The following is a 121280-nucleotide window of genomic DNA, read 5'->3' as shown; positions in this document are numbered from 1 at the left end:
TGTTCATACCAGGACTTTGCTTGCTGAGCTCTTTAATTGTGAGAAGCTGTGATGCTGACCACAAAGCTATCACAGCTCTATGCTTGTGAGCCTGAGAGTTCACAGCTGCCTCCTGCCTCGGGCAAATGTGTTGAGGAGAGCTCTGTGCTCCGAGAGGTGTGATTCTCATGAATGAGGCAAGTTTTGGAGCGCTGTGAGAAGTGGAGTGGTTTGGTGGAGCTATGAGGATGTAGGGCCTGTTGCTGACTTGACCCTCTGGCCTGTCACTCCCTCTGATCAAGTACCCCAGAGCAGCATCACTTCCATGATTTAACTGCTTCCCTTTACCCAGGCTGGATCCAGATGTCCTTGAATTGTTCTTTTTTTGGTCTGAAAATTCCAAATTGTCTAGAAAATAATTCAAGTGACATACTTAGTCTATTAAAAGGCTGTGTGTCTGTTGCTGTAGCACATATTTAGTATAGCTACCCTTTCAGCACCCAGCTTAGTAGAACACTGAGCTGCTGGCTTGCATTTTTTACCCACGAGTCTCAAAGTACTTTTTAAAAGAAGTAAATAGCATTGCTCCACTTTCAAGCGGGAAGAACAGTCACATGGAAAACTTGAACCAGGAGAAAGAACTGAACCTCAGATTCCCAGCTAGCAACGTAATGTCCCCTTTTAATTATTTTTCTGGGGCATGCATTCTGACTGCTTTATAATGGTCGTGTCTTTAACTGGATACTTTTACAAAAGAAGAGGCAGCTATCACCCATCTTTTGGAAATATTCTGACTCTATGACCACATGCTATGTATGCTCTTAAGTTGTCTGCACTGAATGCATCAAGGACTTAGCCAGAAGAATATTTTTATTCTGCATACAGATAATATTTAGGAGTTAGAAAAATCCAACTTTTAAATCCTGCCAAAACAAAGGGACTGCTAGATATTGATGAAATGAACTGTAGAACATCTACATGTAGTGTAACATACTACCATAAGAGTGAAGTTGATCAGCCTGTAGGGGAAATGGCAGGCGAGTGATAGATTTCAGATTCTCAGCTTTGGACGATGACGTTGGAGACCAGAAAACAATTGTTTAACTGGCTACTGGCATATTAGCCAAGCCACAACTGTATGTGTGAAACTGTTATCTTAGTGCTTGTGTGAGACAAATTCAGTTTGTACACAAAGGGATCAGATTCCTCAATAAAGTAATTTCTTATCACTTAGACTCTGTGAGTGATCTCACATATCACCTGTTTTTTCTTTGAAGAGATTCAGGATACCCATAAATTTCTGGTTCATCTCTACCAGTGCCATCCCAATACCTCAAGCACCCTAAACTTTTTCAGGTGAAAGGATGTGCTTGCCTTTATGAGGCGAATTGTGTGAATAGAAAAGACCTTCATATACCCTAAATCTGGGTATACAGACACCTCCATTTCTTAGACACTAATTAGGTGTCTATTCTCCCATTACAGGCAGTGCTAAAGTCCAGGTCTGGTGCTTTCATGAGGTTGTTTCACACATCACAAGAAGCAGGTAGGCACTTATGCTCAGTTCTCTGGTGAGAGGTGCAATGGGCCAGCCAGTAACAGTCTGTGTTATCACAGCTTAAAGCTACCCCAGTCCTGATCCATGGGTGGGATAAGCACAAACATCCAGAGATTTTTAAGCTACCCTTGGGTATCTTGCCTTATTTTCTACTGGTCTTCCAGAAGCACCTGTAGGTCCTGTGACCTGTAGATGTAGCTCAGAATGCCCATTGCTAAGTGCATCTGTCATCACTGCAGTGGATATTTAAGTCACTTAGCTAAAGACACCTGCTGACAGACATCTAAAGTTTAGGAGTCTGAATCTCACACTGAATCCCATCCAAATCGATTTGCAATCTGAAATCTGAGGAGATTTTAACACATTTTATTTCACAGTTATGACAATGTATACACAACCATTTGCCATGGCTCAACTGGGACATAGCAGCATAGCAGCAATCTCCGGATTTTTTAGGTGCTGGCCTTATAATATCTGCTGAAATTTGAATGGTGACATAGATTCTTTTTTTAAAAAGGCATGATTCATAAAGTCATCTGCAATAGTGGCAAATACTTGGTTTTTTATTTACCTGGAACAGTGTTGTTTAGTCTTTTGTAGAGTATGGTGCCTTGCAAGTCTTGAAACTCATGGCTTTATGCAGAATTACATTCAAAATCACCTGGATGCAACCAGCAGTCTCAGAACAGATGGGCACATGAGTTTTCAGCTTTTGATGTTTAACTTGCTAGGCAGAACTAATGTATTTATCTAGCACTTTTCTCCAGTATTACATGTGGGAGTATATTTGTAGAATAAAAGGAAATCTTCCTTAATGCTCATTTTAGCTCTGTGAAGACTGAAAGGAAGAAGGTTAGTACAAAGGGCATTTTCAGGAAAAGAAAGGTTTAGAGCTCTCTTCAGAAATTACCAAATTCAAAGGAGAAGGTCTTTAATTTCAGTGCCCATTCCATCAGCCCCTTAATCATTTCCTCAGTCTGGAAGCCCTTTATTTTTGTGGTTAACACAGAAAAAAGAGGATAATTATATATTCTATGAAATAAATTATATGAATATTCAGTACGATCCTGTCATTTGTATAATTCACAGTACCACCGATATTGTTTTTAATGGTAACTTGTGAAGAGGAACCTCAGTGCTATTTTATAATTTAGGGACATAATCTTCTTTTTCAGTTATATGACTGAAAATTAGCAGTGAAGCCAGTAACTTCTGAGACACAACAAACCAAAAGATGAGAGGAGGGAGTTAATCTATAATTTTACAACTCTGACTTGTGTCTGAAATTGTTTCCTATGAAAGAACAGTGCTGCTGTGGCTTTGTCAATATTTTTCTCTCCTCTCAAAGAACCAGCCATTAGTCACGGGGTAGAGAAAACTTGCTCACCTCAATTGTCTCAAGTATCTTCAGCTTGAAGAGCTTGCTTTCTCAGAGCACATTGAGCCTTTACTGCAGAAACAGTATATCTCTTGTATCAACTGGCACATGACATTGCTGACAAGGGACCAGCCATGGCAGATTAGAGCAGCTACAACACTCACCAAAAACACTGGAGTCTCATCTGAATACAGCTGGAAATCTGATCTGTTATCTACCTCTTTGGAAGTCAATATATAGGATATATATTCCCCCTTTAAAGACATGTACACACCTTGAATGACAAACAATAAAAATGTAATTATTTTATGCATTAATTATCTTCATTAGGCATTCAGTGAAAATTAAAGAAATTTACTCAAAAAGGTTATATAGTTTAACTTCTGATATTAAATTATAAATTTAAGTAAAATTAAGTAAAAATATTGATATGCATGTGTACAGCTTAAAAAATTCGAGATTTATAAAATATAGTGCTCAAAATAAAAATAAATTATATTTTTGTCATTTTTAGCAAGTCAGAATAATATATATTAAATAAGAGTTTCTCTATGTCATTGTACAGAAATGTGGTTAGACCCTAGGATTTTTTTTGGATATGGTTGTCAACTGTAACTAACTTGCCCCCATATTATGCATGGATAAAGCATAATAATAGTGTTTCTATACACTGATAGATACTTGTTATTAAGGCTGTAGCACTGAAAATCATAAAAACAATTAACAAGAAACTTACCTTTTAAATTAAAAAGTTTATAAAGGAGCAAGCATGGAATATTCACTCTGAATGCTGCTTCTACAATGCAACCTCAGGATATTTTAGTAGAATTACACTGTACAACCATTAGTTCAGATTTTCTTGAAATAACATTCCTTTTGCAAAACAAATATTAATAATTTCAATAGCTCACTGCATAGGTAATGTTTCATTTATCACTATTAATGTTAATAAGAAAATGTCTAAGTTCCAAACTACTTTAAGCTGGTCGGCACAAACCCATTTTCATTTGCATCGAGCAAGATGTATCCTGGCAACCGTATATTTTTGGATTCGTAACAATTTATTCTATTCATTTTATGCAAATGAGGTAACCAATACTGCAGGAATCACGAGAATACAAGATGGATAACTTGCATCGTTCAGAGCTATAGATAGATGATTAGGAATTTATGTGAGTTAGATTTTTTTTTTCATAATCTGTTAAACATTTTCTGCAGTGTATTTATCCAGCTTAAACGTGTATCTGGCATGATTCACATACTTTTACTCAAACATGGAAAGCAAGAAGCATCCCAACTTGTGTGTTGTGAAGTCATGATTATCCCAAACCACAGCCCTGCTTCTTCTCTATTATTTTCTGTATTGAAAATCCTCTATTTTTCACCAAACTCACATAGAACTTATGGAGAAAAGAAGAGGAGCAAAGGCTCCCAACATTACCACACCTAGAAATGCTGACTTGGAAGATTGGGAAGCTAACACAGCATCTACAGCAAACATGAAGTTGAGGTGCTATATATATGTGTTATTATATCATCTGTGAATGTCATTGAAAGGACATTTCTCAGAGAGCTGTCTTCTGGTTTTGGTGGTTATGTGTCAGTTTTTTTAATATATTTGCTATAGAAGACGTTTTACAGAAACCTGTGTATCTTTGGTATATTCTAGTATTATAAAACATTTAAAAAAAAAATTTGATAAGATCCATGGAGTTCAGCAGGGACAAAGCTTGTTTATAGAAATGTACCATGTATAGTACCCTATAAATGCAGAACATTTATAAAAGTAGATTATTCTTTCCTGTTTTGTTTTTTTTTTTTAAATTTGTGCTCCTCACAAGCTCTCAGCCTGGATCAAAATCATGGAGTCTGAATACTCTGAACAGCCAGGCCTAGGTAGCTCCTTTCAAAGCAACATCAATAAATGAAGAAGCATAGCTGGTAGGCTGAACCACAGCCCTACAGCTACTCCTCAGTGAAAATGATAGCTGTTGTTGTTCTACTCCTGAAATTATTTTTCTCTGCTGACCAGTAGGACTCAGTTATACCGAGAATAAATTCAAATTAGACAGCTGAAATGGTCCTCAGTCACTTTTCCTGTACTCATATCAGAGTTAAATGTACATATAGCAAGAGAACAGTTTCTGAAGCAACTCCTGAGCCACTGAAGTTTTCAGGTGGCCTAGACCCTCATATAGCTACTGACCAACACAATATTCAAAATATGCTTCAGGAAATAAGCAGTAGAGCTTTCCTTGAGTACAGCAGGCTCTGTCAAAGGAGAGGGGGACAGAGCTGATGGAAATGGAATTTCAGCCATCTGATTTTTCCCCGTTGCTACATGGCAGTCAGTGGACTTCAATTGAGCTGAACTCTTTGTTAGTAATTTAAAAAGGTCAGGAGTCCAATTTGAAGATGTATGAAGTGATGAGCAGTTGTTATAGGAAATTACACAAGTGCTTTGAAGTAACAGTTGGATTGCTAAATTAGATTCCTATCTTTTGTAATAGGAAAAGCCAGGCTTTGAATTTCCCGTATTATCTCAGTGTGGATCCAATACATACACTTTGGCAAAATCCAGGTACATGAATGTTCATGTTTGTTTATAAACCATTTCTCCAAGCCTCTGATTTTCAGCCAGAAAGTAGGGTAGGTGCCCAATCGGACCATGGGAAATGTACATTAAAATCTTGATTCTGATATTTCCTAATTCTTGAAATTTTAACTTTGCAGCTTTAAATACTGTTTTTAACGCATGCTTTATGTATGCAGTTCCATTGTTTAAAGAATACATCAAACCAAATATGATCTAATACCCTGTCTTGCATTGACTATTTGGAAAGGATTTGCAGGATCCAGACCATCCTCTGCAGGAGCATTAAGTTGTGAATGGATGTCATCTTCTCAGTTCCATCGTATTGGTACCACCACATCACCACTCCCAGCTTGCCTGTATTTATTGTCTCCAAAGATTTTCTGGGATGATTTGCTATTACAGTCAAAAATGAGACAGATTAAACAGTTTAAGTAGTAGGTCTCTCCTGGGTCACTTCATTTTGACTGAATCATATTAAGAGGTTGCTCACCTTGTCAACTCTAGAAGAAGATATGAGCAGATGTGACAGCCTCCAGCACAGTGTGGAGAGAGATGGTCTGGTTGTTCCTGGAGTGGGCATCAGCTTAGTGCCCAGCAAACTCAAGGAATTTAAAAAACTGAATTCTCCTACAATTATTTGGCTCTTCTGCTATAGGAAATAACTTGAAGCACATGCTATAGCTTTTATTAAAGTCACTTGTATTTATCTGTTCTTTGTTGTGTCAAAACAAATATCAGGATGTATAAAAATTACTTGGAGTAAATCTAATGAGTTTTTTTCTGCAGGGCCCTTTTTTCTCTTTATCCATGTTTGACAAACTGTAGAACATTTATACTACATGCAAGCCAGTAGGAGACTGGCCTCTTTCTTCTTTTTTCTTTTATTTGAGAACAAGGGAGATAAGTATAAAACTGTCTTACATGTCATTTGACAAAAAAACCCCTCACATTCCTATAATTATTTTTTTTACCTAAAATCTGAAAAATCAAGAATGCTACCTTTTTAAAAAGGTGTACAAAAATTCAAAGAAAGTATACATGTATCAGTACTGTTAGATTCCATTTGAGATGGTGCCAACATGAAAATTTAGGCCCTCTACAATTTAGACATTCCAAGCCTAGACTATCATTTGTCTAGCACATAATTCAAACAGCACAGCAACAGAAGTGTTAGGAACATTGAGATAATGCTTTCCTCACTTCCAAAAGTGCATTATTCTTTATTCTGTCTTATTAGAATGAGAATAATTATAGCCCATATACTATCCTCCAGCTAGATGATGTTAAAACTACTTAAAAAGAAGTAAATATCCTTATTCTTAGTAAACTATTTTGTCCTTTTCTGGCATCTGAACTAGAAAAGCTAAACATGTTCTTCCGAGTTCTCTAAATAACCTTACATCTCTTCTTACAAGCATTGAGTCTATATGTAAATGAAATAAAATATCACTAATCTGAAAGATAAATACAGCGGTAATTATGGAAAGTCAATAGTCAGCAGTCAAACAGATGTTTATAATGAACAATGATTAATTCTGAGTCAATTGTAAGGATAAATGGAAGGTTCATTTATATGTGTGGAAAAAGATCTGTGTCCACAAAAAATTAAAAAATCATAGGCTCACAGAATCATAAAATAATTCGTGTTGGAAGGGACCTCAGGCAGTTTCTAGTCCAACATCCTGTTCCACGTAGGGTCATCTGTGAGATCAGACCATGTTGCTCTGGTGTTTATCCAGTTGGACCTTGAAAAGCCTCAAGAAAGGAAACTGCATAGCCTCTGTGTGAAAGCTGTTCTGCCCGTGACTGTCCTCGTGTTGAGGACACTGCCTTACAACCAGTCTGAACTTTGCCTTTTTTCACCATACATGCGTTGAAACTCCTCCACCTGCTGTTGGGGTCCCTCCCCTGCCATGTAGCCCTGGGAGAGGGGCCCTGAGGGCACAGACACGGCGTTTCCCTGCCCCTGCTCAGCCTCGTTCCCATTGGTTGGTTTGTGTTCCCTGCGCGGGCAGAAGGACCCTTGGTCCCGTGACTGGGACAGTTCCTGGGCAGAGCTCCGGCCATGCGGCTGGAGAAATAAACATCTCTGAAACAGCTAGCAAGAATCTGTCTGTCCATATATATTTCCTTTCCACGGGACTCCTGGTTTGATATATGCGTGTTGCAGGATCCCCACTGCAACAAATGGTGGAGAATTGAGAGCAGAACGATCCCCGATCCCTAAGCGACTGATTTGTGTGAGTAAACCCTGGAAACTTTGGATTCCTCTTCTTGGTTTTGCTTTGCTATTCCATATCTAAACTATGGAGGAACCGTGGGAAGACTCTTGGCTCTCAGAGCCGCATATGGACATTTATCTTAAACTTAAAATGATTCTTGAACAATGATTTGTAAATTTTAGCTTGATTCAAGCTCAAAAAGAACTGAAACACTTCCTGGCATGGTTGTTTAAGAACTTTTTCTATGTTTCTTGGGATTTAATTCTTACCAAGGGCTTTTGGAAAACCGTTTGGACACAGTTAATACTGGAGTCAAAATATATGCCCATGGAAGAATATTTTCGTGAATATTATTTAGTTACCGAGACTGTTGAGCAATGTCAGCTGTGTCCTAGCGAAGGGAAGCCTGGCGAAGGGAAGCCTGGCGCAGGGACCGTGCGGCCCAGGCCACGTGCGCCGAGAGCTCTGCGAGCAGCAGCGAGGCAGTTCCCGCGTGCGGGCGGAGCCACGCGAGCCGCAGTGTCGGTGGCAGAGCGAGGCGCGGTGGGAGCGGCGGGACCCGGCGGTGCCCACCTGGCCCAGCGCAGCGCGTGGTGGAGCGAGCCCCGTGAATGCCCGACCGAGAGGGGCAGCGTGTGGGCGGCGGCTGGCGGCGATGGCGGTGGAGCAGAGCCGCGCCCAGCCGAGACGTGCGCTGGAGCAGGGCGCGAGGGGGTCATCGCTCGGGGGCCCGGCCGAGACGTGGGTGCAGCGCCCGACAGCGGCAGCGAAGCTGCGACCAGAGGAGGCGACGCACGGAGAACTGAGCGGCGCGGCCCGGCCCGGCCCGCGCAGCCCCGAACGCGACCCCGGGAAGAGCGCGCAGGCACGAGCAGCCCCGACAATTCCAACATTGGAGCGACCGAAAGAGAGAGCAAAGACGCAGCGAGACAGAAAACAGCAGCCACTCGGAAAAAGGAAAAGATCATAGTAACTAAGACCTTAGGGATAGTAAAAGGTTATAATGTTAAGCAAAATTATGGTTTTATAACAAGGTGTGACAACCAGCAAGACATATTCATGCATAGAACTGCTATTAAAAAGAATAACCCTGAAAAATGGATCCCAAGCTTGGGAGATGGAGAGGTGGTGGAATTTAATATTGTACTAGGGAGAAAAGGGTTACAAGCATCGCAGGTCACTGGGCCTGATGGTGTTCCTGTAAAAGGCAGTATATATGCAAAAAATCGTAGTCATGTTAGACAGTATCTCTATTGTAAGTCCCCCCTACAGTTTCCCTTTCCTAATCCCACCTTTCCCTTTTACCCTATGTCCTATTACCCCCAGTGTATTCCCAATCCGTTTTTTCATCCATGGTTTCCCTCACAAAACCATGCTTTTGCCAATTGTTTCCCCAAAAATCCCTTTCCAATGCCGAGTGGGGGATGAAAAGGGGGAGGGAAGAAGTTAAACCCTCTCCTGCCTCAGTTTCCCCACAAAGCATGCTCAGAGTTCTGTCTCCCTTCTGTCAGCCCTAAGATGTTCCACAGAATCTGTTTGGACATTTAAAGACTCAGGAGGGTGGTTTGTTTTGTTTTGAAACTGCTCTTGTTATGTTTATCCAGTTGTTTTCATTCTCCTTTTATTAAAATAAAATGGGTGAGGTGTTGGGGTCCCTCCCCTGCCATGTAGCCCTGGGAGAGGGGCCCTGAGGGCACAGACACGGGGCTTCCCTGTCCCTGCTCAGCCTCGTTCCCATTGGTTGGTTTGTGTTCCCTGCGCGGGCAGAAGGACCCTTGGTCCCGTGACTGGAACAGTTCCTCGGCAGAGCTCCGGCCATGCGGCTGGAGAAATAAACATCTCTGAAACAGCTAGCAAGAATCTGTCTGTCCATATATATTTCCTTTCCACGGGACTCCTGGTTTGATATATGCGTGTTGCAGGATCCCCACTGCAACAACCTGCCATGCACCACTCAGGAGAGCATGTCCCTCTCTTAGAATCAATCACAGAACGGTTTGGGTTGGAAGGGACCTTAAAAATCTGTTAGGGACCGAGTCTGGAGAGCTGGCCAGATAAACGACACGTACACCAATAGGATTAAGCATCATTCTCCCTTTATTGTTCAGCTATGCCAACTTATATCTACTTTTGCAAAGATTCACCCCCAGTCCCTCTAGACAGCCTCTAATCAGGGGGGAGCCGGCCAGTGTATACCTTGCCAAGGACTCTCAGGGCTGCCTGCAGCCAGGTGCTTTCCAGGCCTGCCTGCAGCCAGGGGCCTGTTCAGGGGCCTTTCCTCAGCAACCCTGGGTTGTCCAATCTTTCCAGGGGTATCATATGCCCTTGTTCCATAAGGAATCCCTCTACAAAAATCATCTCATTCCACGAGGCCAGGCTGCTCAGGTCTCCGTACAGCCTGGCCTTGAAAACTTACAGGGATGCAGAAGGGATGGGTCTTCTTGATAACCTTCTCAGGGGTTAGAAAGCTGCTCTTAGTTCCCACCTAGCAGAGGTAAGCAATAGATTATAAATCTTTGCCTCATTTTTCCCATCCATTGCTATGAATAGGAAATAAATATCTTATTCCATCTCACTTTCTTCTGTTTACCCAATAACATCACCTTTCCTAATCTCATCCCCCTCCCTGTTGTGTCTTTTGAGATCCATTCATCCCAAAGCTCACAAAGCCATCTTCCATCATGATGTTGCCTTGAGCTTTCATTCTAGGGAGAGGAGCTTCTCACCACTGGTGACAAGAGCTCGGAGGGTCTCCTTTCATTGGCATTGTTTATTGCAATGGTCCTAGTTAGACATCCTGCAATTCTAGCTTGTAGAGAGATTTCAGTTTGTCACTGAAAAAAAAGTATTTCTCGGACAACAGTATGTGCAAACATCTTTTCTAGCTCATTAGTAGGTGGCAATAGAAAACTATTTCTCCTATGACAAAAATTCTGCTCATTCAGTTGTTAGAGGAGCAACTGAGCACTGAATTGTAGAACAATATGATTTTGCATAAAACAAATGAAACATAAAAAGCCTTCTGTTGACTCCTTACAGATCTCAAAACAGGAATGAAGCATATTCTCTAAGTCTTTCAATGCATTTTCTGCATGTCTTTGCTTAAAAGAAGTGGTTACTGCTGCTGGTATCACTTTTAGAAGGAGCTGCTAGAGTGAACCAAGAGCTCTGTCTCAGTGCAGCCTTAACAAGAAAATGCTTAACTGCACCACAGCTTCCATCAGGATGAAGAAAGAAGAAAACCACAGATGAAGATTGAAAAAGGATTAAAAAATTTCCTAGAAAAGACAGCCTCTATGTCTCAAGGATGGCACAGAAGAAGTCAACTAAAATACCTTTTCTTGTCATCATTACTAGATAAAATCACAAGCAGATCTATCTGCATCACAGAGTCTGAAATTCAGTTAAAATCTTGGGAAAAAATGTGATTTAGTTGCATGCCAGTCTTCCTAGTAACACATGCAGAGCAGAAAAGAGCCCTGCCTTTTTCCGAGGTTCAAGATGAGGGAATTAATTTCCTTTCTGTGCGTTTTATTTGTGCAACCAATGATTACAGATGGTATTTTCTTTATCCTGAAAGCTCAGCAATAATAGAGAAAGCCATGCAATTGACAACACTTAATGTGCCATTAGAGTTTTTCCTTCCCAAGCATTAGTTTGTATCACATTTTGTGCTGAATTGTACTAACTCCTTCCCACCAAGTAAAGCACAGTATAAAGAGAAGGCTTAATGCAAAAGAGTCAGTGAGGTAATTAGTATTTTATTCAAACAAGCAGGTTCAATTCATGCAGTACCAAATAAGCATTTCCAGCTCTGCTTTCCTGACAATCTTTACTATTAATTGAGCACATCTAGCTTGCAGTTTGCTGAATAGCATAAAGATGACGCCATGGGCCACGCTGCTGCACATGGCTTGCAGTCCATTGATTACCCTACAGCAGAGGAAAAAAAGGGAGAAGGTTAAAAGCTGTATTTTAACCTCTTAATGGCTATGAAACCTACAGACTTTAGGGTCTGTTTTGGGGTTTCAGTATCTGGCAGTAGAAGCTTTCAGATCTCTAAAGGGTTCATCTCTCTTGGAGGGGAACTGCCCTGTGAAGCTCGGCGAGAAGCACAGATATGCATATTCAGTCCTGGGCACAATAGCTCCATTCTCACTGTCAGGTCAGCAGTCAAGTTCAGTGTAACTCCTCCTTCTGTTTCTGAATCAGGACTTCATGGAAATGCTGAGGATTTTTAATAAAGCAACTCTGCTGTGAAACAAATCTGCCCTTCGTGACAGCTCTTTGCTAAGCAGCGCCACTGCAAAGCTTATTAAGTCAAAATTTTAAAGTTCAAAGGCAGCATCAGGTTTCAGTAGGCGTCTCTCCTCATCTGCTCTTCACAGCAATATAATTTGCAACCACCCATATTTTTATTACACAAGAAACGTCTACAAGCTCTTGCTGTTGTAACACTCGATCTATTTTAGTAACTAGTGAACCATTCACACATTTTTTTTCTCAGAAGCTAAAACTTCAGATCTTTATACTCATTCTCAGCCTTTTTGTTCCTAAATTCAGCTGCACTCAATGGTTTCTAATCAGTGACAAGCTCTTCCATAACCCGCAAATGGTCATTTTCAGTGATCCGTATCACTGTGCAAAATTAAATTCATGCATCACAGAGCACAGAAGAATATTATTCCATGATTCTAAAGTCAGTCATTCATATGAGCTGACTTATAGTCAAATCTTGCTCCACAGAATATAATTTATCATGTGGGTAAATGACATTCTTTTAAATTTTAGTGTTATAGCCTTTGCAAAAAATGGTTGCAGGTGATTATAATCTGGGGTGAAATCAGCATCCTAAACTTTCATTTTAAAAGCAAAAATGCAAAGCTTGCCATTTCTTGAAACACTTAAATTAATAGTTATTTTCTTATTATGTTTTGGAAATCCTAAAAAAATTTAAACAAAATTAGTCTTTGCACTAGTTCACAAGAATTTCTCCTGGTTTCATGTTCATTTCAGTGCTTTGAGTTGCAATCACATGGAGCCCAGTTTTTAAGTGCAGAGGACTTGTAGGAGAGTAAAGTGCATGGAAAATGATTTCCCTTAAATTTCCAGTTCTTGCGGAAAGATGTAGGCAGATGGGTAGTAACAGTGAGACCTGCAGTTCTGCCATTGACAGAAAAATTAAGCTTTGGTTATAATTAAAAGGTTTTGGAAAAACTATTTTGAAGACAGCCAGGCCTCTCAGTGAGTAGAATGCAGTGGGCATAAAAAAAAAAAAAAGTGGGTTTTTTATTTATTAAACCAAATAATTCTCAATAATCTTCTGTGATCAAGTTCATATGTGATCAGAGGACTCAGTAGAAGCTGGGTGGGTATATCTGAGGAAAGGATCTCACTGATACATTTTTTCCCAGGGTAAATGCAGCCTTTTTTTTTTTTTTTTTTAATGTTATTGTTGTTTTTCTGTCAAAGTTTCCATTTTCTCTGCAGGAAGTTTTCACTGAAAGAACTTTGGTGTCTGAAATGGTATGTAGCGTATCATGGGAGGTGACAGTAGAGTAAATAGGATGCCTGCTAACGAAAGTGAGTTTCCTTCTACACAGTCATTACTTTTGTCATGCTAACTTTCCATATCCTGTAAACATGAATCTCACCTCGAGCAGGAAGCACATGTGCACACGTTCTTGTCATTGAAAAAATTGATAGAAGACAAAGTTAGCTGGCACTGAACTTTTAGTCTGCAGTTTGGAAAAGTCACAAATATACCAAGAGGAGTTTTATGTATAAAATGTGAAGCATGAAGTTGTAAAGTAAGAGCTGAAAATGAGCAGCAATATTTGTCAGACTTTCTTAAATAAACCTGAGCATTCTGATTCCCTTCTCTTCTGTCTGTAACCATTTCTGTGCATATAATAGAACACCCAAAACCCTCTAATAGTGAGAATTCATCTTTGAAGTCTTAAAATGCTATGACACTGTATCTACATAGTCCCATAACTGTCAAGGGCATGTTTATGTTAGTGTAGACTGATAAAACTCAAACTTCAAACAAAGTACTTGGATGTGTACAGTGACGTGTATTCCTGTATATACAGAAATATCAGAACTACTTTAAAGCACAACAAAAGCCCATCACTTCACAAACAATTGTTCTCAAGGGGACTTTATACCTTGCACAGAAAAACATTGCACAGATTGTATTTTAATAAAGTTTGTGAGTGGAACTTCAGGGAGCCAGGGGAGAATCCAATGAAGAAAATCTCTGGTAGCTTTAATTACTACCTGCATGCAGTAGGGAAAAATGTGACTCCATCCCTGATTTCCCATTCACAGCTGGAGCATTAGTACTGTGCTGTGCTATGTGCATCTCAGCAAGTCATAATGGCTATCATGGCCTGGATAAGCTGCTAAGAACAGCAATAAAGGGCTGGGATAATTGACATAGCAGTGATACACCCTATGAAGGAAAGAAAAAGAAGACATCTCAAAATGTATTTCACAAAAATGTATTGTGATTACAGAAATCTTTTTTTTTCTGCAGCAGCTGTCACCTCAAAACATAGGTGGTGCCTAGCGATGAGTGCAAGTTGTGATATTTGTGGCTGAGGCATCTTCATCTGGAAAGCAGTTCTCAAAATCCCTACTTTATTTCACAGATATCTCAATATTTCATCAGTTGTGTTTCCCACAGCTTTGATTTAAGCCTTTACTTAAAATTACTGTCATTTTAGAGCAAGCATCTACACCCTCTTTTCACAAATCAAGCCCATTCTAGGAACCAGGAATAGGCCCTGTGCTTCAGCCAGGTGATGAGCACAAACTGTCAACACATTCCTGGAGCCCAGTAAGGGTAGGAGGAGAGCTCTGCCTGCCAGCCCAGCCTCTCCTTGGGGTCAAAGCTGCCCTTGGAGGTCCCCTGCAATGGACATGGCATATTGAGCTGCTCCCATTCATTTTCTGCAGAAGGCACCTTGGGAAGGGCTGGGGGTCTCTGTTTCAAATGAGGTGTCATGGAGCAGTGGGGTGTGGGCCAGGGGTCGGTTTGGGGAGCACCAAGGGTGCCCTCGCCCCGCCAGCACTGCTTCCCAGTGCCAAAGCCCAGGATGGGGGAATAGGGTCAGTCATGGCCCCTGCCACGGTGCCATGTGGCCAAGGCCAGCAAAATGCAGTCCTGTTATAATTACTTAACAGTGTATTTCTGTAAGAGACATGAATTTTAATGGAAGTTAGTGTATCTTAGGCTCAAGCAAAAAGTGTTCTAGAAAAGCAAAGCTCCTAACTCCTGTCTTCCCACTGGTTATGTCAGAAATGAGTAATTATTTTTCTTAACAGTTATTTAAAAATCCAGTGGCCCATTTTTGTACATGTCTATTCTGAATCTTCATCAGAGGCCAGCATTTCTGTCAGACCTGCAAATGCCTGCAGGAGCATGTCATTTTTGTCTCAGAGATCCATACAGACATTTGGAGGTAATGTGGAGTCTGTCACAAGCCAAATGTTTGTAGGCAGTTGTAAAGGTACAGGTTGGCTCTTGATCAAACCTTGTATGGCTTTTCTTCTTTATAGATACACACTTGCAGCTACTTTTGTTTATAAGCATGCTAAAAGAAAAGGAACAAAGTGTAGGGCTGGTGGCCCAACTGCGACCAGAGAGGTCACTTGAGAGAAGGCTTAACTGTTCAAAGAACTGGCAAATATGGGTCTTGGCAGCTTCTGTGCAACCAGTTCTAAAAAGCCCTAACAAAAGATCTAGTGAAATAGGATCTCCTTTAAAAAAAAAAAAAAAAAATTGCTGCACATATTAAAGTGCTGATTGTAGAAAGTGACACTAGGAACATTAGATGTTTGTGTCATAGTCAATGAGGACAGCCCTTAAGAGTCATCGCACGTCGTTAAAATGTCCCTACTTTTTTCTTTTTTTTTTTTTTTTTTCCTGTTGGGACGCCTTGTAACAGAGTCAGACCAGTTATGGTAGCAGGCTTAGGCTGCAGGAGGTATTCATACCAACTGCGACAATATTTGTAATAGAACATTCCTAGGAGGTCTACTGGCTTATTTCAAGATGATCTTTTTTATAGACACTATCTTTCATTTGAATACATTTTTAATGCTTTTTTTCCCCCTTTGTTCCATTTTTTTTTTTTTGTGAGAAAGCTAGGATGCAAAATTCAAGACAGTAAAATAACTTCAATATTCATAACTTTCCCAGAGACAAAATAGTTATAGATAATATATAATGCATGGAGCTACAACAAAAAATGCCATGTTATAATAATCATTAATGTGCTTCAAAAGTAGAGGCAAAAAATTTCTGAGGCACATAACATCCCTTTTAACGAAGATTCACATCTACCTGACTACTGCAAACTACAGGTAATTTTTGCTATCTCTTTTCCCTTTCTATAAAGCCTCTTTTTCTGTGTCTCTCTGTTTTCAATTCCTGTGAAATAGCAAGGTGTTAAACATAACTTTGATCCATTACTATGGTGTCCAGCTCTTGCAAGTTCCAGGCTTTGGGGATGTGGAACCAGGTCATCCAACTGGGAGTTGCTAAAGAGAGCAGCCTTCTCACTAAGAAGGCATACGTGTAAAGGTAAACAATACTGTCATAAAGGCTTAGAAAACAGTTTTAATGTAAATACTAGTAACATATGTTTTTATGTAATATTTGGATTCTAAAGGTTTCTCTCATCCTTCGTCTGACTAACTTATAGATGCTTCACAGTCACATATGCATGTACCTCCTCCAGTATTAAATCTCCAGGCTGCACTAGAGCTGGTTCACATGTGAACTCACGCAGCTCTTCAGAACTTCCCTTCAAGGATATTCAGGTTTAGTCCTCCACGTCTTTTCCTTCTTTAAGGATTTCTTGGTCCTCAGTTCCATCAGGAAGGTATTTCAACTTTCTTGTCATTTCATAGTTGTTCAGCGCCTTGAGCTTTAGCAACTTGCATATGCATATGTCATGACCATATGCAGTTATTTATTGCCTAGCAGTAAACATGTGGCATTTTCTTGACACCAAAGCCAGCTTGACAGTGAAGCTCCCTCATCCTCCTCGTTCCTGCTTTCTGCTCTTTCTTCTGCTCCTGTTTGCTGAACTTTTTAGATGCTGCCAGTTATTTATAGCTTCCATAATTTCACTGATCTGTGTACAATCCAGTTTCAGTAGGAACTGTATTTGCATGAAGGAATATTTGATGAATTGGATCAAAAGCGAAGAGGATTATTCTATGCCGAAAAAAGCTTTTGGTAGAATATTCATCCCAGAAAGGCCTCATTCAACTCTCAGTCTTTGTTTAGAGGACAGAGCAAATTTAGGTCTAGGACTCCTAGCACCAGAACAAAATAAGCACATGATAATAATAATTATTCTGGTATAAACCAGCTGTGTAAATCCAAGTCTCTTTTAATGATTAATTTATGTGAGGCATGGACCTTGCGCTGCTAGGTTTTATGCATTGTTAAGTCATTATCTATCTGGTCCCCCTTGTGCTGCATAAAATGCTTGCTGTTCTCCTGTGTTCAGCATGGCAGAAAGACATAAAGCCAACAAATTTTGTGCCATATGTTTGAGGCTAATGCTGTGAAAGCATGATTATGTGCTTCTTTTTAAACCAAACCATTTTAAAATGCTCAGTCAAATATTAATGATATACCTATTTTCCCAAGGTGAAACTTTTTACTTATTCAGACTTATAAACAATAACATGCAAAATGACAATCACACACAAATATGCAAGTAGAATTAATCTTTCTGACTTCTGACAACACTGTGGTAACAAGTCATTTTGGAAGGAATGCAACTCCTCCCTCCAAATCTGTCCTTGAGGTGATACCACATTGCATGATTCATTTGACCTGACTTTAGAGGTGTACACCTGAATTAGCCATACTGTACAGACAATGAGGAGAAATGGGCATGTGATTCATCTGACCTATTTTAACCACGTACCTTAGGATGAGTTTAATTGCAGTCTAAAATTGTGTCATAGCCACCTTGACTAGAAAATTATTCTAAGAGATCTGATCATATAAAAGTATCAAAAATAGGACAGATGAATACCATTTAAACTATCTCAAAACAGAGACCTGACTATGTAAGAGATTCCACAAAAGAAAGAGGAAAAAAAAGGATACTAAAGCTAGTTGGTACCAGGAAAATTATAGATGATGAGTGCTTGCTGAGCCATTTTTGCTGTGAAGGCATACATAAACTCAAAATATCCTCTGTTCACCTGCTCACACATAAGTACCCACTGCTTTTTGACATGCCTTGCATATTTGGAAGCCTTGAAGAGATGTGTCAAATGCAAAGGTGATCCAGGCCATTCTGCAGTGGCAGGTAGGGACCAAGTCAACACTAACACGTATATGACAATCCTAGACGTCAAGGCATGGACCATCACGTCAGCTCTCTAATGGTCTTCTAGAAATACATCTAGGATGGAATTAAACTTGAGATGGAGGCACCTATGCTTATGTTTCTAACTGTAGGAGTCTGTATGTGTGCTTGCTGTTTATTATTATTTGACAAGATGATCCAGTTCAGAGGACATTACCAATGAAAGAGACTTTATCAAGGGAAGTACAGATACCAAATTCTCCCCCAAGTTCTTGTCCAACCTAGCTAATTTGTATTGTCCTGTATATAGTTATATAGCAATTTGTATTGATTACACATTGACCTCCAATGTTACCAGTCAGAGTGTTGTTGCTATACACCTACCTTGGCATATTTAATGAATAAATAAATCTCCCATATCTTCAATAGCACCAACTTTATCATGATGGCCAAATTCACACTTTTAATATGTCATTTGAGCTGTTACTATCTTCTCTTTGTTCTTTGAGCTCTAGAATGTTGTTTCTGTGTGGTAAAATTCAATCATTTATAGTAGACTTATTCAGTCATATTGAAATGTTTCTAGTTACCTTAATGCAGATATAAAAAAGAAAAAATGTCCAATTTTCAAGTCCCATAAATACTGGGGTTTTTTCTAATCTTCAAAACATTGGTTTTCCATTTAAAAATATTATTTCAGCTCTTGTACAGTTTTTAATGGGTGTTGTAAATAAACAGAAAGATTTAAATCTAATTTGTGACATTTTTTATAAAAAAATTAAATATAATTATGTAAATATATAAATATACCTGGAATAGAGGTAGTATACTTCGTATTTACATGTGGCAATTTAGAAGTCTACTTCTAATGGAATTATGAAATCTTTTATTCATAATTCAACTCAATTTATTCCTAGATTTAGAGCATTCATTTATTACTATTTATGTAAACCTTTAGTGTCATATAGATCACAAGCACTGATAAAAATGTGTATTTTACATAAAGGTATAACACAAATGAATATTCCATAATCCAGAGATTTCTACATTCTGTCATCACTATCCTCTGAAAAATATTAAGAGGTGAATTTTGCAGGTGAAGGGCCTTGCCCACACAGTAATTTTGAGCATTACTCAGAACTCTGAATATAAATAATTTCTAGATATTACATGAATACTGCAAAATAATAAGCTTTATGAAGGTCTTGAAGCCATGACAATATTTATTCCCCTACTTACTGTGATAAGAAAGCAATCACTAAATAAAGATTCAGGTCTGGCTTAAAATTTATGCACATTTGAGGCAATTTACTCTCTCTCAGTGCAAGTGCATATTATAGATCTTGTTGCTTAGAGACATGACAAGGCTGGACTATCTGCAGAATAGGAACTCTCTACAAACACATTTTTCAGGGTCCTGAGCCAACCTTCCAAACACTATGTCTGTTTTTCCCTGCTCCTATCTCTCCTCCCTTCCCAGCAAACACATAAAGATCTGAGCTGAGAAACCCTTTGCCAAGATTCACAGTTATTATTCGTTTCCTGTCTTGAATATATTAAAATATCCCAAATCCCTCATCCTACTCCCCCTTTTTTTTTTTGCTGCTTTCCTTCTCCATGAAGGCTGCTAAAATAATGCCTGCAAAAAAATATTTTTTCCAATAGTAGAGCTGAACGGACCTTTAATCAATGAAGTCGTAGCTTTTCAAGACAGTCTATTAAAGTGCACTTTACCATGTTGGGTAGTGGTGTGGGTGTCAATCTCTTTTCCCAAGTAACAAGCAACAGGATGACAGGAAATGGCCTCAGGTTGCATCAGGGTAGGTTTAGATTGGGTATTAGGAAAAATCTGTTTGCCAGAAGAGTTGTCAAGCGTTGGGATGGGGAAGTGAGTCACCATCCCTGCAGGCATGTGGATGTGGTGCTCAGGGACATGGTTTAGTGCTGGGCTTGGCAGGGATGGGTTGATGGTTGAACTCAGTCTTAAGGTCTTTTCCAACCTAATTGATTCTACTATTAAGAAAGGGTTGGAAAATGTTTTAGAATAGCAAATTAATACTTTTTAGAAAGGCTTCTAGCAATGCTATCAAATTTGATGTTTCTTACTTGAGGTAATATTGTACACAGACATGCACATTTTGTAGCTAAATATTTTCTTTTCTTGCGTATTCCAAATACAGAGGTAGAAAAAATAAGGGCAATATTTAAATAATCCAAAAAGGAAAGAATTTCAGACATCCCTTTAAATTCAGCAGAGATTTTGCTTTTATTGTTGGCTTTGTTTGAAGACACAGATCTACTTGTGATGAGTTGCAACTCAAAACACAGTCAAATGTCCCAGGCCTGTTTTTCTAAGATACACCTGAAAAATATTGTAAATTAACATTTTCCCTCAAGAGAGAAAGTTGCCCTCACCTGTGTTGACACAAAGACAGACATACAGACAGGCTGCACATTAATTTTGTGACGCACTTCCCAGCAGGACTTGTATGTAGAACTTAAGACTGCTAACCAGACAAAGATTTAACGGCCTACATTTTCCCAGTGATGTCAGTGGGAATGAATGCCTTCTTCCATAGGCCTTTGGGAACAAAATGTTCCTTGAGAAATGCAAAGAAGGTGCAGGACAAGACCTTCCAGGTAAAATTGATCTTGACATTCATGCAGGAATGTGGGGAATAAAGCTACCTGAGCTTTATGGAGCAACCCACTAATAGAAGAGACACAACTTTTTAGGTCTGAATAAGCATCAGCTGTCTTAAGTTTCCACCGACAATACCAAACTGACTGTATTGGGTGTGCCCAATAAGTTATTTTGATCCACCTTTCTCCCAACTTGAAACAAATTCCTGTTCTCCAGGATCAAAACATGGAGCTTTGTGTCACGCTGCTGTTCTGGGAAGCTTGGGTACAATTCTTCTTAGGCCTGTCAATAATGTTAATACACACATTCTGCACAAATGTGTAAGTGCCCATGCTACAGAATTCCTTTCTTCTGCAAAATACTTGTTCTGACCATAGAAACCAGTGTAGATGAATTTTATCTTTCAAGGAAAAGAAAAAGGTTGAGGAATGCTGTGGGGACAAATATTTCCTGAACCTTAAGTCTTACAATGAAAGCTTTAATACTAGACCATCTTAATGACGAGTTCTTTACCTCCAGGCCTTCTCCACCTCTGGATAACATTGAGGCAAATATGTCATTGCTGAATGAGTTCTACCCTATTTCTATGAATCTGCTATTTAGCTAATATTTCATATTTTGTGTTAATTTATTACTATTAATTTTATATATATAAACCTATACATGTATCCTTTATGGGTTTTATTTTACCATCTCTGTTAACCTGTTTGTAGTTTTAGGACACTTAGAATAGAGCCAATGGCACGAAGCAGTGCCATCTTGTGGCACTCATAACTTGTGTGGCTATTTCCTGATTTTTCTGTTATATTACTTTATAAAGTTGATATTTTCAAGAGTGTAAATTTCTTTGTGATACAATAAGCACCCCTGATTTTAAGGTCTTTAATATGAGTTGTGAAATGTTTTTCCAAGAAAACAATTAAAGAAAATCTCACTGTTCACCCAGAAACATTTTTGAGATCTTTTATCTCACTTCTAACAAAAATTTTCATTCTGTTAAATAAAAAGTCCTTACATCTTCTAAAAGATATTTCAGGATTTGAAGGTAAGCAAAGTGTCTTATCATGCTATGAAAACATGTTCTTAAGAAGGTAGCTTGACATGGTGCCCTGCTAACATGGTGTTCATGGGATATCATTTATTTGAAATGTGTGAAAAGTGTTCTGGATACCAATGTATTGTACATAAAAACTAAATATCTGAATTATTAAATGGTTCAAAAAAATCCATATACTATCACATTTTTTACTCTGTGTTGCTCCCAATGGGAATGGTAGAACATGGATAGGAGGAATCTGATTTACTGTTTATGAATATGAGATGCATAAATAAATTGTAGGATTAGGAGGGGAGCCTTCTTTGATTTCTGTTCTCTGCTCGACCTTGAGTTAGAAAAGGTAGCTTGAGATTTTAGAAAGCATTTAGCCTTGACCCAGTTCTTCTCTAATTAAATCATTCCTAAAACTCCCACTCAGTAAGAGGTCATTTAGGCCATAACTGCGGACTTCAAAATTAGTTCAGTTGCTTATTTATGCTTCAGTTCCTCCCCTCTGTATAATATAACAATTATCTGCTCTGTAGGAGTTCTACAAAGCTTCATTAGTGTTGGATAAAACTGACTGCAGCAGTGCAAAGTGGTGTGTGCCTCTACTGCAGTTGCATTTGCTGCGGTTTTTCCACATGGTATTTTGTTGTATAGCTCATAGGAGAGATTCTCCAGCTTACAGACCTTCATTAAGATATTATCTTAAAAATAGATAATACGGCTTACATTGCATGTTTATTAATTAAATAACACCAGCAGTTAACAACACATTGTGTCTGGAAATTCAGTTACAGTCCAACACAGCAACATTACAATTATATTAGAGCAACACAGTACACAGCAGTGTTTGGTTTATATGCAGCTGGTTTGTGTGTATTTCAGTGAAGCCTAAGAACATCAATAACTGTACTAGTAAGACCACAGGTACAGGAAGAGGGATGTGATTGCTGCTGTCTATTCAGTGTAACAGTCCTAAGACTGCCTTAAAAGTACTACGTCCAATTTTGTGCTTCTCAGTACAAATAAGACACTGATTAGCTGAGCTGAGAATGGCAGAGGGCCACCACCATGATTGGGGGACTGGTACATGTGACATGGAGATGTTGTAGGGAGGTGGGTTTGTCCAGCCCACAGAAGAGCAAACAAACTGCTTTTTCTCCAACGGATGAGTGAGTGTTTATAGTGATGATGGAGCCAGATTCCCCTTAGAGGTGCACAGCCTCCAGTGCTGGGGGAAATGGGCACAAGCCACAGACAGTTAAAATCCCAATTAAGAGGTAAGAAAAAGCCAATTACTCTGATGAGGGTGATAAATCACTGGAAGGGGTTGCCAAGAGAGGCTGTGGGATCTTGATCTTTAGATACAAAATTTGGCTTGACAAACCTTATGGTTTGAAATTTGGATTCAACTTTGTAACCAGCTCTACTTTGGGTGGGGAGTTGGACACGTGACTTCCAAAGATCCATTTCAACCTATGTTATGGCACAACACTCTGATTTTACCTCAGTAAACATATTTTAATGTTATCAGATATTGCAAGAACATTCTCAGGCAATAAGAACATCAGCTTCCTCCATCTTTCCATAAATCTTAAATATTTTTGTTTCTACTTCAGTTGGATCACAGTGGCAATAGTGCTGTGCCATCTGGAGTAAATTATTAACAATAGTGCATCTGATTTCATCTTTTGATGATGGCGTATGATTTCTCACTCTTTTGTTCTGTCACCCAGAAATCTATTTCTTTGCTTATGAACCCTGGATATTATCTTTTGGAATGCTAGAGCAATCACAGTGGGACTAAGGAATAAAAAACCCCAACTTTTTAATAATTTTTCTATTTCAGAAAAGAAAGTCTCTAAGGAAAGAATTCTCTAAGGAATTATGAGGGTGTTTTAAAATTCGCAGTGATGGTTCTTGATCTACCCTTTGCAGACACATACTATTATCTAGACTCCTATATTCTTCATATATTCACAATAAAATCCAAAGTGGAACAAATTTATTTTTGTAAACACTGTAGACTGTATATTCAATTTGGTCTATATATTCTGTGCTACCAAAGGAAAAATAACAAGTGGAAATTGTCCTGAAGTGGTTTCTGTTTAACATGTGTCCTTTATGGAGTAAATAGCTTGAATTTTGGGGCACATGGATAGAATCCTTCTCAAACAGGGTTCTAGGTATGTTCTATTTTGCTCCTTCTCTCTGCACTAGTTAGCTTTGCCTTGCCCTTAGCAACATCTGCATTTTGCCTCAGTTTTCAGGGAGAAGTCAGGGGATTTGTGGCAAAAAATGAAAGACAATTCTGGAAGAGATGGTTCCTTCTTTATCTCATTCTCTCTTCAAGGTATAGCTCAGTCAGGGATACTTTTCTGCTCAAAAGCGATTGGTACAGTTCTCTTCATAACTGTATCAGCTCTACACAGATAATAATTGTATGTTAGCAATTCAGCAGATAACGATTTATAATATTGCTATTTTTTTCCCCCAAGATTTGCATGAAATACCTGTCAAAACCCCCTAAATTTTGCAAAATTAATGTAAAAAAAATTAAGCTGCAGCTAATAAAGACCAGTTTGGACACTTTAATGTCACAGCTTACATGCACATAGTTTGAAAGGCTTCTAAAGTAGGTGTCTTGGGGATCACAAGATGAGATAAGATTGTGTTTTCCTCATACAAGTCTAGTAAGCTCTAATGGGGAAGTACGAGAGTCAGTGTAACCAGACCTTTTGGGGAAATTCAGATGGGATTTTCCAAGGAGCAAACACATCAGAATATGGCCGCTACATTACAAGGCAGGATAGTAAGCCTAAAACAGAAGTGGAAGGTTAAACCCCTCTTTTTACACCTTCTAACACCAAGTAAACATGAGTCTGATAATTAGGACTAGAGCTTGTCCTTCCCCAGGCACACTCTGGCCAGTGCTTGTCTGGAGGTCAGAGCAGATTAGTGCCTAATGCAGGAGCACTCAGCTGTACCACTGACCACTGATTCATTTCAGCACCTCCAACACTGATGCAATCCATGACCTACTAAGTGCTTCTCATGTGTTTAGAAATAAATGGTAAAACATATATCACTTGCCTCTGCTTTATGAGGATTGGGGCGATATTTATATAAAAGGTCTTGTCTTTGTATGTGGGAGCAGGATCCACCTCACTCAGCTTGTGTGTTAAAATAACCTCACTGCAGGGATGGATATTCGTGCAAGCTGGCGACATCCAGCAGGTGGTGCTCAGAACAAACAAAATAAAATATATTACCAAAAAAAAAAAAGAAGAGGTAGGGAAAGCATCTCGTTGACGTTTACATTTCCCTGTAACCAACAGCTACTTCGGTGGGTTTTCTGGGATTTTTTTTGGTGGTTTTGGGGTTTTTGTTTGTTTCAAAATGTATTTGTTTGGGAGCTTTTTTTTTTTTCTTTTTTTTTTTTTTGATTTTTTTTTTTTTATTTATTTCTCATCCTGCAGCAAATACTATAATGTCATTGACAATTGTTCATAATGAGTTTTAGGGGGTGGATAGCTGAGAGAGAGAGCATTGATTAGCTTTGGCATCACCCCCTGGCATCCTCTGGGATCCAGAATGCTTTGAGATTCCTGTAAATTCCTATAGATTCATCGTAACATGAGTGGAAAGGATTGTTAATTGCTGTGGAAAAGCACCAGATTTTTAAGAAGAATTTCTGCACATCCTTTCAAGATCTAGTCTTAGTACAGGTTGTTCACTATACTACCTTAATTAACATTTGGCAGAAGAATCACATCTGTTAATTGCTTAAAGTCAGTATTAACAAAAATCCTTGGGGATATGCCTTGGGATATTGATTAAAATAAAAATTAAAAATAAGTCAAATATTGTCCATATTTACAAATTACTTGTTTCCAGTCATATTAGATATTATAAATTAAAACCAGGGATAAATCAGATATTTGTTTTGTTTTCATACAGGAAAGAAGAGCCTTGAGGTCTGTTGTCAGTGGGATCTGACAATGGCTTGGAAACCGCCCAGCAGATTTTCAGGTGGCTGGACCTGTGACATCTCCATGCCTAAGGGGCAGTGCAGAGCCACCGGCAGCTGGGCAGAGTGGTGGAGTCCATGCAGAGGACAGAGACTGGCTTTTCACTGTCCCTGATGCCACTGTGGCAGGAGTTGTGTCCTTGCTGGCAAATACAGTGAAAACTCCTGGCTGTTGCCCTGGTGCAGAACTGCCAGGACACTTCCTCAGGGATGGTCATTCCTTTTTTAGTGCACTGCTGTCCTGTCCTGTGGCGGATCTAACTTCATGTTTAATTTTGACCTTTTAAACACATCACTGTGTTGACATTTGTTCCTCTTTTTCTTTTCCTCCTCCATCAATGCAGAAAATAACTGTTATAATCCCAGGCCCAGGGAAAGATCAGGGACAGATGCCCAAAGTTACTGATAATAAAACTACAGCTCCTGAACCCTCTCCCTTCAGATCTGAGCTCTCACTACATTTAATATGCAAGAAATCTTTAATTTCATCTATATCCTAACTATGTAAATAGCAGAAGCAGAATAAAAAGTGTGGAACAAAAAATGTGATTTCTTTTGCTAAAATCTTTGGAAGCATGAAGCACCTGTATCCTCCTTATGAATTGTATGGGGGCAGAGAGTGAGTGCAGAATCTTCATGACAGCTCCTTGCTTTAAGTAATGCTGCTAGTGCCTAGAACCTAAGCACTGGATCTAGTAGATATATTGCTGTGTTCCAAAGCAATCATACAATGTCATAAGGTAATTTAACCTGTGTAAACCCCCAAAATCAGTCTACTCTCAGCAATGGCACTGGTGACATATAAAAGCTGCTAGAAAAATAAGAGCCTTTAGAAATTGGGATTTCAACAAATTTTCCATTGACAATATGCTTTTATTTGCTAAGCAGTAGCTTTTCTGAGTTGCAATATATGTATACAAGCACATATGTACTTTTCAAACAAAAAGAAATATTAAGATTTCCTGGACTGGCATCAACAATTTATGTAATTGCACTGAGGTAATTTTCTGTCTCTTTAAGGCCAATTCTAAGAAACATTTCACTGGAAGAAGTGGATAGTAATAAAATTTTTCTTTGTTCTGGGGGGGATGATGGTGAAGGAGTAAGAATAATGAGTAAATTAAACTCATTATTTAAAACACCCCACAGTCCTGATCTAGCTCCCTCTGTGACAGACTGTATGTGACCATACAGCACAGAACAGCTCTATGTGTCCACATTTGATGACCTTGTGGTCTGGAAACAACATTTTTGTAGTTTTTCTGCAGTTATGGCGCAACCTGCCTGCCCCTCAGCATGAGTGAGAGTTAGGGATGCTTGCATCTGGGAAATGGGTAGATTCAATGATATTGCCTCCAAGCAGGTAAACTGCCCCCCAGGATTGCCCTAGGATTTTTCTTGGAGAAATATTGTTGTAGATTTCCAGAAGGAGGTAGGGAAAAAACAGTGCTGAGTGTAGGAAAAGGGTCTCAGTGCTGAGCGTCCCTCCCGGGACATGTCTCGCTCTGCAGTGCAGACATATGAAGACACCACAGAGGAGGAGGAGGAGGAAAAGGAGGATGAAAATGAAGAGGAGGCAGTTGTGGATTCAAGATCCCAATAATGAGGTCAAAGGTGCCCAGATGAGGCAGCCTGTATGATAAAAGAAGTCAGAATTTGAGAGAAAATTTTTCCTTATTCAAACCCTCCAGATTCCATCCATAGTCAATGGATTGATGTGGGGACCCCCATGTTAGTGGCTTGGAGTGATGAGAGGTACAATGAATATATGAAACAAAATTATTTAAAGGGACCTTCTTAATCAAATTAAAAGTATTTTCTGTAGAAAATCTTTGGACACTTCTGTGTTGCAATGGTCATGCAGAAAGTAGGAAGTCCATCAGAAGAGAAGTCTTCTGTTCCCAGAATGATTCATAGCTTCTGAGAACTATATTAAATATGATTAAAGTAGAATTAAAAAAAGATTGCTATGGTAGAGCTACTTTAAAATTACAAATTACATTATATTATATTATTCATTTAATTATATTTTCAACATCAATCATAGTCTCACTTCACTAGGGAGAGTCTTAGTAGCAATAGACTTTATTTTAAGAGCAGAAATAAAATGTTATTTTGGATTACGGTAGAAAATGATTGTAATCTGTATTTTTTTCTTGAATACCAATGTATTTAGAAATCTTCATTATGATATTTTATCACCTATTTAGATTACTTCAGAAATTAAATCAACCTAAAACTGAGTAAGATTTCAAAACAGGAATACTCAAAAGGAGTTGCTAAATTAATTTCATGCGCAGACAAGCTCCCAAGAAGCCAGTAAAAAAGCAAAGAGTATCAAAGAGTGTGCTGAAAGAAGGGGAAGAAAATATTAAATAGAAATACAAATTGAATCTGACAGGAGGTTGAGTCTGAGTATTTATAGGTGACAGGGTGTTAATGTATTATGCAAAAGGAAACACAAAGCTGGTTTCTTTTTCCAGATATTACACAAAAAAAGCAGTTTAGTAGAAGCATATTCTATCTACAATGCCATGTTCCTTCTGCAGCTAAAATGGAGTAGCCCGAAGAAATGAAGTTTAAATCATCTTTATTATCCTGCACAATTCCTCAGGTGAGTGGGGAAAGGCTGGTGAATATTTCCAGAGAAGATGCCTGCAACAGCATGACCATTATAATGCTTTGTGCCATTCTAGTGCTGACTTTTGCTAGTCTATCTTCAAAAATCAGTGGACCTACTTACTAACAAAGGTGAGTCTTTCAGATAGTGCTTGAGAGATTAATGCTTTATGACCCACAACTGCAGGTTTAACTTTGGAGCTGCTGGGGGAAAGAGAAGCAGGATGTTAATGTCTGAAATTGTGTGGCCAGTTACTACTGAACCATAAGCAAATCTTCTTTGTGTCCTTGAACGTAAAACTAGGCTTTGCATGTTGTGATAAACCACTTAAAAATTAAAAGCTCCCAGTGTGAGTCCACCTGATTTATCATGTTCTTATGCCATGTGAAACATGCTGTAGTCTCCTGCCCAGCTGTTGCTATGGTTCCCACTATGGTTTGAGGTGTGGGATGGAAAGTCATCCCATCATTTCTTCAGTGCTCCCCCTCCCTGGTGGCAATTTATGGCAACCACTATGGCAGTATGTGTATGTGACTTGCTCTAGAAAGGATTGCCACAGCTTTTGATTTGGAAAAACTATCACATTTGCCCTGCTAATAACATACAACTATTTTTTTTTCAAGTTATACTGTAGAGCTTTTCACTTTCTTTAAAGTGAGCATCCTTTTATGGGATATATGGATGCTACAGCTTTTCAGCATGTTTTCATCTCATTTGATTAGCTATGTGAAAGCATACTTCATTTATAAACGAAAACTCTCATTTATATAGAAATAGTTTATCCTACTTGTAGATCAGACACTGCTGCTTGTTCTTCTTGAACTATCAATATGAGTCCAAGCATAGTAGCCAGTAAATGCATTTATTTTGCTCCCAATGGAATCATCAAAGCCTAAGACAACTGCCTGTCAGTAACAGACATGTTAGCATAGCACTAAGCTGTGTTCCTGGAAGCTAGAGTTCTCAAGGTTACAGGGAAAAGACAAACAGCTCTATTCTATGTCAGCTGCTATCCAGAAAGATTTCTTAATTTTGCCTGAACACAAGCTCTGCAGGAGATGTGCTAACTCCTGCAGATCCTATTGAGGGTGTTATTGCTAGAAAAAAAAAATACAGAAAATTCATTCTCCAATGCCATAGCACACTTGGAGTTAGAAGTACAGAAGGAAAGAAAAACAGTTTCTATTTTTCAGACTGAAAAAATAATATTTTCTTATAAAGTACTTAGCCTTAAACCTAAAATCCTTTCAATGAACAACATTTCACATCTCATATATTCACTTTCTTTTATGGTCTAGTCCTGTTTGGTATCATCATTCTCAGAAACACTTCATCTTCCAGAAGGGAATATTATTACCATCTTCTTCTCATATCTCTAAATAAACTGTATATTTGTTACAGTTTAAGCATTAATGTGTATATAAATTACAGTTTTCTAAAAACACCATGGAATGACAGTTTTTTAGAATCTAACTATAATCAAAGCATGCTGACCAATATATATAAAATAAATATGTAGTTGCTTGCTTCCAAGAGCTGCAGCTTTGTGAAATCACATGATTACAGGAAATATCTGACTTTTATAAAAGATGTAAGGTCTGAGCTCTCTCATTATTGGAGAAAAGGCCTAAAAATACGATGAAGTGCAAATAAAGGTTGAAAAAACTAGACTAAATAAAATGAGGAATACTGACATTGCATTGTAGGACTGCTACATACAAACACTGTCATATTAAGCTGCTTATTTATGTTGGGGTCATTAGGTTTGTACTTAAGGCTGAATGTTTGAGAATACGCTCTGCACAAGTATAATTCTAGGGCCAAGATAGAAAGACTTAATTCCTTAAAATCCTGTTTGTGGCAAGAAGCTTGCAGCCAGCCTCACATGTTAGAGTGTGAAGCCTGAAGCTGTAGAACGTTAACAGCCTCTCTGCTCTGTGAGTCTTTGAAGTTTATTAGAGTGAGTTTCATAGAATTAGTCCTCTAAAATTGCTGTCTCCTTCAGCTGGTCTCTTTCTGCAGCTTAGTCTTCTGTTCTTGTGCTTTGATAATTCTGTTCACAGAGAAGCCTCATGAAACATGCGAGACATGCGTATAATAAAGCTGTCTTGAGCAGTTGCTTGGTAACTCTATGTGTTAAAATGCTTCTAATATTCAAGAGATACATGGATTACAATAATAAAAATACAGGAATACAGCAGGGAATCACTAACATCTGTTAGGGATTTAGCACTCACATCCAGATGCTTGAAAAAAACATGTTGTACTAATAAGCACTGCATTATTAGCTGTTTGAGTAATTGCTTTGGATTCAGCATAACGATAAATTTTTGAAAATATTTAGCAGTTTTTCATACCTAAAAGAATAATTATAGGATTTACCTCCAGTTACTGTACTGGAGCCTTTCCTGACTCTGGAGCTTCTGTGGAAGAAGCCACACTGTGTGATGGGGCACCTGACCAACTCTGCAGGGTGGGGGGTTAGGACAGGCCCCTGAGAAGTCAAACACCTGCTTTCTAATCCATGTTCCAACGACTATTAAGATATGTTTGTACAAACCCGAAAAGATCAGTCAGGAACAATTAGAAGGATATTGTACACTAGTGGCCAAGATATTATTGCAAATTTAAAAAAAAAAAGTCCTAAACTGGAGGAAGAAATTAAACTTATTTAACTAACTTTTGAGTTACTTATTTGTTGGGACTTTAGTGCTACAATTTTTCATGGAAGATATGATTTTGTGTAGTTTATTAACATATTTGCAAAAATATCCAATTGAAGTGTCTTCCCCAAAAGTTTATTATCTTCTGTGTTAACATATCTGACAATAGCAATAGCAACACAAAAAGTATTCCAGTCCTTTTTTTAAAGACTTTCCCATAGGTCTTTGTTGCTAGCTTATCTCCAATGGCTTTTTCCTAGTAGAAGATTAAGTTTTACAATGGGAGGATAACCTTAACCTCTACTGACACTTTTGGGGAGACTGGATGGTGGCGCTGCTTCTAATTTGGGTTCAATTTTTAAAGCTGATGTTATGAAATATTACTGTTTGAATATATTTTTCCATTTTTGTCAGTTATGATGAACACATATTTAGTGGCAAGCATAGCCACAGAAGAGAACTAAATGAAATCCCTGAAATCTCTCTCTTAAATGCAGAGAAAGGGTAGGTACCTCCTCTTAACACACTTCATCATTGCGAGTCACATGGTTCAAACAAAGATTATGAGTTATATTCTGAAATATGTGTGGTCTCAATTCAGACCCCTAAAGATGTGATTTGGGATGTCCAACTCTGTCCAAACACTTGCATGGGGTTGACAAATGCAACACATGTCTTGGCAAGTCTTGCACCCTTCTGTAGCAGCAGCTGGAGGCATCTCTAGGGTAACTCAAATAGACAAGAATGCTCATGTTCAGACAATTGAACTGCCTGTTGTCTCTGTTTTGGATAGAGAGCAAGTGTTTTGGACTTGCATGGCAACATCCTCATAGCAGAGAGTGCAATAAGGAGGGCTTCTCTAAGAAGTTGCCAGAAGCTTCCTCACATCCAAAAGAGCCAAGGTCAGCTGGCTCCAAGATGGACTCACTGCTGGCCAAGGCCAAGCCAATAAACAATGGTGGTAACAGCTCTGTGATAACAAATTTAAGAAGGAAAAATAAAGTTATTGGGCAGAAGTAATTGTGGACAGAGAAGAGTGGGGTGAGAATGTGTGAGAGCAACAATCCTACAGATCCCAAGGTCAGTGGAGAAGGAGGGGCAGGAGACGCTCCAGGCAGAGATTCTCCTGCAGCCCCTGGTGCAGCCCACAGTGAGGCAGCTGTGCCCCTGCAGCCCAGGGAGGTACACAGGGGAGCGTCATGCAGCCCATGGTGGACACCCACCCAGAGCAGGTTGGTGCCTGAAGGAGGCTGTGACCCTGTGGGAAGCCCCTGCTGGAGCAGGCTCCTGGCAGGACCTGTAGCCCTGTGGAGAGAGGAGCCTACACTGGAGCAGTTTTGCTGGCAGCCCCTGTGACCCTGTGGGGGACGCACACTGGAGCGGGCAGTTCCTGAAGGACTGCACCCCATGGGAGGGACCCACTCTAGACATCCACACATGAGGAGCTGCAGCCCATGGGAAGGATTCATACTGGAGAAGTTCTTGAAAGACTGTCTCCTGTGAGGTGGACCCCATGCTGGAGCAGCAGAAGGACTCCTCTCCCTGAGGAGGAAGCAACAGGAGAAACAACATGTGATGAACTGACCATAAACCCCATTCCACATTTCCCTGAGCCACTGGGAGGGGAGGAGGTAAAGAACTGTGAATAAAGTTAAGCGAGGGAAGGAGAGAGGAGTAAGCGGAAGGTGTTTCTAAGATTTGTTTTACTTCCTATTATCCTGCTCTACTTCTGATTGTTAATAAGTTAAACTAATTTCCCCAAGCTGTCTGTTTTGCCCATGGCAGTCACTGGGGAGTGATTTCTCCCTGCCCTTATCTCAACTATGAGCCTTTTGTTATCTTTTCTCTCCCCTCCCCAGCTGTGGAGGGCAGTGACAGAGTGTCTTTGGTGGGCATCCAAACTGCCACAGCAAGAGATACTAATCAGGAAAAATAAATCCAATTAAACGCACACAGAATCAAGTGAAATTGGTGTGATGGATGGCAGTGGTGTGCAGATGTGATAAAAGTTTTGTACCACAGGCAAAAACTCTCCCTTCTATCCCATATAATTTTTCCAGAATTAATTATCTGATTACTTTAAAGTGATTACTTGTCTTTTATTACAGAAGAAATTGTGATAGCACTGGAACCAGCAAATATTGTGAAGAATAATAATTTGAGTTTTCTTCATTTTTTTCACAGAAATGTAAAGTCAGTAATATCAGAACTATAGAATGCTTTCACCTGTCCCCTTTTCTGACATTCAGAGATTATCCTTTCCCATTTCAGTATTACCCTCTGTTGACAAATAGTACAATTGCAATGCCATCAACATTAGGCCTTCCATGATGCTGAATAGGGTGTAATGTAAATAGACAACAAGAAATAGAGGCCAAGATGGTGTGGCTGAAGCATAAAGAAAGGACAGAAATATAAACAATACTTACCAGTCACATGTAGTCACCCTTTTAGAGGAGAGGTGCCATGCAAATACAGAATACTACAGCACAAAGATGTCTGAACTCTCGTAACAATTAAAATTTAATTATTCAAGCAAATAAGAAAATCAAGATTTAGTGAACATTTAAAGAGGCACGAAAATCTAACTTTTTATAATATTCTTCTACATGTTAACTGTTAAAATATTCTATTGCTCCATTTTAATGCTTCTTGTAATGAGTCCCATAGTGTTATGTATACTAGAAGTTGTGGACCTGATGATAAGACCAGATAGAAAAAACCCCAACTTTGTTGTAAAAGTACTGAATTCTTATCTGGAGCTGCTAGAGCTCAAAGATATTTAATGAAAGTATTTTTATTTTATTTTATGAATCAAGTGATGAGAGATGCATCCCCGCACAACTCATTTTATGAAAGAGATTGCTTACATTATAATATATAGAATTGAATGCCACAGATATAGCTTTTATTTGCTGGGCAAAAGTAATTCATTCCCATGTAATTGTCATTAGATCGATCATACTATAGTAACAATAATTAGCTATTTTTTAGTTTTAAAGTTGTTCTCAAATTAAAAACCCTACCTTTGGTAACTCTCTCAGGCAGATAGAATCAAGGAATTCATATTATTATAGCAACTACCATAGGTGGTTCTACCTTAATAAAGTACTTTGAATGTAGAATCATAAAATGGTAGAATAGATTTGCTTGAAAGGGACAGTAAAGACCATCTAGTTCCATCCCCTGCCATGGCCAGGGACACCTTTCACCACACCAGGTCGCTCAAAGCCCCATCCAACCTGGCCTTGAACACCACCAGGGATGGAGAATTCACACCTTCTCTGGGCAATCAGTTCCAGTGTCTGATCAACCCCATAATGAAGAATTTCTTCCTTATATCTGATATAAACCTGTCCTCTTTCTATCACTCCACGTCCTCTTAATAAGTCCCTCTCCAGCTCTTTACAAGCCCCTTTAAGTACTAATAGGCCACAAAAGATCTTTCAGAAGCCTTCTCTTCTCCAGTCTGAAAAACCCGAACTCTCTGAGCCTGCCTTCATAGGACATGTGCTCCAGGCTTCTGAGCATGTTTGTGACATCCTCTGGACTTGCTGCAACAGATCCATGTTCTTGTTATGCTGAGGACTCCTGAGCAGGATACAGTACTCCAGGTGAGGTCTCATGAGAACCTTGGCCCACTGGTCACACTGCCCATGACAGACTCATCAAGGCTGGAAGAGATATTCAAGGTAATCTAGTCCCACTGTCAACCCAGTACCACCATAATCACCCTTAAACCATATCCCCAAATGTCACATCCAGACACCTCTTGAACACTTCCAGAGATGGTGACTCCACCATCTATCTCCCTGGGCAATTGATTCCAGTGTCTAATCCCTCTCGTAGTGATTTTTTTACCCTGGCCTAATCTGAACCACATAATCTGTTGATACAGCCCAGGAAATGGTTGGCTTTCTAGGATGCAGGCGTACATGTCCATGTTTTCATCCGCAAACACTCCCGAGTCCTTTTCCCCAAGCCTGCTCTAAATCCATTCTCCACCCAGGCTGTATTTGTGCTTGGGATTGCTCCAAACCAAGTGCAGGACCTTTCACTTGGCCTTGTTGATTCAGCTTCATGAGGTCTGCACAGGCCTAGTTCTCAAACCTGTCAGGGCCCCTCTGGATGGCATCCCTTCCCTCCAGTGTGTCGAGCACACCACACAGCCTGGTGTCATCAGCAAACTTGCCCTCAATATATTTATAAAAGTATTTTCATTACATGATTACAGAAAATGCAAAGACTATTTATTGATTGTATGCCCAATTTTATTTGTGGATAGTTGGCAAGTATTCTGCTTGTTGTTGTCTTTTATTGTCATATTTGCCAAGTTTGGAGTTGTTTGAATCTAGTTTTTCATCAGCATGCCATGTACAGTCATCAGATAAGTTATGGGTTGGTTCTCTGGATAAAGATGTTTATAATGACACAGAGAAGGGAAATTTAATTAACAGTCCATAAATCATATCATTTTGACAATCTGATATAGTTACACTGGAAGGCTTTGAACTAATCTCAATTTCTATGCACACCAAGTCTTTCTCTTCCCCCGATCACCAATTGTTTTGGTACTATGACAGGTAATAATAAATCGTGTACTTATAGTAAAAGGCTCTGAACAATTTGATTGCTGTTTGCACCTTCACAATCTGACACCTTGATTTTCAACTCAAATTGGTAAGAAATTTCACAGAAAGGTTCCCTTGCAAGTTTTCAGTTGGATGACTCCTGCCTATAACAGATCTTCGTACACAGCAACATGGGAAACTCTTCTGGCTTGTGCACATATTTGTTTACACTTCAGATGGCTGAAGACAGAGAAAGAAGAAACACAAGAAGATATAACCCCAAAGAATGGAAAATTCAGTATTATTTTTAAAAGTCATGCAGGATGTTATTTTTACTTCTGCAGTGCAAGCCAAAGAGTTCATTTGGCATTAATTGGTTATTTCTAATCACCTTCTCTCTTTCACTAAAAAGCTATATTCATATTTTCTCCAATACTCAGCCTGGCTGAGGTCTAACTAAGCTTAGGAAATATTGAACTTTTTTTTAAAGAGAGCAGAGAATTGTGTAGCCAACCTACAGGATTAACTTTGGTCTTTTTAGTCCTGATTATGTGCATTAATCATAACATTATCACTATTCTTATCAGCACTTTCTCAGAATTAGCTCTGCCTGAAAGGTGTCAAAACTGTTAATTAAAACCAGAGATAATCATAACAATCTGGAATCTTTGACACAACTGCCCCTCCTCCCATTACAACCCTTTTCAGATGGAACTGCTGGGTAATGTACTATAGCTCTGCAAGAAACATTTCATCTACAGAGGAAAGAGAAATAAATCTTTTTTCATATATGTCAAGGAGAATAATTGCTTTTTTTCTTTTTATTTCTTCTACCATGGTCTGTATATCCATGATATCTGACATTGAAGCTATAAGTCATTCATCAAAGACAGAAAGAAATTATAGGAAAAGATGTGGGACAACATTCTAGCTTTAGATTGCTAATGGATGGATGCTTTCTGTAGCTTGTGTCAAATTTACTGAATAATAAGGGAAATAGCTCATGTTTCCTTGGTTACAAATTTCTCTACTTAAGGCATTAGAATTTGAAGGTCAAGTGCAGAGTAAAAGACTACAGATTAAAACAGTCCAGACTGAATTTCTGGATCTCCTTCTAGAACAGGATAAAATATATTTATGTGCTGAATCCCAGTCAGATTTCTCACAAATTGGGGGTCTAATACTTGAGATTAGGGTCAAGAATATAGAAATGAAGCTGCCAAGGCTTTCTGCCTCTCGATTGTTTGTCTGTTTTTCAGACGTTTGCTCCTTGAGCTCTAGGATTCACCACTGTTTCCAATGGGTCCCACTTCTAATACAGCTGTTCCAATGTGCACTTTAATCAAGTTTTTTGGTAGCAGAAGTAGCTGAAAACACAATGGCTTTAAGCAGAAGGAAGGCGGATTTAGATTAGATATTAGGGAGAAATTCTTTACTGTGAGGTTGACCAGAGGAGTTGTGGATGCCTCATCCCTGGAAGCATTCAAGATCAGGTTTGATGGGGGTCCAAGCAATGTGATTTAGGGGAAAGTGTCCCTTTCCATGGCAGGGGGGGGCTGGAACTGGATGGTTTTTAATGTCCCTTCCAACACAAAGCATTCTATGATTCTATGGTCATAGAACCCTGATGAAAACATGATCATCCCCCTGTCTCAGGCAGCAGGATAGTTTTGCTGTGACCAAAGAAGTAGCCAAATTGGCAAAACAACTTGTAGATCTTCAAGAAGTCCCACTCATAGTGCCCAGAACAAGCAGATCATGAGCACCAGCAATAGTGAAGCAAATCAGAAACCAAAAACAAATCAAAACTGAAACTATTTGATCATCAGCAAGGTGTTCTTTAGCCAGTACTAAAGATAAGGACTCTCAAGTGTCTGGAGTATCGCGATAACCAAAAGTGGCTGAAAACCAGATCTAGGGAGGAAAGTCCCCCAACTGTGCTCCAGGACTGGGGATCATCTCTCCATCTGGGGGACTCATGGAGCAGGGGAGAGCCCATAAAAGCCTCCCAGCAGGAACGTGTGCTCACTACCAAGCCTCCCAGCAGGACCACATCTCTCGCATGGAACAAAGAGGTTGTGTACTTATGTTAACTCAATTGGCTTCTCTTCCCCACTGCGCCATCTCCACCATAGCCCAGTGAAGGCATGTCAGTAAGAAAATTGCAAATATCTGTGATTTAAGTGCTGTAGTATCCAAATATATTTACTCTCTGTTATTTGTGTTGATGTTTGACATATGCAGGGTTTGATATACTTGGGAAAAGGGGAGTTGCTGGAAGCAGATCTAATACAACAGCAATATTTAGGAGCTTCGAGAAAGGAAATGGATGGTTATGCCCCACTTTGATCCTTTTTGGAGATGAAAAACACTAAGATCCAAGTGAGGAATCTGCAAGTGAAATGTGCTGACACTGTGACTTCTTGCACTTTGAGAGAAAGAAAAGACAATTTAAAGAGATCTTTTCATGTGGCTGCTTGCATTAGCATGATCTGTTCAATACAAACTCAAAATTTTCCACTCTTTTGCATAGAAATGATTTTAATTATTTTTTATTTAGATGCAAAAATCTTAATGAAAATGTTGCTTGGATTCTACTTGATTTAGATAAAGTATATAATTAAGCAGGGACAAAATGCCAAATGAAATAGAAATTATCAGTGTGATGGAAAGCAATCTGCCTTTTACTTATCTAGCTGACCCTTACATGTTGGCTGAGCGTTATCTCTGAGCCACCAGTATCTTATTGGCATTTGTAACCTTGGACAGAGAGCAGTAATTTGCAGTAAATCTCCTCACACAGGGTTATATTAAGAGTGAATTCTTATCTGAATAGTGCAGTGAAGACTGATGATAAAATACCAAGGTTTCATGCTTGCCAATAAGAAATGAACAATTTCATAGCTCCAAAAGATAAAGGCAAAATCAACATGTTGGAGGAAAAAAAAAAGATAAAAATAAGTAGAGCTGAAAGATTAGTACTTAGGAAGAACTAATAAAAAACCAAGGAAGCAAGCAAAACAAAACACAAGACATAAATAGGTAATTACTTAAAACACAACAATGTGCTTTTGTATTTGAGCCCCCTTTTTTTCTTACTTATTTGATGTGACAAATCAATCCTCAAGTAGCACACATACCCATACTACCTTTCTGCTTTTATGGCTTCACATACAAAAAGAAGACCAAGTGCCTTTTTCTGATCCCACTAGTAAGTAGCTCAAATATTCCTCATTTCTTTCAGGCCCCAGCGAGGGAATGTGGCATGAAAGCAGAAGCTGCTCTAGTGATATTCAGTTTAATCTTATACAAAACCTGATTGCTGTTAGTGAAATATTTGCAAGTCTTCTTGCAGAAGTATAATTTTCACCTAGTGAATATTATTCGTCTACAAAAACATTTCCAGGAGTAGGTTTTCTGTCTCTTCTCATTTGCTATATCTGTGCAAATAAAATAGATCAGGCACATTCATGATCATGATGCAGTCTGTGTCCTTACAGCTGATCTTCCTCATTCCCACAAAACAGAGGATTCAAACCCAAACTTTCTGTTGCTCATGGTCCTGGTAGGTGCTGACCTTGCAGTGCATCCAGGCATTGTCTGAGGGAGCATTAGTGAGCTGGAGCCAGACCCTTGCCACGCATCCTACTAATTTAAGAGCTGGAATGGTCACATGACAGAGTCACAGAGCTCAGGTCCATTCTCTGCTCAGATAAGAGTGCAGAAGCAACGAGATCAACTATATTTTTTGTCAGAAAAAATCCTAGAATTATCTGTATTGCCCATTCTCTGTATGAATAAATAGAAACATTTATGCAGAAGATCCCAGTTTTTAACTGTAAAGTTATTTGATAAGTTTTTATTAACCCTTTTAAGACCTCTATTTCAGTGTTTCTTCCATGGTTCCACGATATCTGCTCCAGAGGGAAGGAGGGGTCATCCAGCAAATGGGAGTGACATTTAAACTATTGAACATTTCTAACTGAAAGTGTCATTACAGCTTCATTTCATATTACTTCTTGTCTGGGGGCAAGGAATGACCATTCTAGGATATTATAGTGTAGGAATCCTTTTTCTGGTGTGTGTATGTAGGATATGCATCAAATTTCAAATGCATTCAAAATTGTTGACACCAACTTGTGAAATATATTGACATAGTCTTGAACCCATTTTACAGACCAGGAAGTCTGGTACTAATGATTCCTTCAGTAACATGACTTTACCAGTGTAAGCTGTGACTTCACTTCAAGCTATGACATGTTTTTAAAGGAAATCTGGTCTAAAGAAAATCACTTCCCGCAGATTAACATTCCTGATGTCTTTATTCTGCAAACATCTAAAAATGCAGTGTGTAATCTTGGCTTCTCTATAAATAACAAGCATTTTACCCTTCAGCTTCATACAGCCAAAAGTCCACCTTGTGAGTGTTGGAGTGAGCTGCTACCATGCAATGAACAAGTTTTGTAGTAGGCAAAATTCTGATTAGTCTCGATATAATAGTAGACAAATTTAATGGACCTATATTTAGGATTGCAGAGTTTACGTATTCTCTTCCACTCATGGTATGGCAAAACTCAGGTGATTTAGGTTGCAAATATCTTTTAGCTCTCCCTCTATTTAACTTGTAAATAAATTATCAGGAATTTTAAAAGTAGCCCTATTTATTGGATCCAAGCCAAGAAAGAATCTTTATTTAGTGTACTATATCCACTATTACTTGCATCCTGTTGAAATGATTGAATTAAAATTACTAATAAATACAAGACGAAGACAAGCTATACAAGCAAATTTGTTTAAAATATAACTTTATGTATGATAGATACTTTGCAGTTATATTAAAACAATAAGAAAATTATTCTGTAGTTTAATTTTAAGTTCATTGTTTTTCCCACCTACTGTAGTGGTTCTGCAATACTATAATTCTAAGATTTTATAGATAATTTAAATTTCCACATTTGGTGGGCTGACTGCTGTCTATGGACACAGAGTGACAAACGAGAGGCAGGTTTGTGTCATAAGTGGATTGCACGCTGAAAAGCCCCAGGCAGAAATGTCATTTGCATTCACTGCTATACTGGGAAAATGATGAAGAAAAATACAACTGGAAACTCCTTCTAATTCAAGGCAGAATCTTCAGACGCTATGTGCTGTAACAGCAAGGGATTTCCAGAATTATGCACTCTTGACAGGAAAATGCTTTAAAGTTGTCTATCTTAGAATGAAGTATGTAATAAAAGCACAAAGTAACAACTGGCAATGCTGTATTGTGCTTATATTATATTCAGGAAAGTTTTGCATTAAAAGACATATTAGAAATTCCAGATGCTCCTGTAAATGGCTGAAATGAATTTATGAAACTCTGCTGTAGGAAAGAGCCTAATTGAATTGGAAATGCTTGGGAATTTAGGTGTTAACTTTGAGGGTTTTGGTATTTATAGCTGCTAGTATTCTGAAAGATAGCATCTCCTCCTCCAGATTATCACACCCATTATGGCTGAAGTGCACTTGCAAAACCATTTAGAAATGATACTATAGGAGAATCACCGACTCTTTCTAGAGAATGTTGCTGATGGTAAGTGGCCTTCTTTATCAACTGCGATTTCCATGACTACTTTTTATTTAATTTGTTCAGGATTCAGACTTTTTTTTTTTTAAATATATTCTGCTTGTAAAGATCCTTAAAAAATGTTACTGGACAATTGTTTAATATTTCTTAGAGTTCATAATTAAGGGGTCCTTCAGATTTGAAAGACTTTCAGGACCCATTATGTCCCATCACTTTTCCTCTCCAACCCACATCAAGAATATTCATGTCACTGAGATGTTGTAGAATAAATTATAGTTGAGACATATTTCAATTATATCTTTTTGTTGCACATAGGAGGATACTCAAATTATTCTCTGGCAGAGAGAATTACTTGGAAAAATACCTTATGCCTTAAACACAGGCTGAGAAAGATGAAGATGGAGAATATTTTGGGAAACTTGAATAAGAGAATGTCCATCTCTTACTGAAGAGACATTTTTCAACAAGAACACCCACTGTAAATCTAGGCAAAGGAGAACAGAAGTTCTCTCACCTTTTACTTGCCAGAAGAGTCTAGATACATTTCCCCCCACAGATACAAACTTTCCCATGGTTAATTTTGCCTATGCTATTCTAAATTTTAACAAGTAAAAATTTTTGCCAAGGCAAGCTATGAATTCTGCCATTTCATTCCCGTAATTTAGGATTCAGTTATTGTTTTGAAAGTGGGAAAACATGATGAAAGCATACTGAAAGTCTTATTCTGTGCCCTAAAATAACTACACCTTCATTTCCAGATGAAGTCCAAAGTACAAGCTATTAGAAATATATTGTAAACCTTAAGTTATTACTGGGCAGAAATGCTTTGGCTGCTTCTTCTGAATAGAAAAAACCCACCTGTGAGTCAGAAGAAGGGAGTCTCAGCAGTAGCCTCTTATACAGATACAGCTGCACTGAGCATACTATAATTGAGTGGCAATAAACATATAAACAAGGATGTTTCATTCCTTATAAGCTCCCAGGTGCTGTGCAGGGCTAGGTACACCCATAAATTTAATGTTTCTTCTTTTTATAAAAGCACTGTCCTTTATAAATATAAATAAAAGGCAGTGAATACATTCCTAATTTCAGGACCGGATTGACTTCTCCATGTAAAAAGTATTTGTCTTTCCATAACAACATGCTTCATGTATTTATAATGTCTTGTACTTCAGAAAGAATTTCACAAAGGTTTAGAAACTAAACACATCCAAGATAATGTGCTGGTAAATCCCAGAATAGCAAGATATTTAGTTATTGACAACAAGTCTTGTCCTTGAAATCTCAGTATTTTAGGCTTATTCACTGTAGGAGCCAGAAGAAATTGGCAAGTAGTTATTGTTCTTTGTTCAGTTTCCATAGCAACAGCAGTAATAAGTTGGGGTGGTTTTATTAATTTTTTATTTCATCTTTACAAAACTCCTTATTCCCTTCACAATACTGGGAGTTTCTGGAAATAGTAATGTATCTATCTCCAAACATACAATTGCTCTACTTCTGCCTAGGAGGAGCTGTGTTACAACAAATATTGTTTTAATATTCATACATATAGAGAGTTTGTCACTATATTGCAATGATCTTATGTGGTGACATGGTAAAGTTCGCTGCTTATGAATCTCCCACAAAGTAAACATACTCCCAGGCATTAATTAATGTTCCAGTTTCCTTTTCCCCCTCTGGTAAGGAAGGAGCATTGTTGTCCCATGTTGTATCACAGGAAGATGTTTAATGAGACTGTGCAGCTTTACAGCTATCTCCAAAATGCTACCTGATAAAACTCAAACTGTGACAGCAGTGCCCTCAGTCTGGCTCCTGCACAGCATAACTAGGGCTGCTCAGCATCAATCCTGTTCCACATGGAGGTCTGAGATGAGCCACATCTTATGCCCAGACTTTTATGGAAAAGAATTCAGGTCACAATGTCGTGTGTGGCAGTCAGAGCCATCCATATTGCACAGGGTAGAGTGCAATAGAGGATCAGTATTGGCAACAGCTAGTGTTGTTAGCGACCCACTCAGGGATAGCCTGTAAGTTAATATGTAAATAAGTTAATCAAAGCTGAGAAGAGAATAGCATGGGCCTCTGGATATAAATATTCTTTCATTTTCAAGTAAAACAAGCAATTTTGTGCTCCTCTCCAAAACTAGCAGACTCAAATCTATGAATTTTTCTTAAACTGACTAGCACCTAATTATGCTAAAGAAATCAGGCAAAAAAATATGTTTTGACTAAAGGCAAGAGCATTACCGCATAGTTGTGGGAGCACAGTCTGTCATTAGAAAAAAAAAAAAGACTTTGTATGATTTCATATCTCTGGTATATATTTCAAAACTTAAACCACATTATTAACTGTAGTAAAACTTATTGATCCCCAGCATGTGCTTTTCTCAAAGTAGCCGCGCAGCTTTGACGTGCTTCAAAACACAAGCTTAATATGAGCAGCTCAGGGAGTAGTGAGTATCAGGAGGGCTGTTTCAGTGAAAAAGAAGCTGCTCATATCTTCCCTTCCTCTGTGGAATCCAAAACACATCCTGCTTCAATGAGTAATTTCCCTGAAGCTAATGGCTTTATTGACAGCTGCAACTCCATCAATTCTTCTGGTTTATTGAAATGGCTCATATAAGCCAAATGTATTATGTACACTTAAATTGAAAATGTCCTAGTTGTATTTGTGTAATAGCTTTTGCAAATGCTCACATACTCAGTAGCCATGGTTTAAAAGGGGGACAGGAGAAGGCGTTTGGCATCACTGCTTTCAAAGGATCATGCACTGCACGAAATCTGGGTTAAGAGCTGAATGCTTGTAGAAAGAAGGAAAACCAAAGCTCAGGTCAAATATCAAGTACTATTATTAAATACTGGTAACAGGTAACTTCAGGTGTGTTCTGTTCATTTGGATGAGAACTCTCATAAAAATAAGAAGTCACCAACGTGAGTAAGAGTTCAACAAACTGTTCTCAATTTCACATCACTGTTGCAGCTGTGCACTGTGGAAAACAACCAGTGCTCCCCCATTTTTCTGAAAGTCAAACCTATGCAACACATTTAACTCAGAGGTCTTCTTGACTTGATATTATTTCTTTAAATTTTTTTTTTTTGCTTTCGTTCTGTCATCTTTTTCTATCTGTTATCAGTAACCTTATTATCATGAGTCATAATGTCAATATAAAAAAATCTGCAATAAAAAACATCTCTTAACTGACAGAGTTCAGTCCACATGGAAGTAATTCAATTCAGACAATGACTGGTCAGATTTCCCCAGCTGCCTCCTGCCTCATGTAATCAATCTAAAGAGCAAATCCTAGTTTAGAACTTCTGACATTCCAGTTCAGGGATGTGAATTGTGAATTCCTCTGAAATTCCTGATGGTGAAGCCAGGCTCCTGCAAAGTGCTGCAGATTTGGAAGAAATATAATGGCATTAAATGCTTTTGTGAATATCTTGCAGGTAGAAAGGAGAAAAGGCAAGTGTAAGCTGTTCAATGAACTGCTCTATTTTCAAGGCAATAGGTGTGTACAATGAAAAAATAAATATCCAGTGCCCAGTCAGCTGTTCTTAGATGAAATTCTAATCTATAAAAGCAGGATAAAAGCACAGGCTGGCACAGAAACCAAACCATTCTAAAATTTCCTGACAAACTGTGTTTCCTAATGTCTAAAGTTTCAGTTTTCCACTTTTTTTTCTCTTTCATTAGCTCACAGGAGTATTTAATCTATTTGTATTTCATAAAAAACTTAGGAAAAAATTGTGGAGAAATGAACAGTTATTTCCATGTAATTTCATAAATGATAACACATGTGCAGCTTTCAATAATTGAAAATCACATAATTCTGCAGATATTTCTAAATAAAACTAAAAATAAACTCATCACATGCAGTCAATGGAAAGGCAAGGACAAAGAAGTGATGTGCCTTTCAGGTAAGACCAAGTGCATGGGAAGGGAGTTCACCCCTCTGGCAACTCAACCCAGTCTCCACCTAAACATGCTTCTTGCTTTGTGCTTGTACACGGGGCTCGGGGTTTGCTGCTGTGCCCACTTTGGCCTGTGACAAAAGAACAGCCCACATTTTGTCTTCCTGTGCTAAACCAGCCTTCCAGGGTAGTGTCTGAACCTCTGTGGTCTTGCTGCTCTGCTCCATTGCTTATTTCATGCTCAGATCTGGACAAAGTGACAGAAATGGTAATATCCTTGTTATCACAGGGCCCTGCTCCAATTCATATTTGCCAGAAATAACACTGGAGAAGATAAGATTAAATTTTCCAATTTCTTTCAGCACTTTCCTCACAAATGAAAACCTTTCTAATGCAGCAAAACAAAGAAATAAATCCCAAACCCCTTCACATGATAAGTGCTCTGGAGGAGGTCAGACATCTGGCCAACATATTTCTCTGGCCTCATTTAGTCTTTAGCAATGAATTTCATTAGCAACCATTACTAAAATGCTGCCCTTACACAAATCAGAAGATGCAGGAGGAGCATCTAAAACAGTGAAGAATTATTCTAGAGAAGGAAGTGCTGGGGTGAGACAGGAGTAACAGAAGCTGTGAAACATAAAAGGAAGAAGGGGGAAAAAAACATCTCACACCACAAAAGACAATAAACAAAAGACAGTACTCCTCACCATAAATCTGACTGTAGATATATGCTTGTCGGGGTCCCTTCCCCCTGCCATGTGGTCCTGGGAGAGGGGCCCTGAGGGCACAGACACGGGGTTTCCCTGCCCCTGCTCAGCCTCGTTCCCCGCTGGTTGTTTTGTGTTCCCCTGCGCAGGCAGAAGGACCCTCGGGTCCCGTGACTGTAACAGTTCCTGGGCAGAGCCCCGGCCATGCGGCTGGAGAAATAAACATCTCTCTGAAACATCTGTCAAGAATCGGTCCTTATATATTCTTTCCACGGGCCTTGTTGATTGATACGTGTGTTGCAGTATCCCCACTTTAATATATGCTCCCTCTTTCTAGCAACCCTTCTGGTAATAAATGTAAAGACATTTAATAATATTAATCTCATTATAACAAAACAACTCATCTAACAGCACCATGTTACATAAGGCAGGGACTCTGCCCATCACAACCTTTCATGAACATCCTGCTGTCTTCCTCTGACTCTAGGACAATTTTAACTGTACATTTGTGTTCCCCAGTCCATAGGCCACCCTGACTTGCCCCAGATTTCTGGGTTTATTTCACATCCATGCAGTCACCCAAAATAACCAAGAATGCAAAATTTACTTACACATCCAAATGGACACATTAAAAGCAGCAATTGAGCCACTCATATAAACAAAGATTACACTGATGCCTTTTCTTGGTCTTAAAAATTAAGAGCCAGACAAAGTTAAGGGAAAAAGGGTTTTTTACCTTGGTATTTAATAAGGATCCTTATGGTGCACCGCTTCACCAAGGTGGAACGCGCTGAAATGCACACACACGATAGATCGTGTACTGTTGGGGTCCCTCCCCTGCCGTGTAGCCCTGGGAGAGGGGCCCTGAGGGCACAGACACGGCGTTTCCCTGCCCCTGCTCAGCCTCGTTCCCATTGGTTGGTTTGTGTTCCCTGCGCGGGCAGAAGGACCCTTGGTCCCGTGACTGGAACAGTTCCTCGGCAGAGCTCCGGCCATGCGGCTGGAGAAATAAACATCTCTGAAACATCTAGCAAGAATCCATCCATATATATTTCCTTTCCACGGGACTCCTGGTTTGATATATGCGTGTTGCAGGATCCCCACTGCAACAGTGTACACAATTTATAGACCTTGCAAATTAGCATATCTACAAAGATTCCCCAATGAGAGGCTTGAATGGATAGCATGATATCCCCCCCATCCTGAGGAATTCGCCCCTGGATGGGCCTAATCTGAGTTTACAGGATGTGTTCTAGAGAGCACCTTGGTTTCTCAGGATAGCGTGGGGCTTTCCGGCCTCCAACTGCAAGGCCTCCAGGATGTTTGGTTTCCTGGATTAACAGAATGCTAGGGCTATGCTGAGTTATCAGACTTAAGGAATTACAAGTATGCATGCTAAGAGCACTGAGGATACATAAAAGCTATATAAAAGGTATATATAAAAGGTATATAGAAGAAAAGGCAAAAAATCATCATGGCATCAACACGTGATTTCAGGAGATGCAGCCAAAAAATCCTCTGAGAAGCTGCAGGCATGTCACTTTTTCTTTCTAATGTCTACTTTTCAAACAAAAACAACACGATAAAGCCAAGTGCGAAAATTAAGGCATTAGGAATGCTGTGAGACAGTGAAAGATAGAAGAATCTTGCCTTACAGAATAAATATCTCTAAATTAAGTGTTGTTTTCCCTTCTAATTACATCCTAAATTCTCTTTTAATCACATTGGAAATGATCCAGTCCATTTATTACCTTGGGCAAATCTTCTCATTGCTCTATTTTTTTACTTTTTTTTTCCCCCTGAATACATAGCTGAGATTATTAATGTTTAGAATTTTTTTTTCCCTCAGGAGTGAAAGATTTACATTAGAAAAGAAAAAAAAAAAAAAAAAAAAAATCCAGCAACCATGAAGCCATTATTAAAACAGAGCTATATTACTATCTAGTACGCAGTTCTTGAATAAATGTGTGATTTATTCTGAAAAAAAGTACTTTTTCAAATCTGAAGATTCTTTTGAAATTTGTAGTTTGTATCATCCATTCTAAACCATAGGCACCAGAAATGTCAAAGCTGGAAGTGTTAACAGTTTTGCTGGGGAGAAAAATTTGGCAAGTTTATGAAGTTTTGTATTTTTAAAAACATCATTGATACCAAAATATTTGGCAAGTTTTCTCCAAAAGTCAATAAAAGTCTCTCAAGTTTCTCAAAAGTTTTAGAAGGAAAGAGAAAGAATTATTTTGTGACAGGTTAAACCACATCATAGACTGAGTCAGAGATAGGATCAGAACTCGGAAATCTTGACTGTATTTCCCCATTTTTTCCATTGCTCTACCAAATGTTGCCTACAGGACTTTATAACATTTCCAGGTTGCTTTTGGCTAAACATTAAATGAGTTCTTGGTCACCTGTACTTAAGGAGGACCTTTGTCTTTAACTAGATCACAAAGAGGAACTGTTTCCTACAAACCACATAGTGTTCTATCGGAATCACTTTTTCCTCAAGCAAAATTCCTTTTTGGTATATTGAAGGGGTGAAATGAAATGACAAGCCCATCTAGCTTCAATGTGTAGCCTCATGCTAGAGCAATGTGAGGCAAAAGCTGAGGGCTTACTGACAGCAGTATAATCTCCTTAATACTGAGATTGATCTAGTCTGCAGGGAAAGAGGTGGCTGTGGTGCATACAAATGAAGAAGCAGTGCATTTGGAAAGGTTGCAGTGAGTCTGATCGCTCTGTCAGCAAAGCAATGAGTCTGTACTCCAAATATCACAGCCTTCAGCTTGAGAAACCATGTATAGGAGGCAGAAAGAAGATAACAGGAATGAGTGAAGAGAAGCAACTGTTCTCCGTTACTGCTGTGATTAAAACACAATAGAGGAAACCATTCAAAGGCCAAAACTGTGACAGGAACTGGGTGCAAATTAAGCAATGTTGACAATCATGTTTGTGTTTGAGTGTGCCCCTGCTTCATGTAGTGTAGCTCTAGACTTGAACCCAATTTAGTGCAATACAGTTAAAAAGTTACAAAGAGCTGGTTTGCCTGAAATGCCTTCTGAAATGGTTCCATCTCCTCTGGAAAGAGAACTGTAAGTGATGGAGCAACATTTCCAGTTCTGCCAAATCTCCACCTTTTTGGGTTGACACATTTCAAAACAAGAATCAAACTTATTTGTTTTTTAAAAGACATGTCTCATGGATATTTACCTAGCAGAGGGATTTCAACCCCTGTGGGCAGATAACTTCCTTAGTTTCCCATTCGTTTTATGTATAAAAGTACATAGGGAATTGATTTGCAGAACTACCTTTTTGTTTATCACTTTTATAATCTCGTTCCATGCGTCAGGAATAGTGTGGTCAGCAGGACCAGGGCTGACCAGTGATCGCCAGTGCCCGTGTACTCGGCACTGGGGAGGCTGCACCTTGAATCCTGTGTTCAATTTTGGGCCCCTCATGACAAGAAACACAATGAGGGGCTGGAGCACGTCCAGAGAAGGGCAACAGAGCTGGCGAAGCGTCTGGAGCACACGTATGAAAGGAATAGCTGTGGGAGCTGGGGGTGTTTAGTCCAGGGGGTACCTCCCCACTCTTTACAACTCCCCCAAAGGAGGCTGTAGTGAGGTGGGGGTTGGCCCGATGACAGGATGAAAGCAGATGGCTGCCAGTTGTGCCAGGGTGAGCTAGACTGGATATTAGGAAAAAAATTCTTCATGGAAGATGTTGTCAAGCACTGGAACTGCCTGCCCAGGGAAATGGGTAGATGTGGCACTTAGTGACATGGTGTAGTGGAGGACTTGGCCCTCCTGGGTTAACGCTTGGACTTGATGACCTTAAACGTCTTTTCCAACTTAAATTATTTTATGATTCTATGTCCTTCAACGCAGCTGTACTTTGAAGTACCTAATTTTCTCCAGACCATGTTCAGGGAATGCAGGTGTGGAGTCATCAACCTTTGGTTTACTCTCCATGTGACTAATAGAGTGGAGTAGATTGATGCCCATTCTAAATTTTTTTCTTTTTCTTTATCTCACAAATCTACAAGATCTTACACAAATCTCCAGTGATTAGCAATACTGTCCTCTGTTTCCTAGCCTTTGACACATAAATGTTTTATCCTCTTTCAATGAAAGATCGTATGGTATATTATTTCTAAAAGGAGTTTTTTTTTCAAATAGGAAACGAAACTTGTTTTTACAATAGTGTGAAGAACAGCTGGAAGCAAATTGAAAGTTTCCCAGCCAGGAAAAACTATATCTAAAAAAATGAACATCACGTCACCCCATCACAAAAATGCCTCATTACCTGAATTTCCCAAGTGCAATCAAAATAATAATAAAAGCTCCATGCTTGCCAAACTGGGATGTCCTGCCTGCCATCTTCTGAGATCAGAACTCCATCAATTATTTATTTCAGCTGTAATGTCTGTATTGTCCCTTGATAAGAGAGCTTGTAGTGGTCAGTGGTGAGTTACAAATACTTGTTTCACTGAGCCATCAGCAGCCCTTGGAAGACTTCTTTGAAATTTAGAAGACCTCTTTGACTCCTAGAAGACACTAAGAAAGTTATTAAGCATGGCCACTATTAATGAAGGTGAATTATGTTGTTCTAAATATTTGAAATTATAGAAGTTTTTACACAGTTCAAATGTGGGGTTTTTTGTTTGTTTTTTGGGTTTTTTATACTGCAGAAATCAAAAGGACTGATGTTAAGAAAGTGGTAAAATTTTTGGTTGTCATAGCAACTGAGCTCAGTGAGTAAAGAAGCCAGAAAAAGCTAATTATTTTTTTCTCAACGTGCAAAATGTTTAGGGTAGTTTTGTTCAGCAGTCAAGTAACAGTGAATCCAAACATAAAAAAGAATGAAAGTAATATAGTATAGGGAATAAACATATATGCTAAAGCCTGAAATCTAATTCAGACAAAACTCTTTGATTTCTGATCTCACTGAATCAAGGATAAGATTTTAAAGACTTTATTCTGAGACCCTGTGCAAAGTTATTTTGGAACCAAAGAACAGAATAGCCTGATATTGTTGGCCTGTTTTGTTAAAGAATCAGGTGCTGCCTCCACTGAAATAATTTATTACTTTATCCAGACAAAAGGCCTTGTATTTAGTATTGGCTGGGGGTCTTGTCCTTAGACTAGATAAATTATCTTGACTATATTAACTGTAGTGTCAGAATTCAAATTTACCATCAAAGAAGTTGAGGCAGTGCCTACATATACACTCAAATGTCTACAAAATCCTTGCTCAAAGGAGAATAATAAAAACATTTGAATTCGACAGGAATCATTGATTTCCTGGGGTAAAAAGCTGCAGGTACGCCTAGTTTTCATATAGCTTGTTTTCTTCTGTGCTTCCGTTCCCACTAGAAATTAGTCCAAATTCAGCCACTGGCCTTCATGGCACCATCTCAGTTAACCCATAAGCCACATTTCATAACAAACAAAAGAAAAACTGTGCTTGTTCTTCTCCAGTAGACAAAGAAGTAGTGCATTAAACTGGGTTAAAACGCATACCATAAATTGTGCTGTTGCTGTATTTTGTTCACTCACAAGTGAACGTTGCTCCTGCTTGTGTCTCTGCTGTGCCGTGTGTGGAGCAGAGGGTTTTCCAGAAGGGCAGCTTTCACTGCTCCAGCCAACTCACACTTCAGGCTGTGTGACACGGAGCAGCTGAGCTCCCTACAATGGTGTTATCCCCAACAGGTGAGCCCTGAGGCACCCCAAATATTGCATTACCCACTGAAGCTGTCAGTCACTCAAGACTCTTCCAAACAATGAGCACATAAGCTGAATTTACTCTGTCTCAGGCAGAATTCTAATGAGGATTTAGTTACTTTTCTTACATGATCTACTCAGTAAGTCTTTCTGTGATTGTAGTGGCAGCTAACAATACATTATGACTCAACACGGTACCACACAGATGACTCAACAGATCTGCTAAGGCGACTGCCAGTTCATCAAGGTAATACACATCATCCCTTTATCATCCCCACTAAATAAATATAAATTACTCACTTCCTTACTTTTCCATCCCTGAATCTGTTTCTGTAAGTCCCTCACTCACAACAACACAGGATAAAGTAAATATTTTTTAATTCTGAATTATTTTTTTGCCAATACATACTTGCGACTTCACATCTCAGTATCTCCCTCTGTGTGATCACTCATGCATCATCTCTCCTCATGTCATACATGGGAAATAATTTTTTTTAGAAAATAAATGTCAACAATTATCCTCAGGAAAAAAAACCTGTTTGGGTACAGGCACACTGTATATACCTACAGGAACTGCAGATGCATTTGAAGTGTAAATGCTCTTTGCTAAGCTTAACATGAATGAAAAGAGAATAACATATTCTTTGATGTTCCCTGGGGGGATGTCAAAAAAGTGAAGCAGTCACTTTTGACCAGGGGCCAGGAATGATCATGGATGATAGTTTTTATTTTCAGCTGATGTTGTAGGACATCACATACTTTGAGGTTTTATCACCTTCTGGGCATCTGTCTGAGGTGGGTGGATTCTCAGACTTGAGATTTATGACAGAAAAATACAGTTACAGAGTAAAATTAAACTTTAAAGAAAAGATTTAAGAAAAAAAAAAGAAAGGTTAATTTAGTAGCTACCAAAAATATGCTAGCAGAGGAGAGAAAAAGTAGTCATACTTCATTTTCAGAGCTTCTAAGAATATCAGTAGATACTGTATTGAATACTGACCAGGAAATCAAAGCAACCCCTCCCCAGTTATTCCCATTACCTCCTGAGATATTTCAAGCTTATCTGACATTTAACATGGAGAAAAAACAGTTTGGAGGGAAGGAGATGTAATTGTCTTACTCTGTTGTTTATTGTGGTGTCGCAGGCCCTGAGACTGCCTATCATTGCCAAATTTCCAGTGGGTGACCCATGGTAAACACCTTCTCTGCACATCAGGCTGGACTGAATGCAGCTGCAGAGCAGTGACCCTGACCAGGAGTTAGCCATATCCCTCAAGGCACATAAAACTCTGGTAGTGTCTTGGTTTGAAAGACAGGTGTCTGCTAAGGAAGGCAGGAGCCTCCCTTGGAATGGCAGATGCGACCTCCCTTCCCTCCGAGTTATTATAATTTTGAAATTAAGGGGCTTTTAGGCAAAGATATGGGAAATAGGAATAACAGTTCTTTACTATTATATATCTGTATGTGTATAACCAGTCAAACAAACAGCAATAACTATGGCAGTAACAGCAAACAATCACAAACCCAGTCCCAGCCTTCTCGGCTGTCAGGCCCTTTCCCCTCGGGTGCAGTTCCGCTCGCAGCCGGCAGGGGCGCTGGCGGCTCCCGGTGAGCAGGGCAGGTGCGATGGTTCCCCCGCGGCTGCAGGGGGCGCTCCGGAGCGAGCTCGGGGAGCACGCGGCACCGGTGCCCTGGGATCCCGGGAAGGGATGGGACAAAGGCTTCACAAACCCCTGGGCAGCCCATCCCAGTGTCCGGCCGGACCCTCGGGAACAGCAGGCTGGAACGGCAGGCTGGAGCGGCAGGGATGAGCACAAATCCTGTGTGGCAGATGAGATGTATTCAAACTACAGAGCTGCAGTGGGAACCCCCCGGAGGTCTGGGCAGGCAGGGTGAGCACAGCTACAACGTAGCGAAGGCTTGAATCAATGGCAGGGGCAGGGCAGCTACAGCCCAGCTCCCAGCAGGGCAGGGAAGGCGGGCTTGGGATCCCGGGGTTTCTCTGGCAGAAGGAAAAGCAGCCGAAGGAAGCAGCCTCCCTCTCCATCCAAACAGCCGGGGACCAACTGTCCGCACACCTAGGTGAAACAAAAGGGTAGCCAGATGCGCCCCACCTTCAATGGATAGGTCTTTTGTTTTTCTTAAATATCCAGCAATTTGTCCCCCTAGCAACCCATATGGGGAAAATTCCTTTAACAGAAAAAAAACCAAAACAGGAGAGCTCCTAAAACCCCAACAGGTAGTTATGGCAAGATCTAAAAACAAGAGGGTAACGAGAAGTTCAGACTGTATATTACACATGGTTGAAAGATCCTGTCTCATCAGCAGAAATATCTCCTGGTGCTGAAGAAATGAAGCAGCCATGTCAAAGTCAGGTATTCAGTTTGTTACACTCTTCTAAGTCAACACAGGGAGACAAGTTTCTCTTCCCTACTATTAAGTTAGGTGACTTGTTCTTTGTAAATGAGTATTTCCATACATTGATTAGAAAGAAATACTAGATGACTAAAATCTTAAATTTGTAGTTGATTAAATTTCAGTGTGGTAATTCCTGATTGAAACTTATTGCAAAAATTGCACCTTACTCCTTTATTTTTTTGTACTTTGCTGATTGATTTGAATTATAATTTTTACTGAGAGATATTTGATACAAACAAAGTGAATTCCTTTTCCCTTTAGAATATGACATGTTACCATTGTTTTCAGTGGGGATAGGATTTTATGGATATTTTGGACTCACCTTCAGTAAGGGAAATAATACTTTTGAGGTACCAAGGTTAACATGCCTCTTCTTCATAATCTAATCAGTGAATGGCTTAAATCATAGAAGTATTTTCCATTTACAAAGCATTTTAGATATTTCCTAAATTAACATTTGCAGTGTTCCACCTCTTATTGTGTTCATGCATAATTGAGAATACTAACAGGTGAATTGGCACTATAAAGTGGCTGCCAATGGGGAATTTCGATGACAATTAGTTTCTATTAGGGCCATAAAAAGTTTGGAGGACAACTTCCACAAATGCACATTTGTATATGCAGCAGCCAATACAATAATGAAGGACTCCATTAATTATTTTTCCAATCTAATTAGGGAACACAAATATTTATTTTATCAGAAAAATTGCAGGATAAGAAACATAGGTCGATTGAAAACACTGTAGATTAATTACTTTGACTTTAGAAGGGCATCTGGCTCAATAGGCTACCAGCAAACCAACAGTCCACTGTGAAACTGATGCTGGTTATTCTTGTTGGATTTGCTGTAGGCCCAATGCTGTATCACCACTTTAGTTCATAGAGAAGTATGCACATAAAATCTAAAGTTTTTATATAAGAAGACACTGATCTCTGTCAGAGGACTTGCTGTTGGGTCTGAGAGGATAGGTGAGGACAGGTTGGTGCTACAGTCCTGGATCTGCCACCCACCACTGTCATTCCACTATGGAAGGAACAGCCCCATTGCAAATGCTCATGTACATCAGCATTTGGATAAATTAGAATGTATTCACATAAACATATGTTGGAGGACTGGGTTGTGATCTGCCAAATATTCCTTATGAATGGCTTGTTAAGAAGCAAATATGGAGGGCTAAAATACATAGCCTTTTTCAGTATGAATTAAGAAATTTCTGTAGATGTCAGCTAGCAAAACCTTGCAGCTGAGTTTATCTAAAGATAAGACTGATCAAGATTTTCTTCTTAGTCCACCTTAATGATGTAAGCTGAATATATTCCCATGAATATTTTTGAAATTTCAACCAAGAAGCAATTGACATGTTTAAAATTAAATTTACAAAATTATATTCTATTCTTCATATATATATATATATATATATATATGTCAGTCAAGATGAATTTAATAAATCCCTATTGCCTTCTTTAGGAAAAGCTATATAATATTACACTGTGTTGGTTTGCCTTAGGTATGTCATTCACTGCTGACACAAAAATATAGCTGGATTTGCCCAATTTATAAATCTCTACATTGGCAAACTGGGTTTCGACATTTTGCAACTTTGAGCACTCGAACATTTAACAGTGCTACTTCATTAATGGAATTTTTAAATCCTCATCAATCACGATATCAATGACAATTTTAATTACATAAATCGTAAAACTGTAAGTACTAGTGGTTGTTTCTCAGATTTCTGAAGACAGAAGAACTGATGAATATCTGCCTCAAGCACATAATTGCAATATTGTATCTACATCATAGACTTTTGAAAGATGCTCAGTTTTGATTTAAAACTACAACAAAAGGTTTAGGGCTAGTTTGTGCAATTAATTGTCTTTGATTAAACTTTTATGTTTCAATATGAATCTGAATCCCTGCAGCTTCATTTTTCAAACATTAGGTTTGATTACAGCTTTTTCCGTTGGAGTATTAACCATTATTATAAATCTCCCTTTCTTGAGATGCTATGTCACCCGGTTCACTCAATAGCAATAATTTTCAATCCCTTATATAAAAGTCCCCTTCATGTTTACAAACTATAGAACTTGAAAATGCAGTGCAGCAAAAGCTGACTATTTTTTTTTTGAAGAGGCTGAAAATCCTTGATTACTCAATTACATTGTATTTTCAAAAACATCTTACAAATCATAAATGATTCATGATAAAAGAATATAAAAAGTAGGAAAATAGCAAGACTTTACTTGCCAAGGTACCAGCGCAGATCACCCACTAACAACAGAAGAACAGTTTAATTTAAAATCGGAAAATGTCTAGATAAAATTAAAGGAGTTGTTGATTCTTTATTCTGATGCAAGGGTCAGACCAGGAACAACTTCCAACAGGGGATGGAGTGACTCTCCAATTATCAGGGATTCAAGTCATCTACCTCTGTATTTAACTCATCTTGCTTTGTGTATTTTATTATGATATATATTTTCTTATGGAGGGTATTTTCACTTGTTTTGTCTATAAATTTTGTATGTTTTATATCTCTCAGTTTCAGAGAAAAATAAATGACAAAACTGGGTTTTGTTGTTCCTGATCCCTTGACATACAGAAGATATAATCCATTTTGCATGTCTGTCCTGGGTTGGTTCCTGAGCCTAGGAAAAAAGTAAAGTAAATCTCTAAATATAATATTATACAGAAATCTTTCATGAAGCACAATATTTATTTCATTTTGAAGCAATGGGACACTAAGTCTTTACAGTACAACTGAACAGTACAATTGATGTACGTCAGGTTGAATTAAGGATAAAAAAAGGAACTGTTGCTGTTCTATTGTCAGCATGTCTAGTGGTTCTCCACACTGTGGCCAACTCTGACCTGATGGTTTCCTTTCATATGTGAATTTACCTGACATCTATAAATGCTGACCCCTGCAGCAGTGAGGGCTCCTGTTTAACTGGATGGGGGTTTATTGTCACCAAAACTTACAATAGTAGGCTTTGCCATTTTTCTTCCTTACTTTTAGATTTGAGAAAACAACTGTATCATTACTAGCCTTTTACTTGCTGAGGAAGAAAAAATTTGTTATTTTAGCTTCAGGTTCAAAACCAGCAGACACAGCTCTTTTAAGTGCATCTTCCACTGCACTTTTAAGTGCACTCCTTCCTGACTTTGAGGCACATATAACTTCACAGCAAGATGCAAGGAAAGCAGAAAGAAGCAAATGGCTAAAAGCCCAGAAAGTCAGAAAAAAACACCCAAAATTTTCATTGCCTGCCTATTTTATAAATATCCACTGGGCAGTTGATACATTTTCCAGACATTAAATTATCTTCTATTTGGTTTTATATTTATCTCTAAATGAGACAAATCAGTTAGGGTTATGGCATTATCAAAAGGAACCTGTGTCAGAGTGCCATCTCTGTTACTGGAAAGGTTACTAATTTTTTACCTGTTTTCCTTGTGTGAAAATACATGGAATGACTGGTTGTAACTGCTAGACAGCAATGGGGAAATATTAGGAGGGCTGTGAAAGTGCATAATATCAACTTTTTCTCTATATTATTGCAATTTCCTCTAATTTAAAGTAAAAAATGGTCAGACTGCTCTTTTAGAATGAAATATGTCTATAGTGCACAAAGGAGTGTTGCTCCGACAAGATGAAAGCAACCACACTCTGACATCCACACAGGGCCATGGTGCTGGAAATAGTTTTTACAAATTTTCCTTGGATGTACCACCATGATATTACAAGTCTTTTTTTACTTTTCCCAGAACCAGCTGTGCTGTAACTCTCTTGAAGTCTCTGGACTGCACACATTTCTGCGATGTCTGCAGCTGAGACTCCACAAGCAGAGACTGCTGAAGTTTGAAGATAACAGTAAAAGCCTGACACACAGGTTTTAGGATTGGTTGGTTGGTTCCCTCTTTAAAAACTGGAACATCTAAAATATTAAATATAAGTGCTTTCCAAGATATTTCCAGGTAAGTGCAAAAACTGATTTAAATTTGAAGCAAAAGTCCAGAAAAAAGTGAAAGGCAAAATGTTAAATAAATATTTCTGCTTTTGTCACTTTTTGTCAAGCTAGACACATATATTATACCTCACATTGAGGTATTCTAGTAAAAGAACCTCAAACTGAAAAATTACCATGTGTTCTTCTCTAACAGGTCAGTGCTGCCAGACATGAGTTTATACACCCAGTCATTGCCCTTGCAGGCTGTTTTTGTTCAGCCTGTCTACATAGCTCATTCTTTCTTTTGAAGGCCATTCAGCAAAGAAACTTGTACAGCTCTTCTGCCTGGCTGTGGTGGCATATCATTGCAAAGGACACATTTTTCCAGAAGTATGTGAGCCAGCTACTTCCTAAACATCTGGATGCCCAAAGATGTTGCATGTAAACGTGCCAATGACTGTGAGGTAAAGCACAAGGCAAACCTTATGAGCCCCAGGCAAGTGGTCACAGCAATATTATTGAATATTAATAATATTAAACTATAGGAGAGCATCCAAAGGAGGGCAACGAGGGAGGGGAAGCATCTGGAGAGGAAGCCATATGAGGTGGTTCAGCCTGGAGAAGAGGAGACTGAGGGGATACCTCACTGCAGTTACAACTTCCTTGTGAGGGGAAGAGGAGGGGCAGGGACTGATCTCTGCTCTGTGGTGACCAGGGACAGGACCAAAAGAAACAGCATGAAGCTGAGTCAGGAGAGGTTTAGGTTGGATGTCAGGAAGAAGTTCTTCACCCAGAGGGTGGTTGGGCACTGCAACAGGCTCCTCAGGGCAGTGGTCACAGCACCAGGCCAAAAGAGCTCAAGAAGTGTTTGGACAATGCTCTCAGTCACATGGTGTGACTCTTGGTGTGTCCTGTGCAGGACCATAGTTTGAACTTCATGATCCTAGTGGGTCAAACTTCAATGATGCTTCTGTGTCCTTTCCAGCTCAGGATATTTTATGACCCTATGCAGTTTAATTGGAGTGTGTTGGTATTCTCCAGAGTTAGTATAAATCTTCTGTAAAGAAAGGCAAATAAATGTGCAGCAGGTGCACAAGAATAAAAAGTTCCTTTGCTGTGCCTCTAGCAGTATCAGAAACTCTCCAGTACTGATGATTCTGCACAAAATTCAGGTGATGAGTGATAAGAGTAAAGCTGCCTGAGTGAGCAGAGGAGATGGCAGTGGGCTGGCATGACAAGAAATCCAACAAACACAAAGGCATATTGAAAGGAAATGCCAAGGAGTTCATTAAGAGCAATTCTACAGCCCCACTGGCATTTAGAAGATATGGAAAGCTCCTTTATTCATCAGGGCCGAAACACAGTTGTGCTAGTCATCTGTACAGGGTCCTCTATACTTTGGTGTTTTCAATGACTTAAATTGTGCGACACTGAATTATATTTCATGCACTTGGTCATTTGGATCCATTTGTTCAAATACTGTCCTGGCTTATATGATAGACTTTCTTTTTAACAGGGAATAGCATTGGAGTTATGTTGTTCAAAATAATGGTAATACAAAGAGACCATTTATGTCCTTTCCTTTTGAAATTTATTCTTTTATGTAGAGTACAGTGCTGAAGGATCAAATATGATGTAAACGTATAGAAAAGATGTGAGGTCTGTGTCCATCTCTGCCACAGTGTTTCTGCACCACCTGGGGAGGTTACATATTATAATTCTCAACATGGTAATGTAATTTATAGTCTTTGCTGTTTCCTGAGCTGGAGCAGGGCATCACAAGATCTGAAGCTGAATTTGTACTTTATAGACACTCAGGGATTCAGTTCTGCATGTCTGATCTGCTCCATTTGAAAATGGGAGGTGTTACTTTTCCAAAGGCAGTAAGAGATTAAATGCTTCAGCACTAAGGAGCAGAAAGGGAAACAACATTTTTTTTCTAATATAAATGCTTCTATAAAATTAGCATCTCTAGTGTTTTGTATACCAAATGCAGACTGTTAGATTTTCTCCCATGTAATGATTATGAATTATTGTTATCTGAAAAAAAAGTGCATTGATGTAAAATAATTCAAAGACCCTTGCTGTGAAAAAGTCTAGTACTTGGCTTGTTAACTTTCTCTGGAATTAGCATCTCTAAAGTATATTACTGTATGAGGTAGTAAAGACAGTCCTAACTGTTCTGTTTAGGCTCAGAATCTTGCATGAAAAATGTGAGGTAGAAATCTCTGGGTCTGATTCAATGGCTACTCTCTTTCAGAGTCTATTTCAGCCTGTTTTTCTAGAAAGGAATTTAAACAGGAGCACTTGTTAAGCAACACAGAAAATCTTGGCTATCATTAATGTAAATGGACCTGTTTGTACATTGAAATGAAACACCCAAAATTTAAAAAGGAAATTCACATTTGAAGACTCTAAATATAATAATGATACCTTCAGCAGTATCTCCATAGTTAACATTTCTGTCCGGATGGCCCAGATTTGCTAATCTTTTTACCTTCAAGGTGTGAGTTTGGCAGAAATAATATTTAACTATCAAGTGGAAAGACTGTGCATTACAGGTTATGACTTGCACTTGATTTCTTAAGGGTGTTACAGCCTTGGAGCCTTGGAACTCAGAATAAGAATAGAGTAAGTCTAGAAAGTAAATTTGGCATCAATACCAGTTACTGAATTTTGTGCATAGTAGTAATCAAAGTACTGGCCAGTTTTGCATAGATTTTTTAAAGGGCAAAGTAGCCATGCACTCAAAATAATAATAACAATGATAACAAAACCAACAACAATAATAATATCATTCCAGTCTGATAATTTAACTTGAAATCATTACTTGTCAGCATAGTTATTTCACAGCCTTTTTGATTTCATATTCTGCTTCATATGAATATTTCTGGTGAATGTACTTCTCTTGGCTACCATTTGTGCGAGTCATTCAATTAGCAAAAACTGTTTCACATGCAGTTTTTCTCAGTGCCAGTACATGTTTTCAACTCCAATTTTGTGTTTGAGAGTTTTTGAAAGTGCTGCCAGAGCTCTGTATAAAATATTTAATCACTGAGAGTATAAAAATAAAATTGATTCTCTGTTGGTCTGTTATTAGCATTAATGCTCCTGAGCTAAAAGGAGATACTATGGGACATATTTTCACAGTGAGCTAGATGGTGTTTTAATCTTGCAGTCACTCTGAGTCTAACTGGAGACAAGTGGCTAAAGCTCTACCTTCTACTTTGAAAACATTATGTTCTCTCCATTCAGAAACGCCTAACAAAGCCCTAAATTCATCCTGTTATAGTTTGCCAGCTGAACTTTGCAACATGGAAGACAACATGGGCTGTAAAGCCAGCGCATTAATTTAGCTAAGCTCACATGGATTTCAGGTAGTTTAAGATCATACAATGCATGATTACAGTATTATGTAGCAAAGATTTTACACCAGAAAACACCACAATGGCCATCTATTCTGACCTATCTTTTTCCTGACCACAGCATTTCAGACATATTTGCAGTGGAGAGATGATTACTTCATCTTGCAGAAGAATAGCTGATTCTGGGGAAGATGGTATTTTGTTCAAAAACTTGATTTATATTTTACAAAGTGGATAATTAAAAATGAAGCCTGTATAAGATGATACATAAGAGGAATATGATTTTAAACAGATTACTGTATAGCCAAAATCGGCAAGATTTTGCATTGGTAACGATTATGCATTGATTTGTCAGATGCAACATTATGACACTATGCCTCTAACACTGGTCCCTGGCAGACAGCATGGAATATGGCTCTGTTCCAAGAAGGTGGTTCTTATGTTCTTAACATTAAAAAATGCCTTAAAATCAGACATTTGGATGAAGAATGCTTCCTGTCCTGTGGAACAATTTCTAGAAACATGTTGGTGCAACATTTGCCAATCTTTGAAATCTGTGACTGAAATTTTTAAAATTACTTTACAAGGGAGACCATGTCCTGTACATTATTGTTAGACTTATGCCATCTGTTTCTCATGGAAGCCATCTGAGAGGTATAAAGCCAGATTTAAATAATTTAAATCTCAAATGTGTAAAAAATTACTTGTATTTTTAAATCTAACATACTTTATAGGAGAAAGTTTCACGAAGGATGTCTGGACTTCAGGCGGCTCTCTTGAAAGCTGTTTCTTGCATGGGTGAAGTTACAGCATTTCAGGGAGTGGGTATCCAGAGCCAGCCCTACAGCTGCCAGCTCCAGCTGTAGGCATACCTGAAGCCGTTTTCTGTTCAAGTTACAAAGCATTATATACTTTTCTTTGCAGAGTATCTTAATACATAACAACCAATAAGCACCATACACAATACCTTTACATTTGCCTATAGCCTATCATAACTACTACCATCACCATATTATAGTCATTGTTATCCAATCACAAGAGTAAGTAAGTTACAATTTAAGCTTACAATGGAAAATGCTCAGATTTCTCTTTTTCTTCCTACTTCGACATTTCTTGTTTGCCTGCCATATCTCTCTATTTGGTAAAGACATGTTTTCTATTTACTTATGCTCTTGAGACTTATTTACTTGGTGAAAAAACATGTCTTTGTTTGTAGTCACATACCTTTGTCCTACTCCTAAAAATCTCCTTCCAACTCATCTCCAACCTTTGCCTTCTCAGTTACTCATCGATCAGTGTTTCAGCAAAACATCTTTTACTCTATATCAAAACTTGCTTTCATTTCTATCTCATCCCCAGTTTCTACATTCAGAGATCTTTCTGCCAAGCCTACATACCTGTGAAACTTTCTTACCAAACTTTCATCCTCCCCAACAATACTTGTTTTCAAAAACCTGATTCAACAACCCAACTTCATGGACTAGATGTGTCTAGTAACACGACATTCATTTATCCAAGTCTGCTGAGACCTCTTCTACCTGTCCTAGAAAACTCACATTTGATTTAGTTGGCTGAAAAATTCACTGCAGGGTTCTACCTTTAAAACAACATAGATATACTGTTCCCAACTTTTATATCATAAACTATGATTTAAAGCACTTATCCTGAAGAAAAGAGACCAGTTGAATTCCCTTTTTGACCTTGAAAGGATTCAAACCTAGAACACTTCCATGGCTGGTAACAATCCTAACCAAAAGCCTATTGTTTGGGTCAGGAGAACCATTTATACAGTTATAGCCCAAATCTTATGATCAAGGTCTGCAACAAAGTACAAGGTGTGCTTGGAGCTTCCTGTTCTGGCTCTCAATGTAAGTGGGCGGCGAGGCTGCATTCCAGAACAGTTGGTTACTTCACAGCTGTCCTATTGCAATCTGATGTCCCACTGTGAAGTAACACAATTTTTTCTTCTCTGTCACATATGAGTAATTCTTTTTGCTGTACAACTGACCATTTTTAGTGAGAGCAAGGCAAGATAATCCTCTCTGGTTTTTTTTTCATTCCAGAATGACCTGAGGGAAGTCTAGTCTTTAATAGACAGAGAGTTGGGCCTTTGAGTTTTTTCAGGGCTAAAAAAAGATATTAGACTCACCAATTTTCTTTTCAAGCAAATGATCTAAGAAATAATTAGTATATATTCAAACATGATAGCCAACACTTCTTAAAAAAAGCAAGGATTTTCTCATCCTTATGCTCCATTACTACCTGATAGAAGAGAACAGATTCCAGTTTTTTCCCAGTTCCCATGTTTTTTTTGAATGGCTGGAGTATCTTGGACAGTATTTGTCAGGCACCTCAACCTTTGCAAAAATGAACCACATCTGTAATAGAACACAAAACATGGCGCTGAATTGCTGCCGGACTTCATGGCAAAACTGTGGGCAGTCTAAACTCATGTGCTTCCCAAACAATGTTTGGTCACTGCTGAGGGGTGAGGAGGGACCCAGGAGCATCCAAAAGAAAGTAGACTGGATGCAATTACTCTGCTTTGGTAAGGAGGGAGTAAGTACAGTTGCCTGAACACAAGCCACTCAGTGCCTTAGATGGATGGAGTTGCCACCTGTCCTGTTTTCCTGTTATGGAAATGCAGGTGGGTGTCTACACTGGGCAGCTGATTTCTTGCAAGATGGCCAAGATTCATAATTCCAGGAATGTAATTTTTGTTAGTCTGTGGCCTTTGGTATGTCTAGCACAAGTTCAGCACAGTGAACAGCTCTGTCCTATGAGTGAGGATGATCTTGAAAGGTGACTGAAAGGCCTTGTGCCTTTGTGTATCATTCAACATTGCTGTTGACAAAAATCCTTGCTCAAGTCCTTTTATGTTGAGAAATGATGATTAGCACCAATTATCTGAAACTGGTGGATTTATGTACTGATTAAAGCACTTCTCAGTATATCTCTAATGAAAGCCTGCTTCAGCAAATTGACTAAAGCAATCTTTTCAAGCTTCCTAAGGCTTTACAATGAAAAAACAAACAAACAAAAATCAATTAGTTTTAACCCTCACTGGAAGTTCTTTTATCTAAAAAATTGTTTACTGTCAGCAAGTAATCTATGCAGTAATAAACAGATAGTTCCTTACTAAATATATTTCAAAGCAGTTTGTGTATACTCAATTTATCAATTCCATAAAGACACAATGCTTTCATAAAATATGCACACAAATACATTCTTAGGAATATATATGATTTTTGACTTCACAGAGGTCAAAACTGAGACTAACTTGATGAAAATGGTTTATTTTTAATGAAAAATATGCAATATGCAAATATGTGTATAAACAAATAGTTTGGAAAGTAAGGGAAACAATTAAGACTTGCTTTGATGTGAAAAACACGATATGCATTTTATCTCCTAGACAAACTACATATGATTGACAGTCTTTGAAGCTCTAGAATAGCCAGAGCACAATTTGTAGCTATTCTGCCAGCCACCAAGTGCTTTCACACAGAGATGCTAGAATGCCTGGCTACATATTCCTGTGCTACAAATGGAGTGGGCAACCGTGTCCTGCACTTGGCAAACCCAACAGATGAGGTGGATCACACAGTAAAGGAAGACTAAGATCTCCATTAGAAAAGGAATTCTGCTCCCACTGATTTGAAATGTTTAATTTGGACGATGTATTTTGACTTTATAATTTTGAATAAAAATTTACATTACTGCTATATATACATAATTTAAAAATGTATAATTTTTCATCTAAAACCCCCTCACAAATGAGTTTCAAAGATAAACAAGAGATGGAAATTTTTTACTTTTCTTGTCAAATGCTGAAATAAACATTTCCATTAAAACACATTCCCATTTGAAATCTGGCAGGACTCTACTTTGGTTAAAGAAATACTGCACCAAATGAATGATCATTTAGATGCCAGCATCTAGCTCATTTAAATGCTCAGATCTAGTTAAATTCTAGTGGTATAAACTGTCCATCTTCATTCAATCATAAAGTAAAAATAATTCCCTATGTCTCATTAAGAATTGAAAGTTTATAGGAAGGGGATTTTTCTTAATCTTTTCTATTTTGTATCTCTTAAAGATCAGGAGGGATGCATTATTTCATTTTAGAAAAATAAAATAAAGGGAGAGTTGCCAGCTCAAAGCTTATGGTTAACAGGAACACTTCTTTCACAGTGCAGATGCACAGCAACAAATACAGTGATAATATTCCCCTCTCTGAACTTTATTGAATTATGTTTCAAAATTCTAATAAACAGAGGTTGTCTTCATTCTAACTTTTCATGTGAGAATATAATACAAAAATAAATTTTTTTTGTGAACCTGCATCCTAACTTGCTGTTCTCCTCTAAGAATGTATGTAAGTTCCTACTCATAAAGCAAAAATAACCTTGAGCATTGTCGCTATAGTGACCTCAGTTTCTTCCATTAAGGTTTTTAAGAAATTCAATTAACACCGATCCACACATTCTAATTTTGTAGTGCTATAGGATGCATAAGATACATTAGTATTACACCCCCCCCCCCCCCAATATTAATAAAATAATATATGGAGGACTTATTGTCGGGCTGCCTAACAGAATTCAGAGTTTGTGATTTCCAGCTTTAAATCACACATGAGTTCTCATTTAATAAGCTTCAAGTCCCTGTTCAGTTTTGATAAATAGACCATTACCCCAACCATGTTTCGGGATCCCAGCAGACTTTTTAAGAGGCTACGAGAGCCATCTTGTCTGCACAAATGTTCCTCATATCCATGCTATTCACATGAGCCAGTGCCTAGCACTTAGGAATGACACCATCTAAAGAGACTTTATTATGTTTATACTTATTAGAAATTTGCAGCCAGTGATGCTATCTTAAGAGGTTTAATTATGTTTGCATTCATTAGAGTTCCGCAAAGCCAGCTCTTCTCCAATTACTAGCAATTTACAGCTTTTATTATTATTTTTCATCTAGAGGTCTGTCTCATCAAGGTCAAAGCCCTTGCAGAGTCATATTGTTTAGCCAGGTCCCTAGAGGTGTCTGTAGATGAACATTTGAATAAGTTCTGTAGCCCAGGAGAAAGCAGGGCCAGTTTTTTAACCCCTGAGATTTTCTCCTAAGTGCGAACAATAATGTTTTAATGTTGCTTAGATGTGAATAGTTTCTACGGAAAATATTTTCATCTTTAATGCTGCTAAACAACAAATAATCAGAACATGATACTGCACAGTGTTGCTACATATCCTTTCAACTTTCTTCATGATTGCCAATTATTTTTACAGTTACATAACTGTACTTCAGGACAAAACTTACAAGCCTGAAACCCTATGATTCTGTAATAGCTTCAGTGTGTGCCATCTCTCCAGTAATCCCCTTCTCCCTCCCACTTGTGATGTGAGAACACCTGGATCAGGCAGAGAAATTGTTCAGAGGAACAGAGAGTTATGCAATCCAGTAACTTTCCTCAGGACACCAGTCTGTCCTCATTTTGGGGACTGCTGTGCTGACTAGAACAGTAACAGTAATAATCATTAACTATGTACGTTAATTTGCAGTAGATGAGAAAGAAAAGTAGAAAGAAGAAAGATTAAAAGAAGAAAGTTTTAAAAATTTGTCAAAATTTTGATTTTCTATGTTCTGAGTGTGTTTGGCCAGAACTAGCATTGTCTCAGCTTAAAGGACTGTAGGAAGAAACTCCAGAATCATGTATTCAGGAGGAGGCACTAGAAAAAGTAATTGTCATAGCCAAAAAACTAGGGGTTCACAATAAAGATTGTGGGATTTTCTCAGTTTTTTGATTCAGTGCTTCGATAAAGTATCTTTCTTTTCCAAGTACCAAAATCCTTGATATCAGAGTCCTCATCCATCTAATGGGTATCAGTAACATTTTACATAATATCACTAAATATTACTGAGGCCTTTCAGGGAATAAAAGCCTCAATTGTTTCCTATGGAACTGGAGTTTCCATAAGTATTACTTATGGGAAGTACTAAATATTAATTAAGATTTAGTTAAGTATTTAGTATTTCTTAGTATCTGTCACGATCTGCTAATACAAGCGAAGGTCGTGATGGTTCGTTTATAGATCTCAGAGTGCAAAAGGACACAAGGGATTTCAGTCTTAATCAAAAGAGTGCACCTTTATTAAGTGCCCACAACACAGCAATGCGATAGAGGAGAGAGAGTGAGAGAGATAAAGAAAACAAAGTAAAAGAGTAGAGAGGAAGAAAAGGGGGGTAATAGCTGCCAACAGATGAGACGAAGTCCTCGTGGTCTTCTGCCAATAGATTAGTCTTTTTCCGTGGGGAGATCTCATCTTGGTTAATTTAGAAAGTCCCTTTATAGACCTTTTCAGAAGCGAGGGGCAACTGTACAAGAGGTGGGGAAATCTCCAACCACTGTTATGAGGCCCATTGCTTTGGGAAACAGGTACGGGACAGGTGTACAGGACAGGTCATTCCTTTCCGCTTCAGCACAGTCCTTCCTGCCTGGGCAGCAAGAACGGCGCAGTCCACCGTGACCCGCACTAATTTCCTCAGGAACTGGGTACCAGTTCCCAGCGGGCTCACCTGCAGGCAACAGTGGGCAGACATCCCACCTCAGCCAGGCCAGGACTCCTGTGTTCAGTCTCTGTCCTTGGCGATGATCGTGAGGCAGATGAGGGATCTTCGGACTGTCTCTTACAGTATCTTAGTGCAATTAATATCTTAATATCTTAATATCTTAGTGCAATTAAGTATTTCCATACTAAGCAATTCTGCAGTAGAAGTAAGAAAAATTGAACTTAATACCAAATTAAGAGCTGAGGGTTTGAGAACAGTTACCTGTGATTCCTGGAGGAAGTATTTTGAGCTCAAGGTGCAATTAAAGACAACACACCAGTTTTATCTGTATTCAGAGTTTCCAAAGAAGTCTTTCTGTCCCATGTATTATTTTGACTTAGAATAAATGTACTGAAACGATAAAGGGTTCTCAGACTGCTTAGGCTGAGTTCTCAAAAACTGGGATATTTACACAAAACTTAGGAAAAAAATTATAACCATGTATTTAGTTTAGAAGCTATAAATTTCGTGTCACAGTCTTTCCAAACAGACTTTTCCATTAGCATGTGAGCAATTGTCTTCAAGATGCAACCCTTGCAGAAACTATTGCTAAAAAGAGAAATGTATTTTAAACATCCGAGAAAGTTAGAGCTCCAGTCAAGAAAAAAAAGAGAAAGAAAATTGATCAGAAGTAGTTCTACAATCTCTGAACAAAGTACAATTTACCCTAAATTACCCCAAAATAATTTCATAATTTCATAATAAGCAATTCCGTAGTGACTTCAATACAATCTGCACTCCCTGACCATTAAGTTCTGTTTTTCTCTAATTAAAGCAATGCAAACCTACCCAAAACCAAATAATTTTCAGAATTTTTAACTCAAAACTGGAAAAATACCAGCTCATGCAGGGGTTGTGTCTCCCCCTGGGCTGGGCTGGGCCCTGGCTCCCGGCCCCAGGCTGCACTGATGGCTCTGACTTTGTGTGATCCCTACCACGCACAGCGTAGCCACAGGGATGTGGTGGCTTTACTGAAGTGTTGCAATAGCAAACAAACACTTTTCTATCCCTCCCCTGTTTCTGCTGCCTGTCACCCTCTGAGTGATTGCTGCAACGCGCGTGGCACTGGTGCTGCCTTGTTGACATACGTTCAATCTGCTCTTGGCATGCTGCTCTTTTTTCAACACCGACTGAGCTCCTGAGTGTGATCACATCACCCTGTCCCAGCCGGGTCCGCACACGGAAATCAGAACAGCCTGTTCCAAAGAGTGAGAAATACTGAAATCCCATGTCTTGTCACCTGGAGTGGTAAGCTCCTGTGGAGAGCTGTGAAAAGGCCTTACAAGGGTTTACAAGAGTTAGGGGTTGGTGTAAAATGTGGAGAAAGTAGCTGAAAGCCAATCCCTTCTAAAAATAAGATGCAGTTTTAGAAAAAGCCTCTTAACAACTTGAAGTGTCATCCCGCAGGCTGTGTTGCTTCTTTGTGAACCTATACCCAATTTTAAGATAAAACAGATCCCTTCAGATACCTTCCAAGTGTAAAACAGAAAAATCTGAAAAGCGCAGTAGGTTAAAAGTTTTAAGAATACCATGGACCATTAGAAAACAAAGATTAGGGAAAATTTAAATCTGCCAATAGAGCAAAATGAAGCCTGACTGAACTCAAAAAAACCCAAGACTTTCAATTTTTAATAATAAGCCAGATCAAATAAACTCTTTGTGTGACTGAAATGAAAATTGTTTCCACAAAGCTATCTGATACCAGGAGAAATCAGTGAGTGAAAACCCTCATGGTGGTTTTCTTCTCTCGTTTGAGCAGAACACAGCAGCTGCATTATCAAATTTATCATCTGGTAATCTATAATATATTCAGATTTCTGAAGTAAGCGTGCACCTCTCCATTAAATTAAATTAAATGTTTTCTTGATCATAAATTCACAGAGATAGCAATTAGAGGTCAGTGGGAGAGATAATTAAAGGTGGTTTTAGTTGCCACATTTAGTTTGGAGGGAAGAAAGGAATTTTATACATCTAGAGGCAGAGGACATAGTTTTGGGCTTTAATTTAATGAGAAGAGAATCTAGCTTTATATGCCTCTTGAGTAGAAAATAGACGGTAACTGATTAATTCACACAGCTTTACTCAGCTGCAGGAAACTGCGTAGCGCAAGACTACTGATTATACAGGGAGCAGGGGTTTAGAGGTGGCTACTCCTCTAAAGAGAAAACTCCTCGGGTTGCAAATATGTCACCATCAGAGCTGCAACCTGTAGGCTTCCCTTGCTAATTGCTGTTGCCCTCTGCTCCTCCTCAGTGCCCTCAGTGCCTTCTGTTGCCACCTCTGCTGACCTGAGCAAGTGCTGCCATTTGAAGAGGTTGGAAAAATAAACAGGTCTTTGCTAGCTCAGCTTATTTTGGCTGCAGCAATGGAGGAACAATTCATAGGAGAGGGAGGTGATTTCCACAGGGTCTGGGTGAAGGCAGTAACTTGTCAAGCTGCTGGGACTAACTGGGATCTTCCCCTAGAAGGCAATCACTTGGCCTCACACCGCAAAGGCTGAAGTCTCCTCTCTGAAGCAAGGTTCAGACATGCAAGTACAAGACAGCTTTTATTTTCCTCTGTCCTTTTTTTTTTTCCTTTTTTCTTTTTTTAACAGGGGTAAGAAAGTTAAGAAATAGCTTGGTTTTGTCCTAGAAATTTCCAGAAAAAAATATTTGTTCATTGCAAATTACCTGTGTGAAAACAATCAACACCTAGCAGCTCTGCTTTTGTAAACCAGGATCATTCTCTATAGATAATGTGGATGTTTCCATAACTAAATCCTGGAAAATACTAAAAGGTTGACACTAAGCATGGTCTCAGAGGTCTCTTACATGAGATTTTCTGTTAAAAATATACTACTCAAGATTTTATTTTTCTTCTACATCATTACAGTAGATGAGACTGAATTATCAGGAAGGAATAAGTACAACAAAATCCAGCTGCTTGTTTACTGAAAACTAGTAACTTGAGTGATGTGACTCTTCAGGGGTTCATAGAGCTGAAAGAGAAAAATTGCAGTTATGGAAGTGCATTTTTTATTTCTTGCACATAAATAAACCAGGACTCATTTAATCCCTACCACCTTCTGGCTTTTCTGGCTTGGAGGAAACTACAAATGATTAAAACATAGGAAAAAGAGGAGAAACATAGATTAACAGACTTTATGTACTATAGGAAAAGGGAGAAGCATGAAAAAAACAGATAGAATAAATGCGCTTCATTTTATTTTTAATTTAGTAATATGTGTTATGAGATATAGTAGTGACAAGAAAAATTTGGAAGAAAGCAGTGGGGAGAGGAGGATTCCTTACACAGCTGATTGATAGAGGTGTCTTTCAGTGTAATCCTCTCACTCTGATCATGCTGGAGACCAGACGTATCCTAAATGCATTTTGTTCTGTAAATAATTTCCCCATCCACACCACTTTCATATTTTCTATAAAGAATGCTTAATCTAGGAAAAAACCAATCTGAAACACGCTGGCCTTAATTTGATGAACTTCAGTATGTAATCAGGCCTCTGACTCAAATCACATCCTTCAACAGTTTCCTGATTGGGGATATTACCTGAATGAGTCTTGGTGAGCTTATTTCTTTCTCATGGCATGCAGCCTTTTTCCCACAATTTTTCCCCCTTTTTTCCCATCAGTACATTCCTTTGGGCTGTTCAGCTGTTGGAAATCTCTCATGTCTGCTTAAGGATCCCCTGCATTAACAAGGGATGGAAGGGAAGCACATAGGAACTCACAGGGATATTTATGCAAGAGGATTTGCAGGGAGTCATGGGGGAGGGCAAATATCTAATGAATGCTCTTAGTGTGGATGTCTTCAGCCAGGTGAGAGAGGAAAGCTGATTATCTCAGAGTCAGGAACCACCTTTTAAACAGGACTTTCGCCATGTGGTCATCAATACTGTGGTGTCTTAAATTACATGGTATGAGTCTAGGAATGTGGTTCTCATTTGAGACATCTGTTAGACTAGATGAATCATCAACAGAAATGTCTGTTTCTCTCTACTGAATTTAAAGGTAAATCTGTTTGGACTTCGATATTCAATAGCAGATGTTTTTTTGTTGCTAAGACCTTGATTGATTTATGTGTTGGCTAGTGATTTGAAGAATGAAAAGTATAACTAAAACAGAGTTAAACATGTCATTTGGTTTTTAAACATTGTAAAGTCAAGTCTGTTTTGCCCATGACAGAGTAATCTCTCCCTGTCCTTATCTCGAACTATGAGCTTTTGGTTATATTTTCTCTCCCCTGTCCAGCTGACAAGGGCAGTGACAGGGCAGCTTTGGTGGGCAGCTGCCATCCAACCAGGGTTAGTCCATCACACACAATAAAAGTAACCCAATAATGCTGGACCACTTGTTTGAGTGATTTATCAATCAGGACTCTCTCTTTTACTCCTTTTTCTCAAATATGTACAGGCACTTTACCTTAGAAATAAAATGGGGTCCTGTTTTCAAGTGTAGTTCCTGGCAGGGGGATTAGGGAGGGAGAAGAAGAGGGAGATGGACATTTTATGCTGTTTTATTTCCTTCCATATTTACAGCACCCTCAATTGCAAAGATTAATCTTGAAATTGTCAAAGTTTTTGTTTTTCCAAAGGCAAAATGGACCATTAAAATGCACATTTAGAATAAATGAACCAAGCTGCCTGCAGACCTACTGTGGACTTTAAAAATGATTAGTTTTGCTGGTGTTCTAAGCACTGACTTTCAGTTTATTGAAATGCTAATGAAATTTTGATTATAATATAAAATACATTTTTTTCCTCTATAACATTATTAATGCCATTCCAGAGACTAATGTTGCAACCAGAATGCTTCATTTTTCATTAATCCTCCAGTTCAGTGCTGAATTTACTAATAAATCTCCCCCTTTATCTAGTTTATGTCTCACGGCTCCACTGAATTTAAATTGTATCTAAAATTTTATGACAGTAGAAGTATACTAGTGCAATTAAAAGACCAATGGAGCAACCTATAGCACCATTTTCACTATTGTTTGTACCACGCTGCAAGATACAGAGCTAAAGTGAGCATGGGCCCTTCTGTGATTGAACTGTGCACAGGGAGAATCCAGGCACGGTGTTTGAAGAGAAAGATTCGGTAGCATTAATCAACACAGAACAAAAGCAAAATGGATACTGAATCCCATTAATCATGAAATTAATTTTCACAGTACCCTTTTTCCCCTTTCCTGTCACGGATAGGCCATGTAATGAGGATTAGTTTTTTTGGCATGTCTGTATTGCCTCTAGTTCTACTCTCACTACCAGCATCTAAATTCCTGCCAGTCGTTCTTTAAGAAGCCTAACAACTGTTTGCCATCTATTTTTCTCTTTTATGCTCTCTAGACCAAGGAAATGTGTATGAAAGTGTGCCTTGTTCTAGAAAATTGAACTTTTCATCAGAGGAGGATGACATTTTTCCCTGTGCTGGGTGCTTAATTTGGATGCACATTGTGGCTTTCAGAATTATTACCTGCTATAAATCCTACTGTGGAGCTGGCAATGTCAATGCAGGTTGATAAAGGTTTTAGCTGTCTTCCATATCCTCAGAGTGAGCTCAGGGGAAAAATGTTACATTTTTCTTGATCTGTTTCAGTTTTCTTCCCTTTAGAGAGATCTGACTTACTTTTCTCTGACTTTTTTTACTTTTTCTCTGACTGTCTCTTCTTGTAATGAAAATTGCTTGAAAACCCAGATCTATGTGGGAGATGAGAAGGACTGTGCAAGTCATGATTTGGTCACCAAGACTCTTGCATATCAACACAATGATTCACCAAACTCCTTGACTACTTGTTTTGTGGGTGGAGTCTTTTAAGAGCTATTGATACTTGATTGTTCCCCATCCACCTTCTTGATCAAAATCTAATTTGAGATATACATGCACACACCTAAATACCCTGATAAGTTCGATCTGTTCTAGATTAGTCAAGCTCACTATCATGCCAGTAAAACTTGGGTAGTGGAATACACAGAATATTTTTATAGAACGTGATGTAGGTTTTCAACATCTAGTGTATCCACAGTGTATCTCAGATTCTAAATTTAAGTTTCTCATGCATGTATTAATGATAGATAAATGTTACCCTGATATTACTCATTTGCATGTGGGAGTCATGGGGAAGATAAAGGATATTTGATGGAGTGATATTCTATGTCTATCTTCAAAATCAGACACTTGAAAGGTTTTTGTATTAGTAAAGAATTAAGAGCATATGTTTTTTCAGTTACATTAAGTCTAATATTCTACCTTTTAAACTCCAGGTGAATAGGGCTTTTCACCTAAACCTGGCAATTTGCTATTCATGATGATGCAAAATTCTACCAGGATTCATGTTTTTAGCAACAGAAATAGTTATTTTTGGTTAACTTAATTTCTTTTATTTTATTCAAAGCTTTTTCTTTATAAAAACTAATAAATGGTCCCTGATTTTGCTGAGGCACCAAATTTATTCTAGAACTTTCAAGATTCTGATTTAGGTTTATGCAAAAGTATTGAGACTCCCACTGACCTGAGAGAATAAAGAGTCACTTTGCTGCTACCAACAGTAGGATATTATTTACGTTGCTGCTATCTGGGAGAGTGGGTATGTTTCCAAGATTAAATGCTGAGGCACAGAGTTATTGCAGAGAGCATTACCAACTTTCTTTTTAAATGTAAATCTTTCATCTGTGCATGGTGAATTACTGCGCAGCTTTTAATATTAATTTATTTCCAAGTGTCTTGAATGTAAGTGAGCATTCTTTGGAATTTTTCCTTTCTATCCTTCATTCTTCTGTTCTGGTGCTGTGTGGCATTCTCAATAGCGACTTCTGTCTTGCTTACAGAAGGTTTTGTTCAGCAACTGCATTTCATAGGACTTCATGGATATCTGAAACTGGGCTCATAGATATTTGTCTTGGTGACCCAAATAGCCAAGGCATGCATGGGAATGAAAGAAAAAGAAACCCTGTCTCAGTTCTTAGTATAGTGATGGACCTGCTTTATATTTCCAGCACAGCCTTGCAGCTGTTTTGTGCTCCATGAACAGAGATTAGGATCCTGAAGGAACTGTGCCTCTACTTACTCCCTCAGTTTTTACGGCCTTTTTATTCTGTGACTGTACTCAGAAAACAAAGCTGTAGTCTACCACTGGTTTTTTCTGCATGTGAACAAAATCCCTGATTATCTATAACACACGTATGATTTTCCTCCCACCTTGCTCAGTCCTGTCCTAAAGCATTACCCTAAGGACCATGTGAACTACTGAAGTTTTCTTGATGCTAATGTGATCCTAGAGAATATATAACTGTGTCCTTAGAATTAGCCTCCATAATTTTGCTACAGCAATAGCTGCACTGGTATTGAAACCAGAGAAGAAACCTGAAAATCAAGACAAATTAGGAAAGCAAGCAGATAAATGGACAAATCAGGGTGGATTATTAGAGGCCTGATAGCATAATTTTGAAGAGTTTCAAAATCATAATTTCACGAAGTAGGAAATAGAGATAAAAGAATCTGATGGACTGTTGAAGTCTGAGAGGAAAAAAACCCCGGTAGATGTTTAATAGCCGATCCTAAAACCTATTTACTCAGAATGACCAACAGTTTATTTCCAGGTTTGCAGGAGCTATATTAAAAGTCAGGTAGAGAAGATGAATTCTGAGGAGAGAAAATAAATAACATGTGGTCTTTACTTTTGAGGGATGAAGTAGAAGAAATTCACACTAAACTCAGCAGCTCCTCCCAGACAACAGAAAGGCACACAAATAGATAAATAGATCAAAGGAATAGGATTGCTTTCTATGGCTCCTTCTAACATGCTAAGTATGTACACTACAGAGCTTTATGGAGTTCTTCTCTCAATTAAAGCTCAACTAGTAGACTGTTAGCATCACATCATTTTCTGACATACTGCTGTTACTGTTTTTAATTGATAGATTTCTGTCAATAAGTTAATTCCAAGAGCACTTTCTGCTATGTCACTAGCAAGAGTGTCAGTGTTCTGTCAACAGTGTAACTGCAGGAATGACACACACTTGTCAATTCTGGCAGCACTGCACGTGCTGGGAATATCTGAAACATGTCATCATCCCATCTGGTCCCCCCAGTTAAGCAGGGATGGTATAAGACAGTGCTTTAATGACAGACTTTTTATAAAGAATTTAGAGCCTTCAACTCAGTGGTGTGAGCTGCTTAAATATTCTTTTTTTGGAGGCAGTAACAGATGTGCAATGAAATAGCAGAGTTTATTCTGCCTGGTCAATCTGTGCATAAAATATCCCTCTGCAATCTTGTTTCAGAGATACAATGATGGAAACACCCTCATTATTTTAATCCCCAACCTCTTTGCAGCATGAAAAAGGACCATGATTTAAAAAATAAAATGGAGAGCCATCACTAGAAATATTTGCAGGGGAACACATTCTCTTACACAAGCTGCCTCTCAAGTCCTTTGCTCTGCAGCTGATTGTGCTACTCATCTTAGTAACCAACACAGTGGCACCCTGGATGATTATGACACCCACATGAGCAACTTCTCATTGCTTCAATTCCTGCTCATTGTCAACACTTTCGACAATGAAATGTACCAATTCACCAAGTTTTTTATCATACTTTTCTCAAAAATGGAAAGGAATAATGCCTTCATTTTTAAGCAAGCAAGCTTTCAGTTAATGCCTCCGTTTCCTTACTAGGAGGATTTAAATGCTGTACTTAAGAATGAGCTTGTGGAGCTGCATCTGCACAGCACCTTGGGGAAGCAGACTAGCAATACATGGAATTTAGTCATACTTTGTAATTATATGGCTCTATGAATCCTTCCATGATCCCTCTCATCCCAGTGAGAGAGAAAGGAAGCTGCTGTGGATCTGTGTTCTCTCTGCCACAGTGCGGCTGAGCATGCATTCCCATCTGATACATCTGCACACACTCACACACAGTGAGTGTTTGGCACACATGGCCAAACACACAAAGCAGCACAGAGAGAGGCTTCAGCACCCACATAAACACCCACAGCACTCACACTGACATGAAGGTCAAAGATGGCCTTGTCCTGTTCCTCCTTCCAGATGGCTGGGATTGGAGTCAGGGTACATACACACCCTCGCTCTGGATTCACAAAAACACATCTGGGTGTTTCTTGAATCCTAAAACACTTTTTAAATCCATCCTTGGCCCATTCCCACACATAGACTGCGACCTTGGGTATTTCTCTATATGGATCTCTTCCTACCTAACACTGGTCTAATCTGAAGTTCATGAGCAATTTTCACTCAGAGGCTTAGGGAGTGACCCAAACAGAAAATAATTAGAATGTATTTAATAAGAAGTTATGAGAGGCTGTGATACTAAATAATCTGATTTGCCAGGCTTTTTCCTACTTTTCCTTTTTATTCCACTTTTTTCTTGCTGACCCAGCTTGATCACTCTCTTCCCCTACTTTTGTTCCTTCCTCTAAATGTTTCACGTGTTCTTCCCCTTGAAGACACCCCATAGTTTTACACCATTTTCAAATTCTCTCTGCTCCCCCTCAAAATCCTCTTCTGCCTGCATCTCAAAATAAGTACTGTACCCCTTTGGAAAATCATCCCCCTTGGTTTGTATGGTATTCCAGGAAGAAAACTTCAAACTTTCCTTGAGTTGTCTTGGCAGGTGGGACAAGGGATAATGGTCTAATTGTTCTTCTTTGATAATCTTAAAACATCTGGTTTGGTGTGCTCTTTATTCACTGATCAGGTTACTTGCTGGGTGCCTTGGTCTTCCATAGTTCCTGGGATGCTTGCTGAGTCTTTGTTTCCACTGTGTTTATCTTTTTAAACATAACCTAATAAGTGCAGGTGGTCTCATCTGTCATCACACAAATACATTTAAGTGTAAAATATATATGTTGTATCAGAGGGAAAAACAAGCTGTTATTCACATGAGGAGCATTCTTTTTACTTTTCATGTATAATTTTCCAAGAACTCTATCTCTTTCAATGTTGAAGACATTTTGAGAATCTTGTCCTTATGAAAGTGTTTGTCAGTGTAGAAAGGTATTCTGATAATCACTACTTTCATTCGTGGTTTCTTCAAAATCTTCAGAAATAACAATTTTAAAAATGCAATTTCAATTTCAATTCTTGTTACTTTCATTTATCAATACAATCTCTTATATGAATAACTTCTTTTATAATTAAAATGAACATTAAATGCATCTATGTCTGTAAAATTTTTGTATCTCCTTTGTATCGAGACAGATAGAATGATAGAATAAAAATTAATTGCTTCAAAAACTTAAAAAAATAAAATTTTTCATGCTCTTTCTAAAATTTTTCGTTAGTCTGATGAAGTACAATAAAAATACAAGACTGTGACTGCATAATTTTAACATGAAAGGGTGGAATAATGTATGAATTTAGACAGTCAAGCAGAAGATAGCAGCACAAATCACTGCCATATATCAAAACAGTCTTCTCATGACTGCTGTACATCCTCTTGAAGCTGTCTTTTCCTTACACACTAATTATGCAATAACAGAAAACTTTGGTTACGATGGAAAGGCAGTCTTATTTTATCTTGCAAGTCTGGAAAATCAATCAACTTGTTTTTAAGAGAGTCTTAATTCAAAAATCCTTCAGCACTTCTTTTTTTAATTTATGCAGTGCTTCAGGATTAAGAGAGAAAAAAGACTTCAGTGCAATCTCCAGTAAATAATTGATATGCTCACATGCATTTAGGTCAATGAACGCTTTTTAGAATTTATGCTGGTGTAAAAAATATTAACTAAATTTAGCTGAATCATCATTCGGTATTCCTTTTTATTCTTACATCAGATATAAATGAACACAGGCATTTTAAATGTGATTTTCTTCTTTTCATAGATGTATCTTCTGAATTTCATGCTTAATATTTATGTCTGATACATCTGCTGTGGCTTCCACTGGATAAGTACAGTCTTCAGAGGCCTAGGGAAAAAAACTCAAAGGGTTATAGCAACACTGTTCTTAAAAAGAAAATATTTCATCTCCAAGGTGATATATGAATAGTAACTTAAGTTCAGTGTCAGACTTTAATGGCAGAATTCAGTTCAAAATTGAAATATCTAAATTTAGTTTAGTGCAGTTAGTTCTTCTGACTTAATAGAAAGTCTTCTGGTCAGACTGCATCCATTTGGTTTTGGTATCTTGAAATGTATAAAAATAATGGAATTCAATATAGTTAGGTGTCACCATCAAATTAGTGTTTGGGAAACTAGATTCACAATGTTATCTTGAATTTTTCAGCTGCCATTTGATGCCCCTGTATCCATAATTTAGATTCACAAATAATTTCCAGCTACCCTTCAGTTCCAGAGGCACCAGAAGGTCTCCAGTTACCAGAATATTACATAGAAGTTATGTAAACACTTTTCTCTTGATGGTGTGCATCAGCTTCATGCCTACCTCTTCAAAATTCCAAACATTGGTGTATTTTCTGCCCAAATCTGCTGAGAGACTCAGTGAAGAAAGGTTCTTAGAGCTTCCAGACCTAAGAGTATCTACACACGACTGGAATGACGGTGATGTATATTGTTTAATATATTCAGTGATTAAAAGAATGTCAAAGGTCCTGCTTCATTCCTGTCTTGAGTCTACTGGGACTGAAATCCCTATCTCATGCTTCTGAAAGAAAATGGATCCCTGTTTCCTCTTGCAACATTAGAGAAGGTGCCTAAATCCTAGTACTGAAGCTGCTAAACCTCTTGAATCCCATTGAAATCATTCCCTATTTTCAGTGCTGGAAAGTGTCTCTGTTCTTAGATGACTCTCCCCTTAGAGTTTCTGTGAATTAGTGAGGTTTTGCAGTAGTCACTATTGCACAGCTTAAATATATCTTCTTAAATATATCTGCCCACAGTTTTGTTTTGTAGATAGAAAAATTAAATATCTCAGTTTGTTTTACTATTCTTATATCCAAGAAATGAAACACTGAAAAAGCCATTAAACATCATGTTGCCTCCCCAGAGCAGCGCAACATTATTCCCTATTGAGTTTTTGACAGTATATTTCCAGCTATAAACTATATGTCCTTTTGTTATACTTGTAAAATTGATTAATTCCAATATGCCTCACCATCCTTTCGTGAAAAATATTCTGTATAGTATTTAAATATCTAGAACTGAAGGATTAAAACCAAATAACTTTAATAATTTAAATTCTCTTGCTAGCTAAGGAAAAAAAACTTCTAATGAACTACATAGATTTCTTTGCATATCTTGGAAGTATGCCTGTGGTTTTATACAAAGGATAAAAAAGAACATTTTTCCAAATGAAACTAGTTTAAATTCTACATAGATCAATTATTTATATAGCCTGAGTTTAGCCTGTAATCCTTTTTAGCTATTTTTCCCTCTTGCAACACAAAGCATGGTAGAATGAAAATGAAAAAAATTATGAATGAGCAACTGCTGTGTTCAGAAGCAGTTTCTCAAGTCAAAAAGTTTACATCTATGCCATAATGTAAAAGAGAGAGAAATTGTTTAAATCACTCAGTGCATGAATGACACATTGGTGACCTTTGCAGTATACCAATGATTGCATAGTTATTAAACTAAGACTAAATTACTCAAATACATCTGAAACAAATCTGAAGGGGATTATTAGTGTTGCTTGTAAAATGTTTCTAATTTTCTTTAATCAGCATGCAAGAAATAGACAAATTGCTCCATTTGAGAAAATATATTCAATGGCTGGTAAAACTCATTCTGGAAAAGAGCATGTTGGCTGATGGGAGGGAGGGAAAATGTTGGTTATCCATTTTATACAGTCATCACTCCCATAACAGTCCTTAAAATTCAGAAAGGAAGTGAATAAGGTCTTTGACTGTTCCTTGCCACAAATGTACATAGAAACAGAATCAAGAGTTCCACATGGCTCCTGACTTGTCATGAATATATATTGCAAGCACAAATTTATTTGTTAAAGCACACGGAGATTGAAAAGATTCCTCTTATAAGCTTAACACTTGAGTTATGAGAGTTGAAACACTCCAAAGAAGACATCTCCTTTAGATCCATACAAATTGAGTCTGAAGGGCTGGACTGATATCACAGGAAATTCAATAGAGAGCTTGATTCAGCTTCCACTGAAATATGTCTGAATGCCTAGTATACATTGGGTCTTAATTACAGCTGGGTTTGGCTTTGTTAATGAAAGACAAATATAGAAACTCCATAGATGACATCAAAATAAACTTGTTAATTTTATGAAATAAAGACATCATAGAATAATTTTGTTTGGCAAAGGCCTGTAAGATGAGTGAGTTCAACAGTTTACCTATCACTGCCACATCTACCACTAAACCATGACCCCAGGTGCCACACAGAGCCATAGAACTGCTAAGGTTGGAAAACACCTTTAAGGTCATCAAGTCCAACTGTCAACCCAGCATCTATCACCATGTTCACCATTTAACTGTGTTCCTAAGTGCCAAATCAACACATTTTTTGAACACTTCCAGGGACCAAGACTCAACCACTTCTCTGGGCAGGCTGTTCCAGTGCTTGGTCACCCATGTGGTGAAGAAATATTTCCTAATATTTAATTGAAACCTCCCCCAGTGCAACTTGAGGCCATTTCCTCTCACCCTGTCACTTGTTATGTGGGAGAATCACTACACATAACCTCACTACAACCTCCTTCACTTCAAACAACCTTCAACTGGGTAGTAGAAGACAGTGATAAGGTCTTCCCCGAGAGTCCTTTTCTCCAGGTAGAGATAATCTATACAATTAAACTGACCTGAATGAAGATTTATTTGCAAATAGCTTGTTAACTTTATTTCAGGTTTATCAGTAACTGTCATTCATACCATCTGATACTTCTTCCTGCAAACTTAGCTTCAGCATCTGTTTTGGTTTAGCTTTTCTAATAGGCCTATTTGGGTTTTGTCTGTTTGTTTATTTTTGTTTTTAATTTGAAACCTTTCATGCTTGGTCATTGGAGACAGCCAGGCTTCTTTCTTTTTAGGATTTTGGGTATATAATGCACATAGCAACTAAGGGAGGAGATACATTGTCCACAAATCTTTGGCCTTTTATTGTCACTCCAAATCCCATAGATTCTCTGCTTCTGTGAGTCAGTCTAACACTGGTCTCAGCAGCAAGAGTGCACTTGTCATTACTACTCATCTTCTATTGCTGTTTCAAGCCAGGGTACAATTTATTTGGAAAACCCTTGTATGCCATTCATGGAATAACAAATAAAACATGTGAGCACTCAGCTTTTGTTTATATTAATAAAAAAAAATCTGTACTGTCTTCTCTCGTTGCCCATTATCCTGCCATAAAATGTTCTGGTGAGCAGCACCAAAGCATCAAAGTAAGTACAGTTAATGATGACTAGCAATTTAATCCCAAGCTTTCTATATGATTCAAAATACATAATCTTCCTCTTTTGAAACTTCCTACTTTTAATTTTTATTTCTTATCTTTGGGTTCTTCCAGTGTAGACAACCTATCAGCAAAGCTCTGCTGTGACATCAGTTGCAGTTTGGCAAGTATTTTGCTTCAGCAGTTAGACATTTTAAACCACTGTAATTCCCACTTTCTCTTCCTTTCAAACATTGTTTCAGAAATGGTGTAGACAGTCATATTTTTGTCATCTTTAAAAGTTTGTTGTAATTATTGATAGGAGGTTAATTCAACTTCTGAGTAGAATTTTCAGTTCCCCTTGTAACACATCATTCTTTGCAGATAAATAGATTTGGGAAGCAATGGGAAGATTATCCTGATCTTTTCAGAATCTCTTGAAAAAAATACCCATTTTATGCATTAATCACTAGTGTAAACATAATTGTCCTATTCCTTTTGATGACAATGATAATTTGCTTTGCCGTCTATGAAGGTTTTGATGTTTCTGTTACTTTTAATATTAACTTTTTAGGCTGCATCATTTGCTTCATTAATTTGGTGACTTCATTTCCCCTCACTATCATAGCTGCTCTTTCTATACTCAGAGATTCCATTTTTTCAGTTTTTTGTCTCCTTAATTTTTCACATGCCTGAGTTATGTTTTTCAGAAATCTTGGATTTATTTTGTAGGTTTTCAAACTTTTTCCCTGCGTTTAATATCTGTCTAATGAATTGGTAATCTTACACCACCTCTTTTCTTGCTAATATCTTGCTTTTAACTTTTTTCATTTTTCTTCCTGGGGCATATGATTTAATTATGATGTCTGCTATCAAAAATGGCAACGGTATGTCACTCACTTCATGTAACTATGCATCTTTTGACTGTCAAATCCATCTTCTCCTGTCTCAGTAGGTTCATTCTTTACTGCCTTTCTCTTGGATTGCCTATTTTACGTTTTGGTGAGCACATTTATGACAGTCCCTGCTAGACTGGTTATACAATTTTTATAATATAAATAAGCATTTTATAAAACTGTCATGTGTAAAGAAGTTAATTATTGTATTTTATGGGTCTATGTATTATTCAGAGCTTATGCATTAGGTTGGTAAGAAGTCAAATACAGTGTCTCAGCCATTTCTCTAGTATATTGAAACAAACAAAGCATATTAAATGCTTTTTACAGCAGCAGTCTAATTTAACTTGCTATCTAGAAGCTGGCTTTTTCTTTAACACTTGAATACAAAATTTGAAGCTACCCACTGCTTTATTCCAAGTTTTCTACACTATGATAATAGTTCAATGTTTGTGTAATAAGAACTCACACAATTCATAGAGAAACTACAAAATGTGTCATTAGGATTGAGTATCAGATGGAAAACTAGATGTTAGTTTGGAGCTGACTCCAAATTGTAGAAGTCTGAAAAGAGATCAAAGCAATTATGCAATTCGGTACTTCACTCATTAAGACATTCCAGCAAGAGTTTGTAAACCTAAAACAACACATATGGACTTGTATGGTTGAAGTGGAAATTTATTATATATACCTGACATATGTGGTTTTTTTGAGCCACTTTGTGGAGCCAAAGTATTTAAACCCTGCCTATAAGCACCTACTTCAGAGTAGAGCTTAAAAACATATCAAATTTATTTTAGCATACTGGCATTTTGATATTATAACTATTTATATTACTGAAATAAAGCAAAAATTAAGTTTCTGTCTAAGCTCTATTTATTCTCTTCCATCTTCATAGTATTTCAAATACTTGCTAGTGCATGAAACGTCCAATTTTTTCTGTTGGATGTATGCCTTACCAACTTAAATAGCTTACTGAAAGTCATACTTCAAATTGAAACCATCATCCTTTTCCCAAGTCCTTATACTCTGAGTATATATGTCTATATCTATATATGTTATCTATATGAGATGTAGCATTCAGGAAATGTGTCAAGAAATACCAAGGTATTTCAGTCCATGCTGTTTTCAACAATGAACACCAACTGAAGAACAAGCTAGTGACAAAGGAGTTTTATGGCCCCTCTTCTTACTCTGAGGGGCAAAACGTGGATAGTAAAATCCTTACCTCTGTGTTACACTGATGTTCTCTGGGGAAAATTAGCCATTTTTTTCCTGACATTGGCATATTTCTTCAAATACACAAGTTCTTACAGGTGTATTTATACACACATGTAGAGAAAGACTGGTGTATGACAGGCAAAAGTGACACTATGTGACTAATGTGGGACACCCAGTTCATGTACTAGATAAGTGTCTAACTTAACCCCAGGAAGATCTGAGCTATGCTTTACAATATTTAAGCTGTAATTATTCCTTTTAGAATTAAAAAACCCTGACTGATCAATGTGTGTGCCACAATGGTGGCATGCACACTGTGGAACATACTTACCTAAATCTGAAGATTTTGTTGCATAGAGCAATGGAGAAATGTTGCTAAAAATCTACTTTTTTTGATTGTGTGAAAAAAACTGTGTGATAATTTATAAAAATCTGTCAGATTTCCTATCCACATAAACATTATTTTTCATTCTTCTCTGCTAATTTGAAGAAGGAACAGCATGCATATATCTAAAACTTTTGAGACAAAACATTAAGTGCCTATAATAGCAAATGCCTGCATTTCAGCATCACTGCCTAAACAATACAACTTCACAACAGCAATATCATAATATGGGTCCTTCATAATTGAAGACATTTTTAGATTCAGCAAATGTGTTGCTAAAACAGGTTAACCTTCTTAAAAGAGCTTTTGGCTTGTAGTAGTTCTGTTTCCAAGTGTGTTGTGAAGCCAGAATAACTGGGTCTTACTTGGTAAGCAGTGATCACTCTACAGGATTTTCCTGCTATGGAATGTCTGACATCATTTGCTTTTTTCTAAGGAGTCCTTTGCTGTCTCCCCTTACATAGAGCTGACTTGCTTATTTTGACCAGTTAATTGTCTCCTTGTCATCTATTTATTATCATATAAAGAAATAATTGTACTTCTAGCATCTTTTCATAAAGTACTGGGTTTCCCCAATATCTTTTAAAGCAAATAGAATTCTTGTCCATTACACATGGCCTTTTCCAAGGTATAAGCAACTCTATACTATTGCAATATATGTCATTGTCAAGTCTCCTTTTCAGATTTCTTTTTGTTTAAAATTTAATCAGTTGTTTATCTCAACGTTTTCTGTATATTTTTGTGTTCATGTACCTGACTGATATAGAATTCCCCAACTAGCTACATAGGTTCAGATAAATGGATTCAAATAAATAAAAGTAATTATAAATTCTCATTACTTCAAAATTCTTCAAGTAAGCAGAAATGTGCTAATAATATTTGTAAATATTACAATTTCACAACTATAATATTTAAAAAAACCCCCTTATCTTGATAAAAAATATTTGAAGACTCAAGGAGTAAAATATGTGATTAAGGATTTTTTAGTAATGTTTTAATTGTAAATATAAGGAAAAAATATTAATAAGTACCTTTTTATTTATAGAGGAATTGTACAAATTTGTTGCAGCCTTATTTTACAGTGTTATGTTATACCTAGTTCCAGCTTCCTCATATGGTGCTCAGACTGAATGCAGAAACACAATACTACAAGCTGACATTTCAAGGCCTTTCAAGAGTGCTGTATGGCTTAGGCAAATCAGATTTTTCCAAGATGCTATAAACTAAGAAGTCAAACTGGACAAAAACATTAGTATATATGTTTCAAAAGAAAAATAATTCTATTACTTTGTCTGTGTTATTTATCAAATTTTCTTTTATGAGAAAAATATGGTTTTTATTATCTCGAAACTTGAAAGGTTAATTTTACATAAAAAACTTTTTTCCCAGGAGATATAGAGAAAAGTCCTTATCTGAACCCTTTATAAGCAAAATAAATGTTAAAAAAATCAAGTAAATTTTTTATTTGTAAGAGAAGTTGTGTTTAGGCTGAAAAATACATACTATAATCCAGACATAGTGCTTTTCAGTTTAACCAAAATTTGGTCTAAAAAATCTCTGAGTTAATTAGTATAGTTACTTCCCTGAAGTTAAAAAAATATTTTTATTGCATGCAGATATCTGAGTTATAGTTGATTTAATTAATAAAACAATAAAAACCCATTTTTTCTCTTTCTTTTTTTTTTAAATTCCTAGTCATAGTATTCGGTACATAGTTCATCACATTCATTTTTTTTAATAATATCAGTATAGAAAATGACTGCCCTGTGGTGTTGCACTGATAACAAAATCAAGTTACAAAGTGTGAGTTTTCTGTCTCAGACAAACTAATCTAAGATGAACTGAATAGTGTAATGTAAATCAAAATTTAATAAGATTTTGTCTCCTTTCAGATTTGACAAATGGGACCCAGTTTAAATTTCATCAGCTTGTCAGGCAGTTTGAGACATATGTTTATCTTTCTCCCTGAGATGGGGAATCTAAATTTGGACTTAATTCCACATTGCAAAAGTTCTATTGTCTGACACATTATTTGTACCAAGCTTTTAACATAAATTTAGTGAAACCGATAATTAACTCAAAGTAGATCAGCTGTAAGAGCACTATTAGCCTTTATGGTACTTTGAAAGCTCTGCAATTAGTAGACATTATTTTCCCATGTATGTATATGTAAGGCTTTATCCAAAGCTTTATGAAATGTAATGTAAAAGGTCACACTAACTTCAGTGAAAATTGAGGAATGCTCACAAAAATCTAGATGAGCAAGCGTACATTTACTGTTAGATACATGAACAGCGACATTGAAGGCAGAGGAAGTTATTCTCATTCTGAAAACAAGTATATGCTTGAAGAATCAGCCTTACACTGCTTTAATAATCTCTAGGACTTTGAGCAGCAAGTAAAATGATGGCATTTTGAAATAAGCCATTGATGGAATGAATGTGGAGAAACATGCAGATGCACATCAGACCCCATTAAAGCGTATGTCACACCTCACCAAATACATGGAGCAATTCACTGCCACCTTCCTCCTGAACGAGGCTGGGAACAGCTCTCAGAGAAGCTCCACAGCCAGAAAATTATACCAATCTTAATGTCAGCCTTGTTCAGCTGAGCTGCTATAACAGCACACACAAAAGTAACTCCAGAAAACAAGCAGCTTGTCCATTCATTCATGGCATCTCCAGCCCTGACAGTTCATTGCTGTCTCCCAGAGCTGCACTTTAGTGCCCTCATCATTTTTCCACAAAAAATGACAGGATGTACATGTACCACAAAAGATTTAGCACAACTGCTCCTGCTCCTTTGTGTTGGGATGCCTTTCTTGACAGCACATATTTGTGATAAATAGCACTCAATGTCTTAGGATACACTTGTTGGGCAATATAAAATTTTCTTGAAAAAATGTGCTGTAAATAATTGCACATGTATCAACATTGCAAGTGACTGCCAGGCAAAAGAAGCTTAGTAACACCTTTTAATTAAAAAGAAAAAAAAATTAAAAAGTGGTCTCTTCCAGTTAAATTATTTTCACTGTGTTTGTTATTTGCCTGGAATATGGATAAACTTACGCTACAAGCTGAAGAGTGGGAGGAGAGAAAAAATAAGACAGCTATAACCAGTTACAGAATAATCAGAAGAAAGAAACCAGATTATTCCTTGCATCTGTTGTGCAATTCTGCATGTGGTCAGCCTTCTTAAGTGAATATATGTTCTCACAGGTGTCAGTAGTGTTTGTCTCTAATGACAAGGTACAGGCCCATGGTCATTTCTCATATTTATGATCAAGGAATTGAGAGGCAGGAGCAGGCCTTCTTGTCAATCAGGAAAATAGAAAATGCAGCTTCAGGGAGCATAGCAGCTCAATAATAGATACCACTGAGGAGGCACCTGCATCTCTAGATCATCTTCATCCTTCATAGCTGAGTGTGACTGAATGAGAACAAAACAGAAAGTTGGCAAAATCCTGAGGGTATTTGACAAGACTGGATTTGCCTTTTATGAAGATCATGCACATGGGCAATCAGTATGACTGTACCAAGTCTCAGTAATTAAGAAGAGATGGTAATAATGACCTGAGAAGTACCATTTATCAATGAAGTAATAGATGCTTCTACTTTTGGAAAACAGCAGTATCAACTTAAACCCGTCTGTTTTCCAATAAAGTCTATAGTTGTAATATGCAGTACTGTCAACATCTCCCTGACCAACTGCCTCAGTTTTTGAGACAAAACTTCAGGAGGAAACACTCTGGAATGAGTGTTCCTCCCCTTTTCCTCCATCAATGAGACAAATGGGTCACAAGAAGTGAAAGTGGGAAAAAGAAACCAAACTGTTTATTAACGCAAACAAACAGGGTAGAACAGGATTAAAAAAACCCTCAAAATACAACAAATTCCCGGAGAGGGAACAGACATGTGGGTTTGGACCAGCTGGGGCCACCCCGCGGGCCTCCTGGGGCTGCCCCCGCAGGCTCCCCGGACCAGCGAGGAGGGAAGGGAGGCAGTGAGGCAAGGGGAATGGAAGGGAAAAAAGAACAAGAAAAAAAACCCAACAGAACCTTTTCCCAGCTAGCTGGAACACAAAAGAAACCCAGAAAAGCAGCACAGCGCTCCTGGCACACTCCCTCCCAAGCCCTGCCCAGACCCCCCAGAGCCCCGAGCCCTTGGGCTGAGCCGTTCAACTGCCCCGCACTCAGTGCCGTGGCTCCGCCCCCCAGGTCCATCCGAAAGGCACAGCATCCTTGGGCATTGAGCAGACGGTTAAGGAATAAAGCGGCTTCATAACGTCACCCCAGGACACAAACTAACTAAAACAGAAAGGCCAGGATCAGAGACACAACTCAGATTTTTTTTTAATGTTTTTCTCAAAATATATAAAAAATACATATACTGTATAATATGCATTTATTCCCTGTATTGTTTTCTCCAATTTTTCCTCATTCAGAATGGTCAGAAGTTCTCTCAGCACAGTAAAAGGCCTGCTGAGTAGTCTAAGTCTCCAGTGGAGTACCAAAAATGAGTTGATTTATCACTTCTAAATTTGTCAATTTCCACTAGAAACTTCAAGAGAGTAATAAATGTTTAATGTTTCTGATTTTACCACCTCTAGTCTAGCAAAGAGAAGAAAAACCAACAACCAGAGATCAAAAAGAGGCTTCACAATTATGATCTCTTTTCTACAGGGAGAATTAATACCCTCCCCACTTTCCCAGCACACTCATGTCAATATAACTGCATGGTCTCTCTGGTCCTGCACAATTTCATAATCTTATTTGGACAGAGTAGAAATTCACACATCATCCTAATACGAGTAAAATGTAAATAAGGGCATGATTAATCATTGAAGATCCGATGTAGAAGACCATATGCTTGTACAAACCCACGTAAAATCACACTGGATAGAAAGAAGAGGATTTACCCATTCTGTGATTGCCAAAGGGATATGAAGATCAATGTTACTTAGAAATCGCAAATGATCAGCTGAAACATACAACCATTCAAACCTGTCAGGATCAGCTCCTACCTCCTGCTTGTAGTGATTGAGTCACGGACCGAGACCGGCAGCGAAACTGAATCGTTTATTCAAAGGAATGAGCTGGTTTTATACACTTTTCTAAGGCACAGTATTTCCTTACATGGTAATTCTCACTACGTGACCTATCCCATGTTGCCACATCAGTAACACACTTTCTAGATGTCCTTCTATGGGGTCATCACTCGCTGTTCACCCGTCCATCAGCTCCCAGCAGGCTCCTCTCTGTAGGGGTCTGCCCTGTGACGCCTCCTCCCCCCAGGGCCCAGTGGAGACAAGCTTCTCTGTGCTGCCTGTGCTCCTTTGTGCTGCCATGTGTCTCTGCAGGCACATCCTACAGCCCACAACCCAATTCTATCTTATCTCTCCAAACACCTGTTCTCATCTTAACCATCTCTTTATCCCCGAGATGCAATATGGAAGATGAGTGGGTTTGTGTGGGGGGAGAGTTAAAGACTTTACTTTTCCAACAATATATAGTCATATCTTTTTGTTTGTTGTTAAATAGTGTCACAGGTCAGCTCTTCTCTCTCCTCATGTGGTCAGAAGCAATCAGCACACGGATAGCACTTACCCTAGAAAATACAGCACTGCTTCCTTTCCTCCCCACTAGCACAAGCAGGCATCACTCCCAAATCAAAGATATATGCAATCACATGGTCTTAGGAGACCTGCAGGGAAAGCATTTTCAGAGGAATTTCTGGCCTCTGAAAGAAAAATTGGCAGCATTGATTTTCCCCATAGCAAAAGGTGTGAATATACAGCACCCTTGCTTCATTTGTTCTGTACCTTCAGCAGTTTGCAGCAGCAATATTCAGAGTGACGTATAATGTTTCCAGAAGGAACCAAATTTTCCATAGAAATTATGAATCTTTAGCACAGGAAGGTTAAGGTTTTGAAATGCAATTTAATATTAGCTACTGATTTCTACTGACCCCTTTGTACTCTCTTGGAAAAAGAAATAAAGCTCACAGAGATACTTCTTGTACTACAGGGAAAGGTAGTCCCCCGAAACAGGGAGCCAGCTTTGGCTCTCAGTTCTCCTGGTTTTTTCCTCTTTGAGCCAATCACTAAAGAAATTAATCCCCTGCCACTTTCAGACTCACGTATTTCACATCAATTGAAGTTTGCAGTCATAGGTGAAAAAATAAAAGAACAAACTGCAAAAGTAAGAGGGCAGAGAGCTCTGAGGCAATTAATTCTCTCAAGATAACAAAATGACACCGAATATTTTTAAGGCAATTATGAAAAGCATATTGATTTGTTGTTCTATAAAAGAGGAATAAGCAAGGTTCCTGTTTAATTTTTGTGTGTGTGTTTAAATCTAGATAGAAGCATTTTACTTGTTTGGATCCTGAAGAATGGAACTGTTTTTCCTCTATCTTTGTCTAGCTATTTATCACCTTTTGTCTCCCTTCCTTCTGCTAGCTTTTCATTGCAACTTGACACAAAGAATGTCAGCTGCAACAGAAAAAATTGCTGGTACAGCTGCATGAAAATTAGACAGTGACCAGATGTCATCCCCACTGCTCAGTCTTTGCAGTTAGTTCTGGTAATATCTTTTGTTTCATTTTATTAAGGGAGACAAGGTTTTAAAAGCTTCTTAGGTAAAGGGTAAATAATGTATCTAGCTTAAACGGAGAGCAGGAGTAAAGCACCAGAAAGAGCTGTTCTGTTCTTTTCATCCGATGAATCTGTGGAAGAAAAGTAAAAATGTTGTCAAAACTGCTGATGCAGCAGTTGTGTTTTTCTACAGACAAAATTATAGACCGTTCTAGATCTTTTGAAAAGGACACAATGCAGGTTTTTAAAATTCTATGTAATATATATAAATACAAAAATACATACAATTATTTATATGCAGTGCCAAAATAGATATTTGACAATACAATTGCATTATGCTGCATTCCTTCACTTCCAATTTAGAATCTATTTTAATTTATATTACATTACAAAGAGGTGCCAGATGCTCCAGCTTCGAGTTACGGTTGGGCAAATGATGGACTACCATTATTTTTATACAGATGAACAGATTTTTTTAAAATTTAAATCTATACTTTTCAATTATGTTTAGATGTAAGCACTGATTCATATCCTTCTTAAATAAGTATTTGTTTTTGTTGACTTCATTAACAAAACAAGTCTCGCAGGAACAGTGTACCCACAGAGCACATGGGATTAGGAGTGGAGGTTGTGAGACAGGCCTGCACTTCTGCTTGACACTCCCACAACATTCAAATTAGGTTAGCTCCATGTGAAAGGAGATAAATAAATCTTAAACTGAAAAATTACAGGCTAATTAGTAGAGGTCAAACTATAATGAGAATGAAACTCTGCATCCACATTATGTGCTGCCCTAAGACAATACAGGGATTAGTTCCTGACCAAAGCCTCTTGTTACAAATGAATTGAAAGGGAATGTAGGACAATGCCTAGCAAAGACAGGACTCTTGGACCACTGAGTCAAAGACATAAAGGCAGATTTTATCAGTTGGAGGCCAGCTGAAGTCAAAAGTGCCAGAATAGTCATATTGAAATAAATGAGCAGGTTACAAAACTGCAGTGCAGAGGGCGTGGTAGATAATTATTGAACAGTGTGAAACAAAGGCCAAAGGTATAACGTAAGACAAGGAGCTAGTTTTACATGTGCCAGTAAATAAGGAGATGTCATTTAAGGATTGCCTCTACTACCAAAAGAGAAATCTGGTTCCTCCTCTGAAGTGTTAATAACATCCTACTCCTCCACTGGTACTAATGCTGTAAGGAATCCCAGCCAGGCAGCATTGATATCATTCTATTTTAGCATGCCAGGGTCTGTATTCATTGAAACAGGGCTGACTATTAATCATTTCTATGCCTGTGCTTCTGTACATTTTATGATTCACTGACATGAAGTAGCATATGGTGGATAATATTTTCCAATTACTTTAGTTAAACATTGTAAAACAAATGTAAGAGATGGTGCTTCCTGTTGCTGGACAAAACATATCCTCAGTCTGGGAATAAATAAATCCTAAAACAGATGTTCTATTATAGATGATTAAAAAATTCTGGGGTTTAAGATATGTTCTGGGGTTGAAGAACTGTTCTGTATCCTTTGATAATAGGATGTTATTTGCCTCTGGTCTCAAGCCTGCATCCACATATAGAGACATTTTCATGCCCTCTCCAGGGTCAGTTTGTCTCCTGACATCTCTTAGTTGTCACATCATTGGTTAGGTACAAATTCTTGTTCTGTGTCACAAATGTTCTACAACTTCTAAGAAATAACTTGTACACCTGCATAATTATTTCAGAATCTTTAGGTCTTTAAACAGTATTTCTGCACTTACTGAGAGCTGGTGCAAACATAGTACACCAACACACAGGCTCTTGGTTGAGTTACACCTCTACTTGATATTTTTTCTCCTTCTCATTTCCACACATATCTTTGCTTTTCCTTTCCAAGCCATACAAGTAAGACAAGGAAAAGGTCCTTCACATTTTACAAGACATGCAATCAAATATGATTTGTTTGCATTCAACTCCTAGCCTCTCTTTTTTTTTTTTCTTTTTTTTTTTTTTGTTTGGCCAAGCTGACAGTATCGTCCTGACAGCATTATCCTGAGGAACATTATCAGGTGCAGTAAACCAGGTCTAAAAGGCCATCAATAATGTATCAAATGAAACAGAGAACTGAACGAGATAGAGAAAATTGCTGAAAAGAAAAGGTTGTTTTCTTCCTCCTCTTTCTGAAAATTCTGGACATCAGAGAAAGTAAGTGCCAGAATTTTAAAATTCTTTGTTGTATGTGAGCTTGGAAGTTACTAAGCACCATGAAACTGCATGTCAAGAACTTGATCACTATCAAAATTGCGCTTTAATCCTTGTTTCTGAGTCTGTTTTAAATATGGTCTGAATTACTTACTTTCAGTATGATGTTATGGCTACACACTCTTATGTATGAAGCACATTATGTTGTGTTATCATCCTTGTGTGCGGGGCCTGATCAGGCTTTTCATAAGCAGAACTTTCTTGGATTGAAGCAGCAATTTTACATGTTGAAAATTTCCAGTACAGAAATGGAACTGTATGAGCTGGGGAGAAAGTAGATGCTTAACAGAGCAGAAATGAAGATACAATACAGTCCCTTGAACCATCTGACCACCTGCCCCCCAAATGGTTTGTGGCGTGGCATTATGCAGCTCTGACATCCCTTTAAAACTAGATGTCTGTGTCATGAGGTTTAGGAAGTGCACTTCCAAATCTATTTAATGGACATTTTAAGTCAAAATATGAAACTAATGTGAGTGAGGATATCGAGGTGAGAATAAAAATAAAAAGAGAGAAGATAAAAAATAGACATATACAATAAAATTTACGTAATTGTTACATTTCCATACCCAAAGTTGATCTCCATAACATTTTTGTAATGTGAATTCCTAGACTTGACTATATGTGAACTCTCAAAATATCCCACCGAGTATGTTGAAAGACCACTTTTCATTTGTAGTTTTACATCTAGCTACACACAAAGTTGCCCTGCTCTGTAGTAAGTCAGCAAACAGAGATTCAGAAATTAAGCAGTGTGACACCTCTGCCTGCTGAAGAGTCTGTATTGAGTAAGCACTAACATTCACTGCAGCACAAAAACTTCAGTGTCATCCACTTTTATCAGCTCAATTTGTTCTATGAGAAGCAGAACTAATGGTGCCAAAGGTATATTATATGCACAGGAGATGTCTCCTGTGCACTCTCTATTCCTCACTGCTGTAATCTAATGCTGTAGTTCTAATGACAAATTCCTTCCTATAATTTTTGCTCATAATTTACCCATCTCCCCCTTATCTGCTGCTTACCTTCTTTGGCTTGCTGCCTGATGTTATTTGCCATATACCATAACTACTTTGGAATCACAAGGTCCTCACTGATGGGTCATGTTCTACCAGCCTCAGTAGCAATTCTTTAAACAAAGACATTGGCAGAGGTGATTTGTAGTAGTCAGTATGGATACATGAAAGGCAAATCATGCTTAACCAAACTGATAGCTCTCTATGTTGATATGTTTGTGTTGGTGGAGGACAGAAGAGAAATTGATGTTTTGTCTCCACCATATTAAGGCTTTGGACACTGTTCCCCACAACATCTGTGCAGAGAAGCCGTTCAAATGCAGGTTAAGTGAGCAGTGAGGTGGACTCAGCTGCTGGGCTTAAAGGGTTGTGACCAACAGCATCAAATCCAGCTGGAATCTAGTCACTAGATGTGCACCTGAGGGGTCAACATAGCCTGTACTATTTAAAACTTTCATTAATAATTTGATCATGAACCTCAGCAGTTTTACAAATGATACAAAACTCTGAGGATTTGATGATACACAGGAGGGTTTTGCTGCTCTTTAGAGGGACCTTGACAAGCTGGAGGATTTGACAAATAGGAATCTCATGAAATAATTAAAAGGAATAACCCCAGACACCAGGGCAAGCTGGAGGCCAACCTGTTGGAAAAGATTTTTAGAAAAGGTCTTGAGGATTGTGATAATCAAAATGATGACCAAGGGCCAGCAGTGTGATTTCATGGCAAAGACAGTCAACAGCATCTTTGGCTGCATGAGGAAGAGTGTCATGAACTGCCCAAGAGAGGTTATTGCTGCGGCACTCAGCCTGGGGTGTTGTTTAAGTCCTTCTTTAGAACTGGCCTGCAGGCTGAGCCTGCATCTGTGCTAGTGAGCTGAGCAGAGCTGGGACACTTTCCCTGGGCTAGCTGGCATAGGCAGGACACAGCCATGATGCTAGATTCTTTTAATCTCCTGAAAAAGATATGCTGCATGCAGGATTTCTCTTAAGAATGGTTCCTTGCCCATCCTAGCCCATAACCTTTCCAGAAACCACTTGGGACAGTGCAATTTGCACACAGACAATGCTGTGCCAGGGACTGTTGTAATAATTAAACAGTCCAGATGGTTGGCAGTATTTACTTTATGGATACAGCAGTGGAACAGATGTAGTATCAAATAAATTATCTTATGTAATTTCAAGGCCAAAGCCTAAATTGACCACAAGAATTTCTCTTAACCTAAAAGGGACAGTTGTAGATTAATCTCATTTTAGGTGATATCCTGTTCTCACTACAGACTGTAGTGCAATTTAGGGTGATTTAGAGTGATTATCTTAAATCAGAAAACTAGTTGTAGTCCGTTAATCAGGAAAGAGTCACATGCTTAGGGGCAGATTGTCAAAGAATATTCAGGTGTCAGAGATGTGATAGATGGTTTGTGAGAGCTTAAGAGCCAACAGATCCTTCACATCTACCCAATCTCCTATAATCATTACTTAGAAACAGCTTCTAGTGAATTTTATCCTGGGCTGTACATGAATCAGAAGTAAAAACATATCATGGATCACCATTAATCAGCATTTCATTCAGAAACTACACAGCTAGAAAATAATGTGTCTTCAATCAAATTCAATTAATTGCAGGGCCAGAAACTAAGTTATGTGAATGAGTCTGTTAGATTTGGATAGGCAGTGATAGAAAATGTTATTTACATTGATTTACCTCAAATTCCATCAATGAATAAGGATTATCTGAAAAATGTAGAGGGACTATAATTGACAGGGGATTAATTTCAGTTTTCTTGATTAAAAAAATCCAAACAAAACCAATGACAAATTCATCTTCATATGTCACATGTTCATTTTATTAAGCAGGAAGGACAATCCCATAATATCTGAGCATGTCTTATTTACAAACAATTTCCTGTAAAGGCAACTTGTCCACAGGTGCAGAGAGCTGATCCTATTATGTTGGGAAATGAGTTTAGAATGTTTCCAGGGACCTCATGGTAAGTAAATAAATGTGATGATAGAAGTAACTGTATAAATACAAATAATTCATTATTTGTTTCAAATCCCAAGGAACAACATTGTGATTTCCAGTAGTGGATCCAGATTCTCCATTCAAGAGTTATCTGAAAAATACCAGAACCATTACTGATAACTAAATTCACTCCTAGGTATAAAAGATTTGTCATATACTCATTATTTCATTTAAACTTTGATTGTTATCTGGTGCTATAATAATGACAATTCTACTTTTCTGTCAGGATATCATGTTTGAGAAAAACCCGACTGATTAGTAATGACTTTTGCAGTTTGTCAGGAAGAGAATTTGGAATAAATTCTTGTCTAGAGCAATTAATTGAAATTTGGAGTGATACCATATGTAAATATGATTTCCCCTTATTAATTAAAATCTTTAATTACATCGAACAGAGACTTTATTATACCACTTCTGGGAAGCCATGCAAAAGCACCAGATTTGAACTGGACAGTTATTTTAGTAACAAATGCCTTTTTTTTTTCTCGTTTGTCCTTATAGCATTGAATAAAAGCTTTATTGGATCCAGATCTAAACTCTTGTGGAAGTTGATTTCATGCCTGAACCACACTGAATCTAGAATACATTTGCTCAATGTATTTTAGTATCATTTTGTTATTTCCCTTAGCAAGAACAGAACATCAAAGCATCTTAGAACTTATGGGTACCAGCAGAGACAACAGCCGTGGGAGGGAGAGAGGGTATTAAGGTTTTGTGATCTATATTTAGATTTTGCCAGCCAAACTTTTCTTGTGAAACCTCACATTAGCTACTTAATATTTCTTCATTTTGCCTCCTGTTCAGAAGAATAATAGCTTTCTCTCTCTCCTTCATTTGACTTGTCCTGTTAGAACAAAGTGACAAGCACAGCACACTTGCCCAGGAGTTGGAACAGTGGCTCAGAGCAGCCTTGTGTGGAGCAAAAGGGCAGGGCAGAGAGGTCTCTACAACATTGCATACAAATGGCAAAGAGGGCAGGAAGCTAAACAGACAACTATTTCATTAATGTGCTAATGATATCTTTGTGAGGGCTTAGATTGCCTTAATTTTTATATGAACAGTTCATCTCACGTAAAATCCTAGAAAGGTTTAGTTATATGTGCACCCAAGACACAAAGTTGTACTTAAATCCATCTTTAGATGTACCTCTGTAGATAATATTCTTTATTAGGGTGGGAGGAAAAAACAGATCTGTGTTCTGGTTATTAAGAAAAAAAAGAAAATAAGAATTTCTGCTGTTTTGTACAGTCCTTCACAATACTGAAAACATTACCATATTTTTATTTCAAATGAGTCCTTGTTCTCTTCAGTTGCTATTGTAAAACTTGTGTTACCCATGTCAGCCGAAACTTCACTTTTTTTTAACCTGTGGCTCCTGTTTATCCATCTGGCAAAGGCCTGGAGTCCTTGTCTGCATTTTAATGAGGTGATCTACGGACACTTGAAAATTTGCTGAATGCAGCCAGCAGAAATGAAAAGGCTTTAATAGTACCCTACACCAGCACATGTATCTAAGTGCTATGGAATTTAATATTTATGGGGACTATGACATTAGACCAGACGTAAATCTGTGTTTTTCTGTTGTGATCACAGCAGTCACGTTTCCCTTTCCTGTTACTCAGAGAGAGCCAAAGTCCTACTTACCTCTGCTAAAACATATAAATGAGATATTTTTCTTAATTTGTGTGTCAAGGGGCAAATATATGGTTATGATATGAAAGAGAAAAAGTAAAGACTACATTTTAGTTTTGAGTGAAATTGTATAGCAAGCACAAATACTAGTTCTCAGTATACTAAATATCAGTATAATGGCTTAAGACGCAAAGTTTGTGGATTCTTTTCCTCCACATGCAGTGTGTTATATTATACATGATCAGCTAGAACAAAAACAGCTGTCTCTGCCAAACACCAGCTGTGTACCATTATCTTGAATTTCACCAACCATCCTTCAGTTATTAATTCTGTAATGTTCTGATAGTGCTTCTGAACTATCAGCAAGTATTGGTCTAGGTTATGATGACAAAACTGGATCCTATTTAATCAGCGGAAGATTGGTCTCATAACTAGGATTTGAGACCTTAAACTTTGACTTTCTCTGTTTTGATTGCCTGGTAGCTGGAAGGAATCCTGAGATGGGCATAGAAGCAGAAGAACTTACATTAAGAGAAGAAAAGTTTTTTCTTTCATTCAGTGGTTTCCAAACTTTTCCAGCTTTCTGGCAACATTACCTGAGGAGAAATATGCTGCCAGAGACATCTGAGCTCACTCTGCATAAACATATTTCAGCTTTACCAACAACAGCTTCCGTTGGCCTCTGGTGTTGTTGGAGGATCATGCAGAGAACATATTGTCAATAAACTATATTCAGAACCATTGATAAATGTGAATTTGTTTTGTGCTCATCTAGCACTCTACCTTTTACAAACATGAGTGCAAAATTCCTGTTTTGTTACACACTCACCAAAAAAGCTCCAAGGTAATCACATTCTTTTCAAAAATCAAATTAATGATGAGCAAAATTCAAATACTCTTTTTGTATAACCTGGGAGAGGGGAAGGTGAAGTGTTCAAAGTAAAACTCAAATAGCTGCAATTAAAATCAAGTGTTAATTCCTTATTGCTGTGTAGTCTGCCTCCTTCAAATATTTTATAGTATATGCATGTTTTCCCAGAGATTTTTGTTTGGTTTAAATTCAGAGCAGTGTTTATTTTCTGCACTTACTTTGGATGCAAAAATTTACCACAATGTGTGTTTTTCCCTGTTCTTGTTTCCAGCTTCAATGCAAGTTTTATCTCTGAACAGTGCTCAAATGCCTTTAGCCATGCTTAAGTTGGTTGTACCTGGCCACATATCTAAGTATTTTCCTGAAAGGGGAAATACGTTGAACGAGGGGCTATACTATAAAATGAAAAATTGCTGTAGAATTAAAAGTGATTTCTTTATTTAAAAAAAAAAAAAAAACCAAAAACCCACCTTATATATCCTGAAGTTTTCTGCAAAATACCAGATTTAGAGCTGAACATTTTTGTTATTTTTATTCACTGCAGACAAAGATAATGTTGTACGTGGCAGACTCTGGTTACAGAAGAATTTAAATTAGGCCAAATCTCATTGCATGTTTACAGTTCAGTTGGGCAACCAAGCTAAGGCCTCTCTGCACTTTGGAAAATGTCATGGGACATGCAGGGCTTAAAGTAGCCAAGATCTTAATTGCGGAGGTCTTCCAAAGTAATTGCTGTCCTTCTGCTGCTGTAGCTGCAACTTCTGGGATGACAGCACATTTCATTTAACGCAGGTAATTAGCACTGTCTCAGTGGAAATGGCAGCATCCATCGAAGGAATACTAGGAAAGAGTTTATTGGTGGAGAAACCCCAACACCGTACACATTCAGAGCAGTCAGTCTCAAAGCAAGATAAAAAGGGGCAAAGCAAAACCTTTGAGTGCATGTCAAATTATCAACACATTTTCAATTTTTGTTTAATGCCTGACAGCCATGTGGCTAATAAAAATATCTGTGATACCTAAAGCATTCAAACAATTAATTTAATTCTTGGATCATTCAAAAAGAATCATTAGATGTCAGAAGAAGGGCCAGCATTTCATAAGAGCCTCTTATTCCACTTAGAATTGTGTAACTAATAGTTTATATGTATATTTATGGTTTTCACCCATGTATGTAAAAAGATACCATATGTTTATACCCAAATATATTGAGAGTTTAGGTGTTAATTTTTAACTTTAATCAGTGTGTAAGTATTACAAATCAGCATGCACCCCTGTATTCAAATTTAGGTGTGCAAAACAATCTAATTGAATTAGAAATCTTTGCCTCTTCTGCATTTTAATGACTGTCTGCAGTTTCATTTCATCAGCAGACTGTGAACATTGTTTATCAGATTTGAAGCCTTAGAAAACTATATCTACATCTCAAAAGGATTATAAAGATAAGAAAAGTTACTTTGTCATGGTAAAAATTCCAGAATGGAACCTTCATTTATTCTTTCTTTCATAGGTTTGGGGTTTTTTTTTCATTTTGTAGTTTTTCATATTCAGTAAATTGCTTTTTTCTGATGATAGCACATGAATATTAACATATCAGAAGATACTGCCTAAAATAGGAAGTCAAATGATCTTCTTGATTTTGATATGAATGATAATAAAGAAAAACACAGAGAAAATAGGAGCTGTCTCAATTTAGATGTTTCTGTTTCCTTGCTCAAGGTTAAGGGCAAACCTGAAGGATTTCTGATTTAGTCTGGAGATCTATAACTAAGAAAATATGGCATTACTTGAGTTTTTCTGGCCATCAGCATATGTAATCTGTAAAACAAATATCCAGATGCATCTCCAGGGTCCTCATGGTTTCTGCTGTTTTCCCTCTAGGTGGATGGGGACAGAGCCGAGTGTTACACCTAAGGGAATAGTGCCTCCTCCAAGCCACTTGTCAGATACATTTTTCTGCGGAAAACCAAGTGGAACATTGTCACTAGGAAGTACAGACTGAAGCAGGACAGTTTAATTACCTTTGCAAAGGTGCCCTAGAATGTATCTGCTATTGTTGATGCTTTTGACACTTCAGTTTTGTACAAGAAGGAGGAAAAGGTTTTTTTAAACAAGCAGATTAATATATGTCTATGCAGATGTTGGAAGTCATATTCCTACATTAGAGAAAAATTTGCTGGTTGGAACAGAAAGATTAAGTAATTTAGGAAGTTTGGGTCTTTTTCTAGAAGTGCTTTTAGGTTTGTAAAACAAGGTCATTGCAAGGTTGCACCCCTAACAGAGTGTTAAGAAGCAGTAAGTAAATAAATAAGTTAATCTAAAATCGAATCACAGAATGGACTGAGTGGGAAGAAACCTCTAGAGACAGTCTAGCCCAACTCCCCAAAAGAGGATATAAATATTCAATACTCTAGTTAGTTAAACGTATCTAGACTGAGAGATTTTGAATAAATGAATATACAAAGTAAGGTATCCACTTTGCCAGGCTCTGTTACGTGAGGCAATAATTAAAATGTACCCCACCAGTTTTGTCTATTGCCAGGTGTTTTTCCTGTTTAAATAAAGGTATCTTATGTCTCACATTCAGTTCTGAATGCCTCAGATTTCCATGACAAATTTTTCACTCTCTGACCAGAGAATTACCTAAAAATATAGACTGTTTATTTAGTACTTTTCTTTCTCATTCTAGCTTCATAATATGTACTATGCAGTTATTCATAGCTGATATACTTCATTCTTAATTGTCAGTCATTTTATTGCCGGATCTGAAATTGCACTTCCAACCCTGTGACTTGCCTTATCAGTTATAGATGTGTAAAATAAAATAATATGATCAATTGGGTTGGGCTTAACATAACAAAGTAATTATTATTTTAGTACATTGATCATAGCCCCTGTTATTTCTGCCACTTTTTTACCGAAGATGAATGATAGACCTTACTTGTATTGGTATCTTTGCTGAGATTATAAATTGTACTTTTCCCAACCTGATAATAACCACAAGAGGGTTATTACATTTATGTCAGATTAGCTATTCAACTTACTTAGTCACAGGGTCACCTTTTTGATTTTAAAACAAATATCAAAACATTACACATTTTCAAAATAAAAAAACTTCACTGAAAGAGAAGAAAAATTATTTATATCTGTTTTATTTAGGCATTGAATCCTAACAGACAGATCTTCTTGTTCTCATACAGCATCAAGTCCTTTGTTTCTCTCTCAGCCCCTGCCATGATTAGACTGGGGGTGAACAATTGGTTGGGAGGAAGCACAACTGGGCAGATGGCCTGAACTCACCAAAGACATATTCCATACCACACAGCATCCTAATGAGCAATAAAAGGGAAAAGAGAGAGGTTTAGGATGATCTTTTGCTCAGGAACTGTCTGTGCAAGAGTCTACCCATAGGTGAGTTATTGCCTTTTCATCACTAGTTTTGTTTCCTTTCCTCTTATTCCACTTATCCTTCACTTACTAAATGATTTTTCTTTTAGTTTTATTTTTCTTGACCTTCCAAGATTTCTCGCTTTTTTTCTTCCTTTTCCTCTGTTCCACTGGGGCTGATGGGGGAGAAGTGAGCAAGCAAGTCAGATGACCACCAGGGTTACCCCTAACAAGTATTTATAATTGTCATGCAGAAATAAATATAATATCAAACCATCATTACTATAAATAAAAAATCACTAACTATATGAATCATTTGTAAAGACACATGGTTCCAAATATCTGCAGACATTATTAATTTTCACTAACTGGAGGTGAGATCTCTCTATAAATAGACGTATTCATTTGTTCAATCTCATATTGATGTTTCTTGAATATTGTATAAGCTAAACTCTATGTCTGTGATGTTTGCAATAGCAACACTGAAAGTTAGCAGGAATCTTATTAAAGATGCAATAAGATGCATTTTTTTCTGAATGTAATGCAGAACAATTAATGTATGTTCTATATCTATATATGTGGAAAGTATGTTTTCATGAAAAAATCTCTTGCTGTTCAAGAAAAAATTAGTTTCAGTATGATTCTCACATCTTTAATATACTTGACATACTTCCTATTTGCTTGTTCTTATCTAGTGCTTTGAAAAATTGGTTTTTGATTAATTGGTCACTCAATAAAATCTAAGATCATATGCATAAAACCAAGAAAGTATGAAAAAACTGTTATTTTTAGAAAATAGTGATGAAAAACAAGATAATGAATCAATTACCTCTGAAAATTTGAAACTGTGGATCTTCTAGCTGTGCATAGGTCTTGCCAAAACTGGACACGCCCTTTACAGCTGTCTGGACAGAGTTGTGATAATGGATTTGTTGTTCCATGTTTAGAGCAGAAGAGCATTGAACACATCTTGCCCTCACTGGGCCAGCGACAAAAAGAAAACATTGTGGGTGGAGGTCAAAAGACAGGGTAGTATTTCAGACCTGACTGGCTGCACATTTACCAACGTTGTATCATTTTCCACTTAATTTAATTCCTGGTTTGTGTCGGGAACACCTCCCTCCCTCCCTGAGGAAGTTTGTCTTTTGTAGTTAATAGTTTCCATATACTGCTTGTATATCATCAGGAAAGTAAAGGAGTTTACTTTTTTCTCCAAGAACTCTAAGAATTGGATAAAGCATTGAATTTGGTGAGATCTGGCATTAATTATGCTGGTTCAAGACTTGAGTCAATTAGTTAATCTGCTAAAAGGTTTCCTTTTGAGTCAATGAAGTGAAAAAACAAATAAAATACTGCACAGGAAGATTTCTCCCATACTGCAAAATGTCTGTCCAACAAGTAAGATGAACAACCCTCCAGCAGTGCCTCATTACCTCCATCGGCAAGGGAAAGATCTATCATGCCTTGCTTAAGCAGGATGCTAACATTTAGTCACTTACCTTTCAGTGAGAGAAAGATCTTAGGAGCTTCTGCCTCTCTTAGGCAGCTGACTGGTTGATTAATTACCTAATTATGTTTGAAGTTCTGCTTCTTGGGTCTTGGAGTTTCTACAGGTAAAACATTTCTGGAAAAAATTTTTTTCCAGTACTGCATCAAAAAAAGATTTCTATCAATTAATAAACTTATTAGTATGCATGAATAATTAACTTAAGGTTGCTTTTCTTCTCTAAGAATTGGTATTGTTGACTTAAAAGCTAAACAATGTACACCTTATAGATGGATGTATATGGACAAACACTATCAACATTAGTAGCAACAGATGTCACATTTACCTGAGGCAGCTGATTCTAAACCCAGAGTATTTTACTATCAGTTCCAAGGCAACCCTTCACGCTCTGCCTGATGGCAGACACTGGGTTTTGTTTTGGCTGGATCTAGATATTCTGAAGAGAATCAAGGTCTTATATAGGATACTATGCATTCTTTTCAGAGCATGAGGCAAAATAAAGAGAGACTGCTGATACTCCCTGGCTTTCTATGCCGCTTTGTAATTTTGATTATTACCAAGAGCAAGATCGTTTTTACTACCTGCATGGCTTTTATGTATTGATAAAATACAGTGTCTGTGATGATGTACTATTTTATGAGAAGAGACTGACAAGAAACCTCAGTCTTTTCCTAAAAATACATGTAATTCAGCATGCATTAGAACTGCAGAATGGCAGCTCTGTCCCAAACACCAAAGAAGATCCTCCTTTTCTGGCAATAGTGTATAATTAGAAGTGCCCATGTTCCAAAGAAAGAATTTTTACCATCAACTTGTTTCTGTCAAACACCAATTCAAAAATGTTGAGTGAACAAAGTAGAGTAGAATAGATAAGAGTAGTCTATTTCTGTTGTACATGTCCTACAACAATCATCCAATCCAACTACCTGACCTCTCCAGGGCTGACCAAAAGTTAAAGCATGTCCTTAAGGACTTAAACACTGACAGGCCTGAAACACTGATGACCTCTCCAGAAAGCCTGTTCTAGAGTTTGCACACCCTCTCAGTAAAGAATTGTATCCTATTGTCCAGTCTAAACCTGTCCTAGTGCAGCCCTGGGCCATTCCCATGCATCCTGTCACTGGGTACAAGGGAGACGAGCTCAGCACCTCCCTGTCCACCTCCCCTCCTCAAGAAGCTGCACGGAGCAATGAGGTTGCCCCTTGGTTTCCTTTTCTCCAGACTGGACAAGCCCAGAGCCTGCAGCTGCTCCTCACAGGACATTCTTTCCAGCCCCTCATCACCAGCTTTGTTGGCCGCCTCTGGAGGCATTGAAGGACCTTCATATTTTACTTAAATTGAGTGCCAGAACTGCAGAGTGTTTGAGGTAAGACCTTTTTACCAGCTGGTTAGGCTGTGTTTAATGCACCTCAGATTGCAGTTGCAGACATTGCCACACACCCAAGGCCTTTGGCAGATGATTGACAGAGGTTCTGCTGTAACCTCTGCTTGCTGCTTCAGTACTCTGGGATGAATTCCATCAGGCTTTTAACTGATGCAACTGCTCCCTTAGAATTTCTGTGTCCCCAAATGAAAAATCACTGTTCCTGCAGTTGTGGTCCTTGGAGGACTGAGCGGCCCAAGTTTATCCATATTATTAAAGACTGAGGTAAAAGACCCTATACAATGCTTCAGAACAGCCTAAAAATCTATCTTAAACTTACACATCATCTAGGTCAACCAGGAGGGGCAACAAAGAAATTAAAGAATAAAATAAGAGACTTGACTTCCCCTTATTACTCACCATGCAGGCATATGCTACATTTTTTCAGCGTGACTTACTATTTGTAAGTCATTTATTTGTCTATTGGTCCTAAGAAGGTATTTATTATAAACTATTTATAAAATAAATCTAAAAGTATGAGCATTTGTTTTATATGTTGAACTCCTCTGTGCTTCATCAGGAAATGAATTACTATCTTGCAAGGTGTTCAGGAAAGATAAAAAATCCTTGAAAAGAATTAAATCTAGGAAGTAGAATTAGTACATATTTTTCCAATTATATGTAGAATTTTATATTGGAATTTTGTCATAATAATAACTGCAAAGGAGACAATGCTGTAGCATTCACATTTATGCCAAATTCTAACAGTGATTGTGGATTACCTAGGCATTACCCTTGCATTACATCCTGTAGCATATGTTGCTTTGTTAATACAGGAAAAATAATTGCTACTCTTAAACCTTTTACAAAATATATAATCTTAAAAGTGGAATACTGCTTGCCTAATACTAATGTTTCTTGTTCTGCCTGAAAAGCCGCTTTTTAGTAGTTTTCTTCACTCAAATGTCAACTTATTTTCATTTTATTTATTTCCACTAATCTGTTGCTGCCAGGGATTAATTTTTGATTGATTGTTTCCTCACACTCAAATGCAAGTTATCATGGGAAAAAACTTCCACAGCAAGTAAAAAACATTTTAAGTAGCCCTTTTCAATTAAAAGAGATCTATTAATCAGTTATAGTAAGTTTGGGAAGTTTTGTGGCTGTAATAGAAAAAGTGGAGAGAAATTTATCTCAATTCATGGGTTTGGAGGTTATAGCAATCTTTGTTGGTTGGAGATGTAAATCCTGCTGTATTAGAACCATCAAGGCAGGCCTGGTTGAATGATTATTTTTTTCCTTCAACTAATACCATACAAGTCCTGCTGTAAGTACAGGGATTCAAGTGTTTGGAGAAGGGAACACAGTTACAGAATGGTTGTCTGAAAATAAAAGGGAAATTGAAAAAAAATATATAAGGAAATATATCTTTTGGATAGTCGTTAACACTTTTTTTATGTAGAAAAATTTTGACTGCAACAATATAAGACATTTCTAGGGGAAATATCAGGTGGGCAGGAGGAGGGAGAAGCAACTGATTTTAGTTCAAAATTCTGTTTAGAGATGCTTATATTCTTTGAACCATCACCATTTGGTATTTATTAGTTTCACCCTTTAGCAACCATCTCCCTTTCCTGCCAGCAAAGTCCAGGCTCTGAATGAGCTACTTGCAATCTGATGTCCTGCACTGAAAGGTTGTCAGAGACCCCAGTGAGCTATTCCCAAAAATTGGTTTTTGGGATGCAGATCTGGTGCCCTAGGAAAGCGAGCTACAAATGTAATAATTCTCAAGTTAAATGTATGAAACTTACAAGTAATCCTTCCACAGCCCAGATACTGGATTATTTTTTCTCCTTATAGATAGAAGAATTACTACTCCTAGACCTAATTTCCCCCTGGTTTTATGCAGGTTTACCATGTGCATTAAAGGGAATATGTCTTTTCCATTCTCACAGCTTTTGTCAATGGTATAAAATAGCATCTCAGCTAAAAAGTAGGGCTGTGAAACATTATCAGGTTTGATTTTTTTGGGGGAGGCTTCATTTCGTTTTCATATTCCTCTAGGGCTGACACTGCAAAAAGCTATGGATGATCAGAGAATCACATCAGTGTTTCATCTATGCACTTCAAGAAATGAAGAAAGAATACAAGAGCAAACAACCTCACAAAATATGATAATGAATGCGCTGCCCACCCTTCTCTGTCAGCATTCTGATCTTCCAAGGCAGAAACCTCCAAACACCCCTTTCAATACTGCAGAGGAAACAAACTCAAGATAACCCACAAGTAAATAACCTTTCTTACCTCTCCTGTCAGATTTGCTCAGATATTTTCAGCAGGTGGGCTCCTAGCAGTTAGGTTAAGGGTAGGTATAATTGTTTGTTTTAGGAGAGCAAATATGACAAAGAATGTGTTTTTAAGATGAGACTTTCATGGATCATATTATCTTGGGACCTTACTGAAACAGTAAAGCTTTTGGGGTTATTCTAAATTGGCCTTTAGCCTTCCAAAGTATTTGCAATATCAGAATTTTTTTGTTGTCGTTTGTTTTACTCATTAAGAACCCATAGACCTGTGTTTTTCCAAGGGAATGGAATGTACTTTTAAATTTGAAATTATGAAACTACATTTTGCCCCTCAGCAGGGTTTCTCATTTTTGTGTCATGTTTAATTTTGCGAAGTTTGCCAGAGTGGCTTGTTTTAAGACCTTGAATGTCCTGTCCAAGCAATCTGAAAAAAATCAACTAAGATTAAAATTCTCTTGGTGAAATATTGATGCACAAATTCTCAAGGAAATTAGAAACTCAGTTTTGTCAATCTAATATTTAATTCTTTCTCATGTTTTGTTAATAAACAAGAACCAGAAATAAGAAGAGAGAAACTGCAGCAGCTTTTATTATTCCACAGGCACTCTACTCAGTGTAGCAGAAATGATGTACCCACTCTGAAATATTTAGTGTCAAAGCTTGTGTGATGTGTGTCTCTTATTTGGAGAACACACAGAACTAGTACTGATTCTGCTTCTGAACTGTGGTTTCTGGGTAGTTTGGAACACTTGTGAGTTTACAGAAAATTACAGGTGTCACCTCCTTGACACCTTCCACAGTTCTTAATATTTATGTTAAATTTTGGTGCCTGGTCAAAGAATCCTCCTGAGAGAATTGTTTAAAGTCTTTTTACTGTTAGTCAAGAGATATGGTCATCTTTGGCAGCTTTTGTTTCCTTGCTCAAGTTGAGCTTTCTAGGCTAATAAGGAAATTTTAGGTTTTATAAACACTCTCCTATAAATATCACAACATGATTTTTATCATTACTGAAGCATTAATTTAAAGTATGCTTACAAGTAGATTTGGAAATCAACAAGGCATACACTACATAGATATATATACATATATGTGATATTTAGAATCCACTTTCAATTTCATAAATTGCCAGTCCCTACAACCATTTAGTTCCCAATATGGGCCAAACCTTAGTAATGCTGATTATTTATTTTGCAAAGGTAAGAACACTGTCACCTTTGTATCTCAAGGCCATCTTTACTTGGTATTGCTTTAAAAATCCATCAAAACACCATAAAAATGAAAAGCAATATATAAAGTAATTTCAGCTAGCCAAGTCCAAGCCACATCATTTGGAAGCTTTCTACAGAAGGATGAGAATTTCTAGAAGAATAAATAGGTAGCTAAAACAAATGTCATTAATCTTGTTCCAGGGCTACATCTGTTTTACCATGTTCCATAGGAAAGGCTTTATTATCCTATAAAAAGAATTCTTAGACTTTTCAGGTGAGAGGAGTCTTCACAACCACTCTGAAATCTCAATAATGTGTATTTTATTTCTTATAGCAGTAAAGCCAAAGCCAGCTTCTTTTCTTCTTTAGTAAAATATTACTTCTTGTATATGCTGTAATACATAAACTGAGTTCACACGTATTGTGTTGAAACAGTCAAGTTTTATACTTTTTTAACAGGAAAATGGTACAAAGATGAGCATGGGAAGGAATTTAGAATTTCAAACACTCAAGTATGATTTGTTGATGCTGTCTTAAATGATTGTAAAAATATTTTCTTAAATTTGCATACTAGTTACTAACAATTACCTGCAATAAAAATAGTTAAATGTTAAATTCAAGTACTTGGATATGAAAATACAGGGAAGAGAAAGTGCAAGAATTGCAACTTGCAGGTGCTACCACACAATCCCAACTAAACTGTGAAGACAGTTAAATAAATGTATGTCATGTTCCATTAATAAGAACAGACGAATATTATTGTAATTAGTATCTTCAAAAATATCTTTGAATAATTATACTTTCCTACAATTTCCATATGAAGTTGATACTTTAGTCTGAGAGCTTGCCAATATTTTGATTAGCTGATGCCACATTTCAGCGTTAAAAGCTTTATCGTTATTGATTGAGCAAAGTCATCCAAGGCAAAACATAATCATATCCTGAGTTGTAGAGGTCTTCCTTCTGGTCTGTGCTGGATTTATTTAATCATGTCATTTGCTCTGTCTTTTTAGTAACACTTGGAAGGCAAAGGAGAGCTGTTAAGTTGCCAGTTTTCAGTTCCCTCATGTTAGCAATATCTCACAAATCTGAAGGTTCACATCTTTTTACTATTTTATACTTCAGCATAAAATCTTTTTGATATCTTGCTTTACACCATGTGTAAAAGTTATTGTTGAAGAGATATTAGCAATATTCCATGAATATCTGTCTTTCTGAGGTCTATAGACATTTTGGAAAGAGGTTTTAAAATCTTCATTTTGAAACCAGTATAAAAATTTATATTGAATATTGATTTCTCATTCTGTTTCTCTGTTAGATTTTGTTAAGAGTATTTAAATAATAGTAAGCTCTCAGGTATTTTAAGAGAGGCAAATGATTGTAGAAAAAAAAAGAAAAAACCTAAACCCTATATTTTTATTGAAGAAATAATTTTATAAACTAAGTATTCTACTTCAATAATTTTCAGCTTTTTGAGAGTTTGAAAAGTATTAAAATTACTCCAAAGTTTGCTATGAATTTCCTTTTCTTTCTTTCTTTTCCATCAGTTGTTTAGGTGAAAATACAGGTAGAGAAAAGAGAAATCAAAATGGTAGGGAAAAGAGGGATCGAAGACAGATTCTTCCAAATCACAAAACAAATATTTGTTATTTCTCTTTCAGTTTTAAAGCTGAAATATGAAAATTAAAATTTAAGCAACATATTCAAAAAAATTTTTGAATTAGTGAATTTCACAGAGAGAAATATAAGAGGCAGAGAGGTTTTTCAGAAAGACCTGGACAAATCAGAGAGATGAGCATTCACCAACCATATGGAGTTTAACAAGGGCAAGTGCTGGATTCCACACCTGGGATGGGGCAACCCTGGCTGCGTGCTCAGCCTGAGAGGTTGGAGAGCAGTGCTGGGGAAAGGGACCTGTGGGTCCTGGTCACTGGCTGGTTGAACAGGAGTCAGCAGTGCCCTGGCAGCCAGGAGGGCCGAGTGTGTCCTGGGGGCATCAGGCACAGCATCACCAGCCAGGCAAGGGAGGGGATTGTCCCGCTCTGCTCTGCACTGGGGCAGCCTCACCTCGAGTGCTGGGGGCAGTTTTGGGTGCCACAATATAAAAAATACATTAAACTATTAGAGAGTGTCCAAAGAGGGCCACAAGGATCGTGAACATCCTTGAGGGTAAGTCATATGAGGAGCAGCTGAGGTGTTGGTTTGTTCAGCCTGGAGAAGACTGAGGAGAGACCTCACTGCAGTTACGACTTCCTTACGAGGGGAAGAGGAGAGGCAGGCACAGATATCTTCACTCTTGTGACCTGTAACAGGACTCGAGGGAATGGCCTGAAGCTTAATCCGGGTAGGTTTAAGTTAGACATCAGAAAAAGATTTTTCATCCAGAGGGTGGCTGGGCACTGAACAGACTCCCCAGGGAAGTGGTCACAGCACCAAGCCTGTCTGAGTTTAAGAAGTATTTGGACAGCACTCTAATGCACATGGTTTGTTTCTTGAGGTGTCCTGCACAGGGCCAGGACTTGGACTTTGATGATCCTGACGGTTCCCTTCCAGTTCAGAATATTCTGTGATTCTGTGAGATTCCAGCATTGACTTGTTATATCTTCTATTAACTTTGGTTTCCTTCCTTAGAAGATGTTATTGGCATAAGTCCGTTCTACTACAGGTTTAAACCTCTTCTCCTGAAAAAATATGGTTTCTGAAGAAGACCTTAAAGAGAGCTTTAGCAGACATGCAACTGCATTAATGTTTCCTTGCGATATCTTTCTAAGGACAAAATTTTGGAACTAATATGTTTCCCTGGAATATATCAATGAGAAATTTCTGCCAAATTTTGAAATGTGGGCATCTTTTCACAATTCTTTCACTCGCTTTCTTTCCATTTATTTGACCCAGTGTTAGACAAAAGTAAATTTTACCAAATGACAAGGAAGCCCTACATCCTCTCTAACTTCTCACCCAGTCATTAACCACATTTTGGAAAAAGTGGTTAATAAGGTTCAAATTAGAAATGAAATGCCCAAAGAGGAATAAAGTTCTGAGTCTCATCAACACAACATATCATTATGTCCTTTTTCAGCCACCACAACCCAATTCACTGCAAACAAATTGGTTCTGCACCTATTCACTCTTCCCTTTCTAAAGATCTTGTGCTTACTGCTGCTGAAGCTGTACATAACATTTCAGATACTCTTTAAAAGAGTTTGGGTATTCTGCATCCTAGCCACTCTGAATTTTTATGGTAAATATTTAAATATATACAGTGCTTGTTTATGTAAGGAAAAATGACTTTAAATTGGGCTGATTAGATATGCCTGACTGAACGTACATTAATAATTTACTTTCCATCAATTTGTTTCATTGCTAGAGGGCTATGAGAACACTAAAACAAAAATCCTAAAATGTTAAATAGGAAAACAACTCAATTTATCTGAACAATGCATGTTAGTTCAAAGTAAATAAACACCCCCCCATCATAATAGATTAATCTGTTCAAAATGCAAAGAACCAAATAATTTGAGATGCGATCTCTAGGCAAACTGTATGTGAACAACAGAAGAAGGAGGGAATAAGTATTACTTTTTATAGAACACTCTGAGAGGGATTTGACCCAGAGTTTTTGACCAAAAGTTTTTCTGCTTTCTGATGATCTTGACATATACAAAAGGAATTAGTCAAAGATTTGCTCAAACAAAAAATACTGACCTTCATTTCAGTTAAAGATTTACCATCCTGCAGTATGTACTGCTGATCTCATCAAATTTGCTAATCTGAATAAGCCATACTAGAAACTTTGAAATATATATTTAGACAGAATGCCTTCATATCACTGTGGACTAAAAATTTCAAATAGAAGATCATGTAGTTCCTTACAAAAATTCTTTGCTACTTAGAAGTACCAGTCTTTGGTAGCAAGCTATGCATCTAAAATGAGGATGCTTTTAGACACTGCTGATGAAAGTCTAATTTTTCAATTACCATGAAAAGACAGAAAAAAATATATGAATAATAATATCATTGGTTTTTTTTCTTGCCAAGTCTTGTAGGGTTTAGCTCCCTGTGAAGCCACCTGGAAGCATGACTGGGCAGCCCATGCAGTCACATTGTGTCACTTTCTCTGTGTCAGGAAGTTCACCTGTCGTCCAGCTGATTTCCCACAAATCCTGTGTTATGTATGTGAGTCCCACTCAGAGAGGTTTCACGTCCTAAAGCATTTCACGTGGCATTACAGATGTGTGTGTGGAGAACTAGAAACAGACATTAGCATTCACAAGTTACCAGTCAATGATCAATACAGTTAATGAGGCCAGTGTGTATTTCAGCCAATCAGTGACAAAAGGCTCAATTCCAGGGCTGCAACAGAGACACATCCCTGGGGCTGGATGTATGGAGCGCCTGAATCCTCCTGGAGGCTGCTGAAGGCCTGGAGAGATGCTGTCAAATATTTACAGTGGCATTAGCTCCTATATTAAAGCAGGCAGTTTAGTTTTAGGCAGCTAAACAGAGGGGTCTAAACATTGGTGTTTGTAAATGTGCCAAACGTCCGTAAAGGAGGTTCTGCACAAAGGCACTTAGGGATGTTTCACAGAGCTACTGTGACAGTGTGTGCAAGCCCATCTCTCTCCTCAGCAAGGCTGACTCCAATCTTTTCCTTCTTCCACCTAAACAGAGTGTGTGATTTTGTGTTCCTGCTCCTAGTCCTCCTCTGTAGCCACAAGAAGAGTACCAAAGAGCGCTGTACATTTAAGACCAGGGAGAAACTGTTTTCCATGTAACACATGGGAATAGGTCTGTGCATTGCTGATCAGACACTGCACAAACCTGGCTCCTGGATTATGAGTAGCTGCTGAAGAAATCAAGCAATGGGTTATTTTAGGAAATGTTTTTGTTAGGTTACCCGTAAGCTACCTGTTATTGGATATTTCCCAGCTCCAGACTTAGGATATATAACTAGGTTTCAGCAGATTAAATGGTTTTTTTTAAAAAAAATAATTTTAGCACATTTTATGAGAAATGGAAAGACAACTAACTAAACTATGTAAATATTGCATCACTGACTACAATTACGACTAGTTTTTCTTGTTTTTCTAATACAAGTGTTTTTTGCAGAAGCCCCTCCAGCCTTGACCATTCCATTTTCCTGTTAGAGCAAGACCGGCCCCCAAGTAAAAATGCCCAGCAAGCAAGATTCCTAGGACTTCTGTCCTTCTTCAGTGTGTAAATATGATGCCTCTTTGCACCTTTAGTCATCTCAAAGGCTCTCCATCTCCACTGTTGTAAGGGAAAGAATAACAATGTGAGGTTCCTCCTTCATACAGTTGTCAGCCGCCATGCAGAAGTGTGATAGATCTGTTTATTCTGGATGCAGTGGGCCCCAAAACTTTAAGAGTTGGTCTGGAGCAAATTGGTTGGAGCAGACTGACTGTTCCTACAGTTCTCGATATTAACTTGGAATACCTCTGGGGTTTTTCTTCCAAGGGGTTTTTCTGAGGGTATCTGCTATGAAGACAGGCTGAGAGAGTTGGGGTTGTTCAGCCTGGAGAAGAGAAGGCTCTGGGGACACTTCATTCCTTCCAATACCTAAAAGAAGCCTACAAGAAGGCTGGAGAGAAAATCTTTTATATGAGCAGACAATGACAGGACAAGGGATAACGCTTTTAAGTTGAAAGAGGGAAGCTTTCGGTTAGATATTGGGAGGAAATTCTTTACTGTGAGAGTGGTGAGTCACAGGAAGAGGCTGTCCAGAGAAGCTGTGCCTGCCTCATCCTTGGAATTGTTCAAGGCCAGGTGGGATGGTGCTCTCAGCAACCTGGTCTAGTGGAAGGTGTCCCTGCCCATGGTGGGGGCATGGAATTAGATGGTCTTTAATGTTTTTTCCAACACAAACCATTTTATGATTCTATGATATTTAAAAGGAGCAACCTCTCTCCAGTCAACTAAGGGATTCAGTTTTGCTCTCATGCCATGAATTGCCAAGGTATACAAACCATCAAAGTATGAAGCATTATGCTTCATGCTTTGCATCTCTGAATTTTGTCCCTCTCCATCCTTCCTTTCTACTCCATTGTTTGCTGTTCCCTAGAAAGAAATAAATTAGCTCATCAACCAAGGACCATGGAAAAATTATTTTAATAACACTAATAAAGTGCCTGGATTTACACTGAAAAATACTTCTCTCAGATTTATTTTCAGGGTCTTTTTTCAAAGCCAAGAGTCTTGATTCAAAATGCAGTATGTTTTCATCACATGAAGTATTTATCTTTCCCTCCATGATACTTTTCCCTTTCTTTTAATTTCATGGTACAGTAGTGTTTTTTAGAAACTGCATACTTACAAAAATGGTTCAGAAATGAAAAAGACAATAAACAGGAAAATGGGGTTTTCCCTACAAAGACACAACTTACTGGCCCAAAGCCAGCAGAGTATCTCTTAACATTGCAAAGTTATGGAAAGCCAAGTTTCACTGCAGCTATTGACATCTTCAGGGATATGAAACTGCATTATTAAAACAACATGAAATAATAAAAAATATCTGGTTGTCTGTATTAGAATGATTTGCAGAAGATGACAATCATGTGTGGGGGGTCTCTATAGGATTTAGATCTTTGGCTTCATGAAGCATGCTGACAAATGTGTAACTATTTCCATAACAACTCCACAGAGCAGGATTCACAAACTTCACTATGGGTTGATGAAAGTGTGTTTAACAGAGAGAATGAAAATTCAGTGTGACCATGGGCAGCTCTAAGTTATGCAGTCTTCACTTTATCCCAGATGTTCCTAGAGGACTTTCTCTTTTGTTTAATATCAACATTTTTCCCTTGAGTTCACTCACTGTAGTCACATGTAATCATGTCAACATTAAAATACAGATGCCCAAACTATCTTTGTGTTTATCCACAGTAGCCAAGGATTAGCAAAATGGTACAAAATGAATAAAATAAATGGATCAGACTGCACAGTATCTCTATGATAAATCAGATTTTTTACAGGATATCATTCAATAAATTGCATGGGAATATCCTGTTGAACCTGCATCACCTTTTGTATGCTTCAATACCCTATGTTATCTCTATTGGTAAAAAGCAAAGAAAATATGGATGTATTCCAGAATGCCATCACAGGTTATAACTGACAAGAAAGCAGGACTTCCTGTCCAGTTCAAATCAGACTGAAATGAAAATATATGAAATTTCACAAAAAAAATTTCAGCACTTCTGACAGGAAATGTATCCCCAGGGCTCTCTGCAGCTGCTCCATGAAATTGATATTCTTTTTAATTCCACCAAAGAGCATCTTGGAATCCCAGGCTATATCTATATCTGTAGGAAAAGCAAAGAGACTAAATGAGCTGCCCTAACCTGTGACACTACCACAAGCAAGTTTGCTGCTCCGTGCAATGTGCCATTGCTATCCTGATTCAATATCATGTTTACTATATGAAGCTGTTTCTTTTTCAGTAAACTCTTTCTCATAGTTCATTTTTCTGGTAGGAGTAATATATCACTTTTTATAACATAATCTTATTTACCTGTGTTTTCTACTTATTGCTACATAATATTTCTAAAATCAGTAATTTATTAAATTTGCTTATTTGATTTATTTATTATAAGCCATGGAAGATCGTCAGCTTGTTCATTGTTGGTAGCAAAAGAATTGTTTTCTTTCATTTTAGCCCAATTGTAACTTCTGCCTGAAATTTTATGTTGTGTGTGTGTTCTCATTAATATTCAAAAAGGCTGTTCACTGCAGGCAAGGTTTAAAGCTGGTATAATTGGAATTATTCTCACAATATTTTACATAACAAAGAGAATTCCAGAAAATAAAATCAGACCTTGATATATTGCAACCATTTATCACTTTTAAATTCTCTTTATTTCTGGAGTGAAGGAAACATAAATCAAAATTAAGGCACGGTGCTGGTAAATTGTGCCAGTCTAGTTTCTCAGAACTCAGCACCCCGTCGTTTGAGAGTACTGAAAAATAGCTATTGCATACCAAAAGTAGGAGGAGGTCCCTGTGTCTGTATGCTATTAGCATAATTCTGCATTGCAGGTCTCTTTTGGACTCTGGTTTAATTTATAAAATTATACAAAATTCTGGAGGAAGGAGAAACCCTTTCCCTCTGAAGGAGCTGCAGTGCAGTATCTAAGGTACAGAGTCCCTGGTTTGGTTTTGCTTCCCTGGCATCAAGCTTTTCCTGGCTTAGCTTTCTGTTGACTCCAAACCATGAGAATCTGGGCAAAGACCCCTTTCCCCAGTCCTTTCTGCACCCTGAAGGATGGAGTGTTCTACCAGGAAACAGATTACATGGGCTTGAGTCTTCTCAAGCTGGAAACACAGATACGGTCTCGTCTTTTTGTGATGGTGGCACCATCATCATCTCCTCCAGCGTGGGTCTACTCTCCTTCATCGTTTGCCAGCTCCTCACATAATTTCTGATGTTTTTGAACAGCCCTTCCTTCTGAGACATTCTGTGTGCTGCATTGAAGCATAGGTAGCTATGTGAGATGTGGGTATGAGATTCATAGCGGAAACAAAAACCTGGATTAATCTACCCAGCATTACACTCTGTCATGAGAAAGCTCAATTAGCATCCTAAATTAGGATGATCCTGTGCATATAGAAGCAGGGTGGTAATATCCAGATGGTAGCTGAAATGTTTCCTCTTTTTCCATTTTTAGGGGTAATCTGTAAGAAATTAAAATGCTTAATAGGCACTATTTCACAACTGTACAGTTAGGTGGGATGGAATCAGACCCTCATGCTTGGAAATTAATTATTGATTCTAATTTAAAGACCTAAGACACTGGCTTCTGCACTACATTACTTCCAAACTGTGCCATATCATTTTCTTATGTGTTTTCTCAAAATATTAGCAAGGTGAAACCACTGCCATATAGTGTTGCAAATGTTCTGAAGCCATTTTTCCTCCTTGCTGCTCCCTGCTTTGACTCCAAGTCCCAATGTCTCTACAGATTGATTCAAGGTTTCATAATTAGAACTGCATTTACCTCTTTCCACAATGAAAATGTGTCAATGAATGTTTCCACCATAAAAATATCTCCCACCACTCAGTGCTTTTGGAAATCTGAGCTAGTGAGCATGCCTGACGTTGTCAGCAATCTGGAAAATAAAAGCCAAATGAAAGATTGCTCGTTGGCTGATCTAACTCTTAACTTGCTTCACTGGAGGCAAAATTTTTGGTACTGCATTGTTTTAGGTCATAAGCAGTACCCACAATATTGCATTTTTACTTTGCTTTGCTGTTTTTCCTGGATACAATCTTTCTGTATTGGGTGGTGGGGGGTTTTGGTTTTTTTTTTTTTTTAATTTTTTTACTATAAATAATACTTAGTAATTTTTGAGCTCAACAAATGCTCAGGTATCATCAAGACATCTTAGCATTCACCTGTCCAGTCATGGCTTGTCTGTGACTATTTCAACTAAAAGGGCAATAAATGCTGCAATGGAAGCATAAGCAGAATTCCACTGCTTTATCTTGTTCCTTCCACATGTGAAATGTGAGTATTGGGTCTTCAGGGTTAGGTTTGGATGTCAAATTTGGTAACCACTTATAGATTAGATAGTACTATGTGAGTAGTATTTGCATGTCTCTGTGACTGGTAAAAGATTTCACAGTTTTCATAATGGAAAAAGGATGGAACCTGTCCCTCTTGCTTCAGAAATCATAAAGTTCTTCAGCTTTCAAACATCAAAACTCAGTACTCACTGATTCTTTCCCACCATAGCATAATAATGTGATAGAATTAAGGGTCCTACAAGGACACAGTATATTGCTGAATCTTGCTTGAAAGCAGGTTAGTGGGTCGATTTGTCTTCTGCTGCTGTTCCTTGGGCATCATGGAAACATCTCTCTGCAGGCACTACCCCATTGACCAGCTTCCAGACCCTTAGGAATGAAATAGTGTGCAGGAACTCCCTCTGGAGTTTCCTGGCACTTCAAACATCCATGTTTCCATGCTTCCTGGCTTTTCAAGTATCTGAAGGTTGGTGCCCTGGCAGACAAATTCAAGCCAGAAGAAAAAATGAATTAAATTGGCAGAACTAGAATTGTGTTTATGTTGGGTTTTGTTTTTTTGGTTTGTTTTGTTGGCTTGAGGTATTTTGGATTGGTTTGGGTTGAGCTTTTCTTTCTTTTCTTTGTTTGTTTGTGAGGTGGTTTTTTTGTTTGTTTGGGGTTTTGATTGTTTGTTTGTTTGTTTGTTTAATTTACTTTGACATTTTCACCCAGTTTGGAGGCACAGGTCATTGAAAATTAAAGTCCACTTATTCTGAAGAGTAGAAATTCCATATTGCAGCAAACTCTAGCAAGCTGTGCTAAAGTACAACAATATATTAAACACCAGCACTGTAGCATCTTTGTCAACAATAAAGTAAATGCATAAAAACCCTCCTTACTTAACTCTTAAATAACTGTCTAAAAAAATTCTATCCTCTACTGGGCAACAATTATGAACTTCCTCATTTACAGTTTTGGTTTTCTATATCCCTGACACTTTGTGAATTATTTTTATGGAGTTCAGAACTAAGATCAAAAGGAAAAAAACCCGAATATATGCCATATTGAGTCTTGTGTATATGGAGCCTCTATAAATACTTATTGCTTGCCTGAAAATAGCTACAGTCCCATACATTAAAAATATGATATTACTGATATATTTGGATGAAACCATCACTGTTTCAACTTTCAAATATTAGTTACTGTGAGAATATTTAAAAAGTTACATAAAACCCAATATATGCTATGAGAAATGCATGCCAGGGCAAAATATAGAAGTGAATACTTTGCCTTTACAGAATATTCTTTGTGCACTGAAAGCATTTCAAGATGTTCAGTCCTTTTTCTTATCTGGCATAAATTCAGTTTCAAAACAAGTTGAAATATCTAGTTGAAAATACAGTGAAAGATTTTTTCTGTTCACTGTAATGTCTGTCCCTTCTAGCCTGAAGTCATGACAGGCTTTTCAAAATATACTTTGATGATAATATGGAGTGTCTTAATAGGACAACAGAGACAGGCATGAAGAAAGAATTTAAAAGTATTGTAAAACTAATTGGTTCATGGAAGTTAATAGTTTATCTATTGACAAAGGAACACTGATAAAAGAACACCATGAAATCAATCAGTTGTTTTAAAAAGGTAGCACAGAGACATGCATAATAAATAAAACATTGTCAGTAAATCATGTGAACATCAAAGATGTCATCTGAGCTGAAAAGAGCAATGACATTAGAAATAATAACATAGCAAATATGTTAGAAGCAGCTGCAGATGTGTAGTCAAGGATGATAACAGCTTTGCACTTCTGTAGTAGCTTTGATCATACGTACTTAATGTATTTTAAAACCCCACATTGTTCTACCTATTTTGTAGATGAAAGTGGGATTCAGGTTAGGAGTTGGATATCTTGCTGCTTGGATAACGACAAAACTGTACAGGTTTGATCCTTAACTCCAAAAAGAGTCCTCTGCCTTAAGTAATCTGGCACCTTTCTGCAGTCAATGCAGGCAAATAGGAACAAGATGATTAGTATTACTTGTTTGACAAACTGATAAAAAATATAAAATTAAGATGTACTTACAATTTCTGAAGAAGGGTACTTTCAAAATGTTTATTCATTGTATGATAAGAAGTTGTGGTCCTTCTCCTGGATGTTGATGTCTACATTGCAGAACCTCCAGAGTCCAAGGATATCAACCTCAGGTGCAAGAGCTCAACTATCAGTCATAAGGCATGAAATACACCAAGAACCTTCAGAGAAAACTATACTCCTTCCTTCCTTCCTGGATCTGTCTGACTTTAATTTTTTTTCTGTTAAAAAGTGCAGAGGGAAGAATAAAAGTTCATTCTCTTATGGTGTTTGATATTAGGTAAGGGGAAGCTTTAAGAGGTGAATATGCAGTTATCATCTGAGAAACAACAAAATTAAAATAAAATCTTTTACTTTACTGATCAATATTTTGATCTATCAAATCAGTTTGCTTAACAGTCTTTCTGAGATATTAAAGATTTAAAAGATAGAAACTGTTGAAAGTGTTTTGAATTTTTCGTTTTTCTATGAGGGAAAATTTAATATCAATATATGTTTTTATGTGTATGTACACTGAGCTTAGGTTGTTTTATCAAAATGAGACAATCATCTTTAATCCAAATTATTTTCCAAATACCTTTCACTCATATCAATATCAACCAGTTCTTCTAGGGATCAAGACTTTCTTTGTGTGTGGGGGGGGTTATGTCTTGACTTAAATTTTTAAAAAATATTTCTTAAAATATTTTTGGTAAAGATTTTTGAAATACAGGACATTAAGGGTAAACTTTTGCTCTCTTGTCTCTTTTCCTGCAATGACATTTTCAAATGCTATAATTAGGTATATAATCTCTTGCTTTATTTT

At 37.9% G+C, this 121280-nt stretch overlaps 1 long non-coding RNA gene across 2 annotated transcripts; it reads left to right on the top strand.

The window, feature by feature from the left end:
• The first annotated feature begins 28323 nt into the window (after window positions 1-28323).
• LOC125322306 lies at window positions 28324-109091 on the top strand. 2 transcript variants are annotated; one of them, XR_007201939.1, is made up of 7 exons: window positions 28324-28409; window positions 41125-41221; window positions 51717-51801; window positions 57736-57945; window positions 102290-102500; window positions 105205-105349; window positions 107411-109091. It is a non-coding gene; the product is annotated as an uncharacterized LOC125322306 (long non-coding RNA). The 2 variants fall into 2 exon arrangements; XR_007201940.1 differs by lacking the exons at window positions 41125-41221; window positions 105205-105349.
• Window positions 109092-121280: the final 12189 nt, after the last annotated feature.

Source organism: Corvus hawaiiensis, chromosome 3, assembly GCF_020740725.1.
Source record: "Corvus hawaiiensis isolate bCorHaw1 chromosome 3, bCorHaw1.pri.cur, whole genome shotgun sequence".
Lineage (NCBI taxonomy): Eukaryota > Metazoa > Chordata > Aves > Passeriformes > Corvidae > Corvus > Corvus hawaiiensis.
The sequence above is the reverse complement of the archived record's forward strand: the minus strand, read 5'-3'. Positions and strand labels throughout refer to the sequence as shown.